The 144,179-nt window shown below is 44.6% G+C and overlaps 1 protein-coding gene and 1 long non-coding RNA gene across 3 annotated transcripts; one reads left to right on the top strand and one right to left on the bottom strand.

The window, feature by feature from the left end:
• Nucleotides 1-43,859: 43,859 nt before the first annotated feature.
• On the bottom strand, nt 43,860-70,308 carry BTBD3 (BTB domain containing 3). 2 transcript variants are annotated; one of them, XM_074989361.1, is made up of 5 exons: nt 70,230-70,308; nt 53,105-53,375; nt 52,495-52,585; nt 51,872-51,990; nt 43,860-47,650 (listed from the first exon to the last, which is right to left on the bottom strand). In XM_074989361.1, the coding sequence occupies exons 2-5, from the start codon at nt 53,245-53,247 to the stop codon at nt 46,618-46,620; spliced, it is 1,386 nt and encodes a 461-aa protein (XP_074845462.1). In that variant the 5' UTR covers nt 53,248-53,375; nt 70,230-70,308; the 3' UTR covers nt 43,860-46,617. The 2 variants fall into 2 exon arrangements, with proteins under 2 accessions (XP_074845462.1, XP_074845460.1); XM_074989359.1 differs by lacking the exon at nt 70,230-70,308 and having other exon boundaries at nt 53,105-53,787.
• On the top strand, nt 70,288-138,829 carry LOC142010848 (uncharacterized). The gene is made up of 3 exons (XR_012644899.1): nt 70,288-70,360; nt 136,806-136,987; nt 138,632-138,829. It is a non-coding gene; the product is annotated as an uncharacterized LOC142010848 (long non-coding RNA).
• The last annotated feature ends 5,350 nt before the right edge of the window (nt 138,830-144,179 follow it).

Genomic DNA, 144,179 nt, shown 5'->3' with positions numbered 1-144,179 from the left:
TGTAGCCTTGTGTGTATCTGTGTTCTTTTGAAATAAGCTATTTTGGAATAGCTATTCTGTAATGTGTTTAGAATATCCCTGATGTGTAGATGTAGCCTATTATACTATGGGGACGTCACCGTCGGACACGACGGACTACCTACAAATACTATGGAGTAATCTCCCAAGGGAAACAATGGAAACTTATGAAGCCATTGACGACAGAATGTGACAAAGCTTAGAAAACACACTTTTGGGGACAATAAAGTGATTGACCTAATCTTTGGCATAAGTCAAAAACTCCACAGCACAACAACTTATGAAAAAAGTGTAAATGTAGCTTTAAGCCACCTCGGTGTTCCCTTGATCCTGGGGTGGATGTTCATTAGGCAGGTTCCCTTGCAAAAACAGAGCATCCTAAATGTTGCTGTAAACAATACAAGCTGCTCATGGCACCAATAGACAATTGTTATAACTGGGGACTGGCACAGGGAAGCCCCCATCACACTCTATGGAGGCCATCAGGCAGGGTTGATGTTAGAATAGCTGTCTGTTACTCCCTGTTACCAAAGGATCCCCCAAACTTATGGTGTCCAGTAAGGTCTCCACATGTGGTGAATAGGAGACCACATTGTGGTGAATGGGGCTTTTTGAGCACAGTGCCAGCCTGGAGCCTGACCTGCTGCCATGGGGTCCCAGCAAGAGCTTAGTGCCAGGGCCAGCACCCAACCTGCTGATTCAAAGCCCTCTGGAGGATCTGGCTATGTTGAGACCCCCCTCTGGAGCATGGGAGCCTGAGCCTCTTCCACAGGGCCCCACTGGAGCACCGGGCCAGGGTCAGAGCCCCCTGAGTTGGATCCCCCACCAGTAATGGGAGATGCAAGGCAGAGGGATGGGGAGGCCTAGGCAGGCACTCTGCCTCAGAAAGGTTGCTGACACCTGAGCTAGAGGATGCCTGGCTCTGGGGGAGGGGCAGGGCATTTATTTAGAATGTGTGGGGTATGTGGCAAGTAGGGAAAGATGACAACCACAAGCGTGGCAATCTTTGAACTCCTATTGGACATTACTGCCCTAAAACAAGGTAACCCTCCTTGGGTAAATTGTGCCCTCTTTAAGGCTGATTACCATTTCTAGTATAGGTGATCACTGGGGTCACTGGGGATTGTTCATAAGTAAAGTAAATAACCATGGGAATGATGTACACTGGTATTGCTGAAGGCTGTCTGAACCACCTGGCCCAAAGATGGATTGGGTACAGAACCTGAACTACGCTACCTTGGTGCCCTTAGAGGAAGTCTTCCCAGAGCTGAGTGAAAAGGCCATAAGGAGGGAAATATGAGCAAGCCCGCAGTTCTACTGCTCTTGCTACACCTGCCCCATGGACAGAGGACTTCAGTCTCCAAGACAGACAGCTGGGCATTCTTCATAAGCCTACGCTTGAAACCTTTTCTGAAAGTGTCTGACTAGGAAAAACAAAGACAAGTAAGAAAAAGTTAAGCTAAGAACTCCATGTTTTGCTGTACCTCTTACAGTCTAGTTATCCAAGGGTCAATACCAGGGCTGGAGCAAATGTCCCTTTATCCCCACCTGTCAGCAGGCCTGCATGTGCTGAACCAGAAAAGTTAAGTAATGGCTCCAGCCCCTGTTTACTAGGTATGTAAAGGAGTGGAATAATTCAAGAGATTACAGATATATTTGACAAAACCACAAGAGTTGGATGGTGGTAAGAAAGTGAGGAAAGTGCATTTTCAACCCCACCCAGGTACAGCTCATAGGCTACGTCTACACGGGTATGCTACATCGAAATAAGCTATTTCGATGAACAGCGTCTACACGTCCTCCAGGGCTGGTGCCGTCGACGTTCAATGTCTACGTTGGGCAGCACTACATCGAAGTAGGTGCTGCAGGGGAGCGTCCACACCTCAAAGTGGCCCACATCGAAATAAGGGTGCCAGGAACAGCTGCAGACAGGGTCACAGGGAGGACTAGCACTTGCGGGGCAACAGCAAGCCGCTCCCTTAAAGGGCCCCTCCCAGACACACTTGCACTAAACAGCACAAGATCCACAGAGCCGACAACTGGTTGCAGACCCTGTGCATGCAGCATGGATCCCCAGCTGCGGCAGCAGCAGCCAGAAGCCCTGGGTTAAGGGTTGCTGCACATGCTGACCATAGAGCCCCGCAGGGGCTGGAGAGAGCGTCTCTCAACCCCTCAACTGATGGCCACCATGGCGGACCCCGCTATTTCGATGTTGTGGGACGCGGATTGTCTACACTTGCCCTACTTCGACGTTCAACATCGAAGTAGGGCGCTATTCCCATCTCCTGTTGGGGATAGCGACTTTGACGTCTCGCTGCCTTACGTTGATTTCAACTTCGAAATAGTGCTCGCCACATGTAGACGTGGCGGGCGCTATTTCGAAGTTGGCACAGCTACTTTGAAGTAGCCAGCTCGTGTAGATGCGGCTATACAGAGCTACTTACAGGGAGACCTGCTTTAGTGAAACAAAGGAACTGGACCAGGAAAGCAGCTTTCACTTCTATCCTTTATGACACATGCTCACTGGAACTGTGAGCAGGAATGCAGGACTGGTGTGTCTAGTCTGCTCCTGTCTGCAGTGGCTGGTACTGAGAATTGTTAAGGTCTTCAGTGTATAGCCTCTTATTCATTACTGCATACGGAATGTTATCCAAAGCCTGCTGGGTCCAAGAGTCTTTTAATTCATTTCAGTTGGTTTTGTATCAGGCACAAGGGAGGAAAACTTCCTCTTACTTTGAAGAATGTGTCTGAATAGCACCAGAGCCCCGTCTTTAGCATGAGTGGGTTTTGAATAAGGCCAAATCTGTTTGTAAGACTTCAGCTTAAAATCCTCTGGTCCACACACAGAAGCAATGCTAGGTTCTCATCCATCTCATCCACATTATTCTGAAAACACATTGTTCAAGCCAACTAGCCACCCTCAGCCAGCCAAATATCCATATGTGGCTGGTGGCTAATCTGTTGCACACCACGGCTCTCCATATTGACATATACACATCAAGTTGATTGCAATATACCGATAATACATTTAACAAGGACACTTATATTTTTACTGTGCAATAGAATAACAACTGTGTGAAATATTACATGTTTCAATGGCATCTATTTGTATTTCATTAGGCACTAGACACATTTCACTGCACGGCATAGCGATTTCATTAAATAATATACATTTACATGTGGTGGTAAATGAATTTGTTCATTACACATTGTAATATTTTTCATTGCATAACATTTCCATGTTAGGATTCACTATAATCACTCCACTGTGTTGCAAACAAATGACATTTATCGGATATGTAAAAATCCACAGGATGCAATTGAAGTGATTTCAGTCTGAAGCATAAACACATGCACACCACGTAGCACAAATAAACTTACTCCAGATGGCTGTTTCCAACAAATAAAATCACATCTCTCCATCCTAACAGACTAAACTCTCAGTCCAAATATAGGCCATTCAGTTTAGTTTATTTGCTGATTAAAAAGGCTAGAAAATTAGCATCTATGCAAACATTAATAAGTGTAATGAAGTTTTTATTACTAATAATGCACCAAATATTACATTTTCTGGATGGTTTCATGCTTTTCTGATGTTACTAGGGATCCATAGATATTCTTACCTGTCTCTTTCAGAAAAGACTTTAACTGTAAATGTCTAGAAACAGAACAAAACAAATAATCCTAAAAATCAACTGTGCTACATGTTTTATTTGATCCTACACTGTTATAGTTGCCCTAGGTACTTACAGAACAGTCCAGAAACATTAACAAAAACCCAAGCTAGTTTGTCTAGTTTGTCTGTTGATAGCCACCTTATTGCTTTCAGCAGCTAGCAAAATTAAACCTTCAAAATAATTCTCTGGTGCACCATCTATAAAACGAATTTAAATTAAAGTAATAAATTACAAGGAACGTGTTTATCTAGGCAGAATTCTGAATAGCTTCTTATTTCCACAAAAGCCTTGGTCTGCATATGTATACATAGCCACACAGTCCAAGTCTACCTGTGTTTACATTGCATGTGTCTCACCTGTCCCAGCATCCATATTAAAAGCACTCACAAACATTTCCATGTAGACAGAACATAAGAACATAAGAATGGCCATTACTGGGTCAGACCAAAGGTCCTTCTAGCCCAGCATCCTGTCTGGCCAACAGTGGCAAGTGCCAAGTACCCCAGATGGGGTGGACCAAAGACAATGATCAAGCGACTTGTTTCCTGCCATCTATCTCCAGCATCTGATCAACAGAGGCCAGGGACACCACTCCTATCCCTTGGCTAACAGACTTTTATGGACCTAACCTCCATGAATTTATCTAGCTCTTCTTTGAACTCTCTTATAGTCTTAGCTTTCACAGCCTCCTCTGGCAAGGAGTTGCACAGGTTGACTGTGCGCTGTGTGAAAAAAAACTTTCCTTTATTAGTTTTAAACCTGCTGCCTATTAATTTCATTTGGTATCCTCTTGTTCTTATATTATGGGAACAAGTAAATAACTTTACTTTATTCACCCTCTCCACACCGCTCACGATTTTATATACCTCTATCACATCCCCCCTCAGTCTCCTCTTTTCTAAACTGAAAAGTCCCAGTCTCTTTAACCTCTCCTCATATGGGACCCGTTCCAAACCCCTAATCATTTTAGCTGCCCTTTTCTGAACCTTTTCTAATGCCAAAATATCTTTTTTGAGGTGAGGAGACCACATCTGTACTCAGTATTCAAGATGTGGGCATACCATAGTTTTAAGAAGAGGCAGTAAACTATTCGTTGTCTTACTTTTTGTCCGTTTTTTAATAATTCTTAACATCCTGTTTGCTTTTTTGACTGCTGCTGCACACTGCGTGGATGTTTTCAGAGAACTATCCATGATAACCCCAAGATTTCTTTCCTGATTAGTTGTAGCTAAATTAGACCCCATTATGTTGCATGTATACTTGTGGTTATTTTTTCCAATGTGCATTACTTTACATGTTTTGGCCAGGTGCTTCAGAACCTTGTGAGATGTCCGTATGGTGTGGCATAGCCACACAGGCTGGCCATTTTATCTATTTTAGGAACCATTTGGCCCATATCATCCAAGTACCTCACATTTTTTTTACTATATTTATGCTCACCCATACCACTGTGAGGCAGGCAATGCTACTATAACCATTTTACAGTTGGGAAATGAGGCCCAGAGTGGCCACATGATTTGCCCAGGGTCACAGAACCAACTTTCTTCTCCCTATAGTTAGTTACCTGTAGAAGTAATTCAGCAGTTCTCACACTGTGGGTCAGGACACCAACGTGATTTGTGACCCATTTTAATGTGGTCAACGAGGGTGGCATTAGATTTGCTGGGACTCAGGGCCCAAGACCAAGCCTGAGCCCAACCATTTGTGGTGGCAGGTCTTAGGAGGGCTCAGGCTTTAGTTCTCCCCTGCATTCTCCCTGGGTCATGCAGTAATTTTGATTATCAGAAGGGGATCTTGGTGGAATGAAGTTTGAGAATCCCTGACTCATCACTCCCAAGTTTCAAACTGAAAGCAAAAGTCAGTCTGGCAGACTATCTCATTACTCTCACTTGTGGTTTGGCGTTCAGCACGGAAATTCACTTTGTGGAGAAATTTGATAACTCTGTTTCCCTAAGGTGGTGAAAGTTGCATTAGAATTAAGCTGGGCCATGTGGAGAACTATAAAATAAGTTGCAGCCTTGTGCCAACTTCTCATCTATGCAAGAGCTCAAGAGAGTCACGAGGGAGTTCTGGAGATTCCTCAAAAATCCCAAACAAACATTCTGACATATCGAAGCTGAATTGGGTTTCTGAGAAACAACTTTGGCTATTCTAACATAAATACATTTAAGCAAGAACATGTGATCTTTTGAGAAGTACATAAAAATTTAGAATATTTTCCTTGTATATACAATACTTGTATTTTAGTAGGTATCTAGTCTAGCTCCTGTTTTATAATCATCGTTGTTTCTTCCACACTCATTGAACACAGATTTTATGTTAGATTTAAGAATAAAAAATTAAAAACTTTTCCTCATGTTGGGTCAAATTCACTAAAATTCAACTTACATTAATTCCTATACAAAGTTTCCTAGTCAAATTCTAGGAAGATGTCAATGGCACTAAATGGAATAGTAAATTATATATGGGACATACATGGGTCAGAAAATAGGTTTAAGTGGGTTAAAAAGGCCAAGCAATGTAACTGACATGGATACTGGCATTCAGAACATGTGCAAAATAAGTCTAATTTATAATGAGTGTTTGGAAAAGGGAAAACAACTAACAGAACTGTGTTAGCTAAGGCCTTCTTCTCAGCTCCCACGTTAAACAGTTCTATAGGTTGGGCTTCTCTTGTCTGGCACCCATGAGACCTGACCAGTGCCAAACGAGAGAATTTACTGGACCATGGAAGGTCAGTGGTGTCTAGCTTATTAGCAACACTTCCACTACTTACTGGGTTGCTAGAAAACATTTAAGGGTAAATTGTAGCTAAATAACAGCACAGAACACTGAAAACCAGGACTGGTGGTTGTGAACAAACTTTATGGGACCAAAGAAAACTTGGCCACACCCGTGACAAGTGGTCGTCCGACTGATGAAAATCATGCTGGATTACGGATGTTGGCAGACGAGAGCGTTCCGAATTCGAGAGGCTCAACCTATAGAGTGTACACTGTGACACGCACTGCTCTGGTTAACAGCCTCATCAATATTCCACAGTTTTTCTCTATAGATTGCCACACACTTTGCAAAGGAAAGCAGGGAGAATTATTCCAAGTTTATAGACAATGATCAGTGAAACACACCAAGAGAAAGTAACCTGCCCAAGTCATGTAGCAAGTCACTGGCAGAGCTGGAAATAGATTCCAGATCCCCTGAGGCTCTTTCTGTGACTTGGTCTTGCTTGTAAAACAGATGGACTATGCTGTGCTATCCTGCACCAATATAATTCATGGAACACAGTACCACAATAATTTAGGGTTCTTTAAAAATAAACTGGTATGAGTGGGCAATAATTGCTAAGTTATCTGCATTGCAGGTCCCTGAGTAGTCTATGTTTGTTGCCAATTAAATTCACCGTGGGAAGCTCCTTGCATCTCTGTATGATACCTATCTGGAAAACTGGATATGGCTCCTAATTGCTTCTTGTAACAAGGTTATAAAACTCACATCAGTACGGCCAGCTACATCATGGGCTTGACAACAGAGTATGAAATATCGTATAACATATGTGCCACTATACCAGTGGACTTCCACGCAATGGTGTGGATTAGAGATACAGTTATCACTTTAACTCTGTATTTCCTTGCTTTTAGCTGATTAGGTTAGAGCTGTGAAGCTCCATGGCTTTTGTGTGTAAATGAAGTAATGCATAACAGAATTTTAAATGCCCAGTGGTTTATAAGATGTGATACAGTTTGAATTCTACACAATCCATGAGCAATTTTTATTCATTGCAGGGATACTTGAATTAATTGCATTGCTTTCCTATTGCTCTTTAGACTGGGTTCTAATATGAAAATAATTCTACTAATGAATACATTGCAATGTAGGCCTCTTGTGCTATGGATTGAAATGATTGATTGTGCTTATAGGCAAAGAGCTGTGAGTCAGGTGATTATTATCTACTATCCTACTTGTTGCCTTTCCCCTGACAAGAAAGAAATACCGGTCAGCATGGGACTACAGCTAGAGCCCTAAAAGGAATAGACCTGAGATGAAACATGACCTTCAAAGAACATGGGACCTCTCTTCTACATCACTAATGTGTACCACATGCATAGGAGGGCAGCAAGCCAACTATCACCAACCTTGAAACAGCCTCTCTGAAATGAAGACCTGCAGCACTGATGACTAGATATGAAAATATTTCCCAAAGTTCCAGCTGTCTGCAAAAAATCCTCCTAGACTGCAAGGACAAAAGACTGACATGGAATTTGTGAAGACAATATTCCTAGGGGACGTGGGGTCAGACATACAGCTTGAACCTCTCTAGTCCGGCACACTCTCTTCCAGAAACATCCATAATCCGGCATGATTTTAGTTAGCTGGATGACCAGGTATCATGGGTTTGGCAAAATTTCCTGTGGTCCCATAAAGTTTGTTTATAGCCACGAGTCCTGGCTCTTAGTGTTGTGGGCTGCTATTTAGTTCTAATTTACCCCTAAATGTCTTCTCAGAGCCCAGTAAGCAGTGGAATTGTTGGTAATGCTGCTGGACAATATTGACTTTTTGTGGGCTGGTAAATGCTCTTGTTTGGCACTGGTCAGGTCCCGGGGTGCTGGACTAGAGAAATTCATCCTGTACTTGTTTTTCAGCCCTGCGTACACTCTGTGAATACACTGTCTCAGAAAATCACACCTGACCAGTCTCAGGCTGAGGCTCATCTTCTGTGTTGGCCAGACTCCCACAGCATGAGTAGGTCCACAGGTTTCAAGGATCATGGTGCTGCTATTATTATTAATTAGGTTTATTTTGCTAGTGCCAAGAGGTCAGGACCAAGACCTCATTGTCTCTGACACTGTACAGAATACAACAATTAATCAGCATTCCTGTAATTAAAAGTTGACATTGAACTGTGACTGGCTTTGCTTGTCTAAGAGGAACAACAGCTCAGACCACTTAATGTCAAATATCTCAGCTATAAGGCAAACAAACTCATCAAAGTCTATGTCTACACTAGATATAGAAGTCGACTGCTGATATGTAATTTTACCTATGCCAGTTGTGTGGTTAAAATCAATGTATCTGTGGTTGACTTCCATGCCTGTCCACATGGGAGAAGGTCAACCTTCCTTCAACCTTCCTTATTCCTCCCCTCTCTCAAGAGAACAGGAGTTGATGTCGACCCCTGGGAGAGTCATTTCACACATGAAATGAAACCCTGGAAGATCGACCCTGAGCAGGTCAAACTTCTGCTGTAGTGTGGCTCTAACCATAGATTCATAGATTGTTAGGGATGGCAGGAATCATTATATCTTTTAGTCCGACTTCATGCATAGCGTGAATCATTAACTTTCACCCAGTTATGCCTGTATGGAGCCCAATATCTTGTGTATGACTGAAGCATAACTTGTGTTTTGATAAAGCATATCTTCCACAGAGGCATCCAGTCTAGGTCTGATTAGAACACTCTCATGATAAAAAGAGAGGTAGCCAGGTTAGTCTGTATCTTCAAAAACAACAAGAGGTCCTGTGGCACCTTATAGATTAACAGATATTAGTCCCACAGAACTTCTTGTTGTTTTTCATAATAAAAGGAAGAACATTGTAACCTAAGTGACAGAATGGCTTTGTGCCAGTTCTGTGGCATGGAAATTGTAGGAAGAGGAAAGGCTTCTCAGTCAACAAGGGAGAACTTTAGGCTCAGAACACTGCTAGGAAGATCTCAAGTGGCCTGGGATGGGAGGATAGGGGTTGAGAGCAGAGCCACAAGAACTTACAGAAGTTCTTAAATACTCACTGTACTGAAGAATGCAGGAGGAGTGGGGACTTGATAGTTATGTTCATTCCCTACCAAGTGTTGCCAACATGAAATGCAAGTCACGGATACCTTCACTACTTTATAGAAGTTGGTTCCTGAAAATTTACTGCCAGTGGTGCAGCTGTGCTGTAAGGGCTGATGCAGACAGGAGTCAGATGTTGTACCACTGCATCCACGTTTTTATGACAGAGGTACAAGTACATGAGTCATGTTGGTGCTAGAACCTTAGCACCACTCCCAGCACAGCTGCACCACTCCTGTTTTTCACCCTAACACAGGAAGTAAATTGCCCAGTGGAACTTCGCTGTAATTATTTGCCTTATGGTATCCCTCAATGACACCAGTCAGCTAGATGCTGTCATGGTAGGCAATATATAAACATGAACGTAGATTCCCTCTGTCTCAAAGAGCTTGTTGTCTAAAGAAGGCTGAATGAGATACATGCAGCTCCATAGAGTCACGTGTTTGCCTACTGGCATTTTTTTTAAAGTGATCTCAGTTCTTTATAAGGGATTAATCAGACTATGTGGCAGTGCTGTGAAAAAAAGCTCAATGATTCAATGTCATGGGGGTTTGCATCAAGATTTTCACTGGTGAAATAATTGGTGTGTGTTCTGCACAATTCATGGTGCCTGTGATTGATTAGAAAATTGTTTCTGCTTCCCCCTCTGGATGGCTGATTTTTTTTTAAATAGGGAAATAATTAACAATGATTGGTTAATCATGAATAATTCACTTCCAGTTCAGTTTGGGACTCCTTTGTGAATGGTTTAATGAATACCAGCCATTAGCTGAAAAAAAAGCCTTTGAACCAGTGACCCAATGGGCAGCCATTATTTCAACTGGAGTCATATATAACAACTTTGCTTTTCTTCATTATTCAACCAACCCTACTGGTTTTAAGTGTGAAACAAAACTTGAAATCAAGCAACTTTTGGCATGGTTTTGAATTTTTATAATGAAATAGTGAAATCTTAGCTCCACTGAAGTCAAGAATGTTGACATTAACATCAATGGAACCAACATTTCACTCCAGATTTCTCTTGGCTCTTTTTAATAGCACATATCTCTCAAACCAATGCATCTGGGACTCTGAAACAGAAGCAGCAGTATTTAAAACACACTGTTCACCTGGAATTGGCTGAAGTTTACTACAATAATTGTGGGAAAAAAAGGCAAGCTTCTCAGGCTAACTGAAACAAGTCATCAGTTTTAGCCCTGTTACAAGAAATGCTTATGAATGAAACAGGTAGCCAAATACTTGAAAGAGGATGTGATGGGTGGTGTATTGTTGACTCTGGTGTGCGGCATAACATTAACAGTTTTGATAGAGAAAAGGGCTCCATGTATATCAGTGAATAAATAACAGGCAGGAGACTAGCTTATATCAATGGGCTGGAAACACATTTGGTGTTTGACAGTTTTTAGCTTCAACTCCACGACGGGACTGTGTGGCTGGCTCAGGCCTTGATTACCTGTGACCCTAGATGCATTATTATCACAAAGGGAGATTTATAATTGTACCACTGATTATCCTTTGGATAGGCACCAGAAAGAGTCTTGCCTGTAAGCAGTCAGAGAATTGCTCACCCTTCTGTACACCTTTTCAGCAGGCTGACATATAGTAAGTCTCTCATCCATCTGCCAAGCAGTACAGCTAACTAACAGCTAATTTCAACCAGAATTCAGTAGAAGATTAGATCTCTTTTGCATGCCTTTCCAAATAAATATTCATAAATTTATTGAAGTCATCGAGGTTCCAACTTATTTTGTGCTACCACCAGCGCACTTCTCCTTCTTCCTGCCCATGTTTCCCTGTTATATTTCACAATCAGATTGTTACAGGACTCAATTTTACACAGAGATTTACTTTGTTCCAGGAACTGACATCAGCAGAAACTTTTGAATGAACCTCTGAGATACTTGTGTCTACCACCAAAACCACAAATACTGACTCTTTGCCTTGTGGGCTTTGTATTTTGGCACTCACATCATCTTTAACCAAAAAAAATGTCACCTTGGAGTTCATTTGGGAATAGGACCTTCCCCTCAGTCATCAGAGTCTGAAAGCAATAGTCGCCATAATAGAAAAGGCCCCTGTACCCCCTAAAGTATAGGGCACACCTCTTTCTGTTCTTGAAAGATTGTAAGACCTTGTGTAGCATTTTCAAAAGTACCTAAGTGGCTTAGGAGCATTTTCAAAAGGGGCTTAGGCACTTAGGAATATGAAAAAAAGACTGTGGGACTAAGGCTGCTAAATGAAGCTAAAGTATGGACACACAGGCCCATATGCAGGAATTTATATGGGGCGGGTGGGTGTGCTTTTTTGTAAATGTGGGCTGTAATTTTTTTAAATGTAAAGGAGTTCAAAATAGTCATGCAGTGACTGCGCATAAGTGAGAGTCATAAAAAATTTGAGTGGACACAATGCCTGGTAAAATGATTTTGTTATAACATACTGAACATTTACACAGTAATAAAGGTTTTATAGAAATTACCTTCTGGGCTCATGCTGTAATATCGAAAGTGAGAGCAATATTCCCTTATTCCCCTTCTCTTTCCTGTTGCTAGCAGGCCAGGACATGCTGGGAAATATAGTCCCTTCACTGCTCCAGGGCCAGCTGGCTAGGCAGGGAGCTGGCCAAGCAACTACAGCTCCCAGGGTGCATTGGATATCCCTCATCATGCCCAGCAGGCTCCCCCTACTCAGCAGGGAGGAAGGGAGGGAAACGGGCATGGGGGTGGGGTGCTTTGGCAGCCTGCACACACACACACACACACACACATATGCACCTTGCATATGGGCCTGACACAATAAATTTCTTTGAATGGTCATGTTTTTAATAGTTAAGGCCAGATCTTTTTAAATTGCATAAGGAAAAATGTGTGGACTGTGAGAGATGTAACATCCTCACTGTTAACAGACACTACACTGAAGATCAGAGATGCCATCTGTACACTAATTAATAATTTTTCCGGTAAAATGGGTGCATTGGTAGTGCATGCTGCAAACTTTGTTACCATCATCCATTAATGACACATTTGGGACCCCATCTGGGTAATGTTCCATCGTTACTTGATGGGTGCCTATTTACAGCATTACTATTGCTAGCTCTTTGTATGTTTGTGAATGAGATTTGTAATGTTCTTTTCACTTTCCCACCCCCCGTAAAATCTGTAAGAGGAACGAATGGCACAGCAGGCCTAGGGCACATGGCAGGATCTTAACTCAGGCGTTCATGGAGGGTTGCACCTGCTGGGTATGGAGTGAGCAGGCTTTATGTTCTAGCATGTGCAGTTGAGTTTGGATTCAGGGAAGAAGGTAGAGAAATGGGCAAAGGATGATGCATTCTGCAGTGCTGTGTTTGAAGGGTTGTGCTGCTGAGCCCCGACTTTACTTTCTTTCCTTCTCTGCACAAGGTCTACCTCTTGTGAGAGAAAATATAATGGGTACCAGTTACCAGAGGAGCTGTTAATGTGCTTGTCTTTGACAGCTCCTATTCCAGGTGAAGGAATACAGGAACCAATAGAAAAACATCCATCATGCCTTGAGAGTTTTGTGGAATTATTGAATATAGACTGTTTAGTAAGTTTACAGACCAGTGGGAGGGAAAGACTCAGGGGAGATAAAGCAGCCCGTGTTGGGTACATGTGTGGGAGTGGATCTTCTGTTTTCTCCTCGTTTGGGATGTGTCTTCTTTAAAGCTTGTCTGCTTCCAGCCTCATTGTCTCCCTCATCTTTGCTCCTCTCTTGCATTCTCTCTTCCCTTTCCACCTGAACTGCTCTCTCCACAATTTTCCTTTTAGTTCCCCAGCACCATCTATTTGTCCTCCCATTTCCCACCTTCCTTCCCTCCCAGGACCACTGAGACACAAGACCCACGTGGGAACAGCTCAGAGAGCCACAGAGGCTTCTGTTCAAGAAACCCTTGTGTCTCAGCACTGTGACGCTAACCTATTTCAGAACAGGGTGTGCAGTGCCAGGGTTAACATTTGCTGCCCATTTCTGCCTCTCTTTCCTCTCCCTCATGCCAAGATGACCACAGCTTGTGCCCACTGGGATCCCATCTCACTGTGCATCCACAAGGAAGGAGAAATACAATCGCAGCTTCGACACATAACTAGCTACCTCAAAGGGGAGGGCCAGAAATCCAGCCATTTTACACACAAAACGCAAAGGTGTCATTTCCATTATGAACTATTTGTGTTACTAATCATAAATATTTTCATAAATATGGAGGCATTAACTCATCTGCATATGTAACAGGCTTGGAGAGAACATAACGCCAAGGCTAGGCATGATGTTTCTTCTCCTTCTCTGGTCATGAGCTTACCTCTGCTGTGGCACACACCAGAGGTTAGGCTTTTCAGGCCCACAACACAGAGCTAATTCACTGATGAAAGGGAATGACTATTTGGATGCTGGGAAGTGGGCAGGAATAAGCCCACCCCAGTGCTAAGGCCCCTCCCCGCAGTCTAGGAATTGGAGCTATTGGACCCAGGATCCAATTGAGTTCTTGGGAGTGATACAAAATCTACTACTGCTACTACTACTTAACCCTTGTACACCACCTGGAGGATAGGTCATTCTACAAGTCTCCTCCACTTCACTCTGTCTTGGGACAAGCCTTCTAGCTGGCTCCGGGAGTACCCCAGTTGTTATCCTTCAGTCTCTGTAGACCTTCTCCATATTGTCCGAGTTCTTCCTCTTTTGCGTTTTCCTTGCGGGTTCCATGTGAGAGCTTGAAGGACTATGCTGGATGATGGTTTTCTGAGAGTGGCCTAGCTGTCACCACTTTATTCTCTTGATTTCATTGTCAACTGGTTCTTGTCCTGCTCTGTTCCAAAGCTCCTCATTTGGGTTGAAGTCTTGCCGTTTGATGTGATGGGTGTATTTCAGTCATCTGTTTATGAACATCTGTAGCTTGTGATTTCACTAACAGGTAATTTTACTGTATTAATCTCGCTTTCTCCGTAAAAACAGTTTGCCCTTGAAACCATTGTGTCCAGTGCCAATAGCAAGGTCTGTTTGCAGACAACACTTTCTGGGGTGGGGGCTTCTGAAGTTTGGGTCCTTGTTACTGTCAGGGATTGAAATGCAAATTATAATCACATTCATAAATCCATGCTGTCACCTACAGCTCTTTCTCCAAGAGGGCTTTGTTTCTCATTCTCTGGAGAATGGGGTCTGATCCCTGTAAAGGGCATGAAAATTCCTTAAAAATTGGAAGCAAAGCTTAGTTCCACAGCTGGCTTCAAACTCTCCTGGAGTCCTTGCAACAACCATCTGCAAGTTGCGCCGCCTGCAGTAACTTTAATCTAGTCATCTTTTCCAGTGAGTGAAAGAGCTTGTATCTGATCCAATGAGCTGACAAAATCCCTGGAACACAAGCCCTTATGGTCCTTCCGTGGCTCCATCACTGACTTTTTGGTTGGCTCTCAGTCCTCCTATTTGAAACCCCCACCCCTTTGTGTTCTCCCTGGTTCTACTGTCGGAGTGACCCTGAGAGTGTTCTGCCAGGCTGCCATCCCAGAGTGGCAATCAAAAGTAGCTGAAACCAGCTAAGGAGTATGTCTCCTGCCTGCCACACCCAATGCCTGGATGACTCTAGCAGAGTCACCCTGCCCAGCAAATCTGCAGTCACAGAATCCCTCAAATAAGAAATTACGCCCTTCCCACTGTGCTTTCTTTCCTCATTCCACCACTCAACGTTGCAAAGGAAGCATGTGGGTCACTCCTCATTGCTCTCTCCACAGTTCTTCCCCCATTCCCTCCACCTTCTCTCTGGCTCCTTCCTTGAAACTGCTCCATTTCCCGTGAGCCCCACTCTTTTCTATCCACACGAGCTAGAACCCCCCTAACTCTTCCTTCCTCATGACCCCGACCCTTCGCCTACATCCTGCCTCAAGTTTCCCTCTTCTTCTCCCCCTCATTGTGCTCCCTGGTCTTAGAGACCTTAGAGGTGTCCCTGTCATAGGAAGTATCGCTAGAGTGGCTGCCATGTAGCAGCACTCTCCATCCCACTGCTCTCTCTCTGACTGGCTGGAGGCTATCTCAGAGGCCAGGCCTCAATAGCTAGCGTCTCAGATTATTCCTAAAGATTTTCCATAAGTTTAGAGTCCTGTAGTCTCATGGGACTCTAACGAGAAAGTTGCAGCCTACGGCGCCTTCATCCATGCCCAGCCTGAGCTGTGTCTGGAGTTGCCATGACCTGGCCCTGGAGAAACCAGTAGTGATGGAGCCAACAACACTGGCTGCAGAGAGAGCAAACCCCCTGTATGTTGAGCGCTTGGGTGGCCAGACTCACAGGACTGAATGACAGCCCCCTGCCTTGCACCTGGTACAGGAGATGTGACTGGGAGACCCCCATGTCCCCATATCACTGGCATCCAGAACAGCTTCCCAAGGGCTCTAGGCAGGCAGCAACTCAGAGCAGTCTTCAGGCTTCTTTAATCTGTATTTGGAGGCCAGTCCAACATCACATCAGGTGGGGCCCAGTCCATTGCACAGGTTGCCTAAAGCCACCACTCAGAGGGGCCAGAGAATTTGGCTTGTTCATTTTGAAGGGACAGCAACCATTTGAAAAGCAGAAACTTCAAATTATCCTTTTTAAAGCACACAAAGTATTGTTTAAAAATATATCCTTTTTTAGCTGGCCTGGTACCAGCTGTGTCAGCTCAGCAGCACCCATAACAGCTGGGAGATGTTTAAATAACAGCAGCATGGTAATAATACAATTATATCCTGAGCTACAAGTGCCATGCAAGAACAGTCATCATCTCAAATTTAATATTGTTCTAACACCATTAGTCTGACTGATTCATAGCTACCAAAATCACAAAACACCAGCAAAAAGCGATGTTTCTTTGGGCAGCCTTTCAACTTATTAAAAGTCAAAAATGTGAACAGAATATTCTAAAGTGAAAAAAGAGAAAAATCACAGGAGGGCCGACAAACCACATTCCAGACAGACCCCCGTAAGAAATTCAACCCCCCTCCGAAACCGAGAGAAGCACCCATCCTATCGGCAGCAGCCTTTCTCCTTTCCAAAGAGAAGTCTCAGCATGCAGTAATTGCCTTGTGATTGGTTTAACTGCTTCAGCTGCAGCATGCACTGTGCACATGGGGTAGGAAACACACTGCAGCTGAAGCTCTTTTTCTTACTATATCTGGGATAGTTTATATCTCATTGAAAGCGTTCTTTTTAATCAAAGCAACCAATGGAGCTCTTGGCTAGGAAGCGTTGTTGTGCAGATCTCTGATGGGTGTGGGGCTTTTCTCCGTCTTTCTTCTGTGTAGTTTGCAGCTAATAGCAGCACAGCTTACCTTTGGAGTGAGCTGCACCATAAGTCAGATTGTTATGAAACTGTTATTTCCATGGGGGTTGACACAAACATTTTCTCAATGCATTCTGTACCGATTGTTTTCCTCACTGTTGTGTGTTACAAGCGGCTTCCTCTGTTTCATTTTTAAAGCGATGGTTTAATATCCTTTGGAAAAAGCGTGTATTATTTAGCATACTGAAGAGTGAGGCTATGCCAAGTGTGAAATGCTGTGCACTATGGGAAAACATATATTTGGCTGTGTGCAATTATCAATCCCACTTTAACAAAAAAAAAACAAAAAAAAACAAAAAAAACAAAACCACTTCCATTAGAATCATAGTCCATGGTGGAGGCACTGGAAAGAGTGCAGCAGAGGGCAACAAAAATGATTAGGGGACTGGAGCACATCACCTACGAGAAAAGACTGAGGGATTTAGGCTTATTTAGTCTATAGAAGAGAAGAGTTGGGGGGGGGATTTGATAGCAGCCTTCAACTACCTGAAGGGGGGTTGCAAAGAGGATGGAGAGAGGCTGTTTTCGGTGGTGACAGAAGACAGAACAAGGAGCAATGCTCTCAAATTGCATTGGGAAAGGTCTAAGTTGACTACGAGGAAAAAACTATTTCACCAGGAGGGTGGCGAAGCACTGGAATTCGTTACCTAGAGAGGTGGTGGGATCTCCATTCCTAGAGGTATTTAAGTCCCAGCTTGACAAAGTCCTGGCTGGGATGATTTAGATAGGGTTGGTCCTGCTTTGACCGTGGGGTTGGACTTGTTGACCTCCTGAGGTCTCTTCCAATCCAATGATTATAATGGAAGCATTTTGTAAAAACTGGGATGTATGATGGATTAGATTGTCATGTGAAATGAACTCAGAAGTCATTATACTCCTGCACATTTCTAAAAGTATGCTGCTTTCAAAAGTTATGAATCAGGGACCACCTAGTGCTAGGAGAAAAGTGTGCATGGTAATGCTGGGTTCTGTCTCTAGCAAAAGATTCCTTGGACATCATTGGTCAGAGGCCCTAAACTTAAACTTGGTACCTATTCAGAAGAGATTATCCTGTTTTAGAATCTCTCCGTTGACTCCATGACTGTGTCACACTCAAGTTCTGATCATTATCTACCCATATTTCCCTCAGGACAGGTTCTTGCATTGCAGGTTGTGCTCACCCTCCTTTTTCCTGGCCAGATGGGAGCCTTGTCCTGACAGCCTTTTTCTGTGTTCTGCCGGGGTGGGCTATTGGAAACTTTGAGCACCACTGTTCTGCAGACATTGTTTTATTTCCTTTGCTCCCATCCTCCTTCTCCTCTATGTGCTGGCCCTACAATTTCTTTTATTTGTTTCTTCTACTCTCAGTTTTGTGCCACGCTGCACCCAGAGAGTCAAATAATCTTCCTGTTTTCTTTCAGACACTCTCTTCCCCATCATTCACATGTCCTCTTAAAATATCCCTTTTCCTGTTATTCCTTCAGAGCCTTAGCAATACCTCCTCCTTTATTGTTGGCCTGGGAGTAATCTTTTTGAATTGAATGCTTGCTACAGGTTGAACCTCTCCACTCTGGAACTCTCTCATCTGGCAACATCTGTAGTCCAGCATGATTTTAGTTAACCTGCTTACTTAGCATGGGTGTGGCCAAGTTTTTCATGGTCCCATAAAGTTTGTTTCCAGCCACCAGTCCTGGCTCTCGGTGTTCTGTGCTGTTATTTAACTGCAATTTACCCCTGCGTGTCTTCTAAGAGCCCAGTAAGCAGTGGAAGTGTTGCTAGTGTGATAGACAATATCGATCTCCTGTGGTCTGGCGAATTCTCTCATCCGGCACCTGTCAAGTCCCAAGGGTGCCAGATAAGAGAAGTTCAACCTGTACTCATTAAGTTAATTGATATCCAACATGGCTTCATCTACACAAGAAGCCTCTTTCGACAGAAGTCACTGTTAGAGGAGATTTCCCTGAAAAACTTCTGTCAACAGATTGAATATATGCATAAAAGTGGTGTGAAATAGCAATCCACTCTGACGACAGAGAGCAGCCAGACTGCCTGGGCCTATCTTGATGGAACGTCTGACCAGAAACTCTGCAAACAGGGCTGCCCAGTGAACTGGAAGCCCTGTCAGTTGACAAAAGGGTCCCAGAGTGCCTACATGATTGTTTTGTTGACAGAACACTGTCGAGAGAGGTGTTACACCTGAACGGGGATAGGTAGAACGCTGCTGGTGCATGTGCCGGGTTTTGTCAACAAAGAGCATTTTGTATGTGTATGCTCTGCATTTTTTGTCCCAACAAAAAGCCTTTTTTTGCCAGGAAAAGCCTCTTGTGTAGCTGTAGCCCATGAGTAAAGCTAGTGGAACTAGATTCCTGGAATTGGAGCTCTTTAGCACAGGAAATGTGTCTCTTTATATGTGTGTAAGCTGCTGTGTAAATCTACAGCTTTTGCTATATGGCTCTTAGAAATAATGCCTCCCACAATGTATTAGTGAGTTTTAAAGGAAGCGACTAAGAAGATTTGCAAGCATGTAACTCTTTGTTCCTTCCGTCAACAGCATCTAGAGGAGATTAAACTGTTTATGGAAGTCATCATGAACCACTCTTCCCCCTAACCATAACAGACGGAGAGGGCAGAGACCAGATGAGTCCTCTGTGCAAGATGAGTCCTTTTATTACTCCTGAAATCAGTGTTCTTCTGAGACATCCCTACTATTAGTTTGCCGGACAGTGCAAGATTCCAATGGCACTGTGGTTTCTCTCGTGCACCAGACATTCTGGAGCATTGCTTATGGTGCTGCTGGGAGAAGTAATTTAGGTTCGATGCTGGGTTTTCTGAGTACAAAAATGCTTACCGGATACTTGCTGACACAACCAATTTATTCCCTGACAAGTTTTAACGAACCCCTTAACTAAAACTTTTAAATCAGGACAGGAAAGCAGTGCTTATGTCCCTTTGGCAACAGGGGACTCCAGGCAGCTGCAGATGAGTGGGAGTTCTCTTATGGGTCTGAGGGACTGGCGCTGAGGTCCATCAGAGAAGTCCAGATTGCTCTGATTTCTGCGTTGCTCATATACATTTTTTTCTGCCTTGTCAGTTATTGGGTTGTTACTACTTTTTCTTTGTTCCTCATTCTGCTTACATGTGGTTGCTACATCTGGTTATGTGAGATCACAACATATCTGTTCCCTTCCCTTATCTACGTATATTTTGCTGTAGTGGTGTCATCGTTTATCTTAAGCAGTGGGTTCTCTCATACATGTCTCTGGCTTATCTAATATGGGGAAATGTATGCCAAACCACCCCTAAACAGTCATGTACAAAGTTCTTCTGCAATTTACCCCTATATATGGTAAGCCCCAAAGCTAACTGAGAAGTATGGTATGCCAACAGATAAGCTCCCAGATCCTCATGATCTTGAAAAAAAGAGGGTCAGGGGGTTTTAACAGAATATTTACAGGACTATCAGGGTATAATTTTGACTTAGGGTCTTGTTCTTTTCAATCAAAATTTCAAAAAGAAAAAATGTGATGAGTGACCAATGTAACATGATCACTTTTACAGTCAATTTCACTGTCAACAACATGAGTCCTTCATGCCATTTATGACACCAGAAAAACCAGGTAAGTTTGGCACAAGAAATGACATGTAAAGTGTCTGAATAATAGATTTTTCCACTGGTTGACAATTTCAAAATGTCAGGAGGGAAAAAAATACATTTGAGTGAACCAAAACCCAACATTTCCAGTGAATCATCATTTTTAAATAATTTTGGATTATGTTTGAATAAAACATTTCATTTTTAACCATTTAGCATTTTTTAAATTTTTCAAATAGTTAAATTTTGAAACAAAAACATTTGAAAGGTTTCAATAATGTTGAAGCCAGACATTTAAACTTGTTCAGATTCTTTGTCCTAAAGGAACAACTCAGCAAAATTGACAAAAACAAACACAAAAATCCGACTAAACTTCAGTGTTATTGAATCACTTTTAATAAAAGAAAAATTCTCCTGGCTTTTATCATGAGTTCTGTATTATTCTGGCAAATGTGAACCAATTCAGGTTGAAGATGTTCCAGAGATCAAGAACAAGTCTTTCCAAAAATAGTAAAGAAATCTCCCAAATTCTCCATTGCTGCCACTGTTTTTACTTTGCAGCATGCACTTTTACTTTTGCACTTTCCTACATGGGATACTGGGCTAGCTGGGCATTTACAAGTCTGTTACATACTTTTATTGCAGGGATAAAAATACAACATGAGTTGAATAGTAGTCAGGTATCTGCCTTTTTATTGCATCCATTGCACTCAGTAATGCTGACTCCACTAAAATGAACATAAATTTTCACTAATCTGTAATCTATAAGAGAAAGATTTGTTTGAAGAAGTTTTTTGTTGACTGGCTTATCTATTGCATACCACTTTTTCTCGCCTCCCTCTGCTTGTTTTACAAAAAGGAAATGGGAGGATTTTATTTTTCCTCTTCTGTTTTTTGGACTGATCTTTTTCTTGTTGATGATATAAAAGAATATTGATACAATGCAGTTTTTCATTTTGGCAGCATTTTTAAAAACGGATTCCATCACATGATCTGACCAATGACAAATGGCTCAGCAACTGCGCTTGGAATACTAACGTGGAATTTTCTGGCTTCCTGGAGTCTGATGGAGATGCAATGAGAATTAAAAAAAAAAAAAATACTGCACAACAGCAGCAGTGACTGATGTAGAGTGTCCATGCTGAGTTTTTGACCTCAACCGTTTCTACAGTAACTGTGAAACATATTGTGCCTTCTATTCTCAGGCTCACGTAGGAAGCCAATTAAATCCAAAGGCTATTCATTTCATTATATTTGTCTCCAGGCTGCTTAAATAGAAATGCAAACGATTCCCATTTGGTGCGTTTCCTGCATCAGATACATTGATATTGTGCTGCTAGTGTGGGGCAAGCCAAATCCAATCTAGATTGATTCAAAAGGCCACACATTCACAAATGCATATACGCTGATCATTTACAAAATGTTGTTTACAGATAACTTTAAATTAAACCTATTAAAATGCAACTGGTTTCGCATCCTCAGGGTAACAGTGCTTTCTGGTTATGTCAAAAGGCTAAGCGTGGTCAGTCATCAGCGCTCATTGCTTTTTAGGAACCAGTGTAATTGTGATGAAGCAGGGCTGGGGGGCTGAAGGCGGTGAGGATTTTTTTCTCCTGGCTAGGTTGTGATTCCCTAAGTTTCCCTAGTCCCAGCATCAGTGCACAGTGGTAATGTGAGCTACCGGGTGACACATTTGTTCCCCAGGAAACAGGACGAAGGAAGGAGGAGGGGCTTGTCCGGTTTGAATTGGAACTGGCCAGTTGGAAGGGAGCTAATCTGAGCTGTGGGAGAGAGATAAAGGAGGGCCAGGACCCTGGCTTGGGGACCTCCCTCTGGGCCCCCTCTCCGTGAAATGGATTGGACTGACTGTTTCTGTCTTCTGTGCTGACGAGTCTGTTCTATGCTGTGTTCCTGTCAACTAATAAACCTGCTGTGCTACCTGCCGAATAAGAGTCACATTTGACTGAGGATGGGGTGCCAGGTCCAGTGACCCCCCACGCTCTGTGACAGTAATCAACCTCAGGAGGCAGAGCTGTGTCATGCAGGATGGCTGTTGTCTCAAGCAAGCTCTGTAAAATGAACAGCTTTGAGAAAACATCCCTGTCTTAAAAAAAAAACTGGCTCAAGTGGAGAGTTTTAACACTAAAAATAATGGACTGCAGTAGGGTCTCAACATTCGTGAGAGTTCCATGTTCAGAACCCTCGCAAATGTTGATTTTCACCAATACAGGGAAGTGGGGACTTGGAGCCCCAGGGAAGTGAGGGCTGCCAGCACTCCTGCCCAGGGCCCTGGGGAAGCCCTGGGGAAGTAGCAGCCGCTGGCACTCCCTGCCCCGGAGCCCCAGGAAGTGGCAGCTGCTGGTGCTCCCCACCAAAGCCCCAAGAAGCGGTGGGCTCAAGCAGCCGCTCGTGAATGATTGAGTTCGTGAACATTAAGTTCACGAATGTGGGGACCTTACTGTATTTCCTTAAACATTTACCTTCACCTCCCATACAGGGATAAATTAATATCTTGAGAGAGACTGAATGGACTCACAGCATAATGCTATTGGCTGTATTTATTTTTAAATTGCTTTGTTACCATCCCAGGTTACTCTTGGTGTGATTGTAATTTCTGATCTGGAGAGATGACCTTCACATGGAAGGAAAGGGACAGAACTTTCAAAACAGCTTGCGGGATGTAAAATAACCACCTCAAACACACCATTTGTAGATCGTTTTTGCACACTCGCGAGCACAAATTGAATCTTGCCTATCATCGATGGCAGCTCAAATTTTAGGTCTCTTGTAATGGTCATGGTACCAAAGACTTGTTGATAGAGCAAATGCAGCCTATTATGGTGGCAGCAGCCTTCATAGCAGTTTATCTGGACATGGCTGACAGGTTATAATAAAGTGAACATGGTTGAAATGACAAACATATCTCTAGTCTTATGAAACCCTAGTGCTATTTTCAGGGAAACCTAGCAGTTTAGACAAAACTGAGGAACACTTAGGTGTAAAACATTCCAGGCCAGGCCTGTTCAACTAAATTTGTGAAATAATCCAAAATAAGTTTGAAGACAGGTCTCTGGGAAATAAACTCATTCCCTTCATACACAGCCAAATTCATTTTATTTATTTCAGTAATATATATTTTTAAATGGTTTGTCTGAAAGGAAAATTTCAGCAATTAGTAATATAATGTGATGTTAAATGTACCTTAACATACCATTGCAACTGATGAAGATATACGAATTAATGAAGGCTGTTTAGATATTTCTCCTCACGCTCTTTGTAATACAAGAACAAGGGGACATTCAACCCAACTGAATGGCAGCAGATGTGACACTGATGAAAGGACACACTTTTAAAGCTAATGGAACTCATTGGGATGAGGTATTTCTGAGGGCAACAATTTGACAGATATTCCAGAAAAGAATGGACATTTATATGGAGAACAAAACAGTATAGGGTTATAGAAGTAAGGATTTTTAAACTGGAGGGCTAGTTCTACACTCAACCCTAGTGCCCGAAGCTTGATGCAAATGAGCAGTCTCAAAAATGCAAAATGGCTGCTTATTTGCATATTTGAGCAGCTCATCTGCATATTCACAGTAGAAAACAAGCATTGAAGTTGGTTCTGCCAACAAAAATCCCCTCTGTCGGCAGCCCCTTAACCCTGATTTTTTTCCAGGGATAAGTGGCTGGTGACAGAGGAGGCTTTTGCCAGCAGAACCACATCTTCATTGGTTGTTTTCTACTATGAATATGCAAATGAGCCACATAAATATGCAAAATGAGCCACCATTTTGAATTTTCTAGACTGATCATTTGCATCAAGCTGCCGGCACTAGGGGTGAGTGTAGCACTAGCTTAGGAGATTGAAAGGTATAAACCAACCTCTCACTAGTAGGCATTCAAAAGAAACTTTACCTGTAGGCTTATTCAGTATTTCTTGAACCTTCCTCTGAAGCAGTTAGCCATGACAGTGACAGCATATTGGACTAGATGGACAATTCCTATGTATGCTACGTTCCTTGCATGCAAGGAGACACAATTCTTTCCTCAGGTCCTCTTAAGGCCGTGCAGTTTTAGACTCCTTTACTCAAGGAATACTTAACACAGTTTCTCTTTGAATGAAGCAGAGCTAAGCAAACTATGCTGGCCAGCTGGGGAATATTCAAGACATGGCACCTCAGTTATGTAGAAGCACGTGTTTAAAAACGAAGTGCACCTTTAAAAATCAGTTATTGTCAGAAAAGAAATCAGATACATTTCAAAAAACAAACTTACCAGAGAAATTGTCTTATGATGCACTAGAGAGATAAGAAAGAGGACAGTCATATGGGTTGATGGTTCTATTGGCTGTTTTATCATTAGAGACAGGCTGAGGCTACAAGGTCCACACATGTCCTGGTCCTGGTGATCAAACATCCCAAAGTTCTGTGCTGTCTAGGTCTAGGGTATAGGCCAGTCCATTAGAAGAACTGGGGATGTCTGTGAAATAGAGCTGGAGCTGGCTTTTTGTTTCTGGCTCTTCTCTTGTGAAAGAAAATATGTTAAAACATTAATGCTGAAGAGTGGTTAGACAGCACATTTGACCATTGGCCTCTCACCACCAGCTGGAACGTTTAGGGGACTTTTGTAACTCAGGGGCAGCTACCTTGTGGAACCATTTAATCATATTAAGTCTTATGACACAGATGTGTGAATAAAACAGCAGCAGCTGCTGGCCTGTGTTTTCGGCACATGGCTTTACCCCTCTACCAGCACACTTTTCAGGCTATATCCCAGCTCCTCCCAAAAGCAGAACTCCCCTGGGGAAGTCATCTGGAGCACGTTGGTGTCGCTAGCTCCGCTATGTGATCTGAGCATCGACACTCTTCCCAATGGCCGTGTGGAGGCACAAAACAATAAGCACCTTCCCATGGCTGCAGATGTTAGAGCTGCAAGATCATTCCCGACACTCTGACTGTTAGGTATTACCTGTAGCAGCCTCCTCTCTGAGCTTTGCCACCATGTGTGAAGAAAGCCTCAGGGAATTCAGGCTGCGGGGGGGCTTGAAGTGGTTTCCATCATGTACAGGGGTTTCCAGTTTGGTTCAACAGCTGTCAGCACCCCAACCAGTGGGGATGGCAGCTGCTGGGACCCTGGGGCATGGTGGGAGTGGGGCCTTGCTCAGCATCCCAGAAGGGACGGGGCCACTGCTGGAAGGGGTAGGGCCTAGGCCAGTCAGTCCTCCCCACTGCCCAGACTGTGGTACTGCCCTCCCCCCACGCTCCCTCACAGCCAACAGCAGCAGCAGAGGAAAACAGGACTTTTTGCAAACAGACACAGTTACCCCCCCAAACAGACCTGATTTGAACCTCAGATTGCTCCGTCAATGGAAAAATCCCCTCCCCACCATTAAGGTTGTGACTATTGGCTAACTGCATGGGCCCAGGGCCAGCATGAGTTTTCATTACTACAGCAGCTTCAGGATCAAGAAGAACATAAAAAAATTATCATACTGGGTCAAACCAATGGTCCATTTGATCTGTCTTCTGACAGTGGCCAATGTCAGGTGCCCCAGAGGGAAGGGACAGAACAGGTAATCATCAAAACAAAAAGCAGTCAAGTGGCACTTTAAAGACTAACAAAATGGTTTTTAAAGTGCTACTTGACTGCTTTTTGTTTTGATAGTGTATAGACTAGCACGGCTTCCTCTTTATTACTAGGTAATCATCAAGTGACCCAACCCTTTTGCCCATTCCCAGCTTCTGACAAACAGGCAAGGGACACTGAAGAACATGGTTTTGCATGTTGTTATTATTCAGTCCTTCAGTGGAACACTGGAAAGTGCAGAAGCATCACGAGCAAAGTAGGTGGCAACATCTCATCAACATGCACAACCTATTACTATGCAGCACAATCAGAAATGCATCATGTTTGAATGATTCCATGTATATTTATAACTTTGCCTTCTAAATTTTATTTCCTTTCTTTTTGTGTTTGCCCTCCAATCTCCCCTCCCGAGAGGGAGAGTGGGGAGAATGTTGGGGGAAGCGGGGAGGGGGGACGGTGAACGGAAAAGAAGAGGGACATTTCTATTATAGTTTATCTGCCTAATCGCTGATGATAATCTGAGAAAGCTTCCTGTATGGTTAAGCACGAATCAATGTTTTTATATATGCTAATCATGTTCAAATTATAATCACTCTATTGCAACACAACCCAGATGAGTAAATGGACTAAAACAGCACTCGAAATTCAGAGAGGTGACAAGCGGCTATGGAGAGGCCTCATTCCCATCTATTCATGGGGGTTGCGTGTCAAGTGCATGGAGCGCACCAAGAAGAAGCACGTGTGTGCCTCTCTTGCACACTACATAACACGCAGCCAGGAACACAATGGGCAACTGACTGCAGTTTGTACTCTCGTCCTTCCTTGGTTAGCCACTGCTGGTGCAATTGCCGTTTCTGCACGTGCAGGGGCATGTCTTACCTATAGAATGCAGGTGTCATTTTGATCATTTAATCCATCCACTTGTTTCTTTTCCACAGTAAGGATCCTGTGGCTATGCCCTTTTCTGTGTCAGGGAGGCTTGTGTGTGAGCAAGCGACCAGGTGCAGAAGTAGGTTACCAGATATTCATTAAGAATAGATTGCAGTAGAGAGGAAAAAATGAGTCAAGTCATCCCTAAAGTCCTGATTCTCTGCAGCCATCTTTAAAGATCAATTTATTTATAGCTGGAAAAATTACCTGCAGCTGTATTTCTCTAGCACTAAAGCCTTCAGAAACACTGAGCTTCTGTTTCATTTGCTCCAAGCAGAGAGCTCCCCGGATAGCCTAAAGAACAAACGCATGATCAGACACATCTGTCACTTAAAAATGATCAGAATGCATTTCCTGGTCACTGGTGCTCCCAATTTTATCCATTCAGTATCTCTTTTAACATGCACTTGTGAAAAATCATTAAATACCAATAACCCATTCTATTAAGTTGCTGATTTAGCTCTTTTTTAAAAATCCTTCACTTGCTCCTGGTGAGTGCATCGGAGACTGGGTTAGTTGTTTGTGGAGTGGAGGGCCACTCTCTCTAAGCAAAACATCTTGCTTTCAGAGCTGACAGCCTTTTCATGCTTGTTTCAAGTTAAGGGAGCTCTGGCAACAGCTGCATAAAACGATTCTGAGCCTTTGGGGCTCAGTTAGGCAGCCTTGCTTTTGAGTTAGGATCTTGTTCTTTTCCAATCAAAATTTCAAAAAAGACAGAAAAAAATGTGACAAGTGGCTGCTGTAACACGATTCCCGTTTTACAAAGCACATTCACAAATTGCTCCTTGAGAAACCCTAGGTGATCACTGGGAGGGTTACTAGGGAGGTATGAAAGAGCTGTGGTTTATTAAAAGCAGCTGTGGCTTTCAACAACAAGAAAAATGGGGTCAGCTGCTGCCCAACTAAATTACCTTATTTTCTTCATCGGTGGCCTGGCTTCCTTATTGCAAAGCTCTCCAAGCTGGGCCTGATGACTCAGCATGGCTGCTTTCCAACTGGCTACTTGTATTAATACGCTAACAAGTCAAAAGGTCATGAGCCTGGTCGTTAGCGAATAACACAAAGCATTGCAAAAATCATGGGTGCCTCAGATCTCTCAACACAGGTGCCGAGGTTGAGGAGAGTGAAGAGCAGGTGCACCTATGAAAGCTTCTTCGTGAGCTTTCAAAGGGGAACTCAGCAGTTAGCTGGCAAGGTGACATCAACCTTGGGAAGGTCTCACCTCCCTGGTCCTGCAGGGTTGGGACCTGATGGGTCCCAAACGAGAGGATTTGCCAGACCAGGGGAGGTCTTCTACAGGCAGCTCCAGCATCACACTACACCAGGACTCCAGCCCTGCCCAGGTTCCCCACGGTTGCAACAGGGTTCCAGCCCTGGCCCCACGCTGCTGTAGGGTAGGTGGGGGTTCTGCCCTCTGGCCCCTGCAGGGCAGGCGGGGGTTTTTGCTCCAGCCTAGGTAAGGCTGCTGGCTGCCACTCCAGCCCTGTGGACCCAAGCACGCCAGTCTGGCTCCAGCCCTGGGACTCTTAGATCTGGTACTCTTTTGTCTGGCAACATTCATGGTCTGGCAGGACCCTGGATGCTCCAGGATCAAAGAGATGCAACATGTAGTTAGCACGTAAATGTGAGTGGAAGGAATAAATCAAAAACGGAAGCCTCTTTTCTTTTCAATTACCTAAATGAACCAAAGGCATCCCAGCCCCCTTGAAATCAGATGAGGTTAACAAAGGATAATTGCAAAGTCCTACATTTAGGATGGAAGAATCCCAAGGACTGCTACAGGCTGGGACCAACTAGCTAAGCAGTGGTTCTGCAGAAAAGGACCAGAGGATTACAGTGGATGAGAAGCTGGATAAGAGTAAACTGTGCGCCCTTAGTCAAGGAGGCTAACAGAATGGTGGACTGAATTATTAGGAGCATTGCCAGCAGATTGAGGGAAGTGATTGTACTGGTGGGGACACCTCTAGCGTATTGCATCCAGTTTTGTGCCCCCCAGTACAGAAGGGTTGTGAACAAATTGGGAGAAATCCAGGAGAGGGTATGAAAATGATTAGGGGGCTGAGGTACATGACTTATGAAAAGGGGCTGAGGGAACTGAACTTATTTAGTCTGCAGAATTGAAAAATGAAGTGGGTATTTGATAGCAGCCTTCAACCACCTGAAGGGAGTTCCAGAGAGGATGGAGCTACCCTATTCGCAGTGGTGGCAGATGGCAAAACAAGGAGTAATGGTCTCAAGTTGGAGAGGGGGCAATCTAGGTTGAATGTTTGGAAAAACTGTGTCACTGGGAGAGTGGTGAAGCACTGGAATGGGTTACCCAGGGAGGTGGTGCAATCTCCATCATTAGAGGTATTTAAGGCCAGGCTAGGGAAAGCCCTGGCTGGGATGATTTAGTTGGGATTAGTCCTGCTTTTAGCAGGAGGCTGGACTTCATGACCTCCTGAGGTCTCTTCCAAATGTAATCTTCTATGATTCTATGTGCTTTAAGCATTAGCATTAATAAGTCAACTACATTGAGTATTCAGCAAACAAACTTAGCACCAACTTCTGCCCTGACTGGGACTCAGTGGGGTTTCCCAGTGTATAAGTTAAGGGCAAGTCTGGCTCTGTAAAGGTTACTAACTGGCTCCTCTTATTAGTCAGTCATTGCACAGTGAACCCAGCTCTTACCCCAGCCCATCTATTATCCATAGTAAAACTTCTGCCCCGTGTTTGATGGTGGTGTAAGCCTGGGCCACCTAATTTGGCTGGGACTGTAGATTACAGACTGGGCTCCGCTTTAATGTGGACTAGCATATGAGCAAAATCACCTGAGTGGTGATAGTCCTTCGAATACCTTCCCACAGTTCCCCACAAAGGACAGACAAGTTTTCCAATTGACAGAAAGACCATGATTCCTTGTGCTCAGATTTTGTGTCCCCAAACACACCAGCGAGACTGTAGAAATGATGGGGACAGAGCAACAGGGAATGGGCTTTGCAGCGGAGGGTTTTAGACTCAGGCTAACTCTGCAGTGAAGACAGACCTTCAGTCACTAAGCCTCAAACCCTTCTTTACTGTACATAACCCCTGTTAATTCCTTCCTTTTCCTGACTGCTTCATCTCAATGCATCCTACTTCTTGCTGTGATACTGGATTTACTATCTAGGTAATTCTGTGGTCTCCTGCCATCATAATATCATTATGCCTCATGAATATTAACAAATTTATCTTCAAAACACCCCACAGGGAGTTGAACATTTTAGTTTCACTATTTTGTAGATGGGAAACATACATTAAGAGACTTACCCAAGGCCACATGAGAAGTCTGTGGCAGAGATGGGTATTAACTCCACACAATTTGTTTCCCCATCCAGTGCCTTAACAATATTACCAGTCTATCTGTTGTTTGTATGAACTGGTCATTCTTTTACTATAGCATGCTTTTGGGTTATCAGAGCAGAGGTATGTTATAGCTGAATCACTTAGATCATGGGTGTCCAACCTTTTGGCTTGCCTGGGCCGCATTGAGTGAAGATAGTCTTGGGCCGCACACAAAATATATAATATAGTTAATGGATATAAATCACATAATAATGTTAAAAGTTTACGATCTTGTGGGGCCTCATTACTAGCTGTCCAGGGCCACAGGTTGGACACGCTTGACTTAGATCATATTATAAGTTTTTGCCCCCTCGTTGGACCTGGTTAGGTCCAGCCTGTTCTCTTCTACAGACAACCTCCCAACCTCATGAGGATCCTCACTAACAGCCACAGTCTATACCCCAGGAATACCAGTCCTGGAACCTTTCCCTGCAACAAAGCCTGCTGCCAGCTTTGTCCACATATCTTCTCTGGAAATACCATCACTGGACCTAACCAGGTTACTCACAGAATCATGGGCACTTTCTCATGCTCCTCTACTAGCACCATATATGCCATCATGTGCCAACAATGCCCAGATGCTTCATATATTGGACAGACTTCTAACTCCCTTAGACAAAGGGTCAATGGGCACAAAACAGACATCAAAACACTCCAGATCCACAAACCAGTTAGTCAACATTTTAATGGAATGGGGCATTCTGTCAATGACCTAAAGGTATGTGTGTTACTGAAAAGGAATTATCACACCGTTTTGGAAAGAGAAACATCTGAGCTGGCTTTTATATTCAAATTCGGCACATTAACACATGGTTTAAATTGTGATGGGAACTTTCTGAGTCACTATAGGGGCTTGTCTGCATACTTGGCTCAATCTAATTCTTGACCTTCCCCCCCACCCCTCCACTCTCTGATTTGCTCACCTTGATTATCTTTTTCTGATTTGTCCTCCTTGCTTACTGTTTTTGGTTCTCTGTGCCTTAAATATTGAGTCTGTTCTGGTCTGGCTATGGTCTGAAGAAGTGGGTCTGTCCCACGAAAGCTCACCTAATAAACTATTTTGCTAGTCTTTAAAGTGGTACTTGACTGCTTTTTGTTTTGATAGTGTATAGACTAGCACGGCTTCCTCTTTATTACTATTCAACATGATGTAGTGTTAATTATTCACTCAGTTTGTAGTGTAAGCTTTTTATTAAAAAAAAATCCTTAGCATGATCAAAATGCTGATCACAATTTATGCAGCTCCTGCCTTGAATTTTTTTCTTGCTATGTCTATCCTCTGCTTTTCCTTTTTAAGCAAACAACCCTTTCTGGCTCAGTAATTCAACAAACCAGTGAAAATTTTACTTACAATTAGGTAACTGCTGCAAGGCATTCCAGTCAGCAGGAATGCCATCCAGCAGAATTGTGGCTGAAAAATGCATAAACAGCAGCCGTTTGCTGCCAAAGTCATTTTTACCAGGGAAGCTGCAGCTCACCGACCTGAAAACTTTGATTTATTGCAGCACGGAGTGGTGCGAAAACACCGTTAGGTTTCTGGAACTGCAGAGCTAGTTAGACTGCTCATCTACATCATCGTTATGACAGGTGCAGGAAAGGGCTAGACTGTAAATTAGATGAGAGGATGGAGGGAAGGATCTGAATCTTTCGTAAATGTAGTGTTTCATTAACTTTAAATGGACATGCAGCCGGATCCTGTGAAAGTTTAAACAAAGTTGGACTGTTTCCTAACTTACAGATCCTTTTTCTGCTTTGGCCCATTGCTGATGACCATCTGACAGGATTTGAAGCCTGCACTTTTGCTGTGAAAGCTAACAGCCAGCGGAGTGGGAGGTGCCATGCCTCACAACTCACCCCCACAAGTCCTGGGGCAGTGTTCAGGCCCACATGCCTCTCAGCAGCTCAGATGAGCGACTGGAGAACGGAACCAGTGAAGCTATAGGTACAGGCCTCTGAAGTGCTGATTGAGGGCAACATCCAGCACCCCACTGACCAAGGAACTCTAAAGCAGGAAGTAGCACAGAACACTGCCTGTACAACTAATGGACTCCCTGGCTGGCTGCTCCTTTGGAGCCCACCTGCTCACTGGCTTCCTGTGCCCTGCTTCACTGCCAGCTCTTGGCTCCTGTCCTTATCCCAGGTCCCCACCTCTTCCAGTCCTGCTTTCCTGCCTCGCTTGAGGCCCCTGCTCCTAAGCCTTACCCCTGACAGTGTCTCTGGCTTTGGCACCAGAAGCTAATCATTAGGTCTGGCTGCCCACTCCCTGGTCATTACATATGGGCCATCAAGTCCTACCTGCTCTACTCTTTTGTTTTGCTGGGTCATTTTCAAACTTCACTGAGATGTTATCACTTGTGTAGTTGTAAGGTACTCGCTTGAACAACACACGATCATCGGTGTGTTTGTGTATGTATAGTCACACAGGTGTGTACACACACACACACACACAGGAGCACTGTTCTACTCAGTGCCGGCTCCCACAAATGGACTTCAGCTCTGTTTTGGAGGGGCCTCTTTTAGGCTGGACAGGGGAGCCCAGGTTCCATGTGTAACTCACACACCTATGTGTGGTTAACTGTCCCACATAGTGGTACCTATCCCACTTCACAGAGAATGAATACTCTCTACAGCCTAGCCTGAGAGCCAGCTGACCTTTAGCTCAACCTCTAAAGGCACCTACGCTAAGCTCTAGAGCAGGCGTGTCCAACCCACAGCCCACGGGCCGCATGAGGCCCTGGACAGCTAGTAATGCGGCCCCACGAGATCGTAAACTTTTAACATTATTATGTGATTTATATACATTAACTATATTATATATTTTATATGCGGCCCAAGACAATTCCTCTTCACTCAGTGCGGCCCAGGCAAGCCAAAAGGTTGGACACCCATGCTCTAGAGGTCCCAGGTTTGAGTCCGCCTGGGCTCAGTGACACATGCTCACTTCATCCTTAAGAATGCAAGAAGAGCCATGCTGGGTCAGCCCAATGATCCATCTCCTGATCAATCCAATCCCATCTCCTGACTGTGGCTAGCACCTGATGCTTCAGCAGGCTTAAAGGAAGCGGGCAGTTACTGAGTTCTGTCATCCTGCCCAGCTTCTGGTATTTGAAGGTGAGGGTTCACCCAAAGCCTGGGGGTGTGTGCACCTGACCATCTTGGCTAACAGTCGCTGATGAATTTATCCCCTTTGAACCCAGTCATATTTTTGGCTTTCATAACATCCCAAGCATGTGCGGGCCTGCTGGCAGAGAGTGGGAGAAGGATGGGGACAGCGGTGGTGTTTGGACCCCCAGGCCCTTTAAATCACTACTGGCATGCTGGGTGGCAAATTCCAGACAGCTCTGAGGGCTGCTTGAGGAAGGAGGGCCTGACACAGCAAGCTGGGGAGGGTACTGAGGGTTGGCTGCCCAGCCCCGCCCCCTGTGCCTGAGGCCCCGCCCTTTCTGGGAGCATGGAGCCAGGCCTCTGGGTACCTTGCCCAGCGGCCCACAAGCCTGTCAATCTCTCAGGGGATGAGTCCCATAGGTTGATTTGTGTTATGTGCATTATTTCCTTACGTTTGTTTCAGGACCACCATAGCATAAGGATGGCAGACTTTTTATGTGCCTCAGCTAGTGGGAGCAGCCCAGTTCATACCATGTAAATTGCACTATCTGAAAGAGTGGCAGTTCCTGATCCCCAGTGACTTTGTTTGCATTCGGACCCTTGCTCTAAGCCTCTATAAATGTTTTGTCAGTCCTCAAGCCCTCTTGCTGCATTATACTTTCTACTGAGGCCTATATTTAGGACCCTACCAAATTCACAGCCATGAAAAATGCAGCAAGGCAATATTCCCTCTAATCCATGTGCAGGACAAATTTTTATGTGCACTGAAGCCTGGGTGAACGTTCACCATCAGTAGAGACAAAGATCTAGGGTACCAATTGAACCGAGGAAATTGACTGGTCTTGGGACTAGAAGCAATCTGAATATTTTTGTGATTTTTGGTGGAAGTGGTGATTTTTGGGATTTATCACTAAGTCAAGTTTGCCTGATTGGCTAGATAGACTAGAGAATCCAAGGGGACCGCCTGTGATGGTCCGACGGTTACAAAGATAAAGGTGTTCATATTTGCCAGTAGCTTAGTGAATTCTAACAATAGAAAATACCCCTACTGTGGGAGGTCTGCCCTGAGGTAGGTAATCACAACCTAGAGCCTCTCTACAGTGTAACACATCCATGGAAGACTGATAGAACCAAACAGGCATTGGACTGGAATCCTCAGGAGAAGAGGCCAAGGACAACTTAAAAATACATAATAGAAGTAAAACTGAAAGCATCAAATTAACATGGAAAGCAGCTAAGTCTGGAGCAAGAGAGAGACACATATGGAAGGCAGGGGAAAAGGCCTTATGCTCCACAGACAAAGTTGGTAAGTCAAATTTACAGTCCTCAGGGCTTGGTCAGAAACGGAGATGATGGAAGCTGGCATGGCTCTTCTCAATGAAACTATACAGGTTTATATCAATTGAGCAGCTGGTCTGTAATTTCTTTTAATTGGAATCTGGAGATCATTTCTATTGCAAAAGTGGACCCTGCAACAAAGATGGTGGCTGCCACATTTCAGTGTACACACAGCTCTCCTTAATTTAGGGTACAGGTAGATTGGGACAAAATATGTTCATGGAATAATATGCTCAGTGGTTCTTCCTCTAATATCATGTGTGAATCATAAATAGCTGACACTTTCCATGCATGACTGTTCTTTCCACCATGGTCTGGCGGCTCTGTGAAGATCTTTGCCTACCAAAATTGTAAACAGTGCAAGGGTTCACAAATAGTTAACAACTCCCGCAAGCTTAGATTTGACACCGTTGCTCCAAGATTAAATAGGATACTTGCAGGGACAGAAACTCACCAACTTCAAAGCTTCTTGTCTTGGTTAAACAGAAACAAATTGCTTCCCCAGTGACTCCTCTGAAGGGAGCAACTGAAGGATAAAACTGTGATATTTGCATTAATTCCTCATTAAACGTAAATCTTAGGAGACTTCTTTTTTTTATATATATTTTCACATTATTTAAAAAGCCAGTAACGTATTTGCTTAGTGAAGATTTTATTTTATATTTACTTTTGGGCAGGACGTTCATTCTTATTTTTAAAAAAATCCAATTAAAAATTACAATGCTTTTAGAAAGGATTTCTGCCTTCAGCCTGATTTTCAGTAGGATTAATTTCCTAAATTTAGTGCCATTTGCAGCACTGCCAACATCCAGAGTTCAAAAATCATCAGATGAGATTATATATATATATACACACATAATATATCTATATCTATATCTATCTATATATATTGATTTTACGTCAGTCTCTTGGTTTTTTACCTCCCCCTACCTGTCCGCAGGGTGCAAGCAGGCGACAGGTTAGTGTTTTCCCACACTCCTACATGTAACAGATGAGGTGATTTTGGCTTGTGATGCAAGAGCTCTCACCTGGCCATCTCCTGCCCAGCAATTAATCCTGTCCCCATCCATTCAGGTCCTTGGTTCATCCTTTCAGTGCTCACCCATTGGGTCAGAATCCACCATCAATACAACCCATCCATTCTCCCTTTAGTCTCCCTGCAGCCCATAGGCCAGAATCCAGCACTCCTAGCCTCACCTTTTATCCATTCAGGATTCTTCATGCTCTCCAAGCCTGAGGAAGGGGGCCGCAGTGGAGTCCCATTTCCTGTTTTGCAGGCTGTTGGGGAACGTGGGCCATCTGGACCTGACAGTGATTTCTAAGTGCAGTTAAGCCTCACTCATGATCTTGGGATGAAACTCTCCAGTTTCAGGATTTCTCCCCACCTCTGCCGGTCACAGGCTCAACAGAAAGAGCAATCAAGGTCCTTTGTGTGGTCAAGTCAGCTGTGGACAAAGGAGGCTGCACACAACGACTAGACAGTTCACAGTTAAGCTGTGTGAACTGATGGGTTTCCCTGGTTACTGACCCTGATGCTAGGATATCTGGTTGTGTGTGTTGGTGGAGAAAGTCTTGAGAAGTTGTGGTCACTTGGGTCAAAGAATCTCACTGGTTGGGATCAAAATCTTACTGGTTGGTACCATCCCAAACACTTAGTACTTGTGTTCTAATTTGCAGTGATGTACCTACAACAGTAATAGTTATAGTTATCTACACAGAGCCTCAGATGCATCAGCACCCATTGGTGGGTGTGTTCTTGAAGTGCCAGCCCTTCATTTGTTCTAGGACAATCACGAGCCACCAACTATCAGACAAAAATCCCATTGTCTTATGCTGAGTTGTTTGATCCTAGCAGCTATACAAAGAAAGTATAGTAAAATCTTTGCATTGTGCTCAAAAAGAGTGGCTTTGTAATTGCTTATTGTGAAGTGTCAGAAAAAACTGTGCCTTACCCACTAGGCAAAAGCCTTAAGTTCTTATTTTGTTTTTATAGTTTCCTGTTTAGCTACGTTAGTTTCTACCATGGGCAAACATTTACAATATTAACAGAAGAAGAGTGATTTGTAGGCAGGGACTTAGAAACATTACATCAGTTTAACTAGGTTATGTGAGGTTAGTGCAAAAAGAAAAGAACAGAAAGCAGTTAAAAGCATCCATTAGCAATCAAAGCCTTGCACTTTTGTGACTTTTCTCAAATCAGTTTATGTATTGACAAGAAACAGTTGCTGATAATGACCTTTGAAAGCCCTCTTGGGCTGGTCTTCTGGGGTAGTTGGGTTTTCTAAGGTGCCTTAGCGGGAGCATAGGGAAATCATGTGTCAACTGTGTTCTCACTTGATGCAGCAAGACAAAGAAAAATGGATCCGGCGTATTAGATTCGCCCACCCCCAACTGTGCAAGTCCTTTTTATTTAAGGATCTTTCTTGGGACCTGGACATATAGTGTTGCTTCCCCCCCCCCCCCCCCCCGGTAAATATTTACCACTCATATCTCTACTGGATCAGAGAAAGCAGAGAGAGCATATACTTATAAATACCTTATTTCTACTGTGCCATTTCCCCATCACCCATGCATGGCTGTCTCTTACTATATTTTATTTTAGTTTTCTAGGTATTATTACTGCAACACAACCAGACCAGCTTATGCTTATGTCAGCATCTCATTGCAAAATTCATTTCAGTTCATCTGATTTAAAAAAAAATCCTGAAAATTGGATTGAGTTATCACTGAGCAGGAATGCTGCAGATAAACTGTTGATAAAACAGAGACCCCTGAATATCCTCTCCCTGCTTTCTCTTTCCAACAACATAAAAAGGTTGTGTGATATGTCAGAGCTTGCTTTTCTTTTGGTAGACATAGGTAGGTATTTGCTGTTAAGTCCAGTTATTCTGACACCAAGTTGTTCAGGACAGTCAAAAGCAAAAGGGATTGTGAAGAACTACAAAAAGATCTCAGCAAACTGAGTGATTGGGCAGCAAAATGGCAAATGAAATTTAATGTGGGTAAGTGTAAGGTAATGCATGTTGGAAAAAATAACCCAAATTACACGTACTACATGATGGGGTCAAATTTAGCTACGACAGATCAGGAAAGGGATCTTGGAGTTATAGTGGATAGTTCTCTGAAGACATCCACGCAGTGTGCAGCGGCAGTTAGTAAGGCAAATAGGATGTTAGGAATTATTAAAAAAGGGATCAATAATAAGACAAAAGATATCATACTTCCCCTATATAAAACTATGGTACGCCCACATCTCGAGTACTGCGTGCAGATGTGGTCTCCTCACCTCAAAAAAGATATATTGGCATTAGAAAAGGTTCAGAAAAGGGCGACTAAGATGATTAGGGGCTTGGAAAGGGTCCCATATGGGGAGAGGCTAGAGAGACTGGGACTTTTCAGTTTGGAAAAGAGGCGATTGAGGGGCGATATGATAGAGGTATATAAAATCATGAATGGTGTGGAGAAAGTGAATATAGAAAAATTATTTACCTTTTCCCATAATACAAGAACTAGGGGACACCAAATGAAATTGATGGGTAGTAGGTTCAAAACTAATAAAAGGAAATTTTTCTTCACACAGCGCACAGTCAACCTGTGGAACTCCTTGCCCGAGGAGGCTGTGAAGGCCAGGACTCTATTAGGGTTTAAAAAAGAGCTTGATAAATTTTTGCAGGTTAGGTCCATAAATGGCTATTAGCCAGGGATAAAGTATGGTGCCCTAGCCTTCAGAACAAGGGCAGGAGATGGATGGCAGGAGATAAATCACTTGATCATTGTCTTCTGTTCTCCTTCTCTGGGGCACCTGGCATTGGCCACCGTCGGCAGATGGGATGCTGGGCTCGATGGACCTTTGGTCTGACCCAGTATGGCCATTCTTATGTTCTTATGTTCTTATGACATTTAGGACTTCTCCATACACCTCATCAATGGAAATCAATATTCCCCCAATGACTCTCGTCTGATGCTTCAACGCTGAGCACTAAGGAGAGTTAAATTATCTTGTAAAGTAATCTCTCGTCTGATTATTAAGCATGTCCCAATCACCTTTCTAAAGCCACGTTTTCCAGGACTATCCCGGTCACATACATCACAAATGGTAGCATTAGTGCACAGAGTAAGACCAATGGGCAGCTTCTCCCTAGATATTAGACCCTTATGCCCACAGCTAGGCCAGGCTGAGAACTGCAGATGCCATGAATGTTAATGTAACATCTGTGCCAAGGAGAGCGAACTGTATTATTTCTTGGCTGACAGAAAAGGGACACAGGAGCCAGCAGGGTGTAAAAGGCTGCAGTAGCTGAAACTGTCTTTTGAAGGTCTGCTCCTGCATCATGTCACTGAGGCCTTCAAGGTCAGGATGCTGTTCCTATTGACTAGGGGAGCAAAGATTTGCCTGGTATGAAAGGCAACAGACCAATCACCCAACACCCTCAAAATGGTAACCAAAGCTGTTGCTGAAAGAGCGAGGCTTAGAGCCATCCTTGCAGGGGAAGGCCCATTATTTGAATTTGCTTCACCCATCCAATTCTTGGGCATTCCCTGTGTCTTCAAAAGACTCCACATCCCAGGAGAAATACTCAGAAAACCCAGCCCTGTGAACAGAGTGAAAGGAGGGAGGTGTCCCACCATTGAACATCTGAGAAGTAGGAAGGTTCCTCCCTGCCATCATCTCCTGGGGACCTTGTTCACTGAGACCTTCACTGGTTGCATCTGGACAGGGGAAGTAGGATGCTTAGGACTGCAATTGTTCTGCAGCAGCAGCCTGACAAGCTCAGGTTCCAGCATCGTTACAGTGATTTTCCAGAAGGCTGACTCCACCAGGGAACAAGCCTCACAGAGAGCCACACTCAGTAAATCCATCCCATGTGATTCCCAAGAGCTCATTTGTCCCATTTTGGGGAAGAGCATCTAGGAAAGACAGAAAATATTCTGTTTAAGAGGGAAAATTTTTTACTGCTAAAAAAGCCCAGGAAGGTCTCACTGTGCCATCAAGTTTAAGAAACAGGGCCAAAAATATGCACATAATGGTTTTGTCTTTTTAGTCTTACCTTACATCAGGCGATTGGCTCCTACACTACACCCAAACAGCTCCTCTGAAGATAGTGTATTTTCTATTGTTTATGGTCTGTAATTAGCAGGAGCTCCTCTTACTGGTAGGATACACTTTTTCTTACTTCCTAATTTTCTCTTCCATCCAGCTCTCTGACCTTCCTTCCTTCCTTTCCCCCTCCACAGCACCTTACCTTACATACTAACAGTGCCTGACATGCCATGCTGCTGGCACTGTCCTTTACACCATCTTGTGTCAGGAAGAGGGGAGGGAAGAGAAATAAACAAACAAGGCATACATTTGGCTCAATCTTGTATGTCAAGGGGCCAATCCGGAAGCCTTGCATATTTGCAGTGCAAGAACTGCATTGGTAAAGAATATCATTCCACACCCAGATGGACAAAAACTAATCTCAGAGCCTGAACTAGAGTTCCTTACAAAGATTCTTTTAATTTATGAGAGTTTGAATTTACAAGGGGCTTGTCTGCACTTGCTCCCAACTTCGAAGGGGGAATGTTAATCAGGGCGATGGGAGAGTACTAATGAAGTCCTGCGGTGAATACACAGCACTTCACGAGGCTAATTCTCCCCCACAACAGCTTCGAAGCATCAAACTTCAAAGGTGGGGGGCAAGTGTAGACCCAGCCAAGGTTTTTCAGACTTGAGGAAAAATATTCATGCCCAGCACAGAGCCAACTGTCACCTCAGTAAGAATTTAGTTTATTGATTTATAAAGTCCTAAAATCAGGATGCTAGAAAAGAAAGTCCTAATCCCCCAAAGCCTTGCATTTTGTGCTTAACATTAAACATGTACACCGTGCTGTTGAACACATTGGTTTCCTTCACATGCTTAACATCTGCTACACCTATACTCTCCTTTGCATGCTCTTAATGCCAAGTACAGGTTGAGCCTCTCTTATCGGGCACTCTCAGGACCTAACCAGTGCTGGATGAGAGAATTTCCAGATGATGGGCGGTCAGTATTGTCTAGCTGCTTTACCAACACTTCCACTGCTTACTGAGCTCTTAGGAGACATTTAGGGGTAAACTGCAGCTAAATAACAGCATGGAAGACTGAGAGCCAGGACTGGTGGCAGTAAACAAACTTAACAGGTCTGTGGGAAAATTGTCCACACCCATGGTAAGCGGTTATCTGGCTAACTAAAATCATGCCAGGTTATGAAGTTTGCCAGACAAGAGTGTTCTGGATTAGAGAGGTTTAACCTGTACCCCTTGTAAAAATGTAGATAAAAGTATATGCAAATACCATTGTGTTTTAGGATATATTATTTCAAGTTAATGTTTCAATTGCTTGCCATATGCCCCGAAAGATTACTTTAAGATTTATTAGAGGGTTTCCATCCTGTGGCCTGTGTTATACAAGGAGTCAGACTAAATGATCACAGTGGTCCCTTTTAGTGTGAGAAATTAACATTAACGGTGTGAATGGATTATTTAAAGGTCTGTGAAAAATCAGATTTTTTTCCCCTCAGCAATGATGTTAATTCATGTCAACTGAACACCGAGGTGAAATCTTGGCCTTGCTGAAGTGGAAGCAAAACTCCGATTGACTGGGATTTAACACTATGTATTTACTGGGAAGTGGGTCTTGGAAAAAACAGGTCTACCTTAAGCAGCAAGAATGAAAGAAGAGAACACTTCTTTGAGCAACATATTCTCCACACTGATGCTGTGCTGAGTCTCAACAGAGGCGGAAGGTGCTGGTTTTATGATGCAGTGAGTTTCTCCGTTTAAAATGTACTTGACACTAGCTTATATTTTTTGTAATTGATCGAGACACACACCATAAGGTATCTGTGGGAAGTACTGATGCAGTTAGCAGAGAACAAGGCACAGACAGAGCCTGCATGCGGTGCTTACAACATAACTAATGGGATGCAGGGGGAACACCAGCAGAAACAACAGAGGCTTTTCGGGTTTTACATCTCAGTGTGGACATTGCGTGTGAATTAAAAGTCAAACAACTTTCGAAAACCTATCACGTGGTAATAGTTGGAATGTTTACAATGTAATCAGTTTGAATGAATTCTCTCTTTATCATGTGTATGAATTTCTCCAGTTCTCTTTGAAAGTTGCTTTACTGAAAACCTCTCTCTTTAGCTGGGTTGTTATAGGATCCAAAATTCTCAGAAAGGTACATTCATCTTCTCTGATGATTTTCTGTGCAGAAATATGATGAACTGATATTCAACTCTATTGGAAAAGAAATGATTGACTGAGAAGAAAGACTCAAATTTCCAATAGGGAACATACTCTTTCCACTAAGTATATACCATAAATCTTCCTGAATTCTATCAGTGCATCCCAGTTCTGGAATATGGTCACTTCCAGTGCTGGCTGTCTTTTGGAATAAATAGAATGATCCCCCCAAGCTTAGTAATATTAAAATGCTAGTGGAAAAGAAATTTCATAATGCATTCATTCACTATCTCATTAGCTTAATCGTTTGTCTTAACAATGTAACTGATTAACATATTCATTGTTCCTTGGTTGTGACTCAGACTTTCACTTCTTCTGGGTTCAAAAAGATCCCAGAATACCTATGCTTAAAAAATACTCCAGCACAATTCCCTAGAACAATGGAACACACTAAAAGAACTGTCATTCTAAGGATTTCACTATTTATTCCAGGGATGTGTCAACATTACCACAAGAAACAGGTGTGTAAGAACCAGTTTTATTTAGATATTTAACGTGATTATACACATTCATATGTCTAACAAGATCTGCACTGTTACATTAAAGATACAGTACAATAAACATTCAACATGAGGTACTTCATATTTATATAGCTGTCCTTCATAAATAATGCTCTAAGCCTAAGGTCAAGCATAATGGGGTGCTGTGACCTGAAATTAGTGGAGTTTATCACAACAATTCAAAACAAAACCTGTTCAGTGCAATAAGTATGTAGAAATTAGAATATTTAAATACTATTTCTGATATGCTTAAAGCATATTACGTTACAATGTTCTGAGTTCCCCTAACCAGCAACACCAATATACAAATAGTACAGACCATCATAAAATATCATCTACATAACGTTCTTTTTGCTGACGCTGTGTTCATGTTCAAGCTTGACACATCTGGTGCTTTCAAAATATACACAAATATTTTCAAGCTTGGATATGGAAAGTTAGTTTACCAGCTCTAGATCCATATTTACGCAACTAATTAAGTGGCCTGATGAAGTATTTGGCAACAGTAGATTCCATCTACTATCATCGACCTGCTGGTGTCAAGTACCTCTCAAAATCAAGCCACTTATTTATGTCTCTAAGTTTATTTATTGCAGCTTATTTTGACCATAGGCAACAACTCTAACTTATATGTGGCACAGATTCAGAGGAATTATGTGAGAAGCTGAGCTTTCTTCCTACTTTGTCAAAAATATTCAAGGGATAACAATCCAAAAAAAGAAGCTACTTTTTGACATATCACAGCTATACATTATTTTGATCCCATAACTATCTGTTCCAGCCAGTCATCTTAATAGATGCTAAACCTTTATTTGCAGATAAGTTAATACACACACACACACACACACACACACACACACACACACACACACAAACAAAACAAACAAAAAACAAGCAACCCCCCCCAAAAAAATAACCCTAGAGCCAATCAGAGATGGCTTATCCATACTAAGAGTACATTTTTGTCCCAATTTGAGGCACGTAAGTACGTTCTCAATGAATCAGAGTGCAGCTATTTAACAACATTACAGTAAATGGCTAAGTCTACAAGAACCCCAAACTTCGAAATGGCCACGCAAATGGCCATTTCGAAGTTTACTAATGAAGCGCTGAAATGCATATTCAGCACTTCATTAGCATGCGGGCGGCCGCAGCACTTCGAAATTGATGCGTCTTGCCGCCGTGCGGCTCGTCCCGACAGGGCTCCTTTTTGAAAGGATCCCACCTACTTCAAAGTCCCCTTATTCCTTCGAAGCAGGCAGGGTCCTTTCGAAAAGGAGCCCCGTCGGGATCAGCTGCGCGGCGGCGAGGTGCGTCAATTTCGAAGTGCCGCAGCCTCCCGCATGCTAATGAAGCGCTGAATATGCACTTCCGCGCTTCATTAGTAAGCTTCAAAATGGCCATTTGCGTGGCCATTTCGAAGTGTGGGGCTAGTGTAGACACGGCCAATAACTGTCATTCTACCCTGTAAGCATCATTCAGAAACAGCCATTATATCTATGTCAACCACTTTATACACAGTAACTTTGATCAGTCTTTGCTTCAAAGCTTATTTTAAATAAATTTACCTACTCCTCAGATTTCTAAAAGTAGATGACTCTTATCCCAGGACAATCTTCCATTCCTTTGTTGTTTCCCATAAATATTTCTCCAATCCATAAAATTATACAGCACCTGTGTTTTTGGTTGCTGAGAGATCTAAGTACAGTTAGTTGGTGGTTTTTATCTATAAATAAACCTTCAGTTTTTCAGGGAGCATTCTGTCCAGAGCTCACTAGCCATCTGGTTTAAGTGTATCTATTATAAAAAGCATGTGGTATATATCTGGAAGGTAGTTAATACGTCAGAAAGACTGTATATACTCATATGCATAAAATTGTTAGCATTGTAGGGAATAAAAAACATGGTTATTACAGAACAGTCTCCCCCATCCCTTGATCTTCTTTTCATCATCTGCAGAATATGAAAGAGCCTGGCTTTGGCTGTGGAATATTTGATGCCTACTCCAACCCAGTTATATTACTTCAGCTTTTTTTTTTTTTTGCACACTGCAGAAACATGCTGGCACTTTGAAACAGCTAGTGGCCAAGATTCCAGCAGTCAAGAAGTAGTTGGGGTAAATTATATTAATTGATAAGGAACCAGATGGGAAAAATCAGTTCAAGAGTAAAATTGATGACTAAATTTAATGTAGCACAGATGTTAATCCTTAGCCAGGCCAAAGAACTATTTGATCTTCTATTTTGGCTTAAAAAAATGAAAAGCAAATACAGGCTGAACCTCTCTTGAGCTGAACCAGGGAGTCCCAGCCACAGAGGTTGCCAAAAGCTGGGTGCTCAGCTGATCTGTCAGACAGCCTCATGGGCTGCCAGCAGAGCCACCGCTGGCCCTGAGCAGGGAGCCCCAGCAGTCAGGGGCACAGAGTCCTAGCAGCTATGGGCATGGAGCTGGGGCAACTCCCAAGTGGGGAGCTGCTGGAAGCGAGGAGCCCCGCTGGTTAGAGTGAGTGGTCTGACTTCCCTGTTGTGGCAAACTCCCTTGTACAGAAAGGCTCAGGTCCTGAGGGTGCCGGATGAAGGCGGTCCAACCTGTGTGACACTTCAAAGGTATTACACAGTTGTGTTCTTTGGAGGCAATTTTCAACCTAGTGACATGAATTTTCTTTTCCAAAGTGTGAACATTATTTTACTAAGTTTAAATAAAAATCGTTTAGTTATATTGATTTCCTTCCCCCTTAAACAAGTCTGTAATCTCTTTCTGCCACAAACACAGACAGAAACATAGAAAGCTTGAAAAGTAATACAGTGGGGGAAAAAAAGCTTGTGAACCACCTAATCCTCCATTCCACATTTAAATTAAACCTAATTGCAAGAGATTAGACATAAATTTCCCCTCACTATATTACGCTTGGTGCTCTCCACCAGACATAGTCCACTCTGGGGAATTGTCTTGCTGGAGTCTATTTAATTATCTGCTGAGTCAGAGTGTGTGGCAATAATATCATAAAGCTCACATAACAGAGGAGGAAAAAAGGTAACTCAGGACTAATTCATTCTCTAGTTGTGCTACATTAATGTTTATTTTTATTTTTACTGGGGGAAAAGAATTCCCTCCCAAATGTTCTAGAACTATTTTGAAAAAAAAAGTATAATTAACCTGTCCTTTGCCTCCTGGTAGATAGCACCAGCCTGCTATTTGGGTGGGGGCCAAATGAGAGTAATTTTAAAAGCATCTCAGGGTAACTATTGTAAAATTTGTTAAAATGGGAAAATGCTTTAAAGCTGCCTGCACAGTTTGCATGCTCACAAGTATTTCCCAGTTTTAAGGGAATGAGTCAGAGAAAGGGAGCTCAAAAGTGGGGGCATACGGGGCTGGTTGGAAAAGCCTCATGAGCTCAGCTCATCCTGGCTGCAAACATGATTATGCATCTGCAGATAAAGCAGTCTGTGCTTTCGTGGATGCTGCCTGCCAACCTCCTCTCTCTTCTCTTGCAGCTGTCCCGAATACATGGTACTGGCTTACTTTGGGAGGTCACATGTTCACGCACAAGTTTCTCTTATCTGCCCCACAATACTTGGCTCAGCTGTAAGAACAAAAGCAGCCCAGCCTTGTGGTGCCCCTTCCCTGACACTGAGCAGCAGGAGCCTGCCTTTTGGAGTACTGGTGAGCAACAAAAGAGCAAAAAATAATGAGAAGCAGACAGTAAAAGATAAGAAGGAAAACAGAACTGAGATGGAAAGGGAAAATGGACCACAAGAAGCAGCGGGTGGGGCAGAGGAGACATGATCTCTAGAGATACAAGGGAGGATATTCATCTGCTGAGCCACTGCAAGTAGAGGCATGCCAACATGACAGGCTGGGAATCATGAGCATAGGTACGGCTGACAAACAAAGCTTGAGGAACTTTCTTGCTCTTGAGAGCTTCCAGTTAAAGTTGAAGGTTACATTATAATTTATAACCAAAAAGGCTGCGCGTACAGTAAGCAGTAATTGTCCACAGTATTTAGTTACAAATTACCTGTACGGATCACATCTGCAGACAAGAAGCTAAGCATCAGTAGGTCAGAACCAGATGTGTATGTCAGGTCAAACTCTTCCTCTGAAAACATTTCTGTTCAGGCATAGAATATGAGTTCTGGAATCTGCCCTCCCTGCACTCCAGTGCCATTGGTGCTGTCTGAAGAGCACTGGAACTGAACAGTTACCTTCCCACACTGAACTTCAGTCATTCCTTCTTGTCCAAAATAGCTTAGTTCATTGCCATCCAGAATCACACTAGCGGTATAAAAGGTATCGGGCTCAATCTGCACCGGATACTCAAACCACACTGGGAAGGTGTTGCTAGAACCATCTGAGAAATACTTGCTTAAGTTCTGGCCTAGGATAACACCTTGGCGTTTAAGTTCGATCTTTGCACTATATTCTGCCGATCCACAGCTAGAACCATACAGTCCAAAGCCAGCAATGAAAACTCTCTTATCAACAGCAAACTGGATGCTGTCACACCGACCTCTGTAACGCCACTGGTTGCTGCGGTAGGCGCAAGACTGGAACCGGTGGCATCGCTGGGGAACCAGGCCTTTTCTGGCATTGCTCACAAATTCTAACTCTGGCTTTTTGGCAGCTGTATACCAAAGGAAGATGTCGTTGGTTTCATTGAGCGTCAACACCCCAGACTGAGCAGCACCATTGGCAAAGTCATCGAGGGCCATGGTAGGGATGCGAATCAAGTAGAGAGCCTTCCCTAGGACCTTGCGTTTATTTTCTATGCTAACAGGTAAATCTTGCCGCTGACACTCGACTTCAGCCCAGTTAAGTGCGGCTTCAAAAACAACAATTTCTTTGGCATTCAGAGTTTCCCTTCGGAGGATGCTTTCAAGCGTCTGAAAATCAATATCACAGAACCCTTCAGATTTCAAAGCCAGCTCTGCTTGGGCATCAATCACTTCCCAGCAGCGCTGGGTCAGGTCAGGTTCCTCAAATAAGCAGCTCTGGGAGAGCAGCACACAGGCATTCTTTGCACTTAGGCTCGTCTCCAGGAAGTTGACACACGCTCGAGCAAGATGAGGAACGATGTACTTCTTGGCAGCATAAAGAGTGGCCAGCACAGTATCGGCAGCTAAGTCAATTTCATCACAATATATGTATCTGAAATAAAACATACACAGGTAACACCATTGTCTGGCAAAAGGACATTGATTATCAATAATGTCTGAAAACTGGAAGCGCATGGTACTTGAATGGTGCAATGAGCGTTTAAACTAAGGAATACCTTGTGGAAAAACCAAATGCCACTTCAAATTACACTGACAAAGAAACTAAAGGCCGAAGTCATCCATGGACTAATCTCATTTGAAGTCAATGGGCTTATGCCAATAATGAATTAGACCTTTCATCTGGGTCACAAGCTACACAAAGAAACTGATAAAATTATGAAGCACTACCCCTTCAGTCCCATTTTCTTCCAACTTCAGTAATTGCTACTTTCAGTAATGAGGAGGAGAATGCACTCTAAATGGTCAATCAGCAATGGCAATATGGTAGTGACTCTGATGTATGCATACCCTAGCAAACCTAAGGGGCAAAATTCCAAGCAAGAGACTTGATTAAGTAGATGCTCAAAAAGAGTTCACGTTCATCGAGACTCTTGAAGAAGGGTTGGCTTATACCACTTACAACAACAGTTACTACGTCGAGGACATGAGCTTCAAGTGGACAAACACTGAATTTCCCTTTAAGTGGAACTATATGATGACTTTACTCAAACATATGTGCAAAGGCAAAGAAAAGCAATTTTTTTTTGAAAACAATAAATATTTCACAACAGACAAGGGTGCCAAGACAAGCTGGTTTAATATCTAGGCTCTTATAAGTGTTACAGTATCAAAATACATCAAATACCCTGCATCATCACACCACACATGGCCTCTAAGATTTGCCAAATTGACAAAACCTCTTAAACAAATAACCTCTGATTATAAAGGGAAAGATTTCGTGTGTTTATTAAAACTACAAAATGCTAGATTCCCCCAAAAATTAATCTCACCTTTTCCTAGAGAAGGAAACTTGTTAAGCTCCACTGCCTTGTCAAAACAAAAGAGATTCAGCTACATTCTGTTTACGTGATTAAATTCTGAGGCCTTCTACTGCTGGGGAAACAATGAATGAGGCATCTTGGTTTTAATACCTCAGACATTAGGCCTGATTTATTCTGGGTAAATGCACTCGGTTAGAACAATGTTAAACATAGTTTTGCCTATGGAGTGAATAAAGGAATTATGTTTAAAAACATGCTTGTTGATTGTAGCTGTTGGAAGTTCTTTTCCATTCTAAAGAAAAAACTGCATTTCATGTCAATGAAAATGTGTTAGTGAACTGGTTTTCTAAAATAATGCATTTTCCAAAGAGACACAGGGACTAGTAAAATAAATGATAAAATGATGTTTACTGGATTCGTATCAACCTGGACTTCATTATGTCTGTTTTTGTTTTTACCATAAATATGTATAAATTGTGTTTGTTTTTTGAATTTCATGAATCAAGATATGGCAAACTCCAACCTGCTTGGGCATATTTTCAGTTAATGAAGGGAAATTAATATACAAAATGTAATGGGGCAGAGAACAACACCAAGGATGAGTTCTAGAGAAACTGGAGTCAATATTAGATCTATTTTTCACAGTAAAGTTAATTTAAGAATGCTACTCTGAGTCATACTTGGAAAATTCTGTTTAGAATATAGAATCAGCTAGGTGATATAATAAAATGCAGGAAGCAATGAAAAAATATTAATACATGACTGAAACCTTGCACCTTTGAGTTCTTAACTTCAGTGAGACCACTTGCAGGACTAAGTATTATTCACAAGAGCATAAATTTTAGCTTTAGGTTCTTAAGGACTGACTTATTTTCTTCTTGTTTCTACAATCATCTCTCCAGATCTGTTTCTTTTTATATTTCTTTCTCCTCATCTACCAACTTCTTTGTTTTCTCCATCTCTGCTTCTTAATTAAAAAAAAAAACGGTAACATGGCATCTGTTTAAAATTTTAACAGTACAAAACTGGAGTTTAGTATTCAGGAGAGAGTAGAGACCTAATATCACTGTTTAAAGCTGCTACAGTACAAATAGGCTGTGTATAGCATTTCACATTTCTCATTATGTCAACACACCTCTACTCTGATCTGCAACCACTGATATTCTAGTTTATTTTTCCAACAAAATACAGTATGTTATATCTTTACAAACTGTGTGGCTGGTTAGTGATGTGCATAATCTGAATGAGACCATGAGTATAATTTTAATTTATTAGTGGAATCCTTGCCTTCAGAGTTAAAGACATTGAGTGTGCCAAGTAGGATATACATTTAACATGTCACTGTTTTGTATTTGTAAATCTACAGTAAACAGTTAATTTTGCTGGGGGCATAATTACTAAATGCCAATAAGAGATAATACTGAAGATACTGTTGTCTTCCATATACCCACTACACATATCAACCAAACAAACACCATTAACAACTAATACACAAATATAGACTTGTGTATGTTACATTACAAGAGTTCATGAGTTAGAAAAAAGATCAGTGTTTCAAACTAATTCTTTTCTTACAAAGATTACACTGTTGCAAAGGGAAGAGGAGAGGGTTTAACTAAATGCTCCTCTCATTCCTGTTTTGCAGGGATGGATGAAAACTCTCTGCTCTCTTCTTCCTACCGTCTGCATTCTCTCTAATGTTGCTGCTTGGGAATGTTTTGCATATCAGCAGAGGTACTACAGCACTACAGACTCAAGGAGACAGAAAGCAACTGCATCACAGTATCATTCCGAAGGTAATCTACACACTGATAATAACCAGAGTTCTTTTGTTTTCTTTTTTTCAGGGAAAGCTTGGATTCTGAAGAAATTGATGGATCTGTGTCCTCAATTTTCAGAGCAAGTTTCCTAATTTGCTGTTATCAAGAGAATTTATTGGGCACTGTATTTTGGCAATAAAGATCTCATTTTTCAGCTTTATGTCTTCAAGCAGATTTCAAAATCCATTTGTTTTTAAATGGCAGATTTGATGGAGCAGTAAAATTATGTAGAAGGAGCTGATGTTTCAAGATACAAGAAAAAATTAAAGTACATTGTATTTGGCATTTAAGAGAAAAGGCCTAACTGCATTTCACTGCAAAGTTAGTCTTAGCTGGAGGAAAAACTTTTTTAACTGGGAATGTGCAAAACAAAGATTTGTATTATATCTACCCATGTGGTGTCATACCATAGCTTTGTCTCAATTCCATAGTACAATTGCTGAGTGACCTTTGATTTTCATGGAGAGGCTTTTTGTCAACATGCATCCCAAATTTCCAGATGTTCTGCTGACAAACTGAAGACTCTGCAGCTGCATGCAAGTTGGAAAACTATATATACTATGCCACTGAAATGTAACAGAGTAATTGTTTGCAATCACAAACAAATCAAGGCAACCTCTGAAGTATATTTATAAAGTTAGCTAGCATTTCACTATTGCATCCAGCAAAACCAGAAGCATATTAAAAGGGTCTGGATCTTGATCTCAGTTAAAAAGAGAAACAGCAGGGTACAAAATGACAGTTTTAAAAAGTGGGAGGAAGAACCCCCTCAAAATTATAGTTCGTGTGATATAATTTCCATTGGAAATCAAAGTTTATAATCACAGATCAAGGCTAATTCAGCAGGGAAATAATTAGTATTTTGTTACATTCCCTTCATCCAGTGGAAAAAGAAACATAGTTCCAATTCAGGTTGTCAGAAAGAAGCCAGATATACAGTAGGGGAATAAGTTCATTTAAAACGGCCCTTTTATTTTCAACACTTTCCAAATGCCCCATTACTAAATAAAATAAAGAGAGGTTTTACTTTTCAGTGACAGGACTCAATAACTCAGGAGTACAGTAACTGTACAAAAGAGCTACCACAACGTCCATGTATGAACTCAAAAATTCCATTTTTTTAATTTTTCCACTAACCTTTCAATGTAAAACATTTTATTAGAGCTGACAATTCTTTTTAATAACTCTCTTCCTTTATGTAACAAGTGTAGTGACAAATTAAATCAATAGGCATTACAATACACAATGTGCTCAAAGAACCCCTGTCAAAGTCATTATTTATAACTGCCTGCATTAGCCTAATGTTTCTGTGTGTAGAAATGGGGGGTTGCGGGCAGAGAAAAAAGTTCAGTGAAAATAAGTTTTAAATAATTTAAGCATAGCAGAGGGCATATTTTTGAACAATTACTGCATTTCTAGGTTATCTGTTTAGATTAACATCCAGTATTTTAACTGAGACAGTATTCCCGTGAATACACAGCATTAACAAATACTTTTCAGAACGATGCTTACTTCAGCATAGCAAGAAAAGCAGCGGGCTCAACATCTGGTATACGAATTTCATCTTTGTCCTCAGCAAGCTCTCCGTAAAACATTGCATGGAACACAGAGCTCCCAACAGCTAAAACATACTGTTGAGAAAGGGAAATCTTATTTCATGCTATAAACTGAAAGCACTGCCAGTAAAAACAATGTGGGAGAGCCACTATGAATATCCAGGCTTCGTAAGCATAGAAGCTATATACTATCATGTGAGAATGAAGGCAAATTTACAAACAAAATTACACATTTTCATACCACTTATCTTGCATAATTATGTTTTTCTTTCAAAGTTCAGACATTCACTTAGATGTTTCTTTGACCTTTATTACTTCCAGAAAAATCTTCACAAAACTAATCATAAAATGTGACAAAACCAGTCTTCCCAACTTTACGTAAAGCATCTTTTATCACACCATACAATGTTTAATTGGAAATCCAAAGAAAAATAACAGACAAAACATTTCCCTGAAAAAAGCTGTTTCAATATTTAAGCCCATCACAAAGAATCAGTCTCCCACACTAAATTATAATGTTACAGTAGAAGTAATTCTTGTTGTTCCCACATCTGAACTGATAATGCAGCTGTTGCTTACTTTGTGTCCTGGCAACCGCTGGGTCCCACCTGGTGGCCCAACCACAAAATGAACATCTGCCATCAAGTCATTGTTGAACATCACCGCATTTCTACAGACAGAGGCAATGTGTTAATTTATGTAGTCTGGAATCCCATTTCCACCCCAGATCTACAAGATTAAACTTCTTAATATCTTAAAGTAGCATTTCTGTTATAAACCAGCTAAAGACAAACAAAAAATAGGTCACACGTTTCTGACCACTTTGCAAATCATCCCATATAAATATGTTCATGAAAAAGAGATCCAAGAAAAACTTGTGAAAACTTTTCAAACAGTGAAAATTAAAATCAAGAACATGTATGACTAAAAAACCCAAACAAACATGCGAATACCTCTCAGTTTAAAGTACTGCAGCTGGCAACAACATTTGTACTACTTCAGGAAAACAGCTGCACTGTCCGGAAAGAGATACTAACATTTTCCACTATCAAACGCTTGCTTTGGAGAAAGGAGAAGCATATTTGATTCAATGTGTATAAACGATAAACTAAATTTAACATTGCAAACATTACTTTGCCACAATTCAACACTCCGTTTATACATAAAAAATAAAGTATTCAGAACTTACCTCTCTCTGATGGTGGGATAAAGTCCTTGCCAATTGGGGGCAGGGATAGTGTTGTTGTTGTTGATATTTTGTTGGTGGTATTGCTGGACAGCAGTTGTATTAGTGTTGGCTGGTTTCTTTCTGGGAAAAATATCAGCAGCCATCTTCTTCTTCTTTTTGGTCTTCAAGGTAATGATTTCATAGCAAACTGGAGGCAACTTGCTGCTGCTGCTGCTGCTGCTGCTGCTATTTCCTTTCTTAGAGCTTTTCTTGGACCTGTTCTTGACAGTTTCTGGAAGCATCAAGAAGAAGGTGAGACATTTCATGTTCTTTCCCTTGTCATCTACCATGAGTATCCTTGTCTGAACAGCTAGACAGCCTAACTAGGGAAGAACATGAAGAAAATTTAAGCGGGAGCCAAGATGTTAAATAAAAAGCAGCAAAGCTGAGATTTTGCTTCCTTTCCAGCAAGACAAGGTGACCTTTTCAGCGTACTGAATAAGAAACTGGCTTTAAGTTTGATCCAGTATTTGACTTGTTAAATATATCTCCATCATGACTCCCAGTTCTATTTCCTTGAAAGCTCTTTTCCAAAATTTCCTGAAACTAAATCACCTCAAAGTGTTACACTGTGCAAAGAGAGCATGCATCTAGCTATCACACTGGCTTTTTGAATTAGCAAGATGTGCTGTAGCGCTGCTAGTCTGTTCAGCTGGCTGAACTTGTGTGTTGAATGGATCTGAAACAGAGTAGGTATTACAGCCCTGCAGATGGAGTCAGACAGTCACTGTTCAAAGCCAATAGCTGAAGTCACCGATAACGATTGGATCCAGCAGCACAGTGACACCTATTGTAATGTGCACAGCTCTAATATTAAAGGGAAAGCATTTAATGTCTAGTCTGTGCAATAAGGGAAATTGCATGCATTGCTAGATCAGGGTATGACAAGACAGGAATGTATAAATTCTATGCATCTGTTTATCTCACTAGTTGTCCTTGATAGTATTCAATTTTCACTCACATACAATAGCTTTGAATTTAAATATTTCTATTAAGACCACATTCTGAAGCAGTGTATATTCCATATAGTACTATGATCTAGGTCTGTTGAATTCTCTCAGTCCCTTATTATTAAAAAACATGATTAATCAGAGAAGGATATTAATATCAGAAATAAATTAAAGCAAATTAATTTGTAGCATAAAGGAGAATGCTGAAGTTGAGCAACGTCTACTAGTACAATTAATACTCTGGTCCAGCATGAATAGAGATGCAGCCACAGCTCCAGCTTTAACTCACTAGATTTCTAGCGAACGTAAGTGTCTTTGATACCAGTCTCAAATCAGTGATCAGTACTAATTAGGCCAGGTTACACCAGACGTGGTTGCACTGCCTCAGAAGAAAATTTCTAGATGTGCAAGTCTGGTAACTATCAAATTAGAGCCCATACATTTAATCAATGTTTCAAGGCTTTACGTGAAAAAGTCTGTCTTATCTAGGGTGTTTCAATCAAAAAATCAGTTTTAGGTGTGAATAAATGCAAATTTCTTGAACAGAACACATTCTGAAATAACAACAATTAGATAACTAAGCCTATAAAAGGCACCTGTTTTAATATGAAAAAATTGTACTTTTCAGCCATTAACTTAAAATGTGAAGCTAAGCTGAGTGGGCAGCAGGGCTTCCTCTAACTTTTTTCATTTGTGGGTAGAATAAATTTTGTTACATGCACCAAAGTATGTGCAGATGTGTCCCACCATGCTGCCCTCTGTGCAACACATGCTGCCCACATCCTGCTGACTGTTGTGATCTGTAAAGCAGCTGGACAGCACTTGCATATCTACTGGGTAGCCACCTACGTGCTCAGCTTACAGGGCAGACACACAGACACAATTAAAATTGTTTGTTTAAACAGAAAGACCCCAAAACATCAGATATTAGTCCACACTATTTTTAAAATAATCTACTACTCAGATGATTTCACAATTTTTTTCAAGTTTTTTGGAAAATTTAGTGATTTTTAGGCCAGGCCAGACCAAACCAATTTCCCAAGACAATAATTCTGCAGTGGAAGTGGGAGATAAACAATAGGAAGTAAAATCCTGGCTCCATTGTATTCCTGGGAAGTTTTACCATTGATCTCAATGGGGCCAGGATTTCACTCACGGTATTGAATGGAACCTGGTCACAACCCTAATTTTTGGGGTCATGACCATGGCTCTAACACAAACAAATCCAGGGCGTCATTAATTACAAGAACTGCCTTCAGGTTGTTCATAGACTATACAATCTTCCTGTCCCACTTCCGTCTCCAGAAGAGTACAGGCTTTATTATGTCTCTATCCAGCTTAGGCCAGGGGTCAGCAAGCTGTGGCTCTTTCAGGAGTCATTTGTGGCTCCAGATGCTGTAATGACCCTATCTTGCTGCTGCTGAAACTACAGTAGCTAGCTCCCGACTAGCCAGCACTCGACTCTCGCTCCTCCCCCTCACATCTGGCCAGGTCAGGAGTAAGCAGGAGTTGGGTCTTGCCAGCCCTTCAATGGGCAGAGAGCAGTGGGAGCTGGCCCTATTGCTATGCCATCTGGGCTCAAGCGGAGCCTGCTGTGGTTGACTGCACTGAGTGGGGTCCTGCTCTGGACAGGTACAGAGACGTTTGTGTCTCTCTCTCTCCTCCCCAAACCCCCTTTTCTGGTCCCTTTTCCTGCCCCCCAGAGCTGGGCTCCTCCTGAATCCTCCACCCCTTAGCTGTGCTGCTGTGTCCCCAGCACCAGTGTGCTGACCGTGCTGACTCCTTGTGCCGCCATGTAGCATCTCTGCCACTTCACTTTAGCCCCAGGCTCTCTGGGCATGCAGCAGCATCCTGTCCACACCCTGCTTTGGGCACAAAGCATGCCGGTTCTGCAAAGCAGCAATTGCCCGCTGGGCTGCTGCTTGGCAGGGGGATGGTGTGGAGCAGAGACCCTCACCATGGGAGTGCTGGCAGGATATGCATGCAGAGTAGAAATGTCAGTATATAAGGCAATGCACTCTGTGTTGTTTTGTTTTATAGGACAATATCTCAACCAGGCGACGGACTGGTATTGATCACTGAACTCTCCCTGCATGGTGACAAGTATCAGAGAGGTAACTGAGTTAGTCTGTATCTTCAAGAACAAGAAGTCCTGTGGCACCTTACTGACTAACAGATATTTTGAAGCATAAGCTTTCGTGGGCCAAAAATCTGTCAGTCTATCAAGTGCCACAGGACTTCTTGTTGTTCCTGAAATCTCCCTGATACAATTTAAGAAGGCAGCAAGCCAATCCCTGGTGTAGACATTAGAACTGACCATGTGGTTATGCAGCCATAACCCTGCCACCAAACAGCTCTTAATGCTTTGAACCAGCTCCAAGAAAATAAGTTCTGCTAGCTAACTGAATCGTCTGCTGTTTGGGAAATACTATTTGCGACCACTTGTGCCATGAGTAGTAAGCATGGCCATAGACACAATTACGTTTAGAGCCCTAATTCTACAAGTGTCTTCAAAAGCAGGTGGAGTAGATGGGGCCTAGATCCTCTGTGCAAAAACATTTCATTCTGGCATCATGGGTGCAGACTTCATCCTAAAATGAGTTTAAAACTTTGACATTATTTTTTAAGGACCTGTCTCATATCGACATGCACTGCAGCTTTTGAAGTATTGATTTTGTAATTTTGTAATCTTGCTATTTTGGTTGCAGTCCTTGTGCCTTAGGCCAACAACAGGATTGCATCTCATCAAGATGGCAGAATGGAGCAAAATCATGGAAGATATCACAGATGCTAAATCTTCTCTTCAGTAGGCTAATACTACTACTTCACACTTAGATAGTGTTTTACATCTTCAGAGAACTGTACAAACACTGAGAAACAGGTTACGCAACCTCAGATGACAGATATAGCTTAGCAATATGGTTACACTCTGCCACAGATGGAAGACTGTCAACAGAAAGATTTGTTGGGGGGAAGTTGACAGTCTAGGTCATGTTTGTCATCAATGGAAAAAACCACATTCTGTGGAAAATTCTCACTATAACCTAGATTTACGGAATTTATAAAATTGGGGTAAAGGGTAGTGACTTTTTTGTAAAACTGAAGGGGTTTTTGGCTGTTTTTTTGTTTGTTTTTTAAAGACATCTTCTAGCCCTTCTGGTTGTGAAGATAACCTTCTGGATGTGCAATCTTTTCTGACTAAATCTCCCTGGGAAAGATGTTTCACAGGAATAAGGTTTCAAGGTTTTACAGATGCAATTAAATGACTGTTCTAGCAAATACTGCAATGATCTGGTCTTCAACATATCAATCTTGCAAAAAGAGGAAAAGAAAATAAAATGTACAGAGAGTCAGAAGAGCTGCATGAGGAGATTATGTGGAGTAAAATCTATTTTACTAAACATTACTCAAATATGCTAAAATGAGGATTTTCTCTTTCTAAATTAATTTCCATGAGTTACTCAGAAATTATGTGCAGAATTATTTCTGGTAGATTTCCATTGGTCCCATCTTGCAACTATTTATTAATTTCTTCAGAAGACTAGAACAATAATCTCAGCAAAAACAAACGTTTAACACAAACTGGCTGGAGCAAACCATAATTCAAACTTCTGGAAAATATAATGCATGTATAGCAGTGGTGGTGTCCGAAAGAAATTTAAGGATCACCACAGCCCTCCCCCAATTCTGCCTTCCGAGCCAGGCACTTGCCCCGGCATGCAAACTGCCGGTGACTCGCTGGAGCTGTTGCTGCGGCGCAAGCCATGCTGCAAGCTTCATGGGGCCACTGGAGCTGCAGAAGGATCCCCCTCTGCTGCTGCCACCACGCGTCTGTCCCGCCAAGTGGAGGGGTGCGTGCACAGAGGGGGCACTTTACTTGTGCAGCTCTAATGAACCGCTTCGCCACACCGTGGTGTCCAGTTCGCCACCTGTGGCAAACGGAAAGCATATTGGGCACTGCGGATATATAGTAAGTACTACGTAGACCTCTGCCACACTTTCTTGGGAAAAGGGGAAAAAGAAAAAGCTGATGTGTATGCGGCCTACATCCTAAAATGAAAATCAGACAAAACACTATTTAACAAGAAGATATCTGGATAATAGCCCTACCATAACATATACAAAACATACCTAAGTAACCTGACTTTGTTTTTCCTCTATGCAGCAAAATCTGTTATGCTGCGGCTAGAAGAACTGATGGTACACTAGAAACTAAAAACCATGACAGATTATGAAGCAATGACATGTCTCTGTTTTTCCAGGTTCCATAAAACCTGTCTTATTTACTGAAGTACATAGAAGTCACATGATGCTAATTCTTATGTGAGATGGCAAGCTGTAACAAAACTAGGAACGAGAGTAGGTGATATAGGAACAGGAAAAAGTAAAGATTTAAATTGGGAATTTGCAAGCATTGGCCCCCAATGCCAGTGGAAAGAACACATCATGTCTAAGCAATGAAACAGTTTGTGCACAACTACTAGGGTAAACATTATTAGCATTCTGTTTAACATTCACTGTTCTTTCCTGTTTTAAACATGTTCTTCTGCACAATTGTACTTTTCAAATTAGTATTTTTACCATAATTAATACAAAGTTATTCCTGAACTACTTGCTATTGAAAGACTGGTCAAGATCATCACAACAAAACAAGTCTGCCCCTAGGGACAACACCAAGCAAATGGATTATTTTCCATACTCTTCTCTGAAGCATTCAAGATGGTTTTCTAACATTCTGTAACTTTTCATCCTTCATTACTTCCTTATTTTATATTATCAGACCTGAACATTTCTGTATTTTAAAAATACAATTTAAAAAGAAATAATTTCTAAAAACTGTTTTGTCTTTGTTTTGGGAATAAAATATTATAACTAGAAAGAATTTTAAAGTTAAAATATGTAGGAAATTCACACTTATTTCATCAAACACTGGCAGGCATAGTCCAAAACACCAGATGTTACAAATAAGGAAGGAAATTTATTTTTAGACAGAGATATTGTGTATTCCACTTAATTCCCTTACAGACTGTTAAAAGGAGCAGCTATGGAAATCAGCTAAAAGTCACAAAAATATAAAGTATTTTAAATTCAAATTTAAGTAATATATGTGCAAAGTTATTTTAATTAGCTTTTAAGATGATAAAGTGTCTTGTTATTATTGTCAAGGATGCCAGTGGGACATATTATGCAAATGTTAATACAACTTGAACTACATTGGTGTCATAATGACATCGGTTCTAAAGTCTTCACATCCTATTAAAAATTATTTTCAGGAAATGATTACGGTATTTTTCCAAAAAAAATCTCTCATGCTGTAGTAGCTGTGATAATTAAGATTTCTAAATGGACAGAACCCTCTCTCAGTAAGCTGTAGCTTTATGTCTGTTCTGATGAGCAGGACCATGAATCAGAAATATAAACAAGATATCAGATTTCTCAGTTCTCTATCAAAGGAGCTTGTTCACAGAAAGGTAATTCTAACCAACTAGCAAGAAAATTCTCTCTCTTTTGTAAAGTAGCTAAATATCTTATTTGGTGAAGTAGTTATTGCTATGCATTACTAAAATTTTCTGTTTAAATTCTATAATTCCCTTTACAGACAGCAATACCCACATTAAAAAGCACATCTTGATATACACCATGAATGGTCATCATCCATACTTAACAAAATCTGTCCACTGCTATCTTTTGTATAACTTTCTATTGAATTAAAGCTTTGATTTTAAAACAATGTAAAAGATTTGCCAGAGACCTAAATGGCTTAGAAAACTAAAGGACACTGATTTTATCTATACCCTGCAGCTATACAACTCTACTGAAGAGGAGAGATGTAAATACCTTTTAAAAACAACCATTTAAACCATTCAAAATATTTCTCTTCAAAGATTAACTGATTAAAGGGCCAGACTGTGCAAGTAGATGCTGGGCTTTTGCTGTTTTAGATGGGAGGTAGGTCCATTCCAGTGGCTGGGGCTTTTCTATTCTGGCCAGGCAGCTCTACCCTGGCTCTTCTGGGCAGGAAATGTTGGCTGGAGCAGCTCTGGCCAGCATGGGGTCTGTGAGCTGTTGGCACATGGTTAATGGTTGAGTCTGTCCCACAAAAGCTCATCACCTGATAAATTATGTTGTTAGTCTTTAAAGTGCTATATGATTGCTGGTTTGTTTGGTTAAGGCAGGTTAATTGCTGAGACTAATACTTGCTGGATAATCTTGTCTTCCCTAGGGAAGGCACTTTCCTACATGGATGGAAGGGGTTTTTCCACTGATGTAATTAATCCACCTCTTCCAGAGATGGTAGTTAGGCCAACATAAGAGTTCCGTACATCTAGATACATCTGTACTAGAGGGTTAAACTGACCTAATGATGCCACTCAGGTTACAAAATTTTTCATAACCTTGAGTGACATCTAATTTAATCTAGTTTTTAAGTGTAGACCAGGCTATAGGCTCATGAATCACTTAGGCACTTTTAAAAGTTTTACGTAACTACCTTTCCCACCCTTCTGACTATGAAGATCCCATATAGAAAATATCTTCTGCAGTCACCTTTCTGAATCTGAAGAGAGTGATATACCTCTAAGCCAAGTAGCAAGCCACTGAAATTGTCAAGACCTTTTCACAGGTCTGAAAGGCAGACTGGAAACTGACCGATGTGACACACCAGCACCATGTCAGCACGAAATGCTTTCCCAGTGATACTGCTTCCACTTTTCATGGAGGTGAAGTAATTATGCTGATAGGAGAGCACTCTCCTGTTTGCATAAAACATCTTTACAAGATCAAAACAAAAAGCAGTCAAGTAGCACTTTAAAGACTAGCAAAATAGTTTATGAGGTGAGCTTTCGTGGGACAGACCTGCTTCTTCAGACCATATCCAGACCAGAACAGACTCAATATTTAAGGCACAGAGAACCAAAAACAGTAAGCAAGGAGGACAAATCAGAAAAAGATAATCAAGGTGAGCAAATCAGAGAGTGGAGGGGTGGGGGGGAAGGTCAAGAATTAGATTGAGCCAAGTATGCAGACAAGCCCCTATAGTGACTCAGAAAGTTCCCATCACAATTTAAACCATGTGTTAATGTGCCGAATTTGAATATAAAAGCCAGCTCAGATGCTTCTCTTTCCAAAACGGTGCAATAATTCCTTTTCAGTAACACACATACCTTTAGGTCATTGACAGAATGCCCCATTCCATTAAAATGTTGACTAACTGGTTTGTGGATCTGGAGTGTTCTGATGTCTGTTTTGTGCCCGCTGACTCTTTGTCTAAGGGAGTTAGAAGTCTGTCCAATATACGAAGCATCTGGGCATTGTTGGCACATGATGGCATATATGATGTTAGTAGAGGAGCATAAGAAAGTGCCCGTGATTCTGTGAGTTTCTCATGCTCCTCTACTAGCATCATATATGCCATCATGTGCCAACAATGCCCAGATGCTTTGTATATTGGACAGACTTCTAACTCCCTTAGACAAAGGGTCAGCGGGCACAAAACAGACATCAGAGCACTCCAGATCCACAAACCAGTTAGTCAACATTTTAATGGAATAGGCCATTCTGTCAATGACCTCAAGGTATGTGTGTTACTGAAAAGAAATTATCGCTCCTTTGTAGAAAGAGAAGTGGACGAATTGACATTTATATTCAAATTCGGAACATTAACACATGGTTTAAATCGGGATGTGAACTTTCTGAGTCACTATAGGGGCTCGTAACAGAGACTCAACCTAATTCTTGATCTTCCCCCCCACCCCTCCACTCTCTGATTTGCTCACCTTGATTATCTTTTTCTGATTTGTCCTCCTTGCTTACTGTTTTTGGTTCTCTGTGTCTTAAATATTGAGTCTGTTCTGGTCTGGATATGGTCTGAAGAAGCGGGTCTGTCCCACGAAAGCTCACCTAATAAACTATTTTGCTAGTCTTAAAAGTGCTACGTGACTGCTTTTTGTTTTGATAGTGTATAGACTAGCATGGCTTCCTCTCTGTTACTATCTTTAAAAGATGTTCAGTTGTGCTGATAGAGCACTTCTAGTATTGACCTACCCTCAGTTTCTTCACATACCTATTACTGAGAAGCTGATATGATAAAAGTTGTAGACCCCAGTAGGTTCAAGGGATGTGATGAATCTGGTAGGGAGGGATCCTAGCACCCAGGTGGAAGGAGCAGGACACTGTGATACACCCACTCCTGATGCTTTCTATATTTGTTTCCAGATAACACTGAAAGTTCTCTAGCTAGTATTCTCCTACATTTTTGAAGCCTTCCTATATATGGTAAAAAAGGTCATTACAGACGAAGGGTTGGATTGTGCAACTAATGTTGACTTCAATAGGAATTACTCCTAATCAGTGGCTGCATAATAAAGCCCAGAACATGACATAGCCTTCCCTCCCAACACACAAAACATATTTATTTATTTTGGTAGCTCACAGTACACAGCTCAATAAGTTAAGACCTATGGTCACACACTGAATCCCTTACAGGTAATATGTTTGAAATTAGACCAAAAAGATGGCTTCCTAGCCACATTAAATCTACAAAATGAATGTTTAACGCTATCCTTGCATGCTGATTTTAACAGAATTAGCTGCATGAATGCACTCTGTGTGGATGATAGCTATATTGAGCAAGGTTTTGGATGTCATGTGCTACAGGAAGGCAATCCTCAAAGGTTGAAATTATTGTACAGATTAATTTGTTCACAAACACTTTGTTCCATCTGCATGTCGGTGTGGAACAGCATGAAAAGTTTTATTTCTACAGCATGTACTGTTTTACCAGTAGGCTAATACATATCATTCACTGCCACCCAGTCTAGGGAATATAGGTACAGAATATCCCAGATACAGCACAGAATTTAATTTATAAACACTAATCTGTTTCTTAATGAACCCAAACAAAAATGAAAAGGACAAAAGAATACAGTTAATCTTAGACACCAGTTTTTGGATGAGTAAACTTGCAACTACCCAAACTCATGATGAAAATTTACTTCAAGGTCTATAGAAGCCATAAAAAGAGAGAGTCATTTAATTTTTTTCCTGCACAAAAAATTGGAAATTACTAATTCCTATTTCTGCAGTCGCACCTGCCAAGTCACTGGAGTGTTAAGATTTTGGTTTCATTTAACCTCACACTTTGTATTAAATATTTTATTTTCTTCCACCAAATCTTGGGTCAAAAAGTAAGTTCTCTCTCTCAGTGATTGTCACTTTTGTTTCCAAGATCAAATCTGACAACACTTACAATCTTTTTTTGTAACAAATGACAAACAGATCAACTTTAATTCTATCCTGCCTCTCAGCAAAACTGATGTATAAAAGACAGACTGGATGGCTCAGGAAATTGGTAATGAGATACAGAGCTTTTCATCTCTAGGTCACCAATTCTAAATTGACAGAGGTCAGTAGTAATCAAAAGTCATTAGCATTTAATGATTGTTCAGTGCCCTGTAAGAAAGGAGCTACTGATCACAGTGTTCTTCAGAAATGCCACCATTACAATTAGCACCCTTCCTAGAATCTCAGTGGCAAAGTTGAATACCGAATGTCTGTGCAGACTCAACTTCCCTTCGTACCTTAAAGATAGGGCTTGACAAGAATTTTATGCTGATTTAGTTATTTATAAACAAAATAATTACATGTATATAATCCCTAATAAAGGTGCCTTATACTGATATAGATCTTCCTTTTCCTGTAGTAATAACTAAGCAACCATAAGGCAGTATTATATCAACATAACTACATCCAGGAGATTATTCCACTTTAGCTAGACCAGTATAACTCCAGTATTGCAATGTTTGCCTGTAGAAAGGGTTAAGGCACACCAGCAGAGTATGGGGAAGCACACATTACTATTGCCCACATTTTAGCTGTTGTGTGGGCTGAACACATCACCTCCCTAGACTGTCAGCATGGCAGCCCTTACAGTGGGTAAAGAAAAACGTAAAGAGGATCTTAAAAATAAATAAATAAAATCCGTTAATTATTATAATGTAAATGTAATTATGTTCTGTCACAAGTAAATTAGATAATGTTAATCTTGTTTTAAACCTACAGTTCCCTAAACATTACTAGGGATAAAAAGTGCAGTTTAAAAATCTCATTCAAATCAGTTATTTGGCAGACTTCTGTTTACAGCCGGAGATTGTACCTGGCAGCATTCAGTGAAAGACATTTTTAATGAGTTTAAAAACAGAAAAAACCTGGCAACGTCTGTTATTTTCAATGAATTTTAGAAGGACAGAAAAGGAAAGCAAACATTGGAGGGAGGAAAAAAAATGAGCATGCTACTCCCTGAGCATAATAAACATTTCACAACTGTTGCACTCAAAGAATGGTGGAAGATTTTGTTTTATTTTACGGGCCCCCACTTTCACAAAAGTGAAGTTCAGATATGAACATAGCCCATTTGTAATACTGTTAAAATTACTGAATGCCACATACAGTTTTAATCTGAGGTGATAACTTCTGCTCACTATTGCCCTGAGATGGATAATTAAAAGCATTAGAAACTGAACTTTAAATGGCTGTGGGCCATACAACACTCAGCTGGATTAATATTAGATGAACAGATGAAAGCTTCTGTATCCTATTAGCTGTTCATAATTTTAGAATCTTGTTTCACAATCTTCGTTATTTGGATTTTTGCTAAATCAAGTTCAGAATGAGGACCCCCTCCCCAGGTGAGATGAAAATTAGGCAGTACTTTCCTTTGAACTACTATTTTAGAATGCTACATTTATTTTTATGACAAACATTTCAGTCATACTTCAGTATTTTTATTTCAATACTTTTCCTGCTTTCTCACAATTAAGTGGAATGTGTTTCATATTAATGAATTTAAAAGATAATTTGTTTTTGAATACGTTTCAAACTAATGAGACCTCTAGAGATTCCATAAGGTTTGACTTTACAGTCAACAGAAGAGAAAGTAATGATGAGCTAGGAAGAAACAAATCCTTGTTTAAACGAGTACTCAAATATGAGATGTTAAGTCACAGAGAAGTACCTGTGTTAGTCTGTAACTTCACAAAACAAAAATAGCGGTCAAGTAGCATTTTAAAGACTAATAAAATAATTTATTAGGTGATGAGCTATGATGGAACAGACCCAGTTCTTCAGATCTGGAAATTCAGATGAAAGTAAACTGGCACGATGAAACTATAACAGATAGGTAGAAAAATAGTGAAAAGAAAACTGACAGATCATCGCTAATCAATTATTTTGTTCATCTTTAAACTGCTACTTGACTGCTTTTTTTGTTTTATGAGATGCTTAGTCATTTTAGGAGGTGACTAGATTCTCTGATGGCTTGAAATACTTGACTTTGGCTTAGATTCTCCAGTTGCCTTTTCTGCATTTTTAAAGGAACATGGCCATGGTTCAAATACTATTTTAAATCTATACTATTATAAAGGAAAGGCATCTGTCCATCCATCCCTCCCTGACCAGGTCCCCAGCGGAACTCTGTGCCCCAGCTGGCTGCTGGGATTCCCCTGTCCCCAGCTGGGTCTGCCAGGCTTCCCCTGGTCTTTGTTTTGTCTTGCACATGATGCTTCGTCAAACAAGAACTAAAAATAGAATGTATAGTTTGTGCATGGTATAACATTTTAGCATACATGAGAGAATGGAGCAATTTTACTACAATCCTAACGACAGCAACACTTTTTCAGCAATTTTTCTTGGTAGGGGCTAAGCAACCTGTTTGAGCAACCTCCAGAACCTGGCACCCCCAGTTCTGCACTATAACCCATTCCTCCACCCTCCCCCAGAGCCAGGCACCCCCAAACCCCTCCCTCCCTGCTCTAACTCGGTGCCTGTAACTCACCAGAGCCGCCGCCACTCCCACTATGTGCTTCTCCCACCAAGCAGTAGGACCCGTGCGCCTGGTGGTGGACAGCACTCCCAATGTGTGGCTCTGTGGCACACTAAGCACTGCTTAGTGACACACCAGTGTCCCATAGCACACCAGTTATGGAGCGCTGCTCTAAACCCCAAAGTTTCACTATATGTGGAGAACTTTACAGGAGCATTGCACTTTACTAAAGAGTCAAAAATTTAGTCCAGATTCAGCACAAGTTTCAATGGGGTCTGTTCTTTTTGCTTGCACAATTGGTTCTGAAATTGCTAAGAGTTACTTCAGTAACAATTAACAAAATAATTTATTAGGTGATGACCATTCGGGGGACAGACCCACTTCTTCAGATCATAGCCTTATCAGAGCAGACTCAATATATAAAGCACAGAGGTCCAAAAATATTATCAGCGTTGACCAATCAGAAAAATTATCGTCAGGCTATGATCTGAAGAAGCGAGTCTGTCCCACGAAAGCTCATCACATAATAAATTATTTTGCTAGTCTTTATAGCGCTACATGACTGCTTTTTAGTTTTGATAGAATACAGACTAACATGGCTATTGCACTGTCATCCAGTAACAATTGTAAAATAAGAAAAGTGGATTTATTACAGTATATTTTAATTATGTAAACAAAATAGATATCATGACAAAAGGCACATTGTGTATTTGTTCTGAATAATATGTGGGTGCCTACAGCTATACTCCAATGTTGCAGAACAGACTGTGCATCCTTCAACATGCTGTCACATGGGCTAGGTCACCTAGGTGAGTTACTGGTGAACTACATTCAGTCCACAGAAGAAAGATTTTGAAAGGGATCCTGCTTCTGAAAACACCACAAACCTAAGGATAAGAGATTGATGGCTATCAGACAGAGAAAAGTAAATGGCCCAGTGGTCTGAAGACTTGCTTTGTTTTCGCAACCATGGAAAAAAAAAATCTTCAGATCAAAGTAGAAGACATAAATCTATCATCTGAGGAATATAATGTTCCCAAACATGATTACTTGTATACATTTTCCCCACTAATAAACTATATAGTGATCTACGAGACCTGGCATACTAAAAAGTTTTCAAAGCACAAGCTACAGACATTCATAAACAGATGCCTGACGTACATTCATGGCCTCAAATGGCAAGGTTTTGTCACAAATGATGTGCTTTGGAACAGAGCAGGACAAAAACCACTTGACATTCAAATAAAGAGAAGAAAGTGGTGATGGCTAGGCCACATTCTCAGAAAACCAACATCCAGCATAGTCGGTCAAGCTCTCACATGGAACCCGCAAGGAAAATATAAAAGAGTCAGACATCATAAAACATGGAGAAGATCTACTGAGATTGAAGGACAACTGGGGTACTTCTGGAGTCAGCTAGAAGTTTTGTTTCGAGACAGAGTGAAGTTGCGGAGACTTGTAGATGACCTATGCTCCACTTGGAGTTACAAGGGTTTAAGTCAAGTCACGTGGTCTGATCTGTAAGTCTCTGGGTTATGGAGCTGTGTAGACTACTTCACATTATAAAGAGGTATTTTCACCTCAGCAGCAACTGCAAAATGCTTGCCATGGCATTTTGCGACTGCATGAATGTTCTGTAACTGGAGAATGTGCTCAGCAAGTATTTAAAAATTCTACTGATTTGCAGAGTGATTCTATCATGCAGGCCCAAGGAGTGATAGACTGAGGGAGTGGTGGGTGGAAACAAACAGGGTAACTGCCCCAGGGCCCTGTGATTCAAAAGCTGAAGTTTAGGAAGCTAGGAGCCCTGAGCCTTTGGCCCTTTAGGCTGCGTCTACACGTGCACGCTACTTCGAAGTAGCGGCAGTAACTTCGAAATAGCGCCCGTCACGTCTACACGTGTTGGGCGCTATTTCGAAGTTGAAATCGACGTTAGGCGGCGAGACGTCGAAGTCGCTAACCCCATGAGCGGATGGGAATAGCGCCCTACTTCGACGTTCAACATCGAAGTAGGGACGTGTAGACGATCCGCGTCCCACAACATCGAAATAGCGGGGTCCTCCATGGCGGCCATCAGCTGGGGGGTTGAGAGATACTCTCTCTCCAGCCCTTGCGGGGCTCTGTGGTCACCGTGGGCAGCAGCCCTTAGCCCAGGGCTTCTGGCTGCTGCTGCTGCAGCTGGGGGTCCGTGCTGCATATACAGGGTCTGCAACTAGTTGTTGGCTCTGTGTATCTTGCACTGTTTAATGAAAGTGTGTCTGGGAGGGGCCCTTTAAGGGAGCGGCTTGCTGTTGAGTCCGCCCCGTGACCCTGTCTGCAGCTGTGCCTGGCTCCCTTATTTCGATGTGTGCTACTTTGCCGTGTAGACGTTCCCTCGTTGTGCCTATTTCGATGTTGGGCTGAGCAACGTCGAAGTTGAACATCGACGTTGCCAGCCCTGGAGGACGTGTAGACGTTATTCATCGAAATAGCCTATTTCGATGTCGCAACATCGAAATAAGCTATTTCGAAGTTGGGTGCACGTGTAGACGTAGCCTTAAATTGCTATTGAAGCCTGACTGAAGGGGAAAAAAAAAAGGCAAAAAACCAACAAAAAAAAACCACAAAATGAAAATGAAAAAACAAGACAGGTTTTACAGCCTGTTGTTTAAAAAAAAAAAAATCAACAAATTTGGACTCTACTTCACCAAAGAGATAGTAAGAAGTATATTCCAAAGTTATTGTTACTCAGATAATTAAAAATTACCAGTTCCTAGGCACATATGGCTAAGGACTCTTAGCTGATCTGAACTTCTGGGGCAGATCTCAAGAAGAAAAGTAATTAAAATAAGAAAGGATCCAAATCACTTATTACAACCACATGAAAAGTGACTTGAAAATATTTTTTCCCCAATAGGCTTGTACATCAGGACTTCGGCTTAGATGCATCAGTTGCTTTCTATGTATTTTTAAAGGAACGTGGCCATGGGTCAAATACTATTTTAAATTATTCTAGTTAACGTCACCATTTAAACTTAAAAATAGTATTTTTTTCCCAAAATAAAAGTCTAACTTTGCAAACACTTATGTGCAGGACTAAACTCTCCTGAATTTATCTTCAAATGGACTACTCTGCTCAGCAAAGTTCCTCGTCTGTTTGACTGAACACAAATTTATATGACTCCCACTTGTTATTTTATCGGAGAGTGATGTGCAAATTAAAGCTACAGCAGTGTGACATCAATCTGAAGTCTTGCCTAAAAAGTTCCACAGGTTTATCTAAAAGCAAATATTATACTGGGATAAGCCCATGCAGACACTTTATTTCAATTTAGTACACTTAAATAAATGTTTTCTTCAAGCGGGTTTTTACCAGTTTAGCTAAAGTGGCCCAACTTTGTCATGTAGACAATGCTTCAGATTGTCCTTTAGGAGGTTTAGGCACTCACATTTCCTTCAGTGTTTAAAGAGACACAAATTGTTCCTAGAACACACTACAAAAATAAGACAATTCTAGAGTAACTCAATCGGTAAGAAATTATTATGCAACAAGTATTTATTTCTGCACAGCAATGAAGGGTCCTGTGGCACCTTATAGACTAACAGAAAAGTTTTGAGCATGAGCTTTCGTGAGCACAGACTCACTTCATCAGATGCTGATACTATTTCTGCACAGGAATTTGTTTGCCCAGGCTCAGTTCTGTGACATCTGAGGACCTTGACAGCTCTGGTCTGTTTCTATAGACACCCAACCCAAGCCTACAAGAGGAACAGAGAGGTTTTGAACTTTGAAAGGTGAGGAGTTTTTACTGGACTCTTTGGCTGAAACTTTCACCAGAGGCTCTGGAGTCCTTTCCAGCCAGGAAGGAGTGAAGTTTCCCAACAATGGCTGATACCACTTGGGGAAGGCTTCCTCCAGCGCTGAACTTGCTGGGTGTGAGCTCAGGACCAGAAGAACTCAGCACCAGGCTCCTCAGATCCTTCTTCCCAACAAGAAAGCAGCCCGTAGCCCCATGTAAAATGTCCTGCCTGCCCCAGTAGCCTCCTGGGCCTCAGCCCCCTCCCCGCAAACAACAATCCCAGCAACAACCACCCCTGACCCCCCTCTCCCTCAACCCCTCCCCCCCCCCAGGCCTCAGCCTCCCTCCCCCCTCCCAACCCCCTCCCCCATCCCAGACAGAGCCCCTCCGCCTCCCTCCCCAGGCCCCAGTTCTCCTCCCCCAGCACATCGCCGGCCCCCTCTCAGGTCTCGGCCCCCACAACCGCCCGGTTCGATGCCCGTGGGAGGGAGGGAGAGCCGCCGCCGCCGCCGCCGCGCGCCCCCGCTCTCGCCACTGACCTCCCGCTCTCTCCAGGGTGGCAGGTCCCAGCAGGCAGGGGCCAGGGCACAACGGCACCGGGAACGCGCCCGGCGCCCGCTCTTGCGGCGTGCACACACACGCGGGGCACGGCTCTCTCGGGCGCGAGCCCGTAAGTCAGGCCCGCCGCGGTCGTGGGTGGAGGGAGCGGGGACGAGGAGCTGGCGGGGGAAGGGGGTAGGCTGAGGCGAGGTGGGGGGCTGGGGGCAGAAGGAGGGTGGGTGAGGGGGGGCTGCAGCAAGGGAGGGGAGGGAGTCTGGCGGGGGAAGGAGGCGGAGGCTCTGCTAGGGGAAGGTGTGGGGGTAATGGTGAGAGGAGGGCATTTGTGGCTGTGGGGGAGGACGAAAGAAGTCGAGCTGTGGCTGGAGGGGTGGGAGGAAGTGAATAGACAATGGCCAGGTCAGAATTTTTCCCCCCTCACTTCGGTATGTTTTTGTGGGAAAGAGTGTGAGCCAGTCTTATGGCTTCAGTGTAATCTGTAGGTTAGATGGGGCCAAATGTTTCAAAGTTAGGTCTATGCAGTTGCACCTCTCCCATAGGATAGTGTAGCTGTGCATTTAATTTTGGTGTGTAAATGTCCAGTTACGCATCCAATTGGCCATTTGTATCTGCAACAGACACTGGTAACTACTCACCCACATTGAGTGGGGAAGCACGTGAGCATCCTTTGCATGTATTCATGCCTGTCTAATTTGGATACATCTCAGATGCTGAGGCACATGTGATGCACATTTTGAGTTATGCTGAGTATGCTGTGGTAAGACTGAGTGACTTCTTCCCACCCTGGCACTTGCACAACAACAAAAGGCATATCATATGCTCAGGGAACAAAAAAATGAGAAGTCCTTAGGAGTGTGTATTGCTACTTGGCAGGGTGCTTTCTTCTGTCTTTTTTGCATAATGATGCATTTTTCTTTGTATTTGTGACTATTTTAACGTAATTGTGCCAGAGCAGAATGGGCTATTCCCTTGTTGGGACATAAAAGAACTGACACACTTGCAAGATACTGTCTTGCTCCTGTAATTTACTCACAGTACAGTGTGTGCCAGAACCAAATAGAAAGCAAAAGACAACATATGCACAAATTTAGCATAACTTTTTTAGAATTCCAGTATATCAGTGCTGTGTTCAGATTCTCAGGGGTATGAAAGACATTCACCATGAGCTCTGAATCGCCTGCTCCTTAGTCAATACTGCATGCTCATCTCTTCTCCTTAGCTTTTGTGGCTGGTAGGGAGGCTGTTACAAGGTTACAGTGAAGAGAGCTTTTCAGGTGCCAAACCTTCATAGCCTGCACTGGAGTTGTGGGTACTCAGCACCTCTGATCTGCTCAACAGTTTAAAGATTAGAGGGAATGGAAAGCTGGTATAGAGCCAATTCCTCAGTGATACTGACTGTACACTGAGGAGCTGGCTTGTGAATTATTAAACATACTTCCCTTTAGACAGCACAGTACATGGTCTTTGGGGCTAGATTTTGCTGTTTTGAGGCACAGGGAAAGTAACAGTCATATTTAGAACAGCCACATTAAGACACAGCTGTTCTTGCTTGACAAAAACATACTCTCAGGTAATAGCAAGTGAGGCTCTCCTTAGTCTTAGAAGCTTCAAGATCTATTGATCAATTGATTTTTTTCAAGGAAGCCTGCATGCTGGGTTGGTTTTTCTGAGTTCTCTGGGAAGTAATTATGACATCTTTGCAGGCATCTTCCCAGGAGACATGGTGGTAGCACTGACCTTTTTTGTTTTTGTTTTTTTGTTTTTGTTTTTGTTTTTGTTTCCCCTTTATTTTTTTCAAGCTTCAGTGAATTACATTCCTAACTCAGGTTCCCTGGAAAGGTTACTGTCCTGTGTTTAATGAGGAGGGTGAAGAGTTTTACTGCAGGAGGAGAGTTTTACTGCAAAGGAATGTCATACCTGGAGCAGTTAGCAAATGAAAGAACAATGTAGGTTGAACCTCCCTACTCCAGGATTCTTGTGACCTGACCCGTGCTGAATGAGAGAATTTGCCAAACCACGGGTGGTCAATGTTATCTAGCAGCGTTACCAACACTCCACTAATTACTGGGCTCTTGGAAGACTGGGGGTAAAGTACATCTAAATAACACCATAGAACACTGAGAGCCAGGATGGGTATCTATAAACAAACTTTGTGGGCCTGCAGGAAACTTGACTATACCCATGATAAGTAGATATCTGGCTCAGTAAAATCATGCCAGACCACTGATGTTGCCAGACCAGAGAGTGCCGGACTGAAGAGGTCCAAACTGTATAATGATGTCTAGTTAATGCCACAGGGAAATTTGCTTGCCTGTGACAAACACCTGACTTGTAAAATTAATCTGTGCGGCTGCTTCTTGCTTGTCTCTCATTTTGTCTGGCAAAGTAAATGCCACATATGGGTTATCATGCAAGCCCTAGGATTAAAAGCCAGGTGTTCAGAAATCATCAGCCTTGAATGTAAGCATCCAAACTTGGCCCAGCCAAAGGGATATGCATTGGCCACTTTCCCTGAGCCCTAGGGTGCAAATGTTGTACTAAATAGAACAGCGTTTTGGTGTTGATCGGTCCAGATGAATTTTATCCCTTTCTTTTGTCTTCTAGCAGATTGTGTAGCAGTTCCCTCAGGTTCAATAGCCGGAGTATTAACTGGTCAGAAAAACGTAGACTGTTTGCGTCTGTTACAAGGCAATAATTCATTCTGCAGGTTCTGCTAACATTATTAAATGTGGAAGGCGGTGTCATTCAGAAGCATGGAACTATCCCACAAAGTGCATTACTACCTGTTAGCTTGGATTGATGCATTTGTGGTCAGATGACTTTAATAGGAAGCAACCCGAACTATGCTCTGAAGAAAAGGCATCAGACCAAAAGGGACGTTTAAGGAATGACTCTAAATCTTTGCCTCCAGAGATGGTCTTTTTTTTTCCTGGCATTTAATGTCTAAAGTCGAAGAACATTAACTCCTTTTGCTTCTTCCTTGCTTGTCTCTTATAAGGATATGTGGTAGGGCCAAGTGGGGACTGCATGAGCAGCAAGTCATAACTTGCTATAGTTAGCCAAGTTGGGAGTGTGGGGTAAGAGGTGCTAGAGCAGAGGTCTGCAGCTGAAATACAGAGAAGACCCATGTTTTCAAATTTAGTTACAAAATGAATCCTTCATGAGACACAATGCATGTGATTAGGAGACAGTCCTCAATAAATAATGTCAAATCATGCTTCTTATCACCCCATTTTAATAACAGCACAGGCGGGCACACAATTACTTGTACCAGTTGGAAAATTGTTACCCCCATTACAGGCTTTACCTGCCTCATCCCCCAAATCTGCCCCCAGTCCCCAGACTTTATTCCCCCATCCCACAAACCCCCACCCCCAGGCTTAGCCTCTCAGAGCCCCAACCTCACCCCCCCAAGTCCCTAGGATTACCCCTCTGAGCCGCAGCTGTTCCCCGCCACCTGCAGGCTTAACTCCTCTGAGCCCCAACTCCCCTCCCCAAGGATTAACTCACCTCAGTGCATAGTTCAGTCATGGCCTCCCCTCACTGCTCCCAACCACTGCTGCTGCCTCCTCCTCAATGGGCTGTCAGGCTCCAGCAGGGGCAGGCTCGGCTGCCCCTCCCCCGCACCTCTTCTGCCAGGTAACTTCCACCCATATGGGGTACCTCCCTGGCCGGTAGGCTTTCACTTCTGGGCTCCCTGCCCTCTCCTCTGACTGCTCAGCAGCTACAGAGCTGCTGCCACTTAAACAGAATTTATTTTTAAATATATAAATTCCATTTAACTGGTGTCCGCCTCTGGAGCCGCAAGAGGAGTCAGCAGCAGCAGTACCTGGAGCCGCAAGTGACTCCTTGAAGAGCCGCAGGTTGCAGACCCTTGCACTAGAGGGTGAGGCAGCATCTGCAGAGCCATCCCTGATGAGGAAACAAGTCCTGGGTGGAAAATGTCCTGCCCTTCATTCTTCATAGCTTACCATAGCATCTGTGTGTGGCAGGTGATAGTCTAGCCCAGGTATGCTGCACCATGCTCTTACTTAGGTCAACCAACAGCAGCAGCAAGCTCAGGGATCCTTATCTGCCCACATGCCTCCTATTGTCTTAGTGTCTGATAACCTCACAAACATTAATGGATACGGAGCTGTCCTCTCCATAGGAGAGTTTGGGAAGCCCTCTTAGATTTTCTAATCTATTTTGCTACCCAGGCAAGCTGGACTGAGTGATAAGTGGTCACTTATACCAAAAATCATTCCTGGCCCCAGCCCCAAACCTGCCCCCCAGCAGTCCCAGACTGGGCCCTGTTTCCCAGCCTGCCTGCAACTCTGACATTAGCCTCAGCCCCTGTCCCTGACCGTGGCCCCTGTCCTGGCCCTGCACTGCAGCTTTGTAGGGCAGGGACATGAAGTAAAAAAATTGGAGAGCATTGTTATAGTGTAATACAAGTTACATCAGAATGCTTCTGAGGTACAGAGAAACTTTCATTAGGGATCGGAGTTTTTAATGTCCATTCTGATGCTGATTGCCAAGACTCTACAGGGAGGATTTCTTGATGTCTACAACTTTGTGCATCCTCCTGATTCAGAAGATAGAAACGTCTTTAATTTGTAGCCATTGACCAAACTACTCAGTCCAGCTTCTGTTTCCTAGTCATATGTGTCGCACAGAGGTGCCCCCTTTCTTTGTAAGTGAAAAAGGTCTCACACTCATGCCATCCCTGTGAAATAGCTCTCTGTGGTCAGCTGTCAGTTTTTGGTGGTGGTGAAAGGCTGTCAGTGAGGCTTGCGCTTAGTAGCTGGACTCTACATTGAATGGTCAGCCCTTAACAGGGCATACGTGGGGGAGACAGTGCAAAAAACCTGCCCTTTCCCTGCTCCGTTCCCACCCTAGCCCCCTCCCTGAGGAAGGTGGCCAGGGATAACCTGGGTAGGATGCTGGCAGGCAGTGGCAACTGTAGGTGATTGCCTCCCTCCCCCACACTCACCATGTGGTGCTCCACGTCAGCCTGCTGAGCCTTTCTGGACAGTTGGAAGCCTTCCAGCCTCCTCAGAGAAGTGGGGTTCAGCAGGACATGAGGCAGAGCTCCATGTGGTGGTGCAGTGGGTAGGGAGGCCACGGGGAGGCAATTCCCTGAAGCTGGTGCTGCCTGCCCATGCCTTACCCTGGTAATCTTCCCCTCTCCCAGGATGAGCTCGAGTGATTTGAGGGGATCCTTGGATGAGTGGGGTGTTTCAGATGAGTGGGGGCTGGGAGGCTCTTTGGGCCTAGTGGGCTGGAAGGGAGGGCCAAACCATGGGTGGTTGGAGAGGGGTGGGGAGCAGAGCCAGTTGAAGAGTTGGGAGTTGGGGGAGGAGGGCAGAGTCTACTGTGGGGCAGGGGGAAATCCATATTTGTAACAAAACAAAACCCTTCCAGAGAAGCCTGTATGCAGGCTAGCTTCTACATGTTGATTTAAAGCAGTCATTCTTAACCTTCACTACAGCCTGCATCCTTTTGGTTCTCAAAATATGTTCTTACACCCCAATCGAAAAGGGAGTTGGAGGGCCCTATACACTTTTAAATGCATATTAAATATACGTAAAATAGTTTTATGTTATTACTCACCATAAATAATAGTATAGTAGGCATACAAAAGTATGCAAGTACTGCCCAGAGATGATGTGGAAGTAAACTGTAACTGAGGCACTAATAGTAAGTGGCTAACTGAATTCAAACAAAGCCACTATGCTGCCACATCATCATCATCTGCATGTGCATCAAAAAATACCCCACAACGTGGTGATATGCTGTATTTTGTAGCAAGATAATTTCACTACAGTTAGCTTACAAACTTGAAAATAATTTTTGTTTGTATATTACAGTAACCATTAAAAATGTATGTTAATAAATAAATAGGTTTGATGAAACAAAGTAGATGTACTTACATGCATGTGCTTAATTTTGCTTTCAATGATTTATCTTCTAAAAAAATGTAGCATGTCTTGCACCCCCAGATTAAAAACCACTATTTTAAAGGTCTAATAAGGTTCTACACTGGGAATCATTATGTTGAGAACCTCTAAAAGTACAAAGCAAAATTCTCAAACTTGAGTGCCTAAATTTGGGCACCTAAATTCAGTGTTCTTGGGAACCCAACCCACAATTCCCCCCTGAAATGAAGGGAAGCCAGGGCTGCTCAGCACCTTGAACATGAGCCTACTTACTTAGCGTCTAACAGTCAGGCACCCACATTTGAAAATGTTGGCCACCGTGACCTTAAAGAAGTTTAAGAAGTGACAAGTGCTGGTGGGGGGCATTATTGTTACTCCCACTTTACAGATAGGGAATTCAGATGATTTGCCCAGTGTACTCATGAAAAGTCTGTAGGACAGAGCTTGGGGCTGAATTTAGGCTTCCCAGAATCCAGGGTAATACTAATCCCTTAATCACAAAACCACACTACCTGTTCTCCCAAAGTTTAAAAAAAAAGTTACAGGTTTTGTTGGATGTAGGAACAAAGTGAACTAGACAATGGTGAGTGACAGAGGAGAGTGCTGCTGATGGGGGCAGTCCACCCGGGATAAATAAGGAAGTTTAGCTGATACATCTTCTCCCTGGCAAACATCACCAGCTTCAGTAGAATTGCAGACCTCCCTTCAGGTTAAACGTGTGATTTTGCTTCAATTTATTAATTAAGGAAACTTATTAATTAAGGAAAGTACATGGAGGTGTGATTCCCCCACAAGCCTCATTATAACCCAGGCTACTGAAGTTAGAGCTAAGAGATGGTGGGAGGGGAACTGCTTTTAGTCTAGGGGGCTTTGTAGCAGATTATCCAGTTGGAGTCAGGTTGCAACTAGCTTACAGTGAGGTAGGGTGAGCCATGACTATGGGTGTGTCTACCCTAGGAACTAACTTGGAAGTTAGGCACTACTTTGAAGTAGCCAGCAGAGAGTCTTCCCACATTTTCCCTTTGAAGCTAATGGAGTATAGACTGGAGTAGTGCACTACTTCGAAGTTTAACTTTGAAGTAGGGTGTGTGTAGATGCTCAACTCCAAAGTATTTTTGTAGTATAGACACAGCCTATTTGAAGGAGCAGCCTGTTTTTTCTCTCTGTTTTTGATTTGCATGCTGTTTAAGATTTTAGGAAAGACACCAGTGTTACTTCACAACTGGTCTGCAGCCATATATGTGGGTTTAATCTGTTTTTGTTATGTAAGTATAACAACACTGAGAAAGCATTGTAAGGCCTTGAGTTCTAATAGTTGCTTTTAGAGAATTAGGAAGTGAATAAGAGGTTTTGTAGAAGATATGGCAGTGTCCTCCCTTCAGAAAGGTTTAAAAATTACCAGCTATTTGGTACAACTTGCTGGAATCCAAAGGCATGAAAGTTGATCTTTGGAAATGTCTTTGATAAGGCAGGGCTTCTAGGTAGGGAGTTGAACTGTTCATGAGGCGGGAGTGAACCTGGGCAAGGGCATGTTCCTACTGCTTCCCATTCAGTAGGAACAGTGGCTCAGTCATTCAGATTAAGTGTTTATTACCAGTCACTTGGTGGTGGACTACCTTCCACGCTTTCCAATAAAAAAACAAACGGCTGGTTCAGTGTCTCTTTAGCCAATACCTATGAGCAAACAATACGAGCCACGTGGATTTCCTGGCACTGAAATATGAAGGCAGTGAAAAAGGAGTGGTGATGGGCTAGTTAGGGACAGGCAGTAGACTCATGAAAAGAGAGAGTTGCAGAAAACAAAGAGTTTTGCCTCCATAAGTCTCTACCCTTCATTAGCACAGACAAGCTAATGAATGGTAATACTTAGCTTATTGTATCCTGGAAAGGGGGTCCATGCAAAGAGTTTTTCAGGAGGGTTGTGCATGTGTAGCTACATCCCTGGAGCAGTTCTAAACTGGGGAGGAGCCCTGCTGAAGCTGTACTGAAACATTTGTGTGGGTGCAGACAGGCCTAAAATGGTGTCTTTGCTTCTAGTGAGTTAGGTGGAAAGAGCTTATTGTAAACTCACCATGACTTCAGTGAGCTTTGAATTAAGCCCTTAGAAAGCTGTGAAGTCAATGAAAAGCTCCAATTGATTTCCAAGGGCTTTGAATCAGCCCCTTGGGAGTCACCTGCAGAACTAGTTAACCATGTCTTCAACTCACTCCTGCTAGATAGCTCAGCCAAAGGCAGAAACTGGTTCCTACAGCCTTAAGCAAAGGGGCACAACTCCTCAGCTATCAACGGCCCACAGCTTTATCGACTATGTAACATGGTGTTTTAATAGCAAATTAGAAAGGAAGATGATTATTGCATTTTATGACAACACCCCAGGGCAGAACAAGGACTAGAATATAAAATATTTAAAGGAATTGAATTGGCAATAAGAAAGAGCAGTGTGTTAACAGCAGCCTTCATTATAACTTACAGTGGGATTGCTGTGCAGTAATTTTCAAGTATCATCTAAGTGATCACCATAGATTTGACCCAGTACTTCTTAAATAAGCTTTTTTTTTTCCTTCTTCTCTCTTTTAAATGGGATGCATTTAGGAGCTGCTAGGAACAACACTGAGATTCTGATACTATTGGAGACAGGATAAAATCCTATCCTTCATTGTCTTTTCTGGGTAGGGTGTAATGAGGAGGAAAAAGGGGGTGTACATGCTATACATGTATCCCAAAGCTTCCTGATGGTTCAAAGACATTGACTGTGTCTACACCTGCCATTTCTTCTAGAAGCGGCATGGTAATGAGCTGTCCGGAATATGCTAATGAGGTCTGGATGTAAATTTCCCGTGCCTCATTAGCATATGGGCACGTGTTTTGGAGTCCAGAAGACGCTGCAAAATACACATGCAGATGCATGGCCCTTGGGGATCTTTTGGAAGAAAACCCTCCTTCCAGAAGCCCCTTCTTCCTCTAAATTAGCTCCCTAAACCCCACTTTTGAGGAAGAAGGGGTTTCCGGAAGATCCCCATGGGCTGTGTGTCTGCATGTGTATTTTGGAGTCTGGAAGTGCTTCTTCCAGACTCTGAACCACATGCCCATATGCTAGTGAGGTGCGGCAAATTTACATCCACACCTCATTAGCATCTTCCAGACAGCTCATTACCATGCAACTTCTGGAAGATGTGGCACATGTAGATGCAGTCATTGTGGTGGTTTGAATCCCAAGGGAGGTCACCTAATGTGCTGAGATACCACTCAGACAGCCTATTCTGCTAGCCTGGGTTTCGCCGCCCCCACCCTCCCGTCATCTGGTCTTGCTGGATCAGGCTCAAAAAACAATTCCAGTCAAGCACACAGGTGAATGAGTACAAAGGGTAATGTAGATGACAAATGACATGATATGTCTCTCTGGTACAATAATCCTTCCCACCATGTGCTCACCGACATTTCATTATACAACAGATCCTTGCGTCAGATGCTAACTATTACAAATGGAAACCATTGATGCTATAATGGGAAAAACTGTATGGTCTTAATTTTAAAACACAGCCCATGCAGCTTGAATTTCATGGCAGAAATGTATGGTCCTCATCCTAGGGATGGACCCCATGAAATGAGCCTGAACCAAGCCCACATATGGACTTTGTAGGTTTGGGAGCTCGACCTGGACATTGACTTACGGCCAGAGCTGACCATAGGGCAAGGTACTTGCCTTGGGCCTTGTTCCTTCAGTGTCCCACTCTCCAATTGAAAATAGCATCCACTGGACAGGCACTGCTGTCAGCGTGCTGCCTTGGGCCCTGCTGGAGTAGTGCATCTTAATTACCATAGAGTCATCGTCTTATTAATTACAGATACAGGCTTATCTTGCTTCTTAACAGAAGATGGACCTTGGAAACATATTTTTTAATTGCAATATTGCTGCCTGATACCACAAACTTTGTGGCAGAGACAATCAGCTGGTACCCAGGGAGCTTTATGTGCTTAGAAATTCCAGGTTCATTTCCCTGTTATGATCAGGTATTGCATTTACTTCTTCAGCACAACTCGCAGAGGTTGCATCCTGATTCAACTCCCTCTGAAGTCAGCAGAAAGACCCTGTCCCTGAATTCAGCATGAGCTGGGTCAACTTGTTTATCCCTTAACTGAGCACTCATTGAAAAGTAGAGAGAACATTAGAAATGAAGCTTGGAAAAGCAAGTATGTTTCCCTGCTGCATCCATCTCATGGTTTTGACAGCTTCTGCAGCAAGAATCCTGTATTCTTTTCTTGTCTATTAGCAGATCTGTCCATCAGGAAGGAGCTGGCAGCAGGGCGTTGTTTGATGACCCATGTTCCTCCAATGTTTCTTCTTATAAGCACATTACTTGTCTCACATTGGTTTTTTTTTTCAAATGTTCACTTTTCTGACACCTTGGGCTCTTGGAGCGTTTGTGAAAGTGCACTGGATACAGTTTTCCTACAACAAAGAGCAGCCTGAGGACTGCCTTTTAAAAGGACCCTTATGTACAATTCCTCCCCACTATTTTTTTCCATAGAAGTTTGATTTCTTTTTCTGTAAATAATTTTTGCGTACAGTTCTAAACAGAAGGCCTCCTCCTAGGTAACAGCATCTTAAAAGCAAAAATTCCTGTTCGGATTTGTAAGCCTAGTCTGCTGAGATTTTAAGGCATATTTGAAATGCTTTTATTCTCATCCATTTGGACAGTAGGTTGATCGTGCAATCCTGTGGCATGAACTTGTAACCCTTACACACACAAATATTCACATCTTCACTGGTGCTACCAACACATCACAACATCTTGGGAGAGAAGGGGTTGTAGGATTACACCAGTATTCAGTTCACTAGCTTTCTTCTCTTATTACATTATTCCTTAGGAGCCACAGGCAGGGACTGGAGCCAATTGTGCTAGGTCCTGTACAAACAGAGAACAAAAGCACAAGGGTTTTACTGGATTTACTACAGGCCCGGCCTCAGGGCAAGGCAAGCAAGGAGGTTGCCTTGGGCCCCACACACCTTTAAATTATTGACTTGTCTGTCCATTAATAAATCTAGAATGTAATTGGACCAGAAAGGGAGACAAAATGAGAGTGTTTCAAAGATATTAGACAAGCTCCTTAGCAGTTTGTATTAGATCTATTATCCAAAGGAAAATTCATAAGAAAAAATTACATACTTTTCTTGTGGGACAGCTTGTAATGCACACAGTACTCCACTTTTAGAAATAGACATGACATCAAGCTCCTATTTTCTCATTAAGTGTAATTCTTTATACATTTTTCATCTCAAGATTTTTATACAATACTGCACGCTTTCTCCATGTCACTTTCTTCAGCTCTTCCCTGCTGATGCAACTTCCATCTTTGCTAAATGGAAAATAGGTTTTCTTCAGGCCAGGTGCTTTCCTATTGCTGAAATAATTCTTGAACTTGCACTGACCACCTGCAAGCAGATTAACCAAGATCTTTGTTTTTCTTTAAAGCCATTATGGAAAGGTTATCCCATAGATTTCCTTTTGCTGCAAGATTTTATGCTCAGTGGATGGAATTCAGCCCTGTGCAGGAGACCAAATCAAGGGATTATGTAACACCTGAACAACCAGAGTCCTTATGCTGAGCCTCCACTCAGTGGTGACTTTCTCCATGAGTTGCGAGGGCATTGTTTATAATCTTCTAGTGCTGCATCCATCAGTGCATTCCAGTCCACTGCCTGAGTTTGCTTCTCCTGGAAGCAAACATCAGAGAAGCTCAACTGAAGGAGAGTCAAGTGACAGACAGTTATAGAGGAAACTATGGAATCTTAAGAGAGGTGGAAGGTATTTACCTTCACAGCCAGGAAAAATATGCCAATGTGAACGGATGTGGTACGAGCATTAGAAGTTATAGTTAGTTGATATTTACAAAGGGAAAAGAGAAACGAGAAGAAAATGCTAATCATATAGGCCTTGGGCCTATAACCCTGTAACTTTACTCATCTCATTAGCCCCCTTTAAGGCACTGTTCTGCTATCCACCTGCAAGGGAGTGTGGGGGAAGGGACCTATTAATTCGATCAGAGAAAACCTCACTGTTCTTTAAAAATAATGGAGACTACCTTGATGGATAAAACAAGCTAGCAGTCATGTAGCTGTAAAGACTAACAAAACAATTTATCATGTGATGAGCTTTTGTGGGGCAGACCTACTTCTTCAGATCAATAGCATTTCCAGTTGAGCATGTGTTTATGTGTTTGCTCTATTAAGGGTAGAGAGGAAAGAACAGAGACAAGAGGTAAAAGTGAATGAGAAATATAGCTAAAACTGTCAGGTGAAATGCTGCCTTTTGAAATTATCCACAAACACCACTTTTGCTTTCTTTAGTATGGCATAACAGCAACAGGAAATGAATCAAGATGTTTTGGTTATGTTGTTGTGACTTGGTTTCAAGCTTATCTTCATGATGTCTGTACCACATAGGAATTTACATAAACAAGATCCTCTTGCTCTGTAGTGGGCTTTTATATTTATCCAAAAGGACTGAAAAATGACAGAGTGAATCAACTTCAGCAGCGACAAAGGGCAAAATAAGGCCCCTGGCTCAGGTTCTTTATGCATAATGTTGTAGCTATTATTTATAATTCATAAAGAAGTTTACCAAATTCACAGTCTAAGTTGAAAATGAATGGTTGGGAGGAAAGGAACTTCCCTAACCAGCTAGCTTGATCTCTGTATTCCATTTTCATCAGATTTTCCACTTCACTAGTACCACCAGAAGACTAACTGACTTAGTTTTGATCACTACTACTGGTATATTACTAACTTATTAGAGAGGGAGTAATAATAGCTATAATAATGGTTACACAGCATCTGTCAAGATCACAAACAAGTGTAGCAGCACCAGAATCATTTCCATCATTCATGGCTGATTTATACCTTTGGGTTAGATCACATCAGCTGTTTATTAGCCACTGCAACACTGTCCAACTGATCAGAGGAATTTAGATAGGCAGTGTTTAATTAATTTGCACAGAGTATCAGGGTTGAGAGTCCAGTTCTTGCAAGAAGAGCCTTGGGATCTTTAATAAGCAAAACCAAAATCACTTATTAAAGGCAGGAGCAGCTGGCAGGACCATTGCTTTCGTACTGATTTAAAGGGAAGAAGCTGCCATATATTGGAAACATGAAAGCTATTCCCTGCAGCACACTGAATTTGCCTTAAAAGTCTCCCACCTAAGTACTGATCAAACCACACCCTGCTTACCTTGTACAATCAACAACGAGTGCAACCCTAATTGGAACAGCTGCCTCGCTATCAGAAGACTGCATGCATACATCTCCAGGGAAGGATATTTGCATCACAAGGATAAATTTGAACCTGACTCTTATTCATGTAATCAAAATGTCTTTGATGATCACTTCCCACGGCTGCTGTGAAGCACTAGCGATATAAATAGCCATATTTTCTACAAAATAGACTTGCAAAACAGCATCTTGGTAGTTTTCACTGTGACAGGACAGCACCATCAGGGATGGCAGTCCTTCTATTACTGAGTATGAAGGGAATACCAAGTTTAATGATTTGTTTTTATTCTGAAATGTGCAACACAGACATGCTCAGAAATAGCAGGACAGTCTGGTTTGTCAGAATAGACATGGATTAATTAGCTCATCAGACACTAATCTTCTTTCCAGATATTGGGGGTGAGAAGGCAAGTTAACTGTTTTATGACATGATGTAAAGAATCTACACTGCTGAACCAGAGCTGGACAATGTTAGAAATAAGTTGTGACCTTCTTCAGCCAAATGCTAATTAGAAAGGAAGGCAGGCAGGAAGGCAGGCAGGCAGGAGTCTGTAATGAAAATCCTTCTCACTTTTCGGCCTTACAATACAGATCGCATACTATTAACACACATAGTGAATAAGCCAGGGGCATATTAGGAAGGTAAATTTGGGTGGGCTGCAAATTATTATGGAGTGGAAATATTCTACCCACACATTTCCTCACAGGCACAGCTTTGTGTTTGATTGGCTAATGTCTTTACAAATTTGCCCAATGGTATGCACCATTTAAGAATATCCAAGTATAAATTTGCTTGAACTTTCCATTGAACTGGCCTGACAAGGGCAGAATGAGCCGGACCCAGAGCCACATGGAACCTGACCAATATGGGCAGAGGGAGCCATATATGTGTTGGTCCATATGCTAAGTGAGAAGTCTGGAGGCAACCTAGATCCACTTGTGGCTTCACCATTGGAATGAGGCTGGTTACCCATAAGCATGCAAGAGTGGGAAAGCACAAACTATTTCAGATGCAGGTCAAGTTTGTTTTCTTTAGCACCGATTTTAACTCCTCCAGGAAAGGCAGCCAGTATTTGGTTATTCAACAGAAGTATTGATAAAAATCTGGGATTCCTAACAGCTGTTGAGATGAGTCAACAAGAATATGTTCTGGGCAAAACTGAGGCTTTCTATGGTTTTGGACATGTCTATACTTACTCATGGATTGACCTTCTGGAGGTCAATCTCCTGGGGTTCAATTTAGCACATCTTGACCCCCATACTCCTTGAAGTTGTGGAACAAGGAAAGTTGGTGGGAGCATTTCTCATGTCAACCTCCTGCTGTTTGGATAGCGCCAAAGTTCGAATCAATGCATGTCAACTTTAGCACACAATTAACAAAGCTGGAGTTGCGCATCTTAATTCAAATTTATTCCCTGCCATAGACCATAAGTTACTTCAGACTTATTCCCTACCTTTGAGTAGACTGGTTTATTTTGGTTGCCTTCAAATCCTTCTATAGCAATGGCTATCACCATATTGACTGTGTTATTCATGAAAGCAATGCCCATTAGAGAAGTTCTGGGACAGGTCACAGATGGCATTAAGACTACACTAGTTCTAAAGGTGGATCTGTGCTTCTGGAAATTGCATAAAACCAATGTTCCACATTGATTTAAAGCATGTGGTAATAATTACAATAGGTAGGTAGTTGGGGCAAAGTGTACCCTGGAAGGTCCAGCCCACAGTTTATAAAGACAACTGCAATAAAAATTAGGCCATTAGCTGAAATTGGTGATGTTTTACTTATCAATGGTCTAATCCTTGTTGCACTAATGCAAGATCTTTAAGTATCTGACCCTTTTCCTCAGAGAGACAACATACAGGCCAAGAATGGAATCTGACTGGCAGAGCACTTTTTGTCAATAAAACCAGTTCAACCAGTTTCTCCAGGATTCATTCTTGTGCAGGGAGACCAATAGACTTGGCATGAGATTCCCAGCAGAAATGGCATTCCTATATGTGCGGACTTTCCTCTTCCAGGCTTGCATCACTGGTCTCTGCGAAGGCAACAGAGGATTCAGCTACTAAAAGCATCAGGTTTTCAAATGAGTCAGATAGAACTCACTTTCTACAAACCTGTGGAAAGTATATAGGCCTGGCGCTGAGAAAATCACAGGGTCTGAGGTGTGGGCCAGTCGGCCTCATGAAAGCACATGGACTACACTGTCTGTTTGGAACACAACAAACTTTACTCAGCCATTACCATGGGAATCTTAATTTCTCTTTCCCTTCTGCCTACAACTCACATAGGCTATGGTTGCACCAGCAAGTTTTGCCAGCAAAACCCATTTTGTCAACAAAACTCGTGGAGCATGCCCACACAAAATGCATTTTGATGACAGTATCCAGACAAAACCCAGAACTTTTACCAGCAGCATTCTGCCTCAGAGCTTTTGCTTCGCTGCTGTTGCCAGATTCTGTCAACAAAAAAGCTGTGTGGATGCCTCTGGGAGGCCTTTTCTCGAGAGACAGGGCACCCACAGCAATGGGCAGGCCTGTCTGCTGTGCTTCTGGGTGCCCGTTAGATCAAGAGAGCAGCCAGGAGTCCAGCTGCTTTCTCAATAGAGTGGAGCAGTCTTCCAACTGGCTTTTGTGTGTGTCTACACTCTGTCAACGGAAGTTTTGTCAGGAAGACTCTCCTGACAGTGACTTCTGTTGACAGAGCACTGTAGTGTAACTGTAGCCATAGTGGACATGTCTTCAGCACTCTGAACAGAGTCGAGGCATAGCTACGGTCAATAAAGGGCAATGACCAATGGTTTGGCATGTGTCTGCAAGTGTCCAGCAAGAGAAGATTACATGAGGACAAATTTGCAGACAGAATAGTGAACAGATTTGACTATAAAACCAAACCAGCTCTATGAGACGTTTGCATGTGTGTGATGTTATTCATCATTTCTTGGTTAAACCCTGTTATCCCTGTCAATAAATACAGGCAGTGTAAACATTTGCAGGTTGTTTGAGGATAAAAAGGTGCTGTTGCTTTTGGAAAAAGTGAAAAATAAAATTGAAATATGTAAATTATTAACTATGGCTCAGATCCTTCAGGGTATGTAAGTGAATAACTCCCACTCAAGTCTATGGAAGTTAGGTGCAAATATACCTTTTACTATGTGGGTCTAAATCGTATGTAGTAATTAAAACAAGTCAGTTTACTGGCCATTCTGAAAAGGACTCCTTAATAAATTCATACTGCACTGTACTGTCAACCCCAAGCATTCAAAAATCATGGTTCAGGCCTCTAACAAACATGAGACTGGCTTAAACATAGTGAGATTAAAAAAAAAGAAATGTGGGATTTATCTGGGGGTCTGACCCCCTGTGAATTAGGACATTTCCAGCCCCAGAGGTGAGCTGCTCTCAGTGTCTGTGTTACTTCACCGGGGGTTGTTACCCCAACTCTGTGCCTTTGTGGGGAAGACAAGAGCTTCAGGCTCAGCTGGGGAGTGCGGTGGGGAATCTGCACTGTGGCCAGCCCAGTCTCAAGGGAGTCTCTGTGACCCCACCCACCACAGTGTCCAATAAAAATCATAGAAATTACATGGCTAAAATCTGGCCTTGCAGCCCCTCCTCTTGCAAGTGCAGGATCACTCCCTGTGATAGATTTTCTGGAATGCTGGTTGTAAATGTCCCAAGCGATGGCACATCCTCTACTTTCCATGGGAGACTATTGCGTTTGATCCCACTATCTGGAAACTTTCTTGGTGTTCAGCCTGCAGTGGAACAATTTACTGAGAGTTGTGGTGAATTCTCCATCCTGGACAATTTGTGCCTCAACATTGGATTTTGTGTTCTAGATCTGCTCTACTAATTGTTTTGAGAAGCCCCAGGTGCTGCGTAATACAGAGCAAATCAGATGATCATCATGGTCCCGTCTGACTTTGGAATTCATGATTCTAGATATGCCTTTATTTCATTTCATCCCATCATGCCTAACTTTCTTTTGTAGGCCACAAGGTACCAAATACAGTTCTGCCGCAGACTCCAGTAGAGACAGCATCATGTGCAAATGAGAGATGTAAAATAAAAAGAATTCAGTGAACTTGTCTGTGGCCCAGTGCATGTTCATTGGCTAATTCCTTGCTCAATATGTCGATTTGCTCATTAGCATAAGGATACAAGTGTTTCCTCAGCAGCATTTTTAACAACAGCCATTTTTACAAGGTCTTTATTACTGCCCAATTGCCCCAGCCTCTCTTCTTTATTTTCCTCCTTACAGACAGAGTGTAAAGAAGCAGTGGGTAGCCGAGCCGTTTAAGTCTGCACTGTTGATCTCCCCTCTTACTGCTGTAATTTCTCTCACTTTCACCCCATGTTTCATGTGTTCAAAAGCCTTTCTGGATCCTCGTATTGATTTTGACTGTACAATCACATGCATTTTCCCCCTCTTTTACCGTTTCAATACAGCATCAAATTACAGTCTGTGCTGCTTTGTTCAGTTCCCTCCTGCTTTCTCAGTCTCAGAAATGATTTTAGTCAACCCTAGAGCTCTGCTCAGGTCCTCGTGGACCCCATTCTTTTCCTAGGGAATTATAGGCCCTTCTCCCCATGGGTTTCTTCTTTTCTCGCCTTCAGCGCTCCACTTGGGCACAGAAGTATTTTACAGATGGAGCCAGCTGTCATGGGGGACTGCAGAATGGTGCAGGAGTCTGAGGCAATTTACGTCTGCATTTAGAGTTAGCTGGCAAAGTATTTCTGTCGTTGTCACCACTGTCATGTCTGAGCACCTCACAGAAGGATTTTACCTTCATAACATCTTGGGAGGCATGATATCTTGAGAGGCATCTTGGGAGGTATATTATGATCTTCATGTTTACAGCTATGAAGCTGAGGTGCAGAGGCAGGAAGTGACTTTTCCAAGGTCCCACAGGGCATCTGTGGCAGAGCCAAAAATGAAACTCACCTAAGTCCTACTCTAGAATCCTAAGCACCTGCCTATAGTCCTTCCCTGCACCGGAAGGAGGCATTGTATACTCTCAGCATAAATTGACCCACAGGCAAACACATGTAGAAAAGGTGCAAATATTACTCCCAACCAGCACCGAGAGCTGGCTTGAGCATTGCCTGCCACTGACCCAAAGAGCAGGGCAGAGCATATGGCTGATGGCTTTTGATGGCTGAACAGGGATTGTATTGTTTTTGAGATCGGGTGTGGGGGATGTGCACAAGTCACTGGAGGTTGATTTCCACTGCAAACTAAGCCTAAACTCTGATTCAGTTTTGAGTGCGAGTCCCCGTTCTGTCTACACACAAATCAGATGGCAAAGCACCAGACTTGGGCTCAGGTGCTGATGCTAAAACCAGCCATGTAACCCTTCCTGCTCAGGCTGTGAAGTCTTGCATGGGGTGGGGCTCAGAGCCAGAGCAGGGATGTTTACATGTTTAGCTTTAGCACCCGAGAGTGAGCTCCATGAGACTGAGTCTATTGCCCTAGGCTCTGAGATTTAATGACTTTGTTTTTTGCATTGGAGACATATGCTCAGGATCCCTAGACCAGGGATGCTCACCCTTTCCAGACCACCAGACCCATCTCAGTGTCTGATTTGTCAGATGTGCCTCATGTTTCACCTCAATAACTGCGCTTGAACTTCTTTAATCTGGGAACCCAGGGACACTGGGCATGCAGGTTTAAAGAGTCCTCTAAGCCAGGCCCTGTGTGGTCTAAGCATGAGGGAGTGTGGGGTGGGATGCTTACCAGACACTCTGCTCCTGGGGTCACACTTGGTTCTACACTCCCCACCGCAGCCCCTACTGCTATGGGACTGATGCAGAAAAGCCTCAGGAGCAGCATGTTGCTTTGTAATGCCAACAGACCTGGGTTGCCAGCCCCAGGAATAGAACCTGCAAGCGTAGGGGCCTAAGCCCTGCACTCTACCACATGAACTAAAGACTAGCTGGCTCTCACCCAATGCTGTAGAGCAGAGACTTCACTCACCCCAGATGAGGTCTCAGTGCCTCTGAGAACGACACTTTGCTGACTGTCATTCCCCCTGCTGGGAGGGAGGGAGGGAGAGCACCAGCACACGCAGGCATACCTGGGGTGTGTCTACATAGCAAAGCTATTTTGGAATAATAGCAGCAATTCTGAATAACTTTCCGAGCATCTATACAGCAAAACCACTATTTTGAGATAATTTTGAAAAAGTGGACGGCTATGTCTACACTAGCCAAAAACTTCAAAATGGCCATGCAAATGGCCATTTTGAAGTTTACTAATGAAGCACTGAAATGCATATTCAGCACCTCATTAGCATGAGGGTGGCTGCGGCACTTCAAAATTGACGCTGCTCGCCGCCATGCGGCTCGTCCAGACAGGGCTCCTTTTCAAAACGACCCCGGCTATTTCGAAGTCCCCCTGCTACTTCGAAGTCCCCTTATTTCTATGAGCAAATAGGAATAAGGGGACTTCGAAGAAGCTGGGGTCCTTTTGAAAAGGAGCCCCGTCTGGACGAGCCACGCGGTGGCGAGCCACATCAATTTCAAAGTGCTGTGGTTGCCCGCATGCTAATGAGGCGCTGAATATGCATTTCAGAGCTTCCTTAGTAAACTTCAAAATGCCCATTTGCATGGCCATTTTGAAGTTTTTGGCTAGTGTACACACGGCCGACAGCTTATTTAAATCTCTGTAAACCTCATTCTATTAGGAATAGTGCCTATTCCAGAATAGATGTTCAGAATAGAGGCTGTATAGACAGGCAATAATGTCTGTTTCAAAATAAGCTATTTTGGAATAACAGTGCTGTATAGACATAACATTAGAGTGTTTCCAGGGGCTCTAATCCAAAATAGGCTCTATTATGTTTTGACACACTATTTCAGAATAAATTTGGCTTATGTGAGGGTTTCCCTGTTGTGTGCACATGTTATTCTGGAATAGCTTGTTTTGGAAAAATAACTCCAGAATAAACTATTTTGGAATAACTCTCTGGTGTAGACATGTCCCTGGAGTACAGAGGTTCAAGTGTACTTGCTTGCAAAATTAGATATAAAAATACAAAAGTGTCACAGTCCATTATGGCTGAAAAAAATGCTTCCTTTCTCATTTATCTGTATGAAATTTTAGTTTGTGCAGTGCTTTTTAAGTCTATATGGCTCCTTTTCGTCTCGAGAGATGGTGGTTAGTAGTGGTGGTGAGGATCTATGGGCAGTGTTTGAGTCTGCAGCTTCTCTCATGGCTTATCCGTCCAATATTGGATTTGCATGGTTGATTGCAATAACCACGTCAGGATATTTCCAAATTCTTGAGTCTGAGAGTTTTTCCTTCTGAGACAAAGTTCTTTTGCAAGGCTTGCAAATATACTATTGAAGGATGATGTGCCCTGTCATAGCAATCGAAGCCAGCTATTTCAATCTGATGGTGTAGATTCCCAGGATTTTGGATTGATGTTGAATTTTTTATAGTGTTTTTGCACATGTCCTCGAACCTTTGCTTTGGTCTTCCTCTTGTTCTCAACCCACATGATAGTTCACTGAACAGGATTTGTTTGGGAAGACGTTCATCACCAATTCTTCTCACATGATGAAGCCAATGTAGTCTTCTGCTGTTGAGGATCGCTATCAGGCTGCATATGCCAGATCTTCAGAGGACATCTGCATTTGAAACTTTATCTTGCCAGTCGATACTCATAATTCTGCAGGGGCAGCAGAGATGGAAGCTGTTCAATTTTTTCTCCTGGTTTGAGTAGGTGGTCCATGAACCATATAGCAGGATACTCAATACACATGCCTGGTAGATTACTATATTTTTTTCACTGTCAGCTTATGATTGTTCCATGCTCGTTTCGTAAATCTGCCAAAAATAGTAGCTGTCTTCCCAATTCTGATGTCCAGTGCTTCGTCCATGGATAGGTTTGTGGTCACAGTAGATCCAAGGTAACAGAATTGTTGAACCACACGTAATGGGCTGTTATCCAGAATGTCATTGCGTCACTGAGGTACATCTTGAGTGAATACAGCAGTTTTCTTCATGCTTATGTTAAGGGAAAAGAACTTGCAGGCTCTGGACAGAGAATCCATCAGTGCCTGTAGCGTGTCTTAGCTGTGAGTATGAGAGCTGCATCATCTGTGAAGAGAAGTTCCCTAATGAGGACTCTCTTGACCTTAGTTTTGGACTTGAGTCTTGCCAGGTTGTAGAGAGAGCTGTCTAATCTTGTATGGAGAAAAACATCCTGCATGGGTTTTCAAATGCACAATTTAGTAGAATTGGGAAGAATATGCCAAAGAAGGTAGGGGCAAGATCACACCCTTGTTTGACTCCACTGTTCATTGCAAATGGTCCCAATGTAGATCCATCATATTGCACTGTTGCTTTCATGTTTTTGTGAAAGGATGTTATGAGCTTGAGCAGGGTTAGTGGGCAGCCAGTCTTGGCTAATACATTGTATAGTCCAGATCTACTAACTGTGTCAAACACCTTTGTTAAGTCCACAAATGCTATAAATGACAGCTTCCCTTGTTCTCTGCATTTCTCCTGTAGTTGTCCAAGTGAGAAAATCATGTCCATTGTTGACCTGCCAGCCCTGAAGCCACACTGTTTCTCAATAGACTCTATCTGTGAGTTTTTGCAGGCATTTGAGAATGACATGGGCAAATGCTTTGCCTGTGATGCTCAGTAACGAGATGCCTCTGTAGTTGTTGCAGTCACCCTTCTTGCCTTTGTTTTTATAGAGTAATGATGTTTTCATCCTTCATGTCGTGTGGGACATCTGCTCTTCAGCATTTTAGGAGTAAATCATAGAGGAAGGGGAAGAGCACAGCCTTCGTCTTCAGAACTTCAGCTGGAATTCTGTTATTTCTTGGTGATTTTCCATTGGAGAGAGCATCAACAGCTTGAGAAAGTCCCTTCTCCGTAGGCTCTGCATCTAGCTCAGACATTTACAGGAGAATTGGGTTGAGGTTGTCAAGTTCAGGTTGTATTGTATGCTCATGGAAATCAAGACTTGAGTAGTGTTCCACCCACCTGGACATCTGCAGCTTTTTGTCTGTGATCACCTGTCCATTTAAATGCTTCAGTGGGGCAACTTTGTTAATGTTTGGTCTGAGTGCTTTCTTCAGTCCATCATGCATGGTTTTCAAGTCTCCCAGATCAGATGCTTTTTGAATATGAGAACATAGATTGGCCTAATATTTGTTCACACAGCACTGGATTCTCTCTGAAGAACAGGCCTTGCGTGTCAAAGTTGATCTCTTGTGCTTTGAGATGGGTTCTTTATGTTATTTAGAGGTGCTTTGTGTTTTTTCTTCAAGAAGAGGCCCAAGAATGTCAGCATTGTCATTGATTCAGTCTTTGTTTGAGAATTTACATGTTCCAAAGGCAGATTTGGCACATATGTATATTGCCATCTCATCTTGGACCATGTTTCCTCAACAGTTTGTTGGTCAGGTTTGTGTTCTATTTTGCGAGTGAGATCATCTGCGAAGACAGAGCATTTTAAGTAGCCTGTTATACAATTAGGGAAATATCAAGGTAAGTTGCTGCACGCCCTTGAAAACCTGGGGGTACACATGCCCCTGGTTGTGAACCTTCACCTTGGAGTCTTGCTAAGGGACTGGGTGGCTGAGATTCAAGTCCTGTCATCTTGCAGCATGGATACAGGTTAAGCCACAGACTTGAGTCAGAAGGTTGGCATCATGCAGCGTGGATGTGTTAGTAACTTTGGTCCTGCAGCTGCAAACCCAGGCTCACAGTGCAGTGTGGGTGCTTGAGCATGGACTTGGAGACACCAGAGTCCCACAGACTGGGGCGAAGCATGCAGTACAGACAACTGAGGTGGCAGACTGGTGATAGGGAAGTGTAGGGAGAATACTTACACATGCCAGGTTACATATCAACCTGTTTCTTTTGTTATCATTGCACTGAAATAGGACCAAATCCAAAAGTACTTGCTCCTTAGTCAGTCAAATGTAGAGTGTCTACGAGCTGTGTCCCAGAAAGTGTTCCACAAAGAATGTTGGACCTCTTAAATTTAAAGCAGTTGCTGTATTGGCATTTGACCACCGAGAGGCAGAATTCCAGGCCTCTAGCTTCCTAGTTAGGGATATCAGTTAACCCTATTGTTGTTAACCCTTGCCGCATTGTAAAGAGGCAGCAACCATTGCGTAGTGGCACATCAGCATGTCAGTAAAGGCACACAGGGTGCAGTGTTGGAAGTCCACACAAGCTGATGTAGAAGAAAATGAGATGTTGGGCCTTCTTCTTGAGAAGTCAGAATGTTTTTAGGTAATTAGTTGCAGTCCTTCCTAATCACACGCCCATCCTGATGGGGTGCTACACTGCAGCCGTGCCTGGAGCTCAAGTAACAAAATAATCTTCATGGGTGAAAAATTGATAGATGTAGCTAGAACAACAAGGTAGGCAGGTGTTATCAGTGAAGGTTGACAGCTACCATGGGTCCTATGACAAGGTAGGAGGGTACCCGGCTTTGTACTCCAGAAGGGGTGGGACCAAGAGTAGAAGAGGTGGGGCCAAGGGCAGTGCTCCCCCCACCCAACCACACATTCCCTCACAGCTGCACACAATCCAAGCAGCACTGCTGAGGCTTTTCAAAGGGGCCCAGAGGTCCTTTGAAATGCCAGGCCCAGGGGCAAGTGTCCCCTCCCCCCATCGGCAGGCCTGGGTGTTATAGAAACTTCTGCAGCTCTGTCAGTGCATTTGACCCCGACTTACTATCTTACTTCTGGGCATTTTGGAAACAATAACCTCTAAGACAGACGAGCGACATCTACACTTACAAAAAACTTCGAAATGGCCATGCTAATGGCCAAATTGAAGAATACTAATGAGGCACTGACATGAATATTCAGCACCTCATTAGCACACCGCTGGCCATGGCAAAGTGCAGCAATTCGCTGCCCACAGCTCGTCTACATGGGGGTCCTTTTCGAAAGGATCCTGCCAACATTGAAATCCCCTTATTCCTATCAGCTGATGTTTGCAGAGTCCTTTCGAAAAGGACCCCTGTGTAGACGAGCCACGGGTGAGCAAACTGCAGCACTTTCAATGTACCACGGCTGGCGGCATGCTAATGAGGCACTGAATATTCATTGCAGTGCCTCATTAGTATTCTTCAATTTGGCCATTAGCATGGCCATTTCGAAGTTTTCTGTAAGTGTAGACATGGCCATGGTGACCTCTGATGTAGATATATGGCCATGCAGATGGAGCTGACACTTCCAAATTCATTTCACTTGTCACAGAAGGAGGGTTTAAAGCTATGCCTCCAGAAATGAAGGCAAGTGTTTTATCTCAGTTATCTCTATGCCACTCAGCATGCTCACCTTCCAGAAATACCGTCCTGCTTTTCATGTTGCACTAATTCCATACTTCAGTGGTGCTAGAGTGTCTGAATGACAATACAAAGAAACAAATTACCACGTCTGCATGGACTGATTTTACCCTCATAACTGAGGAGCTATTATTGTACCGTGCATAATATTAATGATGGTGTTGCTGATATTACCTAAGCCTCTCAGGTCCTGTGTTGCAATGTCGCTTCCATTGTTCTAGGCGCTGCACAAACTAGAGTAAGAGACGGACGTGCCCTGATGACTTTACATTCTAAATAGATGAGACAAAGTGTGTGTGGGGGGGAGGATTATCTCCATTTTACAGATGACAAATTTAGGCACAGAGTGATTCAATCACTTAGCCAAAGGCACATGGCAAGTCCCCGGCAGATGCACCTCCTGAACCTGGATCTCCTGGTTCCCCGGGTAGGGCCTCAAATATAAGACTGCCCTTTCTCTAGCTAAGTGTCAGAGAGGTAGCTGTGTTAGTCTGCAGCTTCAAGAACAACAAGAAGTCTTATGGCACCTTATAGACTAACAGATATTTTGGAGCATAAGCTTTTGTGGGCAAAGACCCACTTCATCAGATGCAGCTGATGAAGTGGGTCTTTGCCCACGAAAGCTTATGCTCCAAAATATCTGTTAGCCTATAAGGTGCCACAAGACTTCTTGTTGTTCTCTTTCTCTTGCTAGAGACACAGTGAGTCCTGCATTAAAATAATATAAATATGAGAAAATCCACCTCTGCAATCAGAAGGGCAAAGGCAATCATATGACTTGGTTTGTTGATAAAAAAAATCTCAGTTATTAAGTGGAAATTTAATCTCTTCCCTGACAGGCTTTGCCAAATCTGTTCACATTCTTTCTTCTGCATCATTAAGTTAAATATTAAATATGATTTATTGACAGTAACTGGGCAACCACTATCCCTTGCACATCATGCCCCTGTGCTCAATGTAGTCAGATCTGTGTGGTTTAGTGGATACTGCATTCAAATATACATATCTCTGACAGCCTTTTAAGCACAGTGTGAATGCCAAATATCTTCAATTAATCCCTCCATGGCTTTGTGCTACTATAAAATAGACTGCAGCAGAGGTTTTCTCATACAAGGAAACTAATGTAAAGCCACAGGGTCCATGGAGAGATGAGTTTTTATAACATAAAGGAGAGATTAAATAACCTGCTTTTTTTCCTCCTACAGAATATAATAAAAGCACAGAGTGGCTACAAAAACACTAATCTTCACAATAAAATACTGCCAAGATATGAACTCCAAGGAGGAGTGTATTGCATTTTCCAGTTACATGTTCTTTGTGTTTATCAGGGTCATCAACATTATGTGATACCTCAGTCTTATAACAGAACCACCCCCCGCAAAAATAAAAAACAAAAAACAAACCAACCAGCAATTTGATTTCATTACTGTCCTACCTCCTGCTTCCATTCTTTTTGGTTACAATTCTTTGCTACTGTAGCTTCCTTTGAGTTTTGTCCATTCATCAGTAATAGGATGAAGTTTCTGAACCAGAAGTGTTTACATTCTGCAGGCTAACGGCAGCCCTGGTCAACTTACGTAGCTTGGATTCATAGAGTGTAATTATTTGTGGCTAGAAGCAGAATTTTAGATTCACTTACTCCAACCATAATAGAAGCCAGAGAATTTTTACCCAGGATTTCCTGCATCAAGCTTAATAACTCAGTGGCTCCCAACCTTTTCTCTGCCACAATACAGCATGTCTTTCATTACTTGGAGACACAGCACCATTTTGTCTCCAAATGGATTTATGAATATTCATGAACCAATCCAGAACGAGATTAGTAGGGTTAAACTCAAAACCACATGGAGCACTAACAGTAGATGACAGTCTGTCTTTGGTGCCAAAATTAGCATTTTCAACAGTGGAAACTAACATTAAAGCTAAATATAAGAACTCTGGACTAAGGGTTGTATGTTCATCATCATCATCAATAACCATGGGCTCAGCACCTGTTGATACACCTGAATGACTTGTTGAATGGTTTTGCTTTGAATCTCGCTACTATCATTCTTGCACTCATTGGTTTGTATCCTAATAATGTTCTTCTAGCTGTTTTGCTAAGAAGAAATCCAACTCCTGCTTCACGCTTCATTTCGTTTCCTGACCAAATGACTTCACAAACATATATCTCTCCTGGGCCGCGTCTACACGTGCCGGCTACTTCGAAGTAGCTGCGCCAACTTCAAAATAGCGCCCATCACGGCTACATGTGGTGGGCGCTATTTCGAAGTTGACATCAGCGTAAGGTGGCGAGACGTTGAAGTCGCTATCCCCATCAGGAGATGAGAATAGCGCCCTACTTCGACGTTGAATGTCGAAGTAGGGAACGTGTAGCCATTGTGTGTCCCGCAACATCGAAATAGCGGGGTCCGCCGTGGCGGCTATCAGCTGAGGGGTTGAGAGATGCTCTCTCCAGCTCCTGAGCTCGATTGTCGCCGCATGCAGCGGCCCCTTAAAGGTCCCCGCCCCCTGCCTTCCTGTGCAGGAAGCTGACAGAGCGTGCAGGCCGCAGCACAGCCACGCGGCCAGCCTGCACACTCCTCTGCAGCCACAAGAACCCCCCAGCACTGCGATGGCTGCCCCCCAGCCCGCTAAGCGCCCCCAGGGCACCCCCCCAAGGGGAGACAGGGCTCCCAGACCGGCAGCCAGGCTGGGAAGCGGCAGCGGGGCCCCTCCTGGATGGAGGCCGAGCTTCAGGACCTGCTGGGGCTCTGGAGTGAGGAGGAGGTGCTCCAGGTAATGGGGAGCAAGAAGCGGAACGTGGATGCATTCGCTCGGCTGGCCGAGGGCCTGGCCGCCCGGGGTTACCCTGCCCGCACTCCTGACCATGTCAGGAGTAAGGTGAAGGAGCAGCGGCAGGGTTACGCCCGGGCCCGGGATGCGGCTGGCTGATCTGGGGCCGCCCCCATCACTTGCCCCTTTTACAGGGAGCTCAGGGCCATCCTGGGCCCCCGGCACACCTCCTCCCCTCCGGCCACTCTTGATACCTCGGCCGAAGAGCCCCAGCAGGCCCCGGAGGCGGAGTCCGCCCTGGAGGTAAGCCCTGCACCCCAGGGGCCCCCCCAGGATCCCAGCCCTGGGGCACCGGAGGAGGAGGAGGAGGGGGAGTCCTCCTCCAGCGACGCAGGGCTCTGGATCCACATCCCGTCCTGGAGCTCCAGCAGGGCGTCCGCCCACTGGGTGTCCCCCGACCGTGGGAGTGGACCATCAGGTATGCACCGCCCCCCGGTGCACACCCCCGGGGTTGAGGGGCGGGTGTAATAGATATGACCAGGGCCCTCCCCATGCCCAGATGACCGTGGCCCCAAGGACAGCAGTGGCATGTCCCTCAGAAGAGTGCATCAGCCCCTGCCCCCCCAGCACGACAGTACCATGCCCCATCCCTGGGGATGGGGGGAGCGGAACCTAGGGTCCCCCGGGGGGAGAGGGCAGGACACCCATCAGCAGCAGCAGCAGCAGCAGCAGCATCTGACGGGGATGGGGAACCAGCAGCAGAGGGGTGGGGGAACAAGGGCCACAGCTCGGGGCCCACACTAACGCCTGTCTCCACTCTTCTTCCCCCTCTGTGTTCTGCAGCTGCACCATCGGAAGGATCAGAGAGTGCCGGCGAGGTGTCAGTGGTCCCAGAGAGCCCACCGGGGCCATCACTCCAGGCCAGCCCCTTTGCAGAGCACCGACCGGCCCCAGGGCGGGGACAACGGCGGAGCCAGCACCACCGCCGGATGGCGACGGACCCCCAGCTGCTGGCCATCCTTTGTCGGCAGCTGGAGGTCTCTGAGCAGCGTCTGCGGGTGGAGGAGCGGCGCCTCCAGCTCCAAGAGCGGGCGCTGGCCTGGCGCCAGGAGGCATGGGGGGCCTTTATGCGCACTTTTGAGCGTATAGCGGACTACCTGGTCCCCCATGCCACGCCGGCCGCCGCTCTGCCCGCTCCAACCGCCACTCCACCCGCTGCTCCAACCGCCGTCACACTGCCGTCCGCCACTGAGGGCCCATCCGCCGAGGGGGACCTGGGGCCAGCTGACACCCACCGGCCTTATCTCCTGGTCCGCCCAGCCCCCAGCCAGCCCCGGCGTGGGCTGCGGCCGAGGCGCGGGTCGCAGCCGCCCACCCCCAGTGCTGGACATTAGGGGGTGTGGGGCCCAGGACGTGGCCCCCCCCTTCCCCTTTGTATATATCCCCCTCACCTATGTTTTGTAAATAGTTTGTATTAGACCCCTGTTCTGTTATGTTATGACGATACCTGCCCCCCCATGTAAATAGTTCTCCCCTTCCTTGTCTTCCCCTTTTTTTTCCTTTCATCTTATAATACATATATATATAATGTTTATTTTGGCTGTACATAGTTATAATATAAGAAGAAAAGTTCAAGATATATATTCTGGTTTCACGACAAACGTCTGTTTTTATTTACAAGAAAAGTGTGGTGGGGTGTGCTCTTGGGTGCTCTGTGGTGTGGGCGTAGGGGCCGGGAGTGTTGTGGAGGATGGGGGGGTGCAGTGGGGGGCCTGCCAGCGTTCACCCTGCGGCCTCGTCGAACTGGGCCCGCTGGGCCTCCCAGACCTGGGTCCCTTCGGGGTCCACCTGGCGACTGGGGGCAGCGGGTGGCTGCACATCGGCCCTGCCGGCCTCCACAGCCCAGCCCTGAAAGAAGGCCTCCCCCTTGCTCTCGACGAGGTTGTGGAGGGCGCTGCACATGCCCACAATCTGGGGGATGTTGGTGGGGCCCGCATCAAGGCAGGTGAGGAGACACCTCCAGTGCCCCTTGAGGCAGCCAAATGTGTGCTCCACCACCTGGCGCGCGTGGTTCAGGCGCATGTTGAAGCGCTCCTGGCTGGCTGACAGGTGGCCCGTGTAAGGGTGCATGAGCCAGGGCCGGAGGGGGTATGCCGCATCTGCGATGACGCAGAGGGGCATGGTGGTGTTCCCCACAGGGATCTCCCGCTGGGGGATGAAGGTCTCCACCTCCAGCTGGCGGCACAGGCCCGAGTTCCGGAATACCCGGGCGTCGTGGGTGCTGCCAGGCCAGCCCACATATATGTCCAGGAAGCGGCCCCGGCTGTCCACCAAGGCCTGGAGGACTACTGAGTGGTAGCCCTTCCGGTTTAGGTAGCATCCTCCACTGTGCTCCGGGGCATGGATGGGGATGTGGGTCCCATGCAGAGCCCCGAAGCAATTGGGGAAGCCCAGGGTGGCAAAGCCCGCGATGGCGGCATCCGGGTCCCCAAGCCTCACGAGCCTGTGGAGGAGCAGGGCGTTGATGGCGTGGACGACCTGCAGGGGAAGCACATGGGAGAGCACCAGTGAGGGGTGTGTAGCGTGTGTGTTGCCCTCCCCTGCCAGGGCCCCCCTCCCCTCCCCTCCCCTGCCAGGGCTGCCTCCCCCTCCCCCCGTGGGTCATCTTACCTCCATGAGGACAGCCCCGACGGTGGCCTTGCCGACGCCAAACTGCTGGCCCACGGATCGGTAGCTGTCTGGAGTGGCCAGCTTCCAGACAGCGATGCCCACCCGTTTCTCCACACTGAGGGCACGCCGCATGAAGGTGTCCTGGTGCCTCAGTGCGGGGGTGAGCCACTGGTATAGCTCCAGAAATGTCTGCCGGCTCATGCGAAAGTTCCTGAGCCAGTGGTCGTCGTCCCACTCTCCGAGCACCAGCTGCTCCCACCAGTTGGTGCTCGTGGGGTAGCTCCACAGCCAGCGGCGTGTGAGGCGGGGCGGGGGGGGTGCTGCAGGGTTGGGGGTTGCTTCCTCCTCCCCTGCGGGCAGCTCCTCCTCTGTGGCTAGGATGTGATCAGCTGCCTCCTGCATGGCATTGAGCAGGGCGAACACTGCTCCTACAGAGGTGGCTGGGTGGACCTCTCGCTGCTGTTGCTGCTGCTGCTGCTGCTGCTGGGGTCCATAACTGCGTCGCTCGAGGTGTGCGTGCCTATGGCTCTGCAGACTGCGTGCTGTGCAGGCTGTGTGTGTCTGGGAGGGGCCCTTTAAGAGAGCGGCTAGCTGTTGCCCAAGAAGCGCTAGTCCGCCCTGTGACCCTGTCTGCAGCTGTTCCTGGCACCCTTATTTCGATGTGTGCTACTTTGGCGTGTAGACGTTGCCTCGCAGCACCTACTTCTATGTGGTGCTGCCCAACATCGACGTTGAACGTTGACAGCACCAGCCCTGGAGGACGTGTAGACGTTATTCATCAAAATAGCTTATTTCGATGTCGCTACATCGAAATGAGCTATTTCGATGTAGCATACACGTGTAGACGTAGCCCTGATGCCGTCCCACACATCTCTGCCAGTCCAAGTATATTGCATCGGTATCTCTCCATCTCCTTCCGAAGCAGCTCTAATTTTCCAGTTGCCCACAGTGTTTGGACGTTCCTTGTTCAATGGATAGTATATGTATTAGTTGTAATTTTCTTTCAGTAGCCAATTTATCGACCCAACCCTGATCACTCGATTGGCATCGCGGACATTCTTTATCCAGGCAATGTCTGAGCTGGCATCTTTTATGTTTTAGTTGTACTGGCATCAGATTTTATTCATATTGTTGTTTGACAGTCAGAGCATTGACACTCATCTGAGCAGCCCTCCTCCTTCATCCAGGCTTGGGACTGGCATGGAGCTTGGAGAGGCTTCATGGCGGAGTTGTTGCATGGTCCACGGAAATAATAAGCTTAATAATTAACAGATTCTTCTCATTCCCAAAATAGTCTTCCCAAGTGTGTGTAACTTCCTCTGAAGTTTTCAATGCAGTATAATTAAACATTCTGAGCATTCCTAGCCTCAAGAGATCAAAATATTTAGCAACAGTCACACCCCAGGAAATCAGGAGATTGATCCCCAAAACAGGTGGTAAGAGATTATATTGTTTCTTCAGTCTCTCTGTTGAGTGCCCATCCCCAAAGAGAGCCAGTGTGTGTTCGTGTTGCCCATGCTCTGAAATGTATTCGGTATGAGGGTACTGACTCTGGATCTAAACACTGCAGGCTTTGCAAGCTCCAATATTAAACCGAGAGTCTCACCCACATTTCCTATCTCAGCCTTTACCATAAATTCAACTCTGATCACCCCAGATTTTTGCATGAAAACTCTTCCTCTAGATCAAACTGCAGCTCACAACCACCTTTCCTTCAAAATGTGAAAGAAATTAGGGGTCCAGGACCATATTTTCAACTGTGCATGTCCGGCTTATGGGAGCAAACAAGGGAACAGAGATTAAATGCTATGTCTGGAAGAACACTGCTGTCAAAGTTGGACACCAGGGCTGCAGCATCGCCAAAACTGACAGCGCTGAAGAGACACTTTTCCAAGTCTGGAGGGTGGAAAAGGAGTATTTGAGAACTGTGTCTGTATCTCATCTACCTCTCCAATTTGTGCAAACACGTGTAAAAGCCCTGGCTCTTGGAGAATCAGGATGGGGACTCACAGTTTCTCTAGCTCCAAGCAACAACTGCAGTTTTCTTAGTACTTGTTTCACAAAGATCTGAACACGTGCTACAAAATATGTACTTTCTACTGCAGTGGTTCCCAAACTTTTTGGCATCCTGCCCCCTCTTTTGATTTTTGAGGAAACCTTCATGGCCCCCTGCCTCTTCTTTACCATCATCCAACCCCTCTTTAACAAAAAAATTCAATTTGTAATTTAAAATAAACACAAGAACTTCATATAAAAATGTTATTTAAAATTTGAAATAAGCACAAATTGTTTCTCTTGGACCCTTGAAGGTGTCTCGTGCTGCCCCAGCTGGCCAGCTACCTGAGCCCCATGCCAGCTGCCAGAACTGACTGAGACAACCACCCACCCGCCTGAGACCTGCACTGCCAGATCCACCCACGTGAGCCCCACACTACCAGGGCTAGCCACCCACCTTTCCGCCAGTTGCCTGGGCCAGCCACCTGAGCCCCGTATTGCTGGGACCAGCTGCCTGCCTACCAGTTGCCCGCCCCAGCTTGGGCCAGCTGCCCAAGCCACCCACCCAATCCCCACACTGCCAGGTCCAGCTGTCCACCTGCCATCCTGAGCTGCCCAAGCCCCACACTGCCAGAGCCAGCCACCTGCCTGCCAGCCCAAGCCTCCTGAGCCCTGCTCTGCTGGGGCCAGTTGACCACTTGCCAGCCTGAGCCGCCCGAACCCCACGCTGCCAGGTCCAGCTGCCAGCACAAGCTACCTGAACCGTGGCGATGTTGTGGCCAGCTGCCAAAGTACTGCAAGCCCCACAAACCATCCGGCTGTCTTGGCCCCTCAAGCTGCCCGCCCAAGCCACTCCCATCCCACAAAACCAGGCACCCGCCCCATTTTTACCCCCTCCCCATCCCCCTCGCCCAAGCCAGGCACCCCCAACCCTCCATCTAACCCCATTCTCCTCCTCCTCCCCACCACAACCCGGACTAATTCATCTTTGCAGAAGACAGCTAGCTCCACGTGGGTCTTTGCCAGCTGCCGGCTTTTTATAGCGGCTGTGCCAGGTCACCCACATAACATGGCAGGGGCTGAGAGCCAGAAGCAAAGGCCATCTCTTTCTTCAGATTGGGGGAATGATGGGGGGCTGGGTTGCCTCATGTCCCCCCTGGAATTTCTTCATCCCCCCCTGGGGCGCACACCCCCCGTTTGAGAAACCATGTTCTACTGTTTCCTTTGGGAAAAGAGCCCTAATCAGTGGGTAGTTTGAAATCACATTAATGTCTGAGCACTTAGTGGAACAGAATTAGAGAAATACATTTCAACTGGATCCCTCTGCAATGTCCCTTAACAAAGCTAGAGAAACTTGGCATAATTAGTGATACCAAAAAATGAAAGGCAAGGGAAGAGAAGTAGAAAACATCACAGATGCTTTAGCAAAGTCAGAGAAACATCAGAGCTTGGGGAAAGCAAAATGTGATCAAATCTCTTCCAGTTTTTGTTGTAAAAAATCCTTGAAACAATCAGTTAAAGTGTAAAAGGTAGTGAGAGTATTTAGAAAACCCATGAAAGTTCACTACCTAATAAATAAAGTTGTTAGTCTTCAAGGTGCTGCAGTACTGTTAGTTCTTTTAAGGAAAACCCAAAGTCTAGAAAGAATTAAAGATCGGGAAGGACTAAAAAAATCCACATTTTAATGAGGCTCACTGTGATCACAAACAGCTGATATAATGCAATTGCCTCCTATTCATTTCACTCAGTCTCAAAGAAAAAAGCGTTGTCTTTGCACCTGATAACAGCCTAACATTAGCCCCATCCTTAGCAGAGTTCAGATGTTGGCAAAGTTGTCCATATTTTTCAGCGACAAGGGAACATGAGGGAAAAAGCAAAGTTCAGCATAAAAAGTCCCAAAATCTATTAAAATGAAACATGGTTTGAGGGATCAGAGGGGTAGTCATGTTAGTCTGTATGTGCAAAAACAACAAGAAGTCTGGTGGCACCTTAGAGACTAACAGATTTATTGGAGCATAAGCTTTCGTAGGCAAAGACTCACTTCATCATTTGCATGGAGTGGAAATCCCACAGGCAGGTATAAACATAAAGGCACAAGATAAGAAGAGAGTACCAGTCAAGAGAAAGGCCAGCTCCACATCAGCTGCTGGAAGTGGGCCACATCCTACCTGACTGAACTGACCTCATTAACTCTGGCCTTCCTCTTGATTGGTACTCTTCTTTTCTTGTGTCGATATATTTATACCTGCCTCTGGAATTTCTACGCCATGCATCTGACGAAGTGGATCTTTGCCCACGAAAGCTGATGCTCCAATAAATCTGTTATGTTAGTCTATAAGGTACCACAGGACTTCTCGCTGTTTTTGATGACTGAATAAATGAAAACTAAATGGGCATAAATAGACTGCATGAGGGACATTTTCAGTATCTGAAAGGAATGGATCTCTTAGATCGGGGTGAGCAAACTTTCAACATCAGGCCCCACTTTTCATCCCTACAATTAGCCTGGACCCGCAACCTGTCTAATGTAATTCAAACAGGGAAATTTCAGTTATGGTCATATGAAAAAAAAAAAACTGTTTGCAAGTGTAAGAAAATAAGTCTGCAGAATGTAAAAGCTTTATTCATTGGTATGTAGATGTGAATATAAAACCAGTAATATATTTCAACATTGAGCCTGAGACCCAGCTGCTGATCCTTATGAAATTTCACACCCCTCCAAGAGGGGTCCACCTACCTCTTTGCTCACACCGGCTTAGACAACTGCCTGCCTGTTTTATTATTATAGATATTACATCTTTCCTGAATAAAACTAGAGCCTCTCAATACTTAGTACTGAGCATAGCGCTTGCATCTGCAAGTAGTTCCACTGAAATGCATATAGTATGGAACTGGGTCACTGAAGAAATGTCTGCCTGCATTGCGCAAAAAAAGTTTCAGGGGGAGATCTGGGGATGCAAGGAAAGCAGAACTAGGTCTTCATTTGCTATTTATAAAGGGTGATCTGTGTGATCAGGATTATAAAGTCAAATAACTCCTGTCTGAAGAGGCGTATAGTTTAAGGGAGTGGTGATGGTGCTTACTACTCTGAGTGGTCCCAAATAAATTCCTGAATGTGTTAATTGCTTAGCAGAGGCTTTCTGGACTCCCCATTGAAATATGCAGTGACTAAGTTAAACTGGAAACTGCACTACATGGACTACAGCTCTGATCTTGAACAGCAGATCTAAGCTGGGCCTACACTACAAACTTCTGTCTACAGTAGTCACTGTCGACAGAGTTTTGCCAACAGAACCTCTGTCTACAGAACACATCCACACCTAACAGGGGCTCAACGTGTCAATGCCTTCTGTCAACAGAGAGTGGCCAGACTGCCCAGCCCGCTGTCAACAGAACAGCCAACTGTAAGCTGTGCTAACAGGGCTGCCAGGTGAACCAGAAGCCCTCTCTGTCGACAAAGGACCCCCCCCACCCGGAGTGTCTACACTATTTTTCTGTGTACAGAGGTGCTATGCCTCAAACTTTCAAGACAGAACTCTGCTGGGAAATCTTCTGTGTTCTGTCAACAGATTCTAGATGGAATGCATTTGTAGTGTGGACGCTCCTTAGTTTTGTTGATAGAAGGCATCTTCTGTACAGAAAACTTTCTAGTGTACACACAGCTCTAGAGTTTATAAACTTCAGACTTGTCATTAAAATTTTAACAAGAGCTATAGGTGGGGAAAGAACTCAGATTACTCCTACCCAAAGCTCCCACGTCAATCTGCCATCCATACTTGCCAGTGGAGCACAATAACAAACACTAGAGTTTCTAGGACAGCTGTGACACATTCAAAATACCAGGGATCTTTCTTCTAAAAGTTGAAAAGCTTTGTTTTAATTTTAAACTGCATCAACTAACACAGGCCAAATCTGATTGTATTTTATCTTTGCAGAACATTAACCCTGAGCCTCTCCTCTCAGATGCTAGAGGATTTTCTAGCAGAGGATTACACATGAGAAATGTATAGGCAGATTGGTTACATTTGGTGAATTTAGGGGTGATCCAAACTGGAGTTGTAAAGAAACCCCTACTTCCTTCAGAACTGTGGGGAGACTAACTCTGTGTTAAAGAAAATGGATGTAATTTCCTGTATTTATATGAACTGTGTGAACATTGACTGGAAATATTTTTCTAATTTGAAGTGGATGACACTAAGAAACATTCAGAAATTGGTGTTAAGAAAACTGTCCTGCCTGTCTACTTAAAATGTTTCTACCTGCAATTTTGGCTGGAAATAGTAAAATTTCCTGGTTTTGGATGAAAAGCTGAGGATATTGCAACAGCACATGGATTTCTGCCTTCTCTTATTTGTTCTAATGTCCCCCCCACACCCTTTGGAGTGTAGCAGTTGCACATTGCACAAAATGTAGCAACGGATTTTTCAACTACGCTATTTTCTCCATTGCTAGTTTTCATAGGGTCCAGGTGCTAATTGTTGGTGGCTTTTACCTATTTTTCCTTCTCACTATTTAACCCGTTTTTGGATTGCCGGTACTTCCTGTGGTGTTATATTATAATTGCAGCCTGAAGAGAAGTCGCTGGCAAAGGGTTATTAAAGGATGGACAGATATGATCTTTACAATGTGAATAGTAACGGAGACATTGCCGTGTTAGCCTGTAACCTAACAGAACAAAAATGTAGTCCTGTAGCACTTTAAAGACTAACAAATAATTTAGTAGGTGATGAGCTTTTATGTTACAGTATAGCACTATTCCCAGATCCGAAGAAGCGGGTCTGCCCCATGAAAGCTCATCACCTAACAATTTATTCTGTTAGTCTTTTAAGTGTTACATGACTGCTTGCTTGTTTTCGTTACAATATGGCTTAGAACTTGCAGCCAGAGTATCTTTTTGTGAATGAACAACCCCCTCCCCTTCGTTTACTTCCTGATCACTTCCTGAGGCTCTAATGCAGTTTTGTAAGACAGCAGCGCTACTCTTTTTCTGTGCAGCTGTTAGAACCGTTCTGGACAGAGTTTGAGTGTGCAAATCTCTGCAAGACGTGGATGTCTGATATGCCACTGGAATTGAGTTGGGTTCAGGCTGCGACTCAGCCATGCTTCAGGATCATAGTTTTTGTTAAACTCAAGCTGATGATTGTCATCTAGCTGCTGTCTGGCTGCCACCATGTGTCATTGTGGCTTAGCCTGCCTTAGTGATCAAACGCTTGGGGGTTCTGTCCTGTTTTATGCATTAAACCTAAAACTCTCTTAGCCCGTACAAATCTCCCTCCCCGGGTGTGTTTTTATGGCATCATTGTAAAAGGCGAGAGCTTGGCCAGCTTTCACTGTGGAATTCCAGACTCCTGTCTCTTGCTTGACTGAGTGGAACTGTCCGCAGCCATTAGTAATCGTTCCAAGGCAGTAATGTTACTGCTTGCTGAAGGATTTGTTTTTCACGATGGCTCTTGACAGCTTCATAATAGGGGAAGCCACAGCAGAGTAGCCGCTTGAGGACGCAGGAGTGAATTGATCTCTGCAGCCTATAAAATACATGAGCCTAAAAATAAAAGGAGTCTAGCCTGATGTCTGATGTGGGACTCACTGCAGCTCCTTATGGGCAGATGCCTCCAACAGAAAATCATTTATCATTGCCAGGAGATGACTGTGCAGCATGGTCTCTTCTCTTTCACTCATAGAGGTTGCATATGGATAAATGTTATGTCACCGTGCCCCCATATTTTTATGGAAATGTCATTTTTTAATATGAATATGCATAACTCAAATATGCTTTATGCAAATCAGGGATGTGACCTTTCATTCTGGAACTTGTAATCTCCTGAGTAAGTATATTCTGTGTGTGTGTATGTAGCATTCTTGAATGTGAAGTTAGAAATATGAAGTGTAAAGCTGTTTATTAATCTAGGTGTTCTAGTGAAGCCATTAGTGGCACTTAGAGGACCTACTGGCTTGGTGCTCAAGAAAAGGCTTTGTGAATAGTCTTGTTTTTTCCTGTAAGCCTAAATTGTGGTTGGTCCTACAAAGACATGTGACCATACCACCTGTGGCTGGAATCATCTTGAATTTGTCCCCGTCTCCCCACCCCCATGGAAAAATACCAAAGATAATCCAGCCTGGGGAAATTCTATTGAAGGTATGAGAAGGAAACACAGTTGTCTTCAGCTGGCTTCGCAGACTGATTCCTGTCACAAAAGGTGATGTGATGGTGGTTTCCCCTTGCCTTCCATCAGTTATCTTTGGTTGTCTCCGTTAGCCTTTTGTAAATCAATACGTTCCAAGGCCCTGCCCATGCCCCAACCCTTTCTCTGTGACCCATCGCTCCCTCTGCCCTCACTTATTGGCTCATTTTCACCAGGGTGGTTCGGGGGGGGAGGTGTGTGTGAGGCGGGAGGGCTCTGGGCTGGGGATGAGGAGTTTGGGATGTAGGAGACTACTCTGGGTTGGGATTGAGGGGTTTGGAGGCCAGGAGCAGAAATAAGGGCTGGGCCAGGAGGTTGGGGCCTGGGAGGAGGTCAGGGGTACAGGTTCCAGGCAGGGTTTACCTCAAGCTTCCAGAGGAAGCCAGCATATCCCCACTCTGACTCCTTCATGAAGGAGGGGCCATGTAGCTTTGCACACTGCGCCATTTGCAGGTACCCCCCATGGTTCCTAGCTCATGGAAACAGTGGGGTGAAGCTTGGGGCGGGGGCAGCCTGTGGAGGCCCTTGCATGCCCCTACATGTAGGAGCCAAAAGGGGGAGATGTGGCAGCTGCTTCCTGGGAGCTGTGTGGTGTGGCAGCTAGAAGGGAACCTACCAGCCTCCATGTGTGGTATCACTACCTAGACAGTCAGTGCTGGGGGGTGGGAAGGCCCCAGGATCCCTTTTCAGCTGCGTGTTCTGGCAAAAAACAGGACAGACCCTAACTGTGTGGAGCTCTGGGCACCACAGCCCACCTCCTCCTCTCTCCAGCCATATTTCCCAAGAGGATAGGGGAGCAGGGAGCATAACATTTGCTGTGCTGACTCCTAGATTCTCCTGTATTGCAGGATCAGGGCCACACTTTAAAATGAGTGGGCTTTAGGCTCCTAAATCACTAAGGCACTTTTGAAAAATCCCATCCTTAGAGCCTCACCCTCCAGTTATGTAACAAAAACAAAACAATGCTCTGGACATGTACTATGCACTGCACAGTGACTGCTCAAATACACACAAATGACTTCTTCCTGTGCTATGCATTAATGGGGTGTAATGCCAATAGACCCAGGTTGCCGGGCCCAGGGATAGACCCTGCAAGCATAGGGTCTGAAGCATGGGTGTCCAACCTTTTGGCTTGCCTGGGCCGCATTGAGTGAAGATAGTCTTGGGCCGTGTACAAAATATATAATATAGTTAATGTGTATAAATCACATAATAATGTTAAAAGTTTACAATCTTGTGGGGCTGCATTACTAGCTGTCCAGGGCTGCATGCAGCCTGTGGGCCACAGGTTGGACACGCCTGGTCTAAAGCCCTGCACTCTACCATGTGAACCATGGATCAGGTGGCCCTCAGCTGAGGCTGTAGAGCAGAGACTTCACTCACCCCAGATGAGGTCTCAGTGTCTCTGAGTACTACATGCTTCCCTGGGCTGAGGAAGCATGTCCTGAGACCTTCCAGCAGTTGTTCCCAGCTGAAATGCTGACAGACCTGGGTTGCTGGCACCAGGGATAGAACCTGCAAGCAGAGGGTCTAAAGCCCTGAACTCTACCACATGAGCTAAAGGCAAGCCAGCTCTCAAGCAGAAGCTTCACTCACCCCAGATGAGGTCTCAGTGCCCTTGGGTACTACAGGGGCAAAGGTTAGTGGGTGAAGTCCTGGTGCTTGCAAAGTGCAGGAGGTCAGATTAAATGGCTGGGATGGTCCTCTCTGTCCTGAAAGACTTTCTGTGAGGGCTTTTGCAATTATTTATATGGACAAATCACATTTTTATTCTAACGGCACTCCTAAGCGATCTGTGCAAAGACTGATCAATGCAATATTGAGCTTGCCTATTCTGTTTAAGCACATAGGTTGGCTCTGCTCACTTTTGGTGATGCCTTTGTTGGGCTGGAAGAGCTTTCTGCAGTGGAGCAGCACCACACTCATGACTTTGAAATAACAATGGGGATAAAGAAACTAAACTTTTAAACAAAAGGTTTAGAATTTGCAGTAAGCTGCAAAAATTGTGGTGAAATCCTAAAGTAGGTGCAGGCAATTTTCATCCAGTTTTGATGTTAGGACAGTTGTTTGCTTTCTAGAAGACTGTACCTCTTGGTTTACAACAGAAAGGCTCTGTGGTTCTTCCCTCACCCATGCAACTCTGCAAAGGGCCAGGCACTTCAGTTTCAAGTGCTGTAGTGGTGAAATCAATTACAAAACTTCGGGTAACCATATAAAAAAGAGGCCACCCTGAGAAGGAGCATAACTGTATCAGTATCTACCAGCTCACATTGTGTTGTGTTATAGTATATACAATACATTAATACAACATGTATTATTGGTAGGTACTGATACAGATACACTCCCTCTCGGGAGTCCTGTGGCACCTTATGGACGAACAGATATTTTGAAGCATAAGCTTTCATGCGTAAAGACCTACTTTGTCATCTGGAGTCCAGATTTTGAGGTCCTACCAGAATACAAAATCCTGATAAAGCGATGTGGATCTATCCACATCTGGCGCAGTGTGTCTTTGGCCACAAAAGCTTATGCTCCAAAATATCTGTTAGTTTATAAGGTGCCACAGAACTTCTTTTTGTTTTTGGAGATGCAGACTAATTTGGCTACCCCTCTGATACTCCCTCTCAGGGGTGGCTTTTGTTTTGAAAGGTCAAATATGGTAACCCTACTAGTGTTGGGACCTTAATGGGAATTGTGTGTGACAGGGCTCTTTCTACACCACTGGATTACTAGAGGATAGTTAACCGAGCCTGACAAAATTAAGTATAAACATTTTGTATTTCTTTTTACATTTCTTTATATTCAATTCCTTGGCTGCCTTTACTTGCCTGTTTTGCTTATAGACACCTGCCTGGTTAGAGATGCTGCACAGTAACAGTGATTAATTGCACGTGTTACAATCAAAGTCTGAGTAGCTGCTGCTTAATTTGATGTGAGATATTGTTTATCCTTGATGATCATTTGCATAGCCCATGAACTTGTGATCTGTAAAGGAAAAGGCTTAATAAAATATTAGGGTCTCAATCTTGTTTTCCCCTAAAGAGGGTGGGATATTTAGGCTATGTCTACATTACCCAGAAGACCAACCCCCTCTGGGTCGATCTTCCACGGTTCAATTTTGCACACCTGGTGGAGATGTGAAATTGACCTTTCTGATTTGGGGTTAATAGAGCCCCACATGAGAACTTTCACTGACCCATGGAAGCTTGTTTTTCCTGTTTAGCACAACGAGGTCTTCCAGCCTATCCTGACACAAGCTTGAAGGAAGGGCACTTTAGGTGTGCCTACATAGCAGCCGTATTCCAGAATAGCTTATTTTGAAATAACACCACTAAATGAAAAAATGCATTTGAAAATAGCATTTAGGTGTTTCAAAGTACATCACCTACACACATAAAGCCTATTTCAAAATAGAGCCATTGGCTGCACTATGGCTTATTTTGAAACAGGCTGTATTCCCAGTGGCCGTGGCTACACTACCCCTCCTTTTCGGAAGGGGCATCTAAATTACAGCCATTCAAAATGCAAATGAGGTGCTTATATGAATATTCAGCACCTCATTTGCATAATAGTGGCCACTCAGCCCATTGAAAGTGCTGATTTCAAACTAAAAATAACCTCACAGACAGGATTCCTTCAAAAGTGTGCCCCAGTTCTGAAAGCACCCTTCTTCCCCGCAAAAAGTCATGCAGACTCGAGGATAGTTAGTTTGAAATTAGGGCTATTATTGCAAAATAACTTTGCTGTGTGGACCTACCCTTTGGGAGCTATAAAATGTTTTACTGAGTAGATTGAATAACAGATCCAATAGCCACCTCCGACGGGGAGACTGTAGGAAGATGGCGGTATAACTGAGATGGCCAGAAGAAGTAGCTCCTATCTGGATCTTTTCTCCTGTATCTTGCCTAGATTTTCAGGATAGGCTTGGAAGGAAGTCACTCCACTTTAGGATTTAGCCACTTTCCATCCCTGAAACCTCCATCCCACCTACGTAGTTAAAACTCAGATTAACACATCCTCTATGTAACAGGTTTCCTCTAGCAATTCCTGTATATCTTAGTAGCCCAACATGCAGCTAATGATATGGGGAATGGTGTAAATGCTGCAGTAACATTGTTTGCAATTTATTTACTATTAGCAGTAACCACTACACGCATCTTCACAGACTACTTGGTTACATACTCAAAACCCAAATCTCTGTTCCTTGCACACCCCTTGACCCACACTACTCCACCTCTCCAGGTTCCTCTGGAGTTTGGTTAGGTCACCTCTAAACGCGGTGTCGCCAACCAACAGTAAATTTACAGACTGTCAGCTAAAATTGGATGTGTCCATAAAGTTGGTAAAAAATTTTGGTGTCCGTAAATTTTGCAAAAGTGCAATAAAATTTAAAAAAATAGCAATTATTCTATAGCAGTTACATTTCTTCTGTGCTGCTTCAGCCATTTTGCTCTGGAGCAGCAGACGTTTTAGTTGGATGTTTTAGTTGTTTATTTAGCTCAATGGTTGAGGTGACGTAACATGAATCACGTGATCTGTATGATGTTACCATCTAAATTATCCCACTGAGTTAACATCAGCACATTGGCACCATGACTAACTAAATGAAAGTGAGTTAAACAGCATATTGTTCTTGTGATGTATGAATGACAACGTTACTTTTCACTTTTGGCCATTTATGTTGTCTTAATATTCTATAAAAATTATGTCCATAGAAAAATTGTCTGTTCCCATAAATTGTTCCCATTTTTTCCGTAAATGAAATTTCCATGGGTTTGCAACCCTGATATGTTTGTCAGTGTAATATCCTATCAAGAGGTTTTTAGTTAGGTAAACATGTTATCTGATAGTCTTTATCTTCACAGACCAAAAATGCAGTCCGTTAGCACTTTAAAGATTAACAAAATGATTTATTAGGTGATGAGCTTTTGTGGGACAGACCCACTTTTTCAAATCTGGGAAATCTGGAATTTCCAGATCTGAAGAAGTGGGTCTGTCACATGAAAGTCCATTACTTAGTAAATTATTTTGTTGGTCTTTAAAGTGCTAATGGACTGCTTTTGTGTTTTGTGATACTACCTAATGTTGTTTGTGGTTGAACCATAATCACCAAAGAAACACCTGACAGAAACATGATTGCCAAGTGCAGAGAGGAGAAGGGTTCAGGAGTTAAGAATACGCTGGACATCCCACAATAACATTGACCTGAGATACACTGACTGAAGCAATAAGCACAAAGGTTGACAGAGGAGTCAGCACTGACAGAAACAGCACTGCTGGCTGCCCTTGAAGTGTTGTTCAGTCAGCAACTGGAAAGCCAGAGGCCCAGCTGTCTCTTTAGCCTTGAAATATCAGAGAATGTCACTTGCCATTTACCACTTCACAAACTGGCAGCACTTCGAAAAAAGAAACAAAACAGGGTTAAAAAGACACCACAAAAATGTTCTTTTTTTATGGGCTTGTTGCAGATGAAGTATGTTGTAGATTTAAATATCCCTATCACCACAAATGCAATCTTTGCGCTATGACCTTGATAAATTGCAGACAGCTGCCCCATCAAAAGGGAGTTCTGATTTCTCCCAGCAAAATAAGATCAAGTTAACTATGTACACAAAGAAACAATAGGGGAGAGATTTCTTCCCCCTACAATAATAATTAATCTAGTAAGGACTGACTTCCCAAATAGTCAGAGCAGCTGGCAGCAATAGATGGAATAAAAATGATACACAGGCCTTCTGGTACTCTGGCCTTATTGAAAATGAATCCATGTGGCACACCCACAAATCATCAGATGTGGCATGGAAGTTATCAGCTAGAGAAAGAACGTTTGTTCCTGGCAAGGATGGCAGAGTACTGGAATCTTTCCCTTCTGGAAACAGGCACGGGGACATGGAACTGAGATATGCATGGATGAGATACATCTTGGGGTCCTTTCCTCCAACAGGGAGGTTGTCTATAATAGAAAGCTGCACATAGTCAATTAAAAAGCCAATTTCAGTTTCCCACTTTGCTGCAAAGAAGTGTGTTTTGATTAATTGAATGAATCCAAAGCTGCCCGTGTTGTTACCCTGGTAATCTATTGTTCAGAGCAGTTTCTTCCTAAAATAGCACTTAGCACTAGCAGCCAAAGACTCGTGGGGAGCACTTCTGGACATCTCCACTTTATGATGAAAGATATGTCTGAATGAGCACACAACCATCCTCTCCATAACCCAGAGGGTGAATTTCCCTGTTGGAGGAAATGTGACAAAGGCATAATCCTTTCACAGTAAATATATTGTAAATGAAGCTTCAGTGTACATTTAGTACAAGAAATTGTAAAGCAGGAGTGTACTACAGGTTGAACCTCTCTAAACTGGAACTCTGTCATCTGGCAACATCCGTCATCTTCCATGATTTTAGTTAGCTGGGTGACCACTTATGATGGGTGTGGCCAAGTTTCCCATGGTCCCATAAGTCTTTTTCACAACACCAGTCCTGGCTGTCAGTGTTCTGTGCCGTTATTTAGCAGTAATTTACCCCTAAATGTCTTCTAAGAGCCCAGTAAGCAGCGGAAGTGATGGTAATGCTGCTAGACAAATACTGACCTTAATTCTCGCATGTGGCATTGGTCAGGTCCCAAGGGTACCAGCTTAGAGAGGTTCAATATGTGCAGTCTATGCAGAGGAAGAGAGTTCCTTTCCTATTGACCTTGTCTATGGCTACATCTACACTACCATGGAAGATTGACCACTCAGGATCAGTCTCTGGGGTTTGATTTCATTCATGCGCAAATGACATTGTTTTGGAGTCAAAGTCAACTTCTCTGGTCCTTGTGAGAGGCAAGGAATAAAGAAGTACAAAGAGAGAAATGCTTCTGTCGACCTTCCCCCGTGTAGACAGACATGGAAGTTGACTGCAGATAAGTCTATTTTAGCTACACAGATGGCAGTATAGTGTAGACAGTTTCAGTTTCAATCCATGTTTTCTTCTCCTTTTTAGAAACTCATAAGGCCTGATTCTGCTTTGTTCTTTGCCTTGCGTAGTGATCTGCACCTGTGGAAACTGATGCTGTGCAATGGTGGCAAAACACAAAACACTGCTTAGTGTCTTTCACACTCATTGAGTCAATGAGTACTCAGTTGCAAGTAAACAGTACAGCTGCAGCTGTGTCAGGCTCAGGGTATATGAGAGACAAGGTGGTGAGGTGAGGTAATATTTTTTATTGGACCAACTTCTCTTTGTAAGCAAAACAACTTTTGGAGCCTTTGAGGTCAGAAATCACGAGTGTGGAATCCTGACAAGTATCGTGCTCTGTCCAATGAAGATAACCATCCAGTTGTGTGTGGGAGCTCCCCCTGGATATTGTGCTAGCTCTGCTCAGGTAGCCAGCACAGCAGACTCTGAGGGAGAACCCTAAACCCACAAAATCCGAAAATGGACAGGTTTATTGTCAAATGAAACACAGTCTCCACCTCCCTGGATCTGCTTGTTCTGCTTGTACTTATGTGCCCCCTGACAATGGACTCAGCTCAGTCTGTGGGATGTCCCACTGCCCACTGGACTGAACATCTCTATATACAGTTACAAACAAATTACACATCATGGATCAGGTTGCCACTCTCCGAGATTACCATCTGCTGGTTTGATCAAAACATCTCTATCCATCGTGATGTCATTTTAAACCTGGCCTAAATTTGGATCAGTGTGTCCTTGTTATCTGTGGGGAGTGTGTTGGTACCAAGAAGTCTCTTAATGAGGTAGTGTTACCATCTCTCTGGAATGCATGGACAGCCCATGCCTAGTACCAATTAGTGTTTCTGCATTATCAGCCTTGTTCCTGCCAACTTCTGTGATCAGGGCCTGCCTCTTGCTCACAGCTTCACTTTGCTTTACATTAGCCAAGTCTTGACCATTGTTGCCTAGGCCTCAGGCCACACACCAGGCCTGGGATACATGGGCTTATGTTTCAGGCCCTCATTTTCCTACAGTCACAGAGAACCCTGAGTGATTCAAAAGCTTCTCTGTCTCACACACGCAGATGTTGTTCCATTAAAAGATTGTACCTCAGCCACCTTACTCAGGTGTAAGGCAGTGGAGAAACAATCTATAGAAAAGGTCCATGTCCTGTTATTTCATCATCATCATCATCATCAACAACCATGGGCTCAGCTCCCATTGGTGTCCAATGCCTCCCTCACTATTTCCTTCCATGTCTCCCTGTCTAGTGCGGAGTGGCTTAGTTTCTGTAGACTAGCTCCGCGCCAATCTACTATATCATCTAACCATTCTCTGTGGCATCTTCCTCTCCTATTTGAACTGTCCATTATGCTGAACACCAGGGTCTTGATTTTTCATTCATGGTTCATTCTGCAGATATGCCCAAATAGGTGTAACTTCCGTTGCATAACCTTCTGCAGTAGGTTCTCTTTTGGCTGTATCTTCCAATATAATTCCTTGCTGGTGACCTTCTGCACCCATCCTATTCTCAGGATCTTTCTATAACAACTTCTCTTGAACACGAATATCCTTCTCTTTGAATCTTTCGTTATCACCCATGTTTCACATCTGTACAATGTGCTGGTGAATACACATGTTTTCAAGACACTCAACTTTGTTCCTGAGCTAATTGCTTTGCTTTTGCAGCTCTTATCCATCACTTGTATTTGCCCTTCTTTATTCCACATCTATGTGGCACCAGGAAAGGGCTGTGTTCATTGCCAAAAGCAGAGTCTGAAGATTTTGTCTAAAGCGTCTCTGTCCCAGGGTCAATGTACAAAACAGCTGTCCTTCCATCTGCCTCCCAGATCATTTGCTTCCGCGACTGGCAGAAAACCCACACTGGTTTGCTAGCCACGTTCTCACTAACTTATTCCCCAGTGGTATTTCTGCAAGCTCTACGATGGGAACAGGGAGAATATTAGTGCTGCTGTCATATAAAGTCAAAGGGTGCCATTCCTAGACGAGTGTGGTTACACCTGAGTATAGAAAGGATATGGATGCATTCAACAGGGTCCAGCAGAGGGCAACCAAAATGATTAGGCGGCTGGAGCACATGACCCACGAGCAGAGGCTGAGGGATTGTTCTTATTTAGCTTGCAGAAGAGAAGATTCCAGGGTGATTTGATAACAGCCTTCAACTTCCTGAAGGGGAGCTCTACGGAGGATAGAGAGAGGCTGTTCTCAGCAGTGACAGATGACAGAACAAGGGACAATGGTCTCAAGTTACAGAGGGGGAGGAGTAGGTTGGATATTAGTAAAAACTATTTCACCATTATAGTGGTGAAGCACTGGAACGCATTGTCTAGAGAGGTGGTGGAATCTCCATCCCTCGACGTTTTTAAGTTCCGGCTTGACAAAGTCCTGGCTGGGATGATTTAGTTGGGATTACTGCTTTAGGCAGGGGACTGGTCTCGATGACCTCCTGAGGTATCTTCCAGGCTAGGATTCTATGATTCTAGGAGTGTCTATGCCCTTTGTCTTCCCCTGTTCTGCTTGCTCTACACCAGCCTTTTGCATGCACAACACTGCTGTGTCTTTGTTGTGTAGATCCTGCTGCAGAGCCATCACCTAATTAAGTGACTCCCTGTTACATAGCAAGTAGCTACAAGCTGTTCACCTCTGTGCCCTATATTTCCCTCTTTTAATTAAGTGTGAGGCAGACTCCACTTCCTCCTGCATTTTCCCTCACTGTGGTTTGTTTCCACAGCTTCCCATACACAGGTCTATGCTGGAGAGATGTGGCTTAACGTGCCAGCCAAGTCACAGCAAACCACCCTTCCATGGTGCCAAGAACTAAAAGTCCCAACCAGACAAATGAAGGTCTGTGCCCTTTGGAGCTTCTCTTCAGCTCATCCTCTGGCCGGGTTTCCAAAGCTGTTTTGGGCTCTTTACCTCATGTCCTTCCCACCTCTGGTAGACAGCCCTGGAGGGGCCCCTTCCCTTGCTGCCTCTGCATCTTCCTGCACTCCATTCTCTGGGATCATGTTCAGTGGTTTTTATAAAGCCCAGCTGTCCATTAATTTGTCACCTGGCCCTCCTTAGTCCTGGTCTCTCAGGTTGGAAGGAAAAGAATTAATTAAGATATAGGTGTGGCCTCACTCCCCTTAAAGGGGCCAGTCACCCTTGGACATCTGTGTACTTTCTTCCTAATCCTATTCGTGGGTACCTGATGCCTCATAGCTTGAAAGTTTATATAGTTTTTATTTTCCCCTATCTAATTTTATTAGATGTTCTTGATGTTCATATAAATGTCTACTAGTCTTTTGAATTCATGCTTTTGTCCCAAATGGGGTCATAAAAGTGAGTTTCATAGGCTTATTGTGTAGTTATGTAAGAAGTATCACCCAGCAGTCTTAAATCTGTTGCTTCTCCAGTCTATTGGCTGTCTTCTTGCATGGAGACAGCCTGATTAGGAGTGCCCAGACCTCCTTTCTCTGTACAGTCATGATTTTATTTACCTTTGTCATGCCCCCTTTTCTTCTTCTCCCTGAACTGACAAGAGTTGTTACCTCTTCAGGCTCTTCTTGTATGGAGACATCTAGTCCTCTTTTTGCCTCTCACTAGATCCTCTCTGCTTCTGGGTGGGGACTGGAACTCAATACAGAGTTTCAGGCTAAGTGCATAGAACCAGTCTCTAAAATGGATGCTACTACTACTACCCCAAATTTTCTCCCCCCTAATTTTGTTCAGTGTGTTTGACCACCTCTGGGCATGGAACATGTTATGTGCATTTTTTTTCCTGAGCAGTTACAGTTAATTCAGAGCAAAGCTGAGTGCTCGAAGAGTCTTTCTAATATTCTTTGAACTGCATCTTGCATTTGCCAACCCTGACTTATCTGGTATTGTGTTCCCAATTCATTTAGCTCATTAGGATCTCCCAAAAGATGCTCAAGCTTCTGTCATCTTGAGCAAGCTAAAAATAGTTGCAACCCAGACATTTTGCCACTTACTGGTACTTGCTTTTTTTTTTTTTTATCATGAACAGAATTTGAGGCATCTTACTTAATCTTGTTGTGTTGAAACTCTATCCTTGATAGGTACGCAGTTTTCTGGCTGTCAGACAGTTTCTAATCCATGACAATAATTTTTACCTCTCCCAGCATGACAGCTTAGCTTCCCGAATAGCCTCTCATGAAGGATTTTGCCAAAGGATTTCTGTAAATCCAAATAAATTATAGCAGCTAGTTCTCTTTATCCCTTGTCTTCTTGACACATTCAAAAAGTCCTGGTGGATTTGCTCATCTTAGTCACATGGAAAACAGTCGATTTTATACTTACAATGACAGCTCTGCATCTGGGAACCTGGGGTTATTGACCATTGCAGAAAAATGAGAAAGTGCAAAAGACTTCCTCATGTCGACTCCATATGCCAGATTAGTTGTCCCAGCTGAAGGAGCCAGGAATGTGTGTTCCAGAGATCTGATGGCATCTCTCAATGGTCAGATGTCCCAGGTGTGCAAAGGACTTCACAGGAATCCCTGTGGTTGGATAGTTGCATAATAGTTTACAAGGGCGGCATGTGATGTCTCTACCATGAGCCAGCAGCACATTGGTATAATAATTGCACAATGTATATACTGTATGTTTAGGAGTTACATGTCTCTGCTGCAAACTATGTTAAGGTTTTGAAGTTAGGGCAGGTCACTAGAAGGTGATGTATTTCAGGAATGTTCCTTTCAAGTCACAGATGCTTATTTCCCAGTCCAGCTGTCTGTGCATTGTGTAGCGTATGTCTCTCTGCATTGTAAACCAGCTGCAAAAATTCACAAAATTTATGAGAAAGAAGATTTGCAAGATGAAACAAGCAGCAGGGACCAAAATTAAAGACAGAAGATGGGACTAGTTTAAATCGGGGAGGAGGGATAACGAAACACACTGGCTTCCTCAACATGGATGGAAATTGACAGCACATCTGTCTTAGAGTAGGAGGGTCACCGCCAAACCTGACTGTGAAATCCAGTGAGGATTTGGGGTAAGCAATAGTTCATGAGAGATGAGAGTGGCTTGTTCATTAACTCTAGGCTTTGGAATGGGTGTTATCATTTTATTTTATAGCATTTGTTTCCAATACTTCTCTGTGAATCTCTGCTCTGTTAAATAAACCATCTGATTTCACTGTAAAGGTTTTGTGTGTCAAGTGGCACAGTGATCTTAGGTGGAACCGGTGAACGGCAGCTTTGGAGGTAGCGAATCTGTGAATATTGTGAGTGGTCAGTAGATCAGGGACTGGACACACCAGGGAGATGATCAGAGGATTTGAGAGCTGTGCTGTGCCAGTCGCCAACCTGTAAAAGACAGAGCACAGCCTGGTCAGGCTTGGGTTGCCTGTACCTGGTGAAACTGGGAAGCTGATCCCTCGGTAGACATAGACAAGGGTTCCTCGTGCTAAGAGTGGGTGGTAACAAGATGCCTCAAGACAATGGGTGCCACAGCTGTCCTTAGGATTTATGGCCCCAATAGAGACAGTTGCTCGGGGCCTGGCAACTGAAAAGGGACAGAGGCTGCTTTTGCAGGAGTGACAGTGGTCTGAGCCCCAGGCCCTTGAAATTGCTGCTGGAGCACCACACAGCAAGCTCTGGGAGGCTCGTTGGACTTGCTGGGGAGTGGAAGAGGCTGGCAGAGGTTACCCTGGGGACCGCTGAAGGCTGTCTGCCCTACCCCCACCCCTTCCACCTGAGGCTCCAACGCTCTCAGGAGCACAGAGCCAGCATTCTCCCCTTTCCCAGCAAGTCTGTCGGTCCCCCTGGGCACACCTGACAACTTGGCACCATTTCCACTTGCAGTAACTGCCTTGTAACATGGCTGGTCAGTAAATCTGACTGGATCTTGTCAGATCCTCTTCTGGGCCAGATTTTCCAGTTGCAAATGGGACATCTGGACACCGTAGTTGCCAAAGCAGCTGCAGAACTCCAGTAAACATTTGTGAGAAAGTTGGTTTCCTGTGATTCTCCTAACTTAATCTTGACAGCAGCAGCTGCCATGGCCCTCAATTATTTCCAGCTTCCTACTCCATGGTAACGGTAGTACAACTACCTGTCCTTCAGTGACACTTCAGTGTAAGAATGCGTAGAACAGTCTTCTTTCCTGGAATATATGAAAATGAATTTGAAGCTTTCTAAAAGGCTTCATGGTGCTGCTTCTGCTCTGTGTGTGTGTGTGTGTGTGTGTGTGTGTTAAATAAGCAATAGGACCATCAGAAAACAGCTTTGTAGTGTAAGAAAATAGGAGCAGCTGTTCAGGGTTGGTTTGTTTGTTTGTTTGTTTTGCACTGCAGGAATTTATGCATTGACTCTTGAGAATGTGTTTTCTAAAGAAACGCTTCTTGACAAAAATGAGTCATGCACGCTCACAGCCAGCTCCCAGGGCCACTCTGTACCAGCAGCCTACATGCTATGATGGAAGTCTTTTGATCAACTGCTGTGCACTGCTGCTGCCATTGTATGTCTGGGAGAGACATCCCCCCTTCTCTCCCCACCCTGGCTCTCCAGCTGGCCCTGCCCCCACCACACCCTCTCCAGCCACCCAGTTTGGGCTCCCATTCACTCCTGCTGGGCCCGAAGGTTCCCCCCTTCCCGACTGAACAACCCTCCCCCCGGCCCCCGAAGGCCCCAGCATTCCCTCCCCTGGCCCAAATACAATCCACCTCATGGCCCAAACACACCCCCTCAGCCCAAACACTCCACCCCACCCCCGCTCCACCTGAAGATCCCCACGGTCCCTGCTAGGCCCAGGAGGAGAAGGATTACCAGGGGCTGGATGGCAGACAGCCAAGACAGCTGCAGGGGATCGCCTCCCTCCGGTGCTGCCCCTCCCCAGCACATAACATGGGGTGCGCCACCTCGGCCTCCCCTGCTGAGTCCTGCTGCTCTGCAGCTGGGAGGTCTCCAGGTGTCCACCGAGAAGTGGGGCTTTGCAGGCCAGGAGGCAGCAGCGGAGCTCTGCAAGGTGAGGGCAGCGGGGACAAGGTAGGCTGTGGGGAGGAGACTCCCTGTGGCAGCCGCTTGCCATCCACCACCCAAGCCCTGCCTATGACTCAGCTACTCCCGCCAGGCAGGTTAAGGAGGGGTCTAGGGGTCAGCGTGAGGGTGGAGCAGGGAAGGGGTGGTGCCATCGGCATGGGGAGACAAACACAGACCTGCAGCCATCCTGTGTACAGGCCTGTATTGGCCCTAATACCATAGCTGATCACAGGACAAAAATAGCTGCTGTGAGTTTTTAGCGACCACCAAAATGAGCATCTTTGTTCACTGACTTCTAGACGTTAGAAAAGAAGTTCATAGATTCAAAGGCCAGAAGAGACCTCTGTGATCATCTTCCTCTCTAGTGGCTTTCAAACGTTCCATACTCCTGAGCCCCTTTAAGGAATCTGATTTGTCTTGTGTATCCCCCAGATTCACCTCCATTAAAAACAACTTGCTTACCAAATCAGACATAAAAACACCAAAGGCTCACAGCCATTGTATTACTGAACAAATGACGACTTTCTCATTTTTACCGTATAATTATAAAATACATGGAGTGGAATATAAATATTGTCCTTGCATTTCAGTGTACAGCATGTAGAATGGTACCAACAAGTCATTGTCTGTGTGAAAGTATAGTACTGACTTCACTGATGCTTTTTATGCATCTGGTTGTAAAATTAGACAAAGTAGCTAGAAGAGCCAATGTAACCCTTGGAAGATCTCTGTCTACCCTAGGTGAAGGTACCTATGGTTGAGAACCACTGCTTTAGTCTGGTCTGCTGTATTATAACACAAGCCATAGAGTGGCCCCCTAGAATCATAGAATCATAGAACAATAGAGCTGGAAGAGACCTAACAAAGCCATCAAGTCCAGCCCCCTGCCCTAGGCAGGACCAAACCCATCAGATCAGCCTAGCCAGGGCTTTGCGGAGGCGAGACTTAAACACCTCCAGAGATGGTGACTCCACTACTTCCCTGGGTAGACCACTCCAATGCTTCACCACCCTCCTAGTGAAAAAGTTTTTCCTAATATTCAACCTGGACCTTCTCAACTGCAGCTTGAGACCATTGTTCCATGTTCTGCCATCTGTGACCACTGTGAACAGCCTCTCTCCAGCCTCTTTGCAACCTCCCTGCAGTAATTTGAAGGCTGTTATCAAGTCCCCACTCAGTCTTCTCTTCTGCAGACTAAACAGTCCTAATTCCCTCAACCTTTCTTCACAGGTCATATGCTCCAGCCCCCTAATTATTTTGGTCGCCCTCTGCTGGACCCTCTCCAGTGTGTCCACATCCTTCCTATAATTGGGGGCCCAGAACCGGACACAGTAGTCCAGATGCGGCCTCACCAAAGCCATATAAAGAGGAATAATCACTTCTCTGGATCAACTGGCAACACTCCTCTTGATGCAACCTAATATGCCATTAGCCTTCTTGGCTGCAATGGCACACTGTTGACTCATGTCCAGCTTCTTGTCCACTACAACTCCCAGGTCCTTTTCTGCAGAACTACTACTAAGCCAGTCAGACCCCAGCCTGTAACAATGCTTGGGATTCTTGTGGCCCAAGTGCAGGACTCTGCACTTGTCCTTATTGAACCTCATCAGATTTCTCGTGGCCCAGTCTTCCAATTTGTCTAAGTCACTCCGGACCCTATCCCTACCCTCCAGCATATCTACCTCTCCCGCTAGTTTAGTGTCATCCACAAACTTGCTGAGGGTGCAATCCAACCCCTCATCCAGGTTATTGATAAATATGTTGAACAGAACAGGACCCAGAACTGAGCCTTGGGGCACTCCACTAGAAACTGATTGCCATCCTAACATCAAGCCGTTGATCACTACCCGCTGGGCCCGACCTTCTAGCCAGCTTTATATCCATCTTACTGTCCATTTATCCAATCCACATTCCTTTAACTTGCTGACAAGAATATTGTGGGAGACCATAGCAAAAGCTTTGCTAAAGTCCAGATAAATCACATCCATTGATTTTCCCCTATCCACAGAGCCAGTTATCTCATCGTAGAAACTAATCAGATTGGTCAGGCATAACTTGCCCTTCATGAATCCATGCTGATTATTCCTGATCACTTTCCCCTCCTCTAAGTGCCTCAAAACAACTTCCTTGAGGAGCCCCTCCATGATTTTTCCAGGGACTGATGTAAGACTGACCGGCCTATAGTTCCCTGGATCATTCTTCTTCCCTTTTTTAAAGATGGGCACTACATTTGCCTTTTCCAGTCATCCGGGATCTCTCCTGATCTCCACGACTTTTCAAAGATAATGGCCAAGGGCTCATCAATGACATATGCCAACTCTCTCAGAACCCTCAGATGAATTAGGTCCAGGCCCACGGATTTATGTACGTTTAGCTTTTTAGATAGCTCCTAACTTGTTCTTTTCCCACCAAATGCTGTCCACCTTCATTCCACAGTGCACCACTTATTGCATTATTCTGGGAGCTGTCCTTGTCCATGAAGACAGAGGCAAAGAAAGCATTAAGTACTTCAGCTTTCCCTACATCATCTGTCACTGGGTTACTTCCCTCATCCAGTAGGGGCCTCACGCCCTCTCTGATCACCTTCTTCTTGCTGACATGCCTGTAGCAACTTTTCTTGTTATCCTTCACGTTACTCGCAAGTCACAATCCCAGTTGCGCTTTCACCTTCCTGATAACTGCCCTACATTCTCAAGCTATACATTTATATCCCTCCCTAGACATCTGTCCAAGTTTCCACTTTTTGTAAGCTCCCTTTCTGTGCCTAAGTTTTCCAAGGATTTCCCCAGTAAGCAAGTCTGGTCTCCTATCATATTTACTTCTCTTGCTGCACATCGGGATGGTTTCTTTCTGTGCCTTCAATAGGGCTTCCTTAAAATACTGCCGGTTTTCCTGGACTCCTTTTCCCTTCATGGTAGCATCCCAGGGGATTCTGCCCATCAGGTTCCTGAAAGAGTCAAAGTCTGTTTTTCTGAAGTCCAAGGTGTGTGATTTGCTGCTCTCTTTCCTTCCTTTGGTCAGAACCTTGAAGTCTACCATCTCATGATCACTGCTTCCCAGGTTGTCCCCCACCTCTACCTTCCCTATTAGTTCCTCCTTGTTTGTAAGCATCAGGTTGAGCCACACACGACCTCTGGTCAGGTCCTTCAGCACTTGTACCAAGAAGTGATCCCCAACATTCTCCAGAAACTTCCTGGACTGCTTGTGTACCACCGTATTGATCTCCCAACAGATGTCAGGGTAATTAAAGTCCCCCATGATAACTAGAGGCTGTGATATGGAAACTTCTCTCAGTTGTCCAAAAAAAAGCTTCATTTACCTCATCACCCTGATTTGGCAGCCTGTAGCAGACACCAACTGCCACATCTCCAGTGCTGCCTACACCACTAAGCTTGACCCACAGATTCTCAACAGGCTCTTCTCCCTCTATGTACTGGAGTTCTAAGCAATCATAGTGCTCTCTTACATACAGTGCAACCCCTCATCCTTTTCTTCTTGCCTAAATAGTACTTAGAGCAGATCTTTTGGAAAATGATCCAATCTGTATTTCAAAATTATCAATAATGGAGATTCCATCAGGAACAACGCTTGGTAAATAAGTAACTACCCTTGCTGATCAAAATCAGCACCTTCTTTCCTGTCTGAATTTGTCTAGCTTCAACTTCCAGCCATCAGAGGATGTTATAGAATTGTTGAACTTAAAGGCATCCCGAGGGCATGGCAGGATTATCTTCATCATCCCTGACAGGTGTTTGCCTAACCTGCTCTTGACAAGCTCCAACAATGGAGATTCTACAACCTTCTCAGGCAATTTATCCCACTGCTTAACCATGCTGACAGTTGGCAAGTTTTTCCTTATATCCAATCTAAACTTATACCTGTCTCTGCTATGTTAAAGAGCTCATTATGAAATATTTGTTCCCCATGTTGGTACTTATAGCCTGCAATCAAGTGGCCTCTTAACCATTTCTTTGTTGAGCTGAATAGATTGAGCTAGTTAAGACTATCATTATAAGGCATTTTTTTAATCCTTAAATTGTTCTCATGGCTTTTTCTGAACCCTCCTCAATTTATCAACCTCCTTGAATTGTGGGCACTGGTACTGGCACTGAACACAGCATTTCAGGAGCAGTCACGAATGTGCCAAATACTGAGCGAAAATGACCTCTAGACTCCTGCTCGAGATTCCCCTGTCTTTGCGCTCCAGGATGGCATTTGCTCTTTTGAACACAATGTCAGGTGGGTAGCTCGTGTTCAGCTGATTATCCACCAAGACTCCCACATTTTTTTCAGAGCCAGCGCTTCCCAAGATAGAGTCTTCTGTCCTGTAACTACAGGCCACATTCCTTGTTCCTACATAAATAGAGTAAACCCTCAAGATAATGGACTAATGAGGGGGCAGGGGTGTCCGTTAAAACCAAAACTGCATTATATCAGAAGGTTTACTCCAAAAGTTTGCTCCTCTGGCTCCCAGCCCTGAGCATAGAGGTTCCTTAAGCTCCAAGCCACCTGTGCTCAGGGCAGAATGCAGTGGCTCCTTTGGCTCTGACCTGCCACTCCCGCTGTGTTCCTTCCCCGCCCCCATGGCTAGGATCACTGCCACAGATCTCAGCGGGGTGGGCAGGAACATGGTGGCAGCAGCTCTCCAAGCTGCGGCCAGGGACCCTGTGGCTGCGGCAGTCTCAGTCGTGCCCAGGGACTCCATGGCTGTGGCAGATCCATCCACTGCCATGGCTGTTCCAGCTGCAGCCCGGAACCCCATGGCTGTGAGAGTCTTAGCCGCGTGGGGACCAGTGGCATCTCTGGTGAGTCGCCATTTACATTACTGTACTCTATTTTCTTTGGGGTGGGGGAGGCTAGCGGACAATGTCCGGTAAAATGGGGTCTGCTATAGCGAGGGTTTACTGGATGTTTATATTTGGCCTATTAAAATGAATATTGTTGCATGTATTCAGTTGTTAGGTGCATTCAGTTCTCTAAGTGATCCAGCTCCCTCTGAACCAGCAGCCTGCCTCCTTCATTATTTCACCCTCGTCCAATTTTGGTGTCACCTGCAAACTTGATCAGTGACTTCATGTTTTCTTCTAGGTCACTGCCATGTGGAATATTATATAATTCCATGGATGTGTTATTATGGGCAGCACAAGACTTTGTCACTTCAACTGAAGTGTCCCCTGATCACAATTCTTCCTGTACCTTATGGATAGGTGTATTTGGAAGTGGACATTCGTTTCATCCTCGAGTAAAACAATACAATAAAAGAAATGGCAGTTTTCTTCTGTGTTAGCACTGCCACTAACTGTGCTTTGCAATGCCATACTTCCAGAAGTCATAGGCCTGTGCTGATTTCTCGGGTTTTGATTGCTCTAGCTATGCTAAGTGCTATATCCTCAAAATATTATGCATGGGGAAAAAACTCTCACAACTTTCCTAAGGTTTCCTTTAGAATGGATAGAAGGCACGGGTCTGATCCTACTTTAGATAACTAGCATGGCCCAGTCTACTCCAAGAGTTTGCATAGACATTTATGGCTCTCATCACCACAGTTACCAGTCAAGTCTACTCCTATAGAATCCTTGGGATGGAGCAAGGTTTTAGCCTTACTTTAAGGGGCTGGGGGTTTTGAAACACTGGATAAATGACGTGCTTAAGACTACACAAGGAAGCTGTCTCCAATGTCACTCCGTATTTGCAGTCCTAAGGCCTCCATCCCAGCTAATGGGATAGCCCCTAAACCTGTGAGTGGGATCGATGCCTCTTTAGTCCAAGTCCCAAAAGTTGCAGAACAAATACTCCTGCACTGGTCAACAGGCCAGCACAGTCAAAGGGGGAATTCCTTCCTGCCAAAATCCAACATGAGCCACAGCCCTTGCTAGGAGTTAGTTTTATTTCCCTCAGTGTGAATCAGAGTGTTTCTTAGTTGTTCTCCTCCTTCCAGTCACGGAATAGTTCAGGAGTCCTCTGGGTTAAGACAAGCCCAGAGAGTCCCTTACCTCTTTTCTGAGGAATCCTTCTGTTCCCCACAAGGTGCAGTCCTCTGCTTTGTATGGCTTCCTTCACCTCCTAGCAGCCCAGCAAACCACAACTCATTTGTGCCATGCAGGGCTGACAGCTCTAACTCTCTTTACAGACTAGTGTATTCCTCTGTGTCCATTAGTAGGTTGAACCCCTTCATGATTCTTCCAGGGACCAGATGCAGACACTCCTCCTCTGCCCATATTTTATTAAATTGAAGCTATAGACGGTCTCAAACAACAAAGTGGGTTGGTTGGTTTGTTTGATCTGAAGCTAACTCCAAACTTTCCCAAAGTTCAGGGGTGCTTAAATTTGGGGTTTAGTTGTTGGATTGGGTGCAAAGGCCCACTGCTAACTGAAAGGAATATAGACATAACTTCAAAGGACTTCCTCTCACTCCCAAAGAAATTTTAAAAGCAGATTTTTTGGCTGGTAGGGGGGACATAATCCAATATGTGTTTGTTTGGTTCCCAATTAATGTAAGGTAGACCAACATAAACTACAGGCAAGGGAGGGGACTTTCCTTGGTAACCAGACACAGTTAGCCAGGACACTCACAATGCAGGAATCTTAACCATTTACTTGCTCTTTTAGGACTGCCATATTCCCACCTGGCTTTGTGACAGAAAACAAAAAGAGCGAGCACCAAATCTGAGGAAGTTCACAAGCAACTCTGTGGAGGAAAACATGAGTTAAAAATAGAGCTTACACAAAAAGGGGAAAAGAGCAAACTGATTGTCCTGCCAACTTCAGTCTTCTGCTCAGAGCAGGAGCTTATCTACCATTGCTTTTCTTTCTCCTTCACTGAATTCAGTGCCTCAAGCTGTAACACAAAGGCATGCAAGTGCTGGAACTAATAAGGTTATGAACCTTTAATTCCACTCTAATGAAGTGTTTTGCTACACTGCTTCCATGGTGGCAGCTAGCTAGATTGAGCAGTCTAATGCTGTCATGCCCCAAGACATGCAACACAAAGCCATAGGCTTTCAATCTCAAATGCTTCCATCTTGGAAATCCTTGTCTTGAACTCCAGTGTTTCTGCAAATCTCTGCACATTACCAACTGGTACCCAGATTTTTCATGCTGCAGACTGGAGTTCTCAGGGGAATGGCTCTTGACCCCACTTCTGGTAATACACAGGGGCCCAGGCACATTAAAATTGAACTGGGCACACTGCATAGAGGTGGGCAAGTAATGCGGAGTGATGGAGACTATCCAGTGTGAATATAGATGGCTATAGTCCAAGGCCAGAAGGGACCACTGTGACCATCAAGACTGACCCTCTGGGTAACACAGGTCATGGAATGCCCCCAAAACAGTTCCTAGGAATGGGTAGTCAGAATGTTTCAAAGGGTTGTGTGGCAGCTCCTGAGACTCCTGTCCCAGAGGGCTGCCTTGGCTCCCTTCCTTGTTCAGATTTAGCCCAGCCGTCCTGATGACTGGAATCCAGGCAGGCTAAACTTGAGTGGGTGGCACTGCAAACCCATGAGCCAGGTCACAACTCCACTCACATGAAGTTGGTCCTATTGGAGGGTGTGGCAAACCTGAGTGGTACTGCAAGCCAACCAGCTCCACAACCCAGGAGATGCAGAAGCTGCCATTGTGGGGTGAGTGCTAGGCTTGGCTCAAAAAAACCAACTCAGGGCCTCCACCCGCAGACTATTTACTGAGTTGTGCCAGGCCATAAACATGGATAAATGGGTCCTGAGCCCCAGAAGGTTTAGAATCACTGTTCTAGAGCAGATCTGTAAGGGAAAAATAATCCAATCTTGACTTTAAAATGGTCAGTGGTGGAGAACATACTACAACCATTGGTAAACTGTGACTTGACTTAAACCCTTGTACTCCGAGTGGAGCATAGGTCATCTACAAGTCTGCTCCCTTTACAAAACTTCTAGCTGAGCCCAGGAGTGCCCACACAGTTATCCTTCGGTCTCAGTAGATCTCCAAGTTATCTGAGGTCTTCCTCTTTTGCACTTTCCTTGGCTACGTCTACACGTGAATGCTACATCGAAATAGCCTATTTTGATGTAGCGACATTGAAATAGGCTATTTCGATGAATAATAGGCTGTTTCGATGAATAACGTCTACACGTCCTCCAGGGCTGGCAAAGTCAATGTTCAACGTCGACGTTGGGCAGCACCACATCAAAATAGGCGCTGCGAGGGAACGTCTACACACCAAAGTAGCACACATCAAAATAAGGGTGCCAGGAACAGCTGCAGACAGGGTCACAGGGCGGACTAGCGCTTCCGGGGCAACAGTTAGCCGCTCCCTTAAAGGGCCCCTCCCAGACACACACAGCTTGCACAGCACGCGGTCTGCAGAGCCATAGGCACGCACACCTCGAGCGATGCAGTCATGGACTCCCAGCAGCAGCAGCAGCCAGAGGTCCACCCAGCCGCCCCTGCAGGGGCAGTGCTCGCCCTGCTCCATGCCATTCAGGAGGCAGCTGAGCATTTCCTTGTCACAGAGGACGAGCTGCCCGCAGGGGAGGAGGACGCAACCCCCAACCCTGCAGCACCCCGCCCCCCCCGCCCCGGCGCACACGCCGCCAGCTGTGGAGCTACCCCACGAGAACCGACTGGTGGGAGCGGCTGGTGCTCGGAGAGTGGGACGACGACCGCTGGCTCCAGAACTTTCTCATGAGCTGGCAGACATTTCTGGAGCTATGCCAGTGGCTCACCCCCACACTGAGGCACCAGGACACCGCCATGCGGCGTACCCTCAGCATCGAGAAACGGGTTGTCATCGCTGTCTGGAAGCTGGCCACTCCAGACAGCTACTGATCCTTGGGCCAGCAGTTTGGCGTCAGCAAGGCCACCGTCGGGGCTGTCCTCATGGAGGTAAGATGACCCACGGGGGGAGGGGGAGGCAGCCCTGGCAGGGGAGGCGGGGGAGGCAGCCCTGGGGGGCGGGAGGGGGGCCCGGGCAGGGGAGGGCAGGGAAGCCCTGGCAGGGGAGGGCTACACACACCCTGCACACCGCTCATTGGTGCTCTCCCATGTGCTTCCCCTGCAGGTCGTCTGCGCCATCAACTCCCTGCTCCTCCACAGGCTCATGAGGCTTGGGGACCCAGATGCCGCCATCATGGGCTTTGCCACTCTGGGCTTCCCCAATTGCTTCGGTGCTCTGCATGGGACTCACATCCCCATCCGCGCCCCGGAACACAGTGGAGGACGCTACTTAAACAGGAAGGGCTACCACTCAGTGGTCGTCCAGGCCTTGGTGGACAGCCGGGGCCGTTCCCTGGACATATATGTGGGCTGGCCTGGCAGCACCCACGACGCCCGGGTATTCCAGAACTTGGGCCTGTGCCGCCGGCTGGAGGCAGGGACCTACATCCCCCAGTGGGAGATCCCTGTGGGGAACACCACCATGCCCCTCTGCGTCATCGCAGATGCGGCATACCCCCTCCGGCCCTGGCTCATGCACCCGTACATGGGCCATCTGTCTGCCAGCCAGGAGCGCTTCAACCAGCACCTGAACCACGCGTGCCGGGTGGCGGAGCGCACATATGGGCGCCTCAAAGGGCACTGGAGGTGTCTCCTCACCCGCCTTGATGAGGGCCCCACCAACATCCCCCAGATTGTGGGCATGTGCAGCGCCCTCCACAACCTCGTCGAGAGCAAGGGGGAGGCCTTCTTTCAGGGCTGGGCTGTGGAGGCCGGCAGGGCCGATGTGCAGCCACCCGCTGCCCCCAGTCGCCAGGTGGACCCTGAAGGGACCCGGGTCCGGGAAGCCCTGCGGGCCCAGTTTGATGAGGCCACGGGGTGAATGCTGGCAGGCCCCCCACTGCTCCCCCATCCTCCACAACACTCCCTGCCCCTACGCCCACCCCACAGAGCACCCAAGAGCACACCCCCCGACTTTTCTTGTAAATAAAAGCGGACAGTTGTTCGTCAAATCAAATATCTGTAGAACTCTTATTATTATTATTATCAACAAGACTAACTATTTACAGGCAAAATCTAACTTATATATATATGTAATGTAAATAGGGATAAGATGAAAGGGGAAGACAAGGAAGGGGAGAACTATGTACATGGGGGGGCAAGGATCAGCATAGTAACAGGGGTCAAATATACAAACTATTTACAAAATAACCTAAAACTGGAGGGAATATATACAAAGGGGGAGGGGGGGCCACGTCCTGGGCCCCACACCCCCTAATGTCCAGCGCTGGGGGTGGGCGGCCGGGATCCCCGCCTCGGCCTCAGCCCTGGCTGGGGCTGGCTGGGGGCCGGGCAGACCGGGAGATACAGCTGGTGAGTGTCAGCTGGCCCCAGGTCCCCCTCGGCGGAAGGGCCCTCGGTGGAGGGTGGCGGTGCGACAGCGGATGGCGCAGCGGGTGGAGGAGCGGGTGGAGCAGCAGGTGGAGCAGGCAGGGTGGGTGCAGCGGCGGCCGGTGCAGCATGGGGGGCCAGGTAGTCGGCAAAATGGTTGAAGGTCCGCATGAAGGCCCCCCACGCCTCCTGGTGCCAGGCCAGCGCCTGCTCCTGCAGCTGGAGGCGGCACTCCTCCACCCGCAGCCGCTGCCCGGCGACCTCCAGCTGCCGATGGTGGAGGGCCAGCAGCTGGGGGTCTGTTGCCGTCAGGTGGTGGTGCTGGGTCCACCGTCTTCCCCGCCGTGGGGCTGGTCAGTCCTCCGCCGAGGGGCTGGCCTGGAGTGATGGCCCCGGGGGGCTGGCTGGGACCACTGACGCCTCGCCGGCGCTCTCCTTTCCTTCCGATGGTGCAGCTGCGGGACACGGGGAGGGGAAGAAGAGTGGAGACAGCCGTTAGTGTGGGCCCCAAGCTGTGGCCCTTGTCCCTCCACCCCTCTGCTGCAGGTTCCCCATCCCCGTCCCCGGGAGATGCTGCTGTGATGGGGTTCAGGGGTCCCCCTGCACTGCATCCCGTCCGCTGGCAGGAGTGACTCTCACTCAGCAGGTACGACAGGAGGTTTATTAGGCAACAGATGTCCAATTTCTCACAGAAGCGACAGTACAGCAGTCAGAGACAGTCCTTCCAACCCATCCTGGGGAGAAGACCCCGAGGGGTGCCCCTCTGGGGTGTAGCTTTCCCCCTCCTCAGGCTGGCTGCCTTCTAGCTCTGCCTTCCCCTCGCCTCTAACTGCTGCCCCCGATTCAAACCCAGCTCGGCTCCTCCCTCCTCTTTGTTCAGGGCAGAGGTGTAGCCTGCCAGTTGTAGCCCCAGGATCATCCTTAGCCACTGGGAGCTATTCTGCTCGTTTCTCATATGTAGCCTGAGTCTCGCATTTGCACTCCCCCCACTCCATCACATGCTGCTGCTGCTGCTGCTGCTGGGTGTCCCACCCCCTCCCCCTGGGGGACCCTAGAGGTTCCGCTCCCCCCACCCCCAGAGATGGGGCATGGCACTGTCATGCTGGGGGGGCAGGGGCTGATGCACTCTTCTGAGGGACATGCCACTGCTATCCTTGGGGCCACGGTCATCTGGGCATATGGAGGGCCCTGGTCATATCTATTACCCCCGCCCCTCAACCCCAGGGGTGTGCACCGGGGGGGTACATACCTGACGGTCCACTCCCACGGTCGGGGGACACCTGGGGGGCGGACGCCTGGCTGGAGCTCCTGTATGGTAGTATGATCTGGAGGCCGGCGTCACTCGAGGAGGACTCCCCCTCCTCCTCCTCCTCCTCCGGTGCCCCAGGGGTGGGCTCCTGGGGGGGCGGGGGGCCCGGGGGGCGGGGCTTGCCTCTGGGGCAGACTTCGCCTCCGGGGCCTGCTGGGGCTCCTCGGCCGAGGTATCAAGAGTGGCCAGAGGGGAGGAGGTGTGCCGGGGGCCCAGGATGTCCCTGAGCTCCCTGTAAAAGGGGCAAGTGATGGGGGTGGCCCCAGATCGGCCGGCCGCATCCCGGGCCCGGGCGTAACCCTGCTGCAGCTCCTTCACTTTACTCTGGACATGATCCGGAGTGCGGGCAGGGTGACATCGGGCGGCCAGGCCCTCGGCCAGCCGAGCAAATGCATCCGCATTCCGCCTCTTGCTCCCCATTACCTGGAGCACCTCCTCCTCACTCCAGAGCCCCAGCAGGTCCCGAAGCTCGGTCTCTGTCCAGGAGGGGCCCCGCTGCCGCTTCCCCGCCTGGCTGCTGGGCTGGGAGCCCTGGCTCCCCTTGGGGGGAGGTCCCCTGGGGGCACTTGGGGGGCTGGCGGGCGGCCATTGCAGTGGTGGGGTGTATGTGGGGCTGCTGAGGGATGTGCAGGCTGGCTGCGTGTCTGGGCTGCCGCCTGCATGTTCTCTCAGCTTCCTGCACTGGAAGGTAGGGGGCGGGGAGCTTTAAGGGGCCACTCCACGCGGCCACCATTGAGCTCAGGGGCTGGGCAGAGCATTTCTCAACCCCTCAGCTGATGGCCGCCATGGAGGACCCCGCTATTTTGAAGTTGCGGGATGCAGAATGACTACACGTTTCCTACTTCGACGTTGAACGTTGAAGTAGGGCGCTATTCCCATCCCCTCATGGGGTTAGCGACTGCGACGTCTCGCTGCCTAACGTCGATGTTAACTTCAAAATAGTGCCCAACACGTGTAGCCGTGACGGGCGCTATTTCGAAGTTGGCGCCGCTACTTCGAAGTAGGCGGCACGTGTAGACACGGCTTTTGTGGGTTCCATTTGAGATCTTGATGTCCATTGGCTAATTACTGTCATATGTGGAGTAGGAGTGCCAGATCTGTAACAGTGCTGATTTCCCTACCATCCCTCCCTGCAAGGGAGAGGATATGCCTCAGTTCCTCAATAGTCATTGAAGAGCAGCTTTGCAGTAACCTTGTGGCCTGGAGATAAGATTCCTTCTTCTGCAATCCCTCGTCACCTACAGAGATCCCCGATGCTTAAGGTATAGCCATGGTTTATCAGTGTGGTCCTTGCTTACTCTTCCATCTATGGCTTAGCTACATATGAACATTCAGAAAAGGATAGTGTGTGAATTTAAAGTATATTAACTCTTTCTGATTAATACCAGAAGTGGTGGCTCTTGTTCTTAAGTGGGTTAAGCTAAGCGGGAATAAGGCACTCGTATGTGGGAATGATAGGATCTACGCATGGAGTTAATCAAGAATAATTATTCTAGGCAAGCTTATTGTGTAGACAAGTCCTCAACTGTTTCATTCTATTTCAGCCATACCAAAAGATATTAGTTGTGTTGGCAAGGCTTAAGAGTGCAGGTCTCATTCAGACACATTGCAGCCTTATAGTTTCCTGGCTCTGTAGCCCCCGAAGGGAAATCAAGGCAACGGCTTACAGTTAGGTTTAGAGTCAGGCTTCCAGCAAATAGCACACAACTAGAAATGGTTGGTTAATAGTTTGAAGCTTTTTCTCGTGGTAATATTCACAACAGGAAAAACATTGTGAAAATTTCCAGCTGAAAATTTTGACTTTTAGTCAAACAAACAAACAAAACAATTTTGTCTGGAAATTTCCAGGACCACATTTGATTAACTGTAAACCTCATTTTTTATTAAAAAATTGATGGGAAATTTTGCAAAGCTACAAATGGACCTTTCTGGTTCACCACCATGGGGATCCAGCTGGTCCTGAACCTGGAAGTTTGCTGGACCTGGGATGTCAGAGTAAGTCCCTCTGCTGCCAGCCTCCTGCCTCTGGGTTCTTCTCCTAGCTGCTTGTTTCTGCTCCCAGCCCTGGCCACCATGTTCTGTTTCCAGCTGCCAGGGTCCACTCCTGGCCACCAGCTCCCAACCCCTGGCACTACTCCCTGACATCTGGCTCTGTTCCCACCTGCCAGGCCTGAGCCCTGACTGCTGGCCTTTAGTCCCCAGCCTTGGTTCCAGGCTCTGCTTCCAGCCACCAGCCCCTGGCCCTGGAGCTCTGCTCCCAGCCGCCAGCCTGGCTCTCTGGTCCAGCAACATCCATGGTCCTGCTGCACCATTGTTTTCCCTGTGCGTGCTCCAACCCTGGAGCTCCCACAGGTCCCTGACCTTGCTGGACCATGGATATTGCCAGACCAGAGCATCCCAGACAAGAGACGTTCAACCTGGAGTGTGCTAAAACAAGCAGTCTACCCAGCAAAGTACATACCCACAAGCCCAGGCAGTCTGGGACTCGGGAAGCTAGCCTAGGCAGCAGCCCATATTGCTGTAGTATATTGCTGTTTATAGGGAGCTAGTTTGATCAAAGCTACCTTGGCTATGCCTACGTGCCTTGCAATCACACCTCTTGATTGGTGGGTTTTGCAGATACTGCACAATGCCTAGGCCAAAGGAAACACTTTTGCTTTATTTATTAACCCACAAATAAACCAAGGGGATTGTTACCACTTCGAGGTGAATGGGAGGTGAAGCGGGAAGGAAAAGACAGAAAGATCTGACTATTGATCACAGAAGCCCAGCGTTCTTAGGTCACCTGTACCCTTTCTGTGCTGCAGCTGCTAACAGCTTTGTCACCAGAGCTGTTGGCTATTGCGTGACCTTGTCTTGTTCACAGCAGCTGATGCAGAGAAAGACCTTGAGGACTGCAAGTGTTCTTGAGTATTCCCCATGGAAGAGCTGAAGAGTGCTTCAAAGGGAGGAGAGAGAGAGCGGTGCGTTCGGCAGCTTTCAGGCCAGAGTAGGAGGTGAAGAAGCACTGGGAAAGGACTACACTCTGACAGGTCCACCATGGAGTCGGTACAACGCTCGCCTTCTGCTAATGAAACTGCCAGGCTAAGAGCCAAGAGATTCCCAATATACAGGTTCCCTGGCGTATATGCTTCCCTTTGCTACGCTCCACCTTGTGGAGATGTGGTTGTGACTTGCACCAGTAAATTGTCCACCCCAGGTCGCTGATTTACCCTAGAACTGCTCCACTGACGTACTGAAAGTTCCACATAAACAAAACTAAGAAGTCCCAGAACTGTTCTTCTGCCCCAGCACCTGTAAACTCTTGTTCCAAATTACATGGGCACAAAGGGTAGGCTTCTTGCTATACACTGCATTGAAAATTTACCTAAGCGCAGCCTGGAGAAGTGGGGTTGGGTATGCCTTTGTTTAACCAGCAGGCAAAATCCAACATTTATTTCCCCATCTCCTATACTGAAAATTACCCAGATGAGTTACCTAAAACATCCCGTATGTCAGGCATCAGCTAGACACAAACATTAATAACCCTGATTTAGGGTGGTTAATGCAAAGGCCAACACAGAACTGTTTAACATCAGAGGCACAAATATGGAGCTAGAATTCCCTGAATTTTATCGTTGCTCTGCTTAAACCTTTCTGCCCCTGGCCAAGCACCTGCTGCTTTCTCCCCTGGCCTCAGCTTCACAAACAAAATTTGTTATTGATTCCAGATGGTGCAAATGCACATCCATAAAGCAGAGAAACTGTGATCAGCTGGACATTTTTCTGTATTTGAACACTGGGGCCGTGTCTACACTAGCACAAATCTTCAAAATGGCCATGCAAATGGCCATTTCAAAGATTATTAATGAGGTGCTGAAATACATATTCAGCACCTCATTAGCATGCCGCTGGCCACGGCTCTTTGAAAATGCCACGTTTAGCTGCCGTGCGACTCGTCCACACTGGGATCCTTTTCGAAAGGACCCCGGGAACTTTGAAGTCCCCTTATCAGCAGATAGGAATAAAGGGATTTTGAAGTTCCCTGGGTCCTTTCGAAAAGGACCCCAGTCTGGATGAGCCACTCGACAGCAAAAAGCGGCAATTTTGAAACGCCGTGGCAGGTGGCATGGTAATGAGGCGCTGACTATGCATTTCAGTGCCTCATTAGTAATCTTTGAAATGGCCATTTGCATGGCCATTTCAAAGATTTATGCTAGTGTAGATGTAGCTTGGTCGTTTATAGGCAGTGAACTTCAAACTTCCTGACCTGATAAATGTGTTAGTCTTCAAGGCGCTACGGGACTGCTTGTTATTTGTGAAGCTACAGACTAACACAGCTACTTCCCCTCTGAGGCTATTGAATATGTACAGTAACTTCAGGACTAAAACAGCCCCAGTCAGTCTCTGCAGTCTGTGGGGCTGATCCAAAGGCCAGGGGAATTCCTTGAGGGTGTGAGTCAGGCCCCAAGTGCAATGCAGCCTGGTGCAAGCCGAGACTGTACACCCAGTGCTAGTACGATAAAGGTTTGCTTGGCCTGACTCCTAGGATGCTACGTGTGGACTCTGTAGGAGAGGTTGTTCCTGCTGTTGGCTTAACTCCTGTCTTTGGAGATAGAGGTCTCCTTATCACAGACCTTGTGACGTCTGCTATTGTGCAATGATTGATGTGAGAAGACGTGCCCCTAAGTGTAGCTACCTCTCTGTCGGCAGGAGAAAACCTACAAACTCTGCTGGTGTGGGGGAGCCTCAGAAGAAGTCTCTTGCGGAACAATTTCGTCACCTGTCTTAATGACTTTGAAGCATTGGTGTAGCTCGGAGGCTGAGGCCTTCTATTTCCTGAGCCAAAGCAAGCCCAGAGCTCAATTCACCATGGCCCACCACATTCTGCAATCGCTTGCACCAGGGAAGTAATTCTCTGTGTTCTAACCTTGGTTTGGTTGGTTGGTTGGTTTTTCTCTGTAACACCTCGCAGCCAAGTATATGTTATTATTTTGTTTGATTAATAAATTACTTATTTTCAAGGCAATGATTTGATTCCTGTGTCCTAGAGAAGGGTCTGTGCATATCCAGGCCTAAGATTGTAAGATCAGCTATCAGACTGCAGCTTAATTTCTCCTCTTTGTTTCCAAGCTCTCTCCTAAAGGAGGGTTAAAAAGCTTGTGTTTATCCCACACAGAGTATCCCAAGTGTGTCTTCCTGGGTTTTCAAAAGGGGTGGGGGGGTTCCACTTGGGTGGTAGCAGCTACTTCCCAGGATCAGGGGATCTGTGACCTTGAGACACTTTTAAGCAGAAGCCTATTGAGGCAAGGTATTTTAAGGACTTTTGCACCCAGCCCTCCCTGTTCTGCACTCGAAGTTTCAGAGTGGGGATCAGCCTCGACAGTGTGGATTAGCAATTAGGCTATTAAACATAACCCTAAGTACTTTCTATGCAGGCAGCATGATATCAGCAAACTAATACTACCAAGTGAACCTTTCTTTTTGCCTTACTTGACTTTCCTGTTTGTGCAAGGACAGACTGTAGGGATTTTCAAATAAGCCCAGTCCCACCCCCTGCCCCATGCAGAGCTGAGGCTTAGTAATGATTATTTAAAAACGAAGTTTGAGGTTTATGACATTCAGCTGTTTAGCAACGGGGGAGCAAATAAAATGCTAAGGGCTAGATCATCCACCCCTATTAAGTAGAGCAATCATGAGGCAGTAGATGAGTTTCCTCATAGAGCATTTTTTCTGGAGGATGTGGCAGGTGTATGGTGGGGCAGAACATCATGTGCTTTTATTTTCCTGATTGACAAAACAGACTCTTGGTATTCACTATACACTAGTTAGAGCAGTTCTCCGACTTCTCTAAATTACGCCACAAGGTGGTTCAGATGCAGGAGCTCCAAGGATTGGAGGAGTGGGATGTAGAAAGCTGACATAAAGCCACATATACCCCCAGCTTCCTTTGATACTTGGATGGGAAACCTTCAAGGAAGCAGCAGCTGCTGCAGAAAGTGACTTTTTTCAATAAGTGCCACTCTTCCTCCATCAGCACTGACAGAACCAGTGCCCCAGCAGGAGGACAGTATATGCTCTGAGCTTCTGGCAGTACCATCTTTCTGTAGATGCACATGGTAGAGATCCTGGCCACTTGTCACCTTTAATGAGAATAGTGGGAGATGTAAGTATATAGCCCAATGAACATCTTGGTCATATTCCAGCTGGGCATGATCACATTCTGCCTGGCATGGCAATAGGCTACAGTATTACTCTGCACTTATCCAAATTGCTTTGTAGCCTCACTGTGTTCTTTTAAAAACAGACAGTTGATCTGCAAGATGATCCCTGATCATCCCTATGACTAGGGCTGTCCACATCTTGGCCTGTCCTGGCCTGCTTCAAGGCTCCTAGTGGAGCAAATGTGGGTGAGGATGGTTCCTTCCACTACTTGGAGAGCTCCACCCTAAAGTTACATCTTCGTGCAGGAGCAGGGCAATGGGGTAAGAGTTATGGTGCATGGGTCAAATGTACATGGATCCAATGGTCCTTGTACATGAAGGGAGGGCTGCTGTTTTCCCAGCAGATAGATTAGTGACTGTGCCCATGTAGGTAGGTGAGAGATAAATAGAGCTGCATCACAGTCCTACATCCTGGCCTCTGGCTGCGCCTGAATTTCACCTCAGCTCCCCTTCTGAACCTCATCTGCATAAAGCCAGAGCATTATTAGGCTTTGTGTGGGTGTAGCAAGTTTCACCTACCCAGGATCCTGCTTGAGGCTTAAGATAAAACAAAGGCAATTGACTCTCATGCTTTGGAGAGCAAATTGATAATCACAGAAACGTAGACCTGGAAGAGACCATGCTAGAAGCAGGACAGGAGACTAGATTGACTGACGTTCTGATCCAGTGTGACAAATCTTTGCTGCTCTCGGTCCCAGCCCACTACTCAATCCTAGTCTTCATGAAACTTCAACTGGCTGCCTCAGCAAGTGTTCAAAACCAAAACTGATACTAACCAAGGTCCAGGGAGCCTACTTGACGTTCACTGATGCTCTTACCATGGTGAATTCTCTTATGCCTCACTCCATCAGAAAGATTTCTCCAACTGCATGGTGCCCTTTGTGTACAAAGGAATAAGAAAATCAAACATGAAAATCCAAGCTGTGAAATTGAATCAAATGACCCACTATTCCTTATTTTCCATTATAGTCTTCATGCAAAATACAAAAGCTTTCTTGGCCTGTGTGCCTAAGGAAATGTTGTTATTTCTACCAGCAGCTCCTGATAGGAATCTGTGTCCATGTGTGAAATTATGCTGTCTTTAAAATACCTTGGTAAACATTTTTATTTAGGGCTTGTCAACTTTGCCAAAAGGCACAGAACATAAGAGGATACATCAAGCAAATCCAATGTGAAAGCGTCAGTATTCGTCTTGCCCAGAGTACTGGGAGGAGACCATTGCGATAGGGCTGAACCTTGAAGCCAGGTCTACACTATAAAGTTTTTCCAGCCTGCTGTGCTGAATAGAGTATTAAAAAAAAATAACATGCTGCCTAGCCAATAGAGCAATGCATGAGTGGTGGGTGAAAGTCCAGCTGATGAGGGCAAGCTCCAGCTCTGCCCCTTCCACCTGAGGCTCCACCCCTTCTGCAACCTCCTCCACCCTTAGAGCTTAGCCTGGCTCCCACAGCAGCAGCTGGCCCCTACTACAGGTTACTGTCCCCAGTCCTGAGCATCCCCACGTTCTTCAGTTTCCCCATCTTACTGGGTGGCATGGCCCCACCTTCCCAGGTAGCCAAAGCACCTGGTGGCTATAGCCCTGGACAGCTGCACTGCAGCCCCAGCCACAATGGGCAGCCAGAACATGGGCAGTTGTGGGAAGGCAATGCCTTCCCTTGCCTACTTTACCCGCCCCGCCCCCATGGAGCAAAGCTGGAAAAACTCAAATGTAGATGCAGCTGTGCCAACTAAGTGCTTCTTCAGCATCATTAAAATGTCACGGGTGGGGCAAGGGGTGGTGATGGAGAATGATACCGTTACCAGTACAGCTACACCATTGTAGCTTTGTGCTTTGCACTGTTGGCACAGTGTAGACAAGGTCTGAGAAATACACAAGGAGGAAGAGAACACTTGTGAGGGTCTCAGTTAGCAGCAGGAACTTGGGGTTCTGCTTGATTTGTGCCTCCATTGAGTGTTTCTCAGGATGGGTGGAAGGCTCCCCTCCCTCTCCATGGATGAGTTTGAGCAGAATTTTGAGTTTTGTTTTGCTGTTGATTTAGTTAACAGGGTCAGATTCTGCCCCTCTTTGCCATACTGCCATACTGCCTCTGGATGAGGCAAATAGTTTAACTGAATTAACAGACTTTCTCAGTAGTGGTTACAGTAGGGCTTCTAGTTTTCTCTCATGCCAGCTGTGAGAGGGCAACCTTATCTATGCCCAAGGAGCCAGTGTTGGCTTTGCTTGTGGGTAGACATTAAGAGTTCGCAACTTTGTGCCTCAGCAGAGGTACTGTGACTCAGGGTGTGGCTGGGTGGCACTTGAGGGGAGATTGCAGCATTCACAGGCATGCTTGAGTGAGCTTTCATCTGGCTAGCTCATTCACCCAAACCCAACGTTGCTCTGCCAGAGTGGAATTTGGGGAGTACTTGGTGCTCAGGGACCTAGCAAGGGCTCTGAGTGGGGTGGAGCAGCCTGTGCTACACCACTCCCACAGAATACAGGAAAACTACCTCCCCTCAGTAAGAGTGGCACAGCCCGAGAGCAGTGCTAGCTAGAAAGCTGACACTACTTTTGGGCTGCACCATTCTGGTGGAGGGACAAGACTGGCCCACGCTCCCTGGGAGTGAAGCAGCACTGATGGGGAGGGTGCTGAGGGGGGGCGGGAAGGAGGTGCGTGTGGCACTCCCTACACTCCGATGTGTTGCCTCTGGGCACAGGCACTGACTGTCTCATTTCTCCAAGGTACTCAGCTCCTGCTCCACCCCAGGCTTTGCCCTCACTCCACTCACTCCCCCAAGACTCCATCCCACATCTTCCTGCTTCTGCTGTAGCTCCCGCCAGCCTCTTTCTGCCTCCCTTACCTGAGTTTGCCTCACCTTTGCTCTGCCCCCTTCCCCACACCTGCCCACTGCTGAAAAGTAGATCTTGGTGGGTGGGAGGCACTGGGGTATGAGGAGAAGGAAATGATTGGCAGGATTGCTGATGCATTCTGTGCACCAGTGTTTTTTCCCATGCATGCTCCAGCCCCAAAGAACCCCCAAAGTTGGAGCCTTATGGTAATAAGTGTGGTCGGGTGCCTCTACCGGAACTGTGCTCAGACATCCAATCTGCTCCCTTAATTGTTAATTGCTTTGGCTGAGTGCATGTGCTCTCTTTGGGCAACAGTGTAGACTCCGTGGTTAGCCAACACTGCAGACCTCGGAGATCCCTCAAGAACCACAAAGCAAGTGAGGTACGAAGGCACTAGAGCCAGGTTTATTGTCGTTGACGTATGGTCTCCAACACCCTCCTGAGTCTCCAGTATGACTCAATAGTTTGCATTGGTACGTGCATACACCGTGGCAATGGACGTGACTCAGTTGATGGCAAGGGGGCTCCATCATCCCTTATGTAGCTCGACACAGCCCCTGTTACACACACTTTTATACATAGATATAAACAAGTTACGCATCCAGGTACAACCCCCTCATTGGAACACATTGACACCCCTTAATGTAACTAGATCTAACCATTAATTTGGGGGATAATGGTAGTATCATCAAAACAACACTATCCATCATGCTGTCATTACGACCTCTTCCTGACCTTGGGTGGGAATGTACCTGGTGCTAAGCTGTTATTTATGGGGATGGTATGGGGAGTGCTTGGTACTAAGCAGGATGTGTTTATGTGTATCACTGAGTGCCTGGCTCTTGGAGCTTTTAGGTCCTGTGACTTATCAGCTCTGTTTCTTGCTGCATTCCTGTGGGCAGAATCTACCTAGCACAGTTTTTTGCTTTTACCTACTGTTGTTCAGGCTTGAGGCCTTTAGCTTTGCTGTATGTTAACAAGGCATTGACTGTTGTTCTAGGCCTTTAGCCTTACACCAAGCCTCTCATTACTAAGAATTAGGAATTGCACAGTTGACAAGTATCAGAGGGGGAGCTGTGTTAGTCTGTATCCGCAAAAACAACAAGAAGTCCTGTGGCACCTTAGAGACTAACAGATTTAATGGCACATAAGCTTTCGTGGGCAAAGACCTACTTTGTTATTTTCATGGGGTGGAAATTCCAGCAGT

This window comes from Carettochelys insculpta, chromosome 3 (genome assembly GCF_033958435.1).
Source record: "Carettochelys insculpta isolate YL-2023 chromosome 3, ASM3395843v1, whole genome shotgun sequence".
In the NCBI taxonomy this organism is placed as follows: domain Eukaryota; kingdom Metazoa; phylum Chordata; order Testudines; family Carettochelyidae; genus Carettochelys; species Carettochelys insculpta.
Note: the sequence above shows the minus strand (reverse complement) of the source record. Positions and strands in the feature narration are given on the sequence as shown.

Coding starts and splice junctions, on each gene's coding strand:
- BTBD3 (XM_074989359.1), bottom strand. CDS start 53,433: ATGGTAGATGACAAGGGAAAGAACATGAAATGTCTCACCTTCTTCTTG. Junction 51,991..52,494: donor AGCGGTTGCCAGGACACAAA/GTAAGCAACAGC, acceptor CTTTCTCAACAG/TATGTTTTAGCTGTTGGGAG. Junction 47,651..51,871: donor GCTTTTCTTGCTATGCTGAA/GTAAGCATCGTT, acceptor GTTTTATTTCAG/ATACATATATTGTGATGAAA.